General features: G+C 40.0%; 1 protein-coding gene across 2 annotated transcripts; it reads right to left on the bottom strand.

The window, feature by feature from the left end:
• Positions 1 to 11,601: 11,601 nt before the first annotated feature.
• Positions 11,602 to 79,031, bottom strand: LOC140489350 (kinesin-like protein KIF18A). Of its 2 annotated transcripts, XM_072588815.1 has the most exons (17): positions 78,895 to 79,031; positions 71,835 to 72,195; positions 65,881 to 66,038; positions 61,806 to 61,910; positions 57,754 to 57,864; positions 55,092 to 55,286; positions 53,170 to 53,346; positions 51,189 to 51,263; positions 48,220 to 48,326; positions 40,094 to 40,256; positions 37,143 to 37,307; positions 36,509 to 36,630; positions 34,811 to 35,058; positions 23,918 to 24,530; positions 22,996 to 23,082; positions 20,148 to 20,221; positions 11,602 to 15,802 (listed from the first exon to the last, which is right to left on the bottom strand). In XM_072588815.1, the coding sequence occupies exons 1-17, from the start codon at positions 79,027 to 79,029 to the stop codon at positions 15,660 to 15,662; spliced, it is 3,039 nt and encodes a 1,012-aa protein (XP_072444916.1). In that variant the 5' UTR covers positions 79,030 to 79,031; the 3' UTR covers positions 11,602 to 15,659. The 2 variants fall into 2 exon arrangements, with proteins under 2 accessions (XP_072444916.1, XP_072444917.1); XM_072588816.1 differs by lacking the exons at positions 11,602 to 15,802; positions 20,148 to 20,221 and adding an exon at positions 20,252 to 21,162.
• Between the last annotated feature and the right edge of the window lie 51,412 nt (positions 79,032 to 130,443).

Raw genomic sequence — 130,443 nt, 5'->3', positions numbered from 1 at the left:
AGTTTTACTTAAGTTTATCAACAGTTTTGCTTCTCGTAGTCTCAAAGACCTCTGCCAACTTTACCATGTCATCTTTCCAGGGCTTACTAAAAATCACTGCATCTTCCAAACAGAATGCACAGTTTGTTAACCCAGCCACAACTCTGTCCATGAGTTTTTGGAATGTGGCGGGTACATTCTTCATTCCAAAAGACATCACTTTAAACTGATATAGCCCATTTGGGATTACAAACACAGAAACTTCTTTTGCAAGTCTCTGATAAAGGTACCTGCCAGTAACCACGCATTAAGTCCAACTTGGTGATGTAAATGGCTTGTCCACTTTCTCGATACAGTCCTCCAATCTAGGAATTGGATAGGAGTCCGATATTGTAATGGCATTGACCTTCTGATAATCCATGCAGAATCATTGAATCCCATCTAATTTAAGAATTAAGACGATCGGTGAACTTTACTCGCTCTGGCTTGGTTTGTTGATGTCCTGGTCAAGCATGGCCTCCACCTCCATTTGGACATGTCTGGCTTTGAAAGGATTGAGCCGATAGGGGTGTTGTTTTACCAGAGCAGTATTCCCTACATTAACTTTGTGTGCAATAGCATTAGTCCTCCCCATCTGATTCTTACATCTGTCCTTACAATGCAGTAACAAGTCTTTCAACTGTGCTCTATGCTCCTGAGACAGATAGCTTACTAACCTATCCCATGCCTCAAGGACTTCTTCATTTTTGAGTCTACTTTGAGGCATCTCAAAATGCACATCAACTGGACTTGATTCCTCACTCTGCGGTGCAGTAATTAACACCTGTTTCTCCAGTTCTTTCTCTCTTGTATAATAGGGTTTCAACCTGTTCACATGACATACCTAATACCTTTTCTTTTCTATCTGGCATCTTTACTAGATAGGTCACCTGACTCAATTTTTTTCTTAATTTGATAGGGTCCACTAAACCTGGCTTTGAAGGGATCTCCTACCACTGGTAACAGTACTAACACATCACCCCTTGGAAAAACATCCGAGTCTCAGAGCTTTTACCTGCCATCTGCTTCATTCTACACTGTGCCCTCTTTAGGCACTGTTTAACTAACTCACCTACTCGATTTAGTCTCTCTTTCACCTCTAATACGTAATCTAAGCAGGAGATCTCATACTTTCGTCCTGTCAATTTTTCTTTAATTCATTTCAAAGGATCTCTTACTTTATGCCCGAATATTAACTCAAAGGGAGTGAACTGAGCAGATTCATTTGAGGCATCTCTAATGGCAAACAATACAAATGGGATAGTTTGAGTAATCCTGACAATATGCTCTCAACATGGTCATCAAGGTATGATGCCACTTTCTAAAGCTCCCTGGGATTCAGGTTGATACCATAAACTCCTTAAATAGCCTAGCAGTAAAATTTGATCTTTGGTCCAACTGAATCTCTCTGGGTAGCCCATACCGTGTGAAGAAAGCTATTAACTCCTCTACCACCTTTTTTGCCTTGATACTCTAATGAAATTGCCTCAGAAAATCTGGTAGACATATCCATTATGGTTAACAAGTACTGGTTCCCACTTTTAGTTCTTGGGAGAGGACCTACACAATCTATTATAACCCACATGAAATGTTCTTCAAATGCGGGAATCAGCAACAAAGGTGCTGGTTTTATTACCACCCGTGGCCTACCTACCATTTGGCATGTATGATACGTATGGAAAAAGTTAATCACATCCTTGTGCATTCCAGGCCAACAAAAATGTTTTTGTGCCTTAGCGTGAGTCTTTCATACCCCTAGGTGACCTCCTACAGGTAGTTCATGTTAAACCCGAAACACTTCCTGTCTGTATGCTACCAGCAACACAATCTGATGCACTTTGACCCATTTCTCCTTTACACTAACCTGCTGTGGTCTCCATTTTCGTCTTAGAATTCTATCTTTCAGAAAATATCCCACAGCATTATTCTCTGCCTCCTTTTCGGAGTACGCATCCACATATATATCTTTTATCATCTTGTCTTGCTGTTGCAAGTCTCCTAGCTTTTCAGGACTGAACACTTCAGTCTGACCCTGTTCAGGATTTTCCTGCACCATTACATCAAAGAGAACATCCGCTAACTGAACTTCAACTCCATCTTTCACTACTTTTCACTTTGTGCTGTGACTTATGATAGTGGGATCTGGTTACCACAGAGTCTGGGAAAATATCAGGATACTTCTATTTTAACTCCTCAGTTTCTTGGTCTTCCTTAGGCTTCTCCACACAAAGGGTGTCACTCCCACCTTGGATCCTGCCAAATCATTCCCAAGAACAAACTGAATTCCTGGAACTGACACTACCAATCACTCCCATTGTAACTTCCCCGGTCTTGAGTTGGCACTCCAACCTGATCTTACATTGGGGAACGCTAAATTTCTGTTCACCTATCCCACAAATTACCACAATCTCGGCTAACAGATCAGAAAGAGTGCTATTTGCTCATCCCTTACTATCAGTGACTGGTTAGATCCTATATCTCTCAAAATTATAATTTCTTGTCTTTTCCCCTCTGTTCTTTCTGAGTAAACATAACCCACAGAGGCAAATTCTTTGTAGAGATCAGGTACAACTCCATACCCAGTCCCTCCCAAAGCTTCTTCTGCAGCTCCTCGGCTCTTCTTGGGGTCTCCTTTACTACCTTCACTAATGTCTCAGGCTTAACTTCTTTTACCACATCCTTTCCCACAATGCCTTTCTTTAATGACCAGCACTGAGTTTATGTGTCCAACTTTAACACAGTGGAAACACCTGAGGCTTTTCACCTCCTTTCCACCCTCTCGGACTTCTTTTTTTATCCTATGGTAAATTCTTATCAGTGTTCTCTACTCTTGGTTTCATAGTGTAGGATCTCCCCTGCTCCTAACTTCTAGCCATCACAGGACAAAATTCTGGCTAAAAGCTGGTCTATGCACTAACATGTATTCATCTGCTAGTTTTGCTGCCCTTCTCACTTCCTGAACTTTCCGTTCCTCCATGTGAATTCTTACCATCTCTGGAAGTGAATTTTTAAACTCCTCCAGCAGAATAATCTCTCATAGTGCCTCAAAGATCCTATTTTTAAAGCACGCACCCATCTATCAAAATGACTATGTTTAATTCTTTCAAATGCAATGCAATCTGACATGGTCCTTTTTTTGTGTTTCTGAATCGCTGTCTATGTGCTTCTGGCACCAATTCATAAGAACTTAAAATAGCCTGTTTAACCTCTTCATAATGCCTTGATCCCTCATCTAACAGTGTAGCAAATACCTCACTAGCTTTGCCAACCAGTTTAGTCTGAACTAGCATTACTCATAAATCCTCAGGCCACTCCATTTGCCTAAACAATTTTTCAAATGAAATAAAGAAGGCTTCAGCATCTTTCTCATCAAAATGTGGCAGAGCTTTGATGTACTTGTATATATCGCTACTTTCTCTTTTAATCTCCATCCTGTTAATTTGACTTTGTTGACTAAGTCACAACTTCTCAAATTCAAATTCTCTCTTTTTGTCTCTCCCTTTCCTCAGCTAAGAAGCTTCTCTCTCTTTCTTCTTTCTCTCCCTCTTCCCCTCTCTCACTTTGTTTATCTTCTAACTCCATTTTCCTCAATTGTAATTTAAGTTTTTCTACCTCTCCTGCACTTGTCTGTTTCTCAGACACATCTAAGTGTTTTAGTAATTCCCTTACAATTTCAGCTCTACTTTTGTCCTTGGTTAAACTCAAATCCAACTTACTCACTAATTCTAAAAGTACTGCCTTTTTCTTTCCTTCTAAACTTTCTTGGCACATTTGAGAATCATCTTCAAATCCCAGAAGCTCTTTAGCAATTTTAAGAGCCACTTCTCTCACTTTTAATTAAATCAACGACAAATCACCAAAATTAAACAAATCGTCTCACCTACATTTTAAATATCTAGGACACTAACCTGCAAGTGTTTAAATCTACTGGGCTTTTTCGTACCACAAATCTATTCAAATTTATCTAAACTTGTTCAAATCAAAAATCAAAGACCCAAACTGTTCAAATCATGGACAAAAGCTCCCCCCCACCGCCACAAAACCATTTAAATCCCAATGACGAGCCCCCAAGCTGTTACAGCACGGGGCAAATCCCCCTCTGCTAATTTTAAACCATCGATACAGAAAAGATTTTCCCCGTGCAGTAATCTGTAAAAATTCAAGAGGCCAAGAACTAATTAAAGTAAAAAGTAACAACGTTATTTCTTAAAGTATAAGAGAATAATTAACTAACAGCTACTTACAACTCCTTCCTTTAACCTATCTTTTACATTCCCTTCTATAATACTAGCCCGATAAAACCCCCGAGTAAGATTTACCAAAAAATTCAAATTCAAAACCAGCCTGCTGTCAAATCTTCTCTTTGTATCTTCCTCTGGAGATTTTCTTCTTAGGATTTCTCTTTCACAGGTCATTGATACATAAAAGTACCTTAAAGAGCACGGTGTTTCAGGCACTCTGTATGTGCCGGTGGCTTGGCAGTTCTCCTCAACTGTTCAAGTTTCCTGGTCTTATACCCCAAAACATCGGATTGTATCATTATTAAAAGCCAATGTCAATATATTAAATTCAAACTTGATTGGAGTCTGGTATTTTTTGGGGTACAATTTTAACTGATTGGAACTGTTCTTTTCTAATTCGAATTATCTGATTGTTCTTAAACTAATTCGAATTGTTTTCATCTCCTGGCAACTAGCTACACTAGCTGCTGGACCAAAAGGTTACATTGTGTCTTGTTCAGAACACTTGATGCTGTCAGGTACTTCTGCTAGCTTTTAACTTTCTTAAAAAGGTACAGTACACTTCTACACCTTCATAACACTAGGAAGTATTCTGCTCCACTCAGACAACTATTCCAAAATGTCAAGACCCCCGATTCTGCTGCCTGATATGTAAAAGAGGGTGCATTAAAAACCCATTAATATCGCTGTAACAAACAATCTTGCCCTTAGCCAACTGAAAGAATTATTCACACCCAATTTGTGAATTGAAGTATTCCTTATGGGCTCAAAAGACTTCTTACCGTAATGTGATCTCTCTGATAACCTTACCCAAATGCTAACACAATCAAAATAACAACCATTTGTAATAACATAATCAGTACTGACAAAGATATCAAGGTAATAGGTTTGGAATCCTATCGAGTTTGAGTTTAATGGGTTTTAAGTATGGCTAGCATAATATTACAGGCAGATGTTTGCAAACAAAGCAACATTCTTTTGCCTTTGACTCCTTACCCATTGGTCCCAGAGGGCAGTTGTGGATCATTTTATTGACTTTATTAGCAGGGTAGGTTTCAGGAAAAAACACAGCTGAACAAAGATAAACCTTGAACACAAAAATTCTAAATATAATATTAATCATGCAATTGATGGAAATTCATAGTATTCCAGAATACATTTAAGTCATTGTTGATGTTTCAATTACACAACACATTGCAGTTAGTATTTTTTCAAAAAACAAGCTGGGAGTAATTGATCCCATTTTCAAAGTCTCTGCCTCTCATCTGAGGCATTGGGTCATACCAACAGCCGTAACTAACACAAAGCATGCATCTGTAGAAAAAAAACCAAGCAACTTCAAAAGGCACTTCATGTTCATTGAGGACATGATCAGACTTCACTGTGATGTTTCCCTTCTCTCTCAAAGCTAGTCCCTTTTTTTTTCTAAAAGCTGTTTCTGAGCTCAAGGAGACTCTGTCCTTGATTTTTTTTTTCAGGGGGCAATAAACCAGGCCAGACTCCAATCGGTCTGGCTTGGTACAGAGATGAAAAAGATTTTGAGAGGCCTTTTGTTTATATGTAAACAGATGAGATTTCAGACTAAAGGGGTCACGTTTTAGAAGTGACTTGTATAACGACAGAGGAGTGGTCAGCTCTTTAGCTGAGCTGAGCTGTTTTTAGTTCAATCTGAACTGGAAGTACAACAGGGAAGAGTGTGGGAACTCTCTCTCTTTTCTGCCCTTCATCTTCAACCTGTAAGCATGTGTTCCATTTATACTGGGTTTAAAAGGGTGTTTGCTTATTGGCAGACTGTTGTGTGTATTCTGAATAGCATAATGAAGTCTAGGTTGAGTTCTGTATGGGTTCTTTATTTGGTTCTTAGTGTTTCATTGTGTAATTTTGTAAATAATTTTTTGTCGGTTTTAAAATCTAGTCGTCAACCTAGCTATCTTACTTCGGGTAATTTTCACTGTACCCCTACCGAAACAAATGGCAAAGTTAGCTTAAGAATGTTTTCAGTGGACTTGTCCAGTGCATAACACCCCTTTGCTCAAATGTGTTAAGGAGAGCAGTGGGCACCTGTATCCCACAACAATCACTGCTTTAACATAGGAAAGAGCAAAGTGATGGTTAAAAAAACTAACATTTACATAATTTACATAGAGACTTCATTGGTTGCGCCAAAGTGCTTTCTTGCCAATGAAGTACCACTTGAATAATACCACTAATAGAACTTAGTCATAGAGGTGTAAAGCACAGAAATATGCCCTTTGATCCAACTCGTCCATGCCAACCAAATATATCCTAGCCTAATTAAGTCCCTTTTGCCAACACTTGGCCCATATCCCTCTAAACCCTTTCTATTCATATAACCATCCAGATGCCTTTTAAATGCTATAATTGTACCAGCCTCCACCACTTCCTCTAGCAGCTCATTCCAAACATGCATCACCCTCTGGGTGAAAAAGTTGCCCCTTAGGTTCCTTTTATACCTTTCCCCTCTCACCCTTAACCTATGCCCTCTAGTTCTGGCCTCCCCCACCCCAGGTAAAAGACCTTGTCTATTTATCCTATCCATGCCCCTCATGATTTTCTAAACCTCTATAAGGTCACCCCTCAGCCTCTGATGCTCCAGGGAAACAGCTTCAGCCTATTCAGCCTCTCCCTACAGTTCAACCTTTCAAGTTTCACAACGTCCTGCCGATAGGAGGAAGACCATTATTGTACACAAAAGTGGCCTAACCAATGTCCTGTAATATGACCTACCAAGTACAATATTTAATGCTCTGACCAATAAAGGAAAGCATAGCAAATGCCTTCTTCACTATCCTATCTTTGACTGTACTTTCAAGGAACTATGAACCTGCATTCCAAAGTCTCTTCATTCATCAGCACTCCCCTGGATCTTACCATTAAGTGTATAAATCCTGCTCTGATTTGCTTTTCCAAAAAGCCTTTATATAAATTCAATTCTATCTGCCACCCCTCAGCCCATTGACCCATCTGATCAAGATCCCATTGTAATCGGAGGTAACCTTCTTCGCTATCCACATCTCCAAATTTTGATGTCATTTGCAAACTTACTAACTATATCTTCTATGTTCACAGACAAATCATTTATATAAATGAAGGAAAGTAATGGACTCAGCATTGATCCTTGTGGCACACCACTGATCACAGACCTCCAGTCTGAATAACAACCCTCTACCACCATCCTCTGTCTTCTGCCTTCAAGCCAGTTCTGTATCCAAATGGCTAGTTCTCCCTGTATTCCATGAGATCTAACCTTGAAAACCAGTCTCCCATGAGGAATCATGTTAAATGCTTTAATGAAATCCATACAGATCATGTCCACCACTCTGCCCCTTCTTCAAAAGACTCAATGAAGTTTGTGAGACATGGTTTCCCATGCAAGGCCGTGCTGACTATCCATAATCAGTTCTTGCCTTTCCAAATACATGTAAATCCTGTTCCTCAGGATTCCCTCCAGCAATTTGCCCACCACAGATTTCAGGCTCACAGGTCTATAGTTCCCTGGCTTTTCCTTACCACCGCTCTAAAATAGTGGCACCACATTAGCCAACCTCCAGTCTTCCAACACCTCACCTGTGACTATTGATGATACAAATATCTCAGCAAGGGGCACAGCAATCACTTCCCTAGCTTCTCACAGAGTTCTAGGTATACCTCATCAGGTCCTGGGGATTTATCTACTTTTATGTATTTCAAGACATTCAGCACCTCCTCCTTCGTAAAAGGGACAATTTTCAAGATGTTCCCATCTATTTCCCCACAATCTATATGCTATGTCCTTCTCCACAGTAAATAGTGATGCAAAATACTCTTTTAGCAGATCCCCCATCTCCTACGGCTCCACAAATAGGCTGTATGAGGTAATGCTGATACACTTGCTGATCTTTGAGGGCTCCTATTTTCTCCCGAATTACCCTTTTGTTCTTAATCGGTTTATAAAAACCCTTTGCATTCTCTTAACCCTACTTGCCAAAGCTATCTCATGTCCCCTTTTTGCCCTCCTGATTTCCCTCTTAAGTATACTCCTACTGCCTTTATCGTCTTAAGGATTCACTCAATCTCTCCTGTCTATATCTGACATACGCTTCCTTCTTTTTCTTAACCAAAACCTCAATTTCTCTAGTCATCCAGCATTCTCTACACCTACTAGCCTTACTTTTCACCTTAATACAAATAATACTGTCCCTTTATCTGTGAACATTTGCCCCTAGTCAGTTTTTGAACATTCTGGTCTAATACCATCAAAATTAGGCTAATACCGTCAAAATTGGCCTTTCTCCAATTTAGAACTTCAACTTTTAGATCTGGTCTATCCTTTTCCAACATTATCTTAAAACTAATAGAACTATGCTTGCTGGCCCCAAAGTGCTCCCCACTGACACCCTAGTCACTTGCCCTGCCTTATTTCCCAATCGTAGGTCAAGTTTTGCACCTTCTCTGGTAGGAACATCCACATTCTGAATCAGAAAGTATTCTCATCCACACTTAACAAATTTCTCTCCATCTAAACCCTTAACACTATGGCAGTCCCAGTCTATGTTTGGAAAGTTAAAATTCCTTGCAATAAACACCCTAAGATTCTTACAGATAACTGAAATCTCCTTATAAATTTGTTTCTCAATTTCCCACTGACTATTAGGGGATCTATAATCTGCGGCTATACCAGTATCAATCCCCAACTTTTCCTCCGCTGCAATGACTGTATTGGCACTACCTCGTGCTCCCACGAGAAGGTTGAACAGTTCATTAACTTCACCAACACATTCCATCCCGACCTTAAATTCACCTGGACAATCTCAGACACCTCCATCCCCTTCCTGGGCCTCTCCAACTCAATCAATGGTGACCGACTCAACAATGACATCTTCTACAAACCCACCTGGATTACACTTCCTGCCTCCTGTAAAAATGCTATCTCTTATTCCTAATTCCTCCACCTCCACCGCACTTGGTCCCAGGAGTACCATTTCCAGTACAGTACACACCAGATGGCCTCCTTCTTTAAAGATCGCAATTTCCTCTCCCACGTGGTTGATGATGCCCTCCACAGCTTCTCATCCACTTCCTACACCTCCGCCCTTGAACCCCACCCCCCCTTCCTCACTTTCCACTCCACCAACCTCCGTATACGTTGCATCATCCTCTGCCATTTCCGTCACCTACAAATGGACCCCACCACCAGAGATTTATTTCCCTCCCCACCCCTATCTGCTTTCTGTAAAGACCTTTCCCTCCACGACTAACTAATCAGGTCTATGCTCCCCTTTCAACAACTTCCTCTGCAACTGCAGGAATTGCAAAACCTGCGTCCTCGCCTCCTTCCAAGGTACTAAAGGAGCCTTTCACCTGCACTTTGACCATAAGACATAGGAGTGGAAGTAAGGCCATTCGGCCCATCGAGTCCACTCCGCCATTCAATCATGGCTGATGCGCATTTCAGCTCCACTTACCAGCGTTCTCCCCGTAGCCCTTAATTCCTCTAGACAACAAGAACCTATCAATCTCGGCCTTGAAGACATTTAGCGTCCCGGCTTCCACTGCACTCCGTGGCAATGAATTCCACACATCATTTACTGTATCTCTCGACCGCTCTCGATGCAGTCTCCTCTACATTGGGGAGGCAGGATGCCTACTCAAAGAGTGCTTCAGAGAACATCTCTGGGGCACCCCCATCAACCATCTGCACCGCCCCATGCCTGAACACTTCAACTCCCCCTCTTACTCTGCCTAGGACATGCAGGTCCTGAGCCTCCTCCACTGCCATTCCCTTATCACCCGACCCCTGGAGGAAGAATGCCTTCCACCTCAGGACCCTCCAACCCTATGGCATCAGTGGATTTCACCAGTTTCATTTCCCGATCCCCAACCTTATCCCAGTTTCAACCTTCCAGCTTGGCATCGCCTTCACGACGTGCCCTACCTGGCGTTCTTCCTTGCCACCCATCTGCTCCACCCTCCACTCCGAACTAAATCACCATTACCCCCCACCTCCATTCACCTATTGCACTCTCAACTACCTTCCTCCCAGCTCTATCCCCCTCCCATTTATTTCTCCACCCCCAAAGCTTCCAGCCTAATTCTTGATGAAGTGCTTTTGCCTGAAACGCCGATTTTCCTGACCTGCTCTACTTTTCCAGCATCACATTCTCGACTCTAATCACCATCATCTGCAGTCCTCAATTTCTGTAATACAATCCCAGTAAGGTGATCATCCCTTTCTTATTTCTCAGTTCCATCTAAATAACTTCCCTGGATGTATTCCCAGGAATATCTTCCTAAATACAGCAGTAATGCTATCACTCATCAACAACATCAATCCCCCTCTCTCTCGCCCTCTTTCTATAGCATTTGTATCCTAGAACACTAAGCTGTTGAAACACTGTCAGCTACTTTTTGCACAGTAAGGTCCCAAAAGCTTAAATGATATACTGACCAGCTTATTTGCAATGCAATAATGACTGAGGGATAAATAGCAGCAAGAACACCAGATACTACATTGCTCTCCTTTGAAAGTATGATGAAATTTTTTATATCCACCTGAGGGAGGAAACATGAGCTTAGTTCAATGTTTCATCTAAATGACGGCTCCTTCAACAATCTCACTTAGAGTTGAGGGTCTTAACCACTGAGACACAACTGACACAAAGAAAAAGTTGCACCAGAATCTACAATGATTAAATATATTCTATTGACTGGTCAATAGCTGCATCTCCTTCATCAATAATCTAACTGCTGCAGCAATATCAAATACCAGCTCATAAGACTGATAACAAAGCCTTCTACAACAAAGGGAAAACCCAGCTCCTCCATCAAGCCTGAACCACACTCCATTTCTGGAGCATTATGAACAGACACGTCAACACAGGTATGGAATCGACGAGTAGACAGGAAATCCTAAGGTCAATGAGGGAAATGCATTCTGTAAATTGCCTCTCCAGTTTCTTCAAGGAATTAAAACCAGCTGAGGAAATCATATGGCTGTCCATATAACTTGCTCTCATTCAGTACCAGTCCAGCTCCTTGCTAAGCATCAGGAATCTGAAAATCTACACTCTTATGATGCCACAAGATATAAACAATTAAATTCACTTTGGGAAGGCTAGCAAATATGGTTAGGGTGTAAAACAAGAGACTTATGTTCATTCACAACCATACCTTTGTGTTTAATGGATAATAAAAAAGTATGAGGATGAAATTTTCTGCCAAATTAAAGTAAATTTACATGGTAGAAACGTGAGTAAAAGATCAAACCACTTGCCATTTTAGTTTGAGGAAGGACTAATGAAGTGTAATAAATATAAATTAATAACTCAACATTCACACAATATTGTTACTAATAATCTTTATTTAAAAATTAGATAAAATATGACAATTATCACTTTGGACAACACAAGAAAAAGGGAGCAGTCATCAAATGCAACTTTGCACTGTACAGAATAACGACTTTGTCCCCAGTTGCGTTCAGAAAAAAAACCATGAACCACTTACAAGACAAGTTAGTTCAATTTCATTCAATGTAAAAAAATTACAAGAGTCCCTTCACACCAACTCAGCCTAGATTATAATGAAAAAGGATAATACATGGGAGATATATCAGCAAAAAAATTGCAGTACTTAAGAATTAGAACATTTCCAAGATCTCTGTCATGTAGATTATTTATTCATGCTGGACAATGTGGATTGGTATTTATGGAGTTGAACAGAAGACAGACCCAATATAAAATGGATGTCAGTGTAACAAAACATTACTTGAGTTCATTACTGCAGCAACATAGGATTTTATGTCTTGTGCTGATTTCGTGATTTCAGTAGCAACTATGATGCACAATAATGAAATAGAAGGTTACCGACAATGTTACTGTGTCTCACCTAATCACAAATGCTCACTTAAAAGAAAAAGATTGCAAATTAAGTACTAGTAAATCAGCAGGAATTTAAATTAACCTTGAAGAAAATCAGGGGCAAGTTAATGGCAGTGAAATAACTTCTGGTTTGGTTTCTGTCACAAATTTAGCTGATGCATCTAAGTGTATGAACTGCGTAACATCTAGCCAGGTAACGTTGGCAGCTTGCGACGGAGTAGAAAACAGTAGAAAAAAATCCTATATTTGCTGATATATTGCAATGGACATGTTTCATGTTTACATTTTATGGCTGCTCTCACAACACTAATAAAATCAGTACTTTTATGTTTAAACACACTAAGGGACATAGGAGTTTTGCACCTAACAGACACTTAAAAGACAAATTTTTTAAAAATACAGCACCAAAAATGAATGAAAGCTTTTAACAAAATATCTATATCACTTCCTTTAAGTTATATACACATATCCAACATTACAAATTACTTGACTACAGTAAAATCAAAAGGGTAGCCTTGATTTACACTTTCACTCAGCAATGAAACCATATTGGAGTTTCTATACCACATCACTGTGATTTGCAGTAGAGTAAGAACAACTTCTGTTCATTAGACAGGACTTATTCTGCGGAAGTGCTGGTGGCAACTCTGAAGTCCATGTTGCTTGACCACCCACAAAAACTGACAAAAAGCAATCCCACCACAGGCAGGGAAAAAAAGTGGTGAAGTCATTCACTGAGTGAAAGTGCTGCAATTGTCATTACATAGTTACTGAGATTCATTAATTTTCATTTACAAGATCAACACTGGAGTGCCACGTACAATTTAGAAAATAAATCTCCCTTTAAAAACACATTTCAGCACAACCTGAGTGTGTGCACACATACAATTTTTAAACAGCAATAGACACCATCAGAAGCTTTTCTTTTGAAATGTTAGACACAAATGATCAACTGTTTAAAACCTTTCTCCCCCTACTGTTTAATTCCATCACAGAGAAGCATTTTTTTAAAAGTTCTTAAGGAAAGAGAACTATATAGAGAGAGAAAAACAAGAATACTATACATGAGAAAGGAAACCTGTGCCACTCTGATCATCTATATTCAACAATCTACAGAGGAACCTTGATTATCCGCCATTCAATTATCCAAATTTTGGATAATCTGGACAAGATTGCAAAGTCCTGATGCTTGGCTAAACTGTGTTATCCAGCATTTGATTATCCGAATAAAATACTCCCCACCCCTGTCGTTCGGATGATTGAGGTTCCTCTGTAAATATAATCCATGAGTTTCAGCATTGGGAAAACCTTTACCTGTTATCGGTTACTGAACATTGACCTGATTTGAATGGATCATCAGCTTCATGCATTGCAGTGACATCAAGGGGGGAAATGGAGAAAAATTGCAACTGAAAAATTCCCTGAGATGCAGCAGTCAATGTGTTTCGTGAAACAGAATTCTATACATCCGAATGAAGTCTGACACATTTCGCATTTAATTCGGGCATGAAGCAAGCATTGCTAAACTGTCATTCAGCTTCTGAAATTCTGGAAGTCTTAACTGCAATGCCAGAAAGACAACTCCTCAACCAGAGTGGAGTCAGCATGCCAATGATTGCTGCTGTTTTGTGTGTAAAGCTGTATTTAACATGTCTGAATAGCAACAGTCAGCATTGCACTAAGAATTGCACCAGAAATTCTTTTTCAAGACCACAGATACATTTATTGAGTCATCACTGTTTAGAGCAACTGCCACCATGCCACAGTATTGTAATTTGCTGAACTGGGTTCATCCTAATTTAAGTGAGACTTTTACAAATCACAAGGACCTATATTGTTGCTTTGAAAAACTGATAAGTGATATATAAAGCAGATTAAATTATATATCACTTACATATCACTTAACACTTCCAAAGAAATAAAAGAGCCTTTTATAACCATTTATCTGTTTGAAATTCAAACGTCGATAGAAATGGGTAATACCATATTTTATAAGGGCCCAGAGGAACTACACCCAGAGAAATAAACCATTATTTATAGACTTTCTTAAATTCAAACCTATCAGTTGCTAATATTGTGTGCTCTGGAGTCAATTTTAATGAAGTTGTACTTTGCCCTAGAAATGGTTAAATAAATCTCTACACTTTGCACTGCATGCTTAAATCCTGCAGTTGATTGCATGGCTGTTGAAAGGTCTGATGCTGACCCATATTCACATTTAGAGAAACTTTCCTTTGTTTGCATGGCATTACCAGAATTAACACAGTTCCAGTTTTTTGCAGCTTCTGAATCATGTTTATGTGCAGCAATACTAATTCCCAGGGAGACAAAAAACATTCAACAATTTGATAGATCATGACTCAAATCAGAATTTGATTAAGTTGTTTGGGAAAGTGAGTACAATGTCTCCTCCCACGTGTAAAAAGAAAAGGTGTGGTCCAATTCAAATAGAAGGAATGTTGCTCTTCCTCATGTGTGTATTGCCACATTCCTTACTCTGAAAACAGCCATTCATGAAGGTAAACATCATTGGATAAGATTAGTACATCTTAACAAAGGCATTGTATCTGAATCCTAATTTGTCAATCAAAAAACAGAACTGTGCCACCACAAACTTATCTCTACTCCTGTTAAGAATGCATCTCATTGCAAAATTGAGTGCAACATATACTATGAGAAAATGGTCAATCGAGGGGAAAAAATATCCACCTTGAGGTGTGGAAATCTGTTTTACAAAACATCACTGACTGAAATGCACTCTGGAGAACAGACGTTAAGGGAGGACACCACAGCTGGGCTTTAGAATTTGATTTGGGGAATGCAACTCTTCTTTGCACCGACTGATCTGGATCTGACAGTCACTCTTGAAAGTCTTGTTTGTTAAAGGATAAGAATTAAGAAGTTTGTTGTCCAGTTAATTTCTAGTGAATCTGTCATTGGATTTATTTCTAATCCATTTTGCAACTTCTTAAACATGCCTGCTGTTTAGTTGAGCCTTAGCACATCCAATAGCTAACAAATAAAATCAGCCCCCTCTCTAAAAAATTGCATAAACTAACAAGAAAGCAAATTTATAGCAAAGCTGAGAATGATATGATGATGGATAATAACATTTAAAGTGAACTCAATCTATGAGATTACATACAGCTTTTCTACAAAGTCGCCTCATTCATTGGGAAAATTTCACTAGAATTCAGCAAAACCATAAGATGAGTTTGGAGCACAGCAAATAACTCCATCAGTGAACATGATAAAACACAAATCACATCATACTTCCAACTGGTTACCAACAGAGTGAGACAGAGAATGACAACAGAATGCCCATGATTTGGATCCATATCTGCCTGAATGGAAAGGTGAACTATGATGGGGAAATTATGATACTTTTGTAGAATCGGAAGCAAAACCAGACTACTTAATAATCAATACTAACAATGCAGGTCTACTTTCAAATACAGACAGTCTAGACAAGAGCAAACGAATCCAACTAATCACTGTATCACGTCTGCACAAGAAGTACTGGTCAGAAAGCAAATGTTTTATTTGAATTCTTCGAATTGGACTGTGGCAGGAATTGAAAGTCCTGGCTGATTGGGAATGAAGGCAACTTACTGCTGATCGTGCTTTTCTTGCCCACTGATCGTAACCTTGGACTGGAGTACCGTGCTGTGTAAGGAAAAAATGATTAGGTCATGTGTGATAATTTTACTGAAAACAAAATCCACACTCTTTATATTTGAAACTTTATACCAAGAAGGTATGAATAGAAGTTTAAAACCTGTGAGGTGGACTGAGTATCAGATGCACAGATCAATTAGGGAATGAATTATTAACCTATTGAGCTGTTAATATCTGTCTTCCTACTCAGTGAATCAGTGAAAAGATAGACAGAACAAAATAAAACAAAACTGTACAGTACAGCAACAGGCTCTTTGGTCCACCAGTTCTGTGCCAAGTGTGATGCTATTCTACACTAATCCCATCTGCCTGCACATGGTTTATTCTCTGCCTGTTCATGTGTGTGAGTAAGAGATTATGAGTGTGTGTGCATGACAGAGAGTGTGAGACAGTGAGTGTGTATAAGTGCGTGGTTGTGTGGGTAGAAGAAGAAACATTTTGCTGGCCTTGTGTAGAAATCTGGAATACTCATCATAGTGAACGGGGATGATTAGTATAACTGTACTAACGTTGCTGTCAACTGTATGCTCATCAGGGCTGGAAATGATTGGACCACAACTAAGATTGCATTCAGCTCAGAATTCCTGTTACATAGCCCAGCAACATTCCTCAACTAAGAGGAACACAAAACACTCATCTTTCTGCAAGAGAATTTTTTTCTTTAAACGGCTCTTAGCACAACTGTTAAACTTGTAAATTCAGAACAGCAGCAGCCTTGATTAGCTAAAGAGCTGCTTATTTTATATCGAGGCGGAGGTCAAATCCATCTTTTCTCGAGGGATGTACATGTTTTGAGCTACAGCTGATCATGCCTTCTTCCCCTCTTCTTGGGAATGATGCTCACAGGCCTGGATGAAATTATGCCACGAGTGCAGTCCAGTGGTAGTTTGAAGACTGATCACCTCTGTAGTTATTGATTACTGAGACCAGACTTGGTGCACTTTCATACCTCTCGAACTAATTCATTTTATTTCATAAAAGAGCAACAGGGAGATCCAGTGTACTTTGAAATGACAGCGAGATTTTGTTTTCCTCCATTTACACTTTAAATCCAAAATGAGGAAGCAGTGTATCCAAAATTAGGAAGCAAGACAATGAGGGAACGAAACATTGTAATGATTTGTGAATGGATCCCAAAGCTGTTGGGAGCTTTTGTCAGAAATAAGTGGGAGGTTGATGCAAGTATACAAATTGGGATGGGTGATAATAGTGAACCCACCTCTGGGCCAGAAAGTTTAGAATGAAGACACACCTTTCCTGGAGGTGTGCCAGAACATGTCCAAACAGTTTGATTATCCCTACTACCCCAATGGTGATTCATGTCGAGCTGTGACTGCTGAACACCAAAATTCAAAAGATCCTTGGTTAGGGTTGGGGAAAGCTGGGTGAAGTTTGGAAAAGATTTTTGTGGCATTCACTTGTGGATTTTCAGCCTTATAGGAAATCCAAATACAGTGTATTTTCTGTAGTAAGATGTCTACTGTCAATGCCTGTGCTACTGAAAGCAGAATGCTATCAGTTCTGGCAGAATCAGGTCAGTTCTCATGGTGTAAATAAATGTGCTTTGCAAGCAGGATCCCAATGGAGAGTCAGAAGTGGGTGAGGGCAACTACATGGAACTGCAAATTTATTTTAATAAATCAAGGACTGGGCACAGGTCAAATACTGAAGGAATTTAAAACTTCCTGTGTGACCGTAAATCGATGTATCAATCGAATCACTGCCACTGAAGTCCATTACATTTGGATTCAGTGAGTTCTCAGTTCTCCACTACTTAATCAGTGTTCTGACCCTTTGAACAGCAAGCACAGATGCTAACATTTATTCCATGCTTGAGATGATCTAAGCCCTTATTCCAAGAAAGGAATAAATGTTTACATCTGTGCTTAAAAACTATTTAGCTTAAATTTCAATATCAGCAGTAAGGCAGACACTTCTCGCAGATTGTGAATGCTGCAACTGAACAGAAAACCAAAAGGAGGAAAAAAAATCCCAACATTTTACTTATGGCATTTAGAATTTTATTTTGAGTTGATGACTAATTCCTACCGGCTGATGGAAGTCATTTTGTGAAAATCAGAAGTACTTTTCTCTAGGCCAAGACCAATTGTAGCAAAATAAGAACTGAAGTTGAAATTGATCAACTTTCCAAAAACATCAAGTTTTGGAAGCAAAGAACTTTCAATAAAAGGGGAAAAGTTTGGAATTTACTCATGGTAGAGCAGATCCAAATTTGACAATGCTGTTAAACATTCTCCAGTCAACAACTTTATATTTAAAATAGTGATGAAGAAGATTGATTTTATCCACTGGATTTTAATTCAATTTTGATATCCAAATCATGATGTACAGTCATAAACTCAGTTCATCAGCAGTTTATAAAACAATTAACTATATCATAGAATGTCCAGTGTTTCCTACAAATTTTCCAGCCATTACTATGTTGTCACAGACAGAAATTAATTGTTTCTGAAAGAGGTAAACAAATTATAGTACAATAAAACATATAGTACAAGCTAATCTAAGGACATGTCTAATCTGTCACAGATTATTACCAGTTGTGAGATATATTGTGTTCTATTTAATGTCATTACAAAGAGGCTGTGGAGCAGTTCAGTAAACAGGGCAAAGGCTGTGAAGCAGAAATTCTAAGGGAACGTGGTAGGAGATGTAGACATCTAGTTGGATGATAACAGCATATTCAAGACTTCCTCCTGCCACTTAAAAGTTGCCTGTAAGCACTGGACAGAGGAGTAACAGCAACAGAAACACTAGGCCACTGCCCCATTCAATAACCAAAACAGGTGCAATTCTATCTCCTGCATCCGTATTACTTCTTTTTCTTCATTCTCCAGAAACAAAGCACCAATCAATATTATGAGAAAGGTACATTTGTAATACGTTAAGGTACGATGAAGATTTATAATGTACTACTAAGTTGAGCTTTTATCACCCAGAGATAGACATATGAAAGAGGCGAGAGACCAGAAGCAGGCTCATTATGGAATTCAAGATCTTACTAGCAGATGTGCTGTTTTACAGCTTAAAAATAGTCAAAGTAACTTGAAAAAAAGAGCGTTTTCCTTTGATTTCAGAAAGAAGCTGTCTGTACGTGGAGGGACAAAGACAATAATGGAAAGAATCAGATCTGATGAATGTGCAGAAATTCACTGAGAGGAAATACTTCTGACTTAGTCAGTTGAATAAGAAATTTCAAAGTGAAGAAAGAAGTGACACTGTACAGAGATTAACTGTCTGTAAAGGAGACTGCTGGGAAAAAAATAGCTGAATATCTCTTTTGGGTAGTTAGAAGATTCTTCCAAATTGGCATTTAGCTTTTTTTTTAAAATCTATTCTTTCAATCATACTTTCATTTTGAAAGTACATTGGCAACCTCTTTTAAATATTCAGTGACTGACCACCAAACTAACTCAGTTATATAACTAAAACATATAATCTATCATGGAATCTGACCTGTCTAGTGTTACTATCAGTTGGGTTCATAACATAGCATCCATTTATGAAAGGTGTAGAGGAAATGGTATTTTGAAATAGTGACATGTAGGTATTGGTTACATTTATGAAAGCTTTTTAAAAATAAAAACAAGGTCAGGGATCCTTCCATAACCTTTTCCAGTATTTATCTATGGTGTTATTGGAAAGATGTCTATGTTTTTGGGTTTACAACAAGTAGAACAAACATGTTAGCTTAATTTTAAATTCAGTTCAGAGAAGCTAGGATGAATAAGTTTAAATAAAAGTTTAGAAGCAAGCAGTTCAATGGATACCAGCATTGAGTTGAGAAGTAAGTTTGGCTTCTGTCCTAGGACTTTAAGGATTAGTGTTACCTTAACAGAAGGTTTGTGAAACTTCCAAACCAGAAGCACTCTGTTAGAAACCTTCAGTTTATTAAAATTGAGAAAGTTTGGGTTGGCAGATTTGTGGAAAAATTCAGGTCAGTTGATTTGGAATGCACTTATCCAATTGTCTCCATAGACCATGACCAAGTTAACTGGAACATTAAAGATGTAAGACAAGGGTTAAAATTACTCTGGTCTTTAGTCTCTCCAATGATTAGTGTTGGGAAACAGTTTAAAACTTTGTTGGGCTATATGCTTTGTGATCATTAACTGTTGTATATATTTAGATGGCTTGGAATATTGATCATTTCTCATGTACAATTAACACCTTTTCTAAATAGCCTCAACCTCTATCAAGCTGGGTCTTCTGAAATCTGACTTGACCAATAGTACCATCATCTGAGAACATAATATTAATGTTACACGTGAAACAGCATCCTATATTTAATATTGTTAACATTCTTCTTAAATACCTGACAATGGTCGATTCTTGCAGACTTGCGACCTCTTGGATCTATTCTGGCAATTGGTGTGGGTTGAAATGCCACTAAGAAATAAATGTCAAGTAGAAGAATGATTATCCTGTCAGAGTCAACAAAAGCATTTCCATTCTAACTTTTGAAAATTAAACAGACTTGAAGAAATGAAGTCCTTACATTCTATTATTACATTCAAAATGTTTATTACAACAATTGTTGACAGGTTTACTTACTTGAAACATCTGCTGCTAGTATCTAGGAATATTATATTTCAGTATTATACTGACCAAATGGAAAAATCCACAGTCAACGTTTTTCAAATGAAAACTGAACTGATACAATGGTGGAATTAGAGCTGCTTTGATTTGCCTCATCTCTGCTCATTCCAGTCCAGGAGCACAAGACATTTTTCACAGTTAAAACCAGCACTTTTTCATGAACCAGTCCCTTTCGCCAACAAGTATTTTCAGGGTGAAGTTTCCAAGAGTTCTCCCAGAAAGGAGCACACAATACGCAATTGTATTTTTCTAGACAAATGAAATGCTATCACTATCAAGAGATCTAAAAACCATTAACATTATCAGGAAAGTAAATGCATTTCAAAATAATGAGCAGCTGAACTTGGGTGTATTTTATAATAGAAAACGTCTTGATCAAAGTGGCAGTGGTTTCCAACATTATGTGCTGTCCAACAGTTGTCAATTCTACAAGAAATCCTACCCTGTGGCATTTACATTGGTAATAACAAAATTCTGTGCCAGATTCAGAGCTGTAAACTAAAAGCAATAAAAGATTTAAACATCTAGATGCACAAACACTAATCATAATACTGCATATAAACTATATAGTAAATGTAGACTCTACTGAGCAAAAGAGGTTTTAAAATGACTAAAAGGTGACATGAGGAAAATCTTTCTTCAATAGTGAATGCATTGACTTAGAATGGTGGAGGCAGAATCAATCACAGCTTTCAAAAAGGAGGTACTTCGTGCTTGAAGGGGGAGAAGATCTGCAGGGTGATAAGGAAAGGGCAGAGGTGAGAGTGGCTAAATTGTTCTTACAAAGGATTGTCACTGACATGATGAATCTACTTCTACACTGCAACTTCTACATGAGTCTATTGATAATTTTCAGTGGGTGGCAGAATAAGTACAATTGTCCAATTATTTTTGCTACCTGTGATACTATCTTTTTAAAAATAAAGACATACGGTCAGAAGTGGAGCTGTTCGCTAATGATTGAGCAATGTTCAGTAATATTCATTACTTCTCAGATACTGAAGCAGGCCACATTCAAATGCAACAACATCTGGATAATATCCAGGCTTGAGCTGGCAAGTGGCAAGGGACATTCATGCCACAGAAATGCCAAGCAATGACCATCTCCAATAAGAATCAATCTAATGACTGCCCTTTGAAATCAGTGGTATTACCAATACTGAATCTATGACTATATACATCCTGGGGGTTAACATTGACCAGAATCTCAACTGGACTCACCAGATAAATACAGTGGCTAAAATAGCAGGTCAGAAGCTAGGAAATATTGTGGCAAATAACCCTCTTCCTGACTTCCAAAGCCTATTCACCATCGACAAGGCACAAGTCAGGAGTGTGATGAAATATTTCCCACTTTCCTAGATGGGTGCAGCTCGAACACTCAAGAAGCTTGACACCATCCAGGACAAAGCAGCCTGCTTGATTGAAATAACATCCACAAACATCACTCCCTCCACTACTGATACTTGATAGCAGCAGTGTATAACACCTACGAAATGAACTGCATAAATTCACTCAAGAACCCTGGACAACTTCCAAACGCACAACTATATACATCTAGAAGGACAAGGGCAGCAAATACATGGGAACACCACCACCTGTAAGTTCCCTCCAAGCCACCCACCATCCTGACTTGGAAATATATTGTCATTCCTACCCTGTTACTAGGTCAAAATCCTGGAATTCCCTCTCTTATGGCATTGTGGGTCTATTTACAGCACATGGATTGCAGCGGTTCAAGAAGGCAGCTCACCATCAATTTCTCAAGAGAAACTAAGGACAGGCAATAATCGTGGGCCAGCCATGTTCCAGGAATGCATAAAAAGGAAGTTCAAACTCAAATCAACTACTACATTTCCATTACATTTCATTGTATCTACTATTAGTTGTAAGGACTGCCAAAAGCTCTGTAGGAATTGTTGCAGGAAGAAAATTAAGAAAATTGTATTACTTGCTTAAAACATTGGAGTCAATAGAATTCTTCTCGCTATAGCTAGGTGATTAATGTTCAAAAGGTAGATACCATAGTCACAAGTTATGTTGTGGATATGTTGCTAGGTAACCTCTTGGTTTTAAATACATCCTCATTTTGTGCAAAACTCCACAGTGCCCTATAAACACGATTCATCCACATTTCAAATTAAGTTCTTGGTGGCAATCAGCCAGGATGTAATTTAATTGCAGAGCAGGCTCAAGAGGCGGAATGACCTACTCTTGTTGCTATTTGGTGGGTAGGCACTTACCATTAATAGTATTTTATCTCAGGAAATACATATTTTATTCCTACATGCCAAAATTACTAACGTTACTGGAACACGACTGGAATACCACAGCTCCCTCACTGACTAATCAGTATATTCTCAAAACTAGTTTACAAATTATGCTAGCAGCATTACATTAAAGATAAAAATCAAAAACATTGTATTAGCTAATCTTAACCTTTTGCAGCAATTAACAACAGCTTCATGATCCAGGAGTATTCATTAACGAAAAACGCTTGTCAGAACTTTGAACGTAATCTCAAAATTAAAGACAGTTATGAACTCCAACTGCTGCTGACAGACCTTAAAGACCGTCTCTTCCGTTGTGTTGTCGGCTGAGTAGCAGTGGCTGCTGGATTTGTGGCGGTGAACATCTGTGTCTGCCCTGACCTGCAAAAGTACAATGACAGAACATCACTGACCAAAGTGGGAAAAATAAAAACCTTGAAATAGATGACCCAGCCATTCTTTTAGCCAAGAAACAAGCCCAGGGGGGCATATGGTCAAATTAAAAAAAGATAAAAAATTATTGCGATTCCTTTTTCTCATTCTTTGAAGGTACCATTTAATCACTACTTAGTTGCAATTGCTCAAAAAAAAAATGCATATCTGTCAGTATTTTTACAAGGAATACCTGTGATAAACATTTAAAAAAATGGGGAACACCTGAAAATCTCTGCAAAAAGATTCTTTCTCAGAGTACTTAGACAACCTAGAGAAGGGTACTAACCAATATCCTAATCTCTAATCAAACAGGTTTGGTGCACTTGCATTTGACACCATGTTCTTTTTTGACATCGCTTCGAGTTAATTCAGATGGCATTTCATTCTTGCACAACAGCAAACATTCATTACACTTTTAAAATTTGTCAAGACAATGAAACTGTTAGTTTCTATAATTTTTAATCCAACCCAATAAAGCCTCAATTCCCCAACGTGATTTTAAAAAGCTTTCAAGAATTCAAAGCAATACAACTCTAGCTAATGCCTTGTTGTATTGCTTTGAATTCTTGAACTCTAGTTAATGCCTCAAAACAAAAATGGAGGAAAACCAAAGAAATGCAATGGAGAACTGACAGGGAACACTTGCAAAGACAAGTAAAAATTCAACAGGACACTGCTGTGATTTTTTTCTGATGAAATGGCACGCAATAATGTATTTGGAAAGTACAATATGAGTAACAAATTCAGAAGAGTAAAGAAATGTTAATTAAATTAGACAAACCTCTGTAGAAATAAATTCTTGGCCTGTGGAAAAGTGTCATGGTTCACAGCGATTTCGGATCTCTGAACATCTGAAGGGCCAATAGTTATGGTTGCATTTAAACAAGCGTGATCACCTGCATCTGTGGTTTCAAAGGTTTCATTCAAATTTGGACATTTGGATGCCATAGAAGTACAGGTGACCACGGGGAAATTACAGCTTTTGGGAGTGATGATGACAGGTATAATTCTTTTATTGGTAACAGTAAGTGGACTGTTTCTCTTGATATGTCGTTGGACTGAGCTCATAAAGTTAATTCGTTCATTGCCAAGGGGATTACTCCGATTTGAAAAAGGTTGGGTTTCCTTTGTGCACACTTTTGGCAAAATTGTCAGTGGGTCAGTTCTGGTCCTTTTGCGTTTTCTTCGTAATTCAGATATTGCAGGATTACTTGAAGTAATCTCATCTTTCATTCGTCTTCTTTTTAACGGTGAAGATCGCACTCTCTGGGGAGATTTGGCTGGTGACCTAAGCTCCGTTAGACACCGCTTTGTAGGTAGTCTTTTGCGTGTGCCAGTCTTTAACAGAGTCTGTTCAGTTGGTTGTGCAGCTGTATCTTCTTTTTTAGGTGAATCTGAAAGTCAATAGAAAAAAAGGTCTTAACATTTTAAAAAATCCAAACGTGATTGGGTTTTGCTTAATAATGTTCAGATCACTGTTGGCAGTGGGATTAAAATTTGGGCATTTTGTTTTGCTGCTAATTAGTTCAGTTAGATAGTTACCAATACTGCTTTTGATACTTTTGATGCTATATTTGGAACTCTAACTTTATAATGAAACAAAACAGGAGAACGTATTTCATTCAGCAATAACTTATAGAACAGTTTCAATATTATGGAATATGCCCTGTTTCACTGAGGCATTATAAACACAAATATGTCCCTGAGCCACATAAGTTAAATTTAATTCAAACAGAGGTTTTAAGGAATATGTTAGAGGAAGAAATTGAGGTAGAGATGGAAAGATGAGGGAGAATATTCCAAAGCTTGGTATCTGGCCAATTGAAAGCGTAGTCACAAAAGGTGGAACAAAGATTGAAAATGCACACAAGGCTGGAATTAGCAGAATGCAACCATATCCGATGATTCTGAGGCTGGAGGAGATTGAAGAGATAAGATTCCCTCAAGACTGTTCTTTCCTATTCAATCAAATCATGGATCACTTGTTTTACAATTCAATTCCATCTCTCGCTTACCTAAGGGAAATCTACCAAATCAAAATTTCAACTGACATTGTATCCTGAGCTTTTTGAGAAGGATCCAGATTTCTATCATCTTTTGTAGAAAAAAAAAGTGCAAGAGTTGAGATTAAACTAACCTAAGTGGTTATAGACTAATTCTTTTTAAAAAAAGGTTTTGGTACATGTAGTATATCTGGCATGGTCAACTTTTTACTTAACCCATGTCCAAGTGCCCCTGAGAAGATGCTGGCAAACTATTTTCTTGAATACACGTTTTGTTTCACTGGGCCATTTCAGAGGTTAAGAGTCAACCAAATTTTTGAAAACTTATGGCAAACAAGACAAGGGTAACAAATTTCCTTTCCCCTAGGAGACATCTCATGATATAGCATGCTTGCTTGCAATAAAAACAAAAACACTTTGAGAAAAAAAGTAATCCGTGTGTACATTACAGTTATAGGTGCAGTCAATATTTCTCAAGACCACAAGGCAGGCTACGCAGATTACTCTGAGAATTAAGACATCTTTGGTGTTATACAGAATCAGTTATAGTGGAATTTATCCTGATAGGTGAATATGAGATGAGAGATTTTGTGGTTAGGTATGACATCCAAAACTCCCAATTCTTTTCCAAATAGGTAGCCACTATGTTGCCTGAGCTTATATATAAAAGCACGAGTGAGGAACTGGAGAGCTTTAAGCATCTATAAGCCAGTAACCTCGAAGGATCTGGCTCCTTCTGGATAAGAGAAATTATTACATTTATATTTAGCTGATGGTTATTTCATGAAGCTGTGGTTGATTTTGTGGTATTACTTGGAGAACTAGAAGTCTGAAGCAACCCATATGAGTTCAATGCGCAATTATTAATGCCTTGGAATAGTTGTGGTTTTACAGTCTCGTTTGTTGGCAAAATGCAAAAACAATTTCAGCCTATTGCCCACTAGGCTGAACTGTGCCTTTTGCACAATACATCCTGTTAAAGCCACATAGAGACATTCAATAATGAGGTTTGTGGTCGCCTTGAAGTGCTGATAACAAAATTCTCTAGCACTTTAATCACAAAATACCGAGTTGTATTGTCAATATCTGATAATGTATATGATTTGGAGATGACGGTGTTGGACTGGGGTGTACAAAGTTAAAAATCACAACACCAGGTTATAGTCCAACAGGTTTAATTGGACGCACACTAGCTTTCGGAGCGACGCTCCTTCATCAGGTGATGAAGCCCTCCACAATCACCTGATGAAGGAGCGTCGCTCCGAAAGCTGGTGTGCTTCCAATTAAACCTGTTGGACTATAACCTGGTGTTGTGAGTTTTTAACTTTGATAATGTATAGAGAACTTAAAGTGTAATTTATCACCATGAAGCTGGATTTGTGAAAAAACTCCACTGATAAAATGAATTGTGAGCAGTGATTTTCTTGATTCTGCAGCTAAAATAGAACCTGCTAGCCACTTGCCCATAAAGCAGCACACTGCTTATGTAACTGCAGGAGGAAGAAAAATAGTTGAGGAAGAGCAAATGTCTAAAACTGCAGTACTTAAGGATCAGTTACAGAAGGATGCCATTCATTCCATTAAATCTATGCTGGTTTTTCTGTGCTAACATCTAGTAAACCCCACTCCATTGCTTAATTTCCATAGCTGCGTAGACGCTTATTTCCCTCGGGAGTCAAACCAATTTCCTTTTAAAATCATTGGTATTTTTCCACTTCCATCAATCTCAAGGACAATGAGCTCTGGGTCATAATCATATTGCCTAAAAAATGGTCCTCCTCTCATTCCCCCTGTATCTCTTGCCCAATATCATAAATGGGTGATTCAAAGCCATTATGATACAAAGCCCCCAAAAGGTATTCGGGGCAACGTTTCTTTGTCTACCTTATCCAAACCTACCACATTTTGTAGATTTTAAAAAAAAATCAACCTGTTCAGCCATATCTGGGGTAGGTTGTAATAGAAGCCAGATCTCCCAGCCCAGAGGTAGGAATTACAACAGCCTATTATAATCTTGTACTTTCTAACCAATCTCGGCTCAATCGCCACTTTGCTTTTATAACCTAACCTTGTCAATAAAAATCAGCCAGATTTTTAAACTTCTATTCAGGCTTAAAACTGACAAGAATAGAAGAATAGAATCCATACAGTGGGGAAGCAGGCCATTCAGCCCATCGAGTCCCCACCTACCCTCCAAACAGCATCCCTCCCAGGCCCACCCTCCAACTATATTCCTTTAACCCTGCATTTCCCATGACTAACCCACCTTGCCTGCACATCCCTGGACACTGTGGGCAATTTAGCACTGCCAATCCACATTATCTGCACATCTTTGAACTGTCGGAGGAAACCAGAGTTCTCAAAGGGAACTCACACAAACTGAGAATGTGCAAACTCTACACAGGCAATTGCCTGGGGTGATCTCGAACCAGGGTCCATGGCGCTAACCACTGAGCTGCTTGTGGTTCACAGCCTTCACTCAGTTACTGAACTGTTAAGATCTTAACATATGTTATGAATGTGTAAAGTTGTACTGTACCTTTAAAAGAATGGAGGATTTAGCAAGCACACAGAATGCTGGAGAATTTACAATGTACCATTTGGTTCAGCAGCTAGCACTGGCTGAGTTGCAGTGAGATTAAAAAATCATTTGAATTTGGCCAATTTAAATTATACCACAAAATACCAACCTTCAATCGAGTTTGAATTTAGTATATTGACTATATTAAAATACAATGAAACAATCCAAAGCTTTAGGGTATAAAGCCAGGAAAAATTGAACAGTTGAGGGGAGAACTGCTAAGCCACCAGCATGTACAGATTGCCTGAAACACCGCTCTCTTAAAGATACTTGTATCTATCTATCTATCTTAAAGGTACCTGTGAAACAGAAATCCCTAAGAAGGAGAAAATCTACAGAGAAAGGTATAAGGGAAAGATTTGACAGCTGCCTCTTTTTGAAACATAAATTTTTGTAAATCTTACTCAGGGGTTTTATCAGACTAGTATTATAGAAGGGAAAGTAAAAGGTTAGAGGAAGGAGTTGTAAATAGTTGTTAGATAATTATTCTCTGTTATACTTTAAGAAATAAAGTTGCGACTTTTTACTTTAAATAGTTCTTGGCCTCTCGAATTTTCAGATTACTGCTCGGGACAAATCTTTTCTGTGTTGCTGGTTTAAGTTAAGCAGGGAGGTCTACCATCTCGTAACAAATGCAGTACGTTTTTCAGAAACATTTTGTTTTGTTGACATTTTTTTCAGGTTGCACTATATTTTTAGCTAAAGTCCCAATTGTTTTTACCTTTTAGTGTGAGGACACAATAGCCAGATAAACTGAATATCAGTCAAGTCTCAGGAGGTAGTACTTTCACCCAAATCAAAAGAATTTGCATTTATCCCTCCTCAATCCAGAGACTTGAACACAAAATCCCGCTGTGCATCACACTGTCAAGGTGCCATCTTTCAAATCGGATATTAAATCAAGGGCTCCTCAATGGAAGGAAAAGATCCCACAGCCAGTTTTTTTTCACAGGAAAAAAAAGAAAGAGCATGGAAGCTCTTCCAACATCACTCAAGTAGATTGTGGTCATTATCACATTTTCATCTGTAGGAATTTGCTGTGTACAAACAAACAGGCTGCCTTCCATATTTCCTTTGCTTCATTAACTATATTTCAAAAACAATTAACTGGCTGTAAAGCACTTTGGAATGTACTGATGCCACAAAAGAACTTTATAAATGCAACTTTTAGATTTCTTTTACAGAGAAGAAACAACTAAATAGATATTTACAATTACTGATAAACTTCAAAAACAGAAATTGCTGGAAAAGCTCAACAGGTCTGGCAGCATAAAGTGTAAAGAAATCGGAGTTAATGTTTCAGGCCGAGTGACCCTTCCTCAGAACTCAGTTCTGAAGGCTCACTCAGCCCAAACCTTAACTCCGATTTCTCTCCACAGATGCTGCCAGACCTGTTTAGCTTTGCCAGCATTTTCTGTTTTTGTTTCTGATTTACAGCATCCACAGTTCTTTCAGTTTTTATTCGAAAGCTTCACTTTTTTTCTTATTCTTTGATAGGATGTGAACATCGCTAGAAACACCAATATTTGTTGCTGATCCCTATTTGAACTGAATGGCTGATTTTGTATTGGGAATTTGCACCTGCAACAATTGGGCTGATACTGCTTTCTCACAGGATAATTTACACATAAGGGACAGGAATTTTTAATCCCATAAATGGCTGTATTGAAGGTTGAGAGCACCCAATGTGGTCATTTGCTTGTGAACTTAACCTTTGATTGATCAGATAAAATTTTTCCTATTTATAAGATGTTTCCCCAACACTCAGAATTAGCACCATAAAATAAATTGAGCAGTTAGGATAAGAGCGTTTTTTAAAAAAAACACAAATATTACAGTGAGTAATAAGGCGGCACCTCAATCTTGTTTATTTGCTGTAACCCTAAATGCTTGCATTATTACTCACATTAACCACTGAGCATGGTTTTATAGCACATCCTGAACACACCAACATTGAGTCATTTCAAAAAAGCCATTTTTGTCGAACTTGTAAACCAAAAATGGGACAGTATACAACAACAAGGAAACCAGCTAACCTTGCTTAAAAAGACAATGCATGCCTGATTCTAACATTAATTTGATGCACAAACTTTCAGGCATAACTTACACATTATTCGAAACCACTGGTGACACACTGGCATGTGAATCATTGCTCCAATATTCTGCTGTATCTCTCAAGTGCCAATTGTTAATGCATAAGGCTAGATCTTGCCTGTGAACCATCTATATGATTATGGAGGCATTATAACCACATTTCAACCTGAAATTCTCAAGTTCACTGGTGGGCCATTGATAAGAATCCAAAATGGGGACCCAGCTGAGTGTACTAATTGAGGTTAACAACTCAGCTAAAAGCAAGGATCAAACTGGAGTCCTCACATTTTAAGATAATAGGGACAAATTATGCTTAAGAAGAATGGTTACCCATATCAGTTACCCATGAACATCCTTGTTCTTTTTCAATGATCATGGATCATGGAATACCCACAGGTTGGATGATGCCTGTGCAAACTACATTTCCAACTGGCAAAAGACTATTCCAAGCTACCCTTTCACCACAGAGGTCTGCATGTCAGTTTATGGGAGGTAAACCAACTTGCAGCTTGCTACAAACCTATCATATGATGCTGATAGGAGTTCCTAAGCTCATTACCTTAGGTTACCTGACTGCAAAGCTTGTGTGACCTGATTGCATTTCACAATAGCCTTCAGTCTGGCTGACATGAACATTTAGGTTGTTAACAGATGAAATTATGTTTTGGTAAGGGAAGAGCTGAATAAAGTTATTAAGTTCAGAGCTTAATTGTGCACAGAGGGTGGTCAAGTATTTTTTTTCTAAGTCTTTCAGATCTCAAAACTACATAAGTATGTTCAACTCAAATTCATACTTTTTATTTAGGTGTGCCAACCATTAATTAGACTTTGAAACCACTTTAGTTTTAATTGAAGCCGATTTTTTACTAACAGTGACCTGACAGCATTCTGTGGGGGACCTTAGCTTCAGTTTGGAGGTCGCAATATTATATTTCAGCAGCACAGAACAAACTATCCTATTTACATTATATTTCATAATAAAATTTAACTAGTCTACAAGTTCATCTGCTGGAAGTGGAAGAATGTCTTTTAGAGTGCAGGATTAAATATAAAGGCATCAATTAAATCTGTTGTCTGATACGATTCATATCCAAGCACTTGACTGGCAAATGAGATTCAACAATGCCATAGCACAGGGGAAAATGGGAAAAGCAATTATCCACATGCGAAAGAGTTACTGTTAATATAGAGAGAAACAAGTCTTGTATCAAATGTAAACAAGTATGGCTTTAAATTCCCTCAAAATTATTCAAGCTCTCAAGATATCAAAGTAACTACTGAAAGCAGTTTGGGATTCTTTTGAGGGGGAAAATAAAATTGTGAACCAGGAAAGTAAGCCCCGAAGCCTTGGCACTGATTATTTGTTGAAAGTTCCCATATGTTGCTCAAGGTCCAATTAAGACTGTATACATGGAGTTGCAATTAAATTACAGAAATGTCTATGTGCTGTGCTCCCTCTTGCCTCTAATCTGCCAGCAAGAAAGAAGGGAACACTGATGGAAAATCAGTAGGTGGTCTTTGGCGAAGGCTCCGTTTCATATTCTTCAGTATCTTCATTTGGAGTGCTATATGTTATGCAATTGGAATAATTATTTTACATCTTTTTCTCCTACTGGTTGTTAATAAGGATGATTCTTCACAAGTAAGAACACTGGTTAGGTACAGTGGCAAGATGTTAGGAGTTTTAGACATACACGACTTATTTTGTGGGACAGCAGAGTGGTACAAGAATGACTGACTGCATCATAATTTGATTGAAATAAGTGACTGACTGTTCAAATAGAAAACTAAATAACCAACTTTAACTTAGAACCAGTGATTGGGACAAGGAAGGAATACAAAGGGTCATTTGATTTCAAGGAAAGATAATTAGAAGGCAATGAAGTAAGAGTTCATACGGGCTGAGGGGATGAGAATGGGGACTGCAGTGAGGATGAGGACTGACCAGAGCATTGTGATATAGGGAGCCATTCAAGACAAGAGGCAAAAAGAATTTAGCAGATGTAGGGGGCTGTATAATTTGGAGGATAGGTTTTGTTTTCTGCAACATGAGCAAAGTGTCTCTATGTCTGTGTTGCCTGCCTGATGCCAGGATTAAGAACATGTCTGGAATTTGGAATGGAAGGGGAGGGACCAATTTGTCATTGTCCACATTGGTATCAACAACATGGACAGAATACAAAGGCGGCTTAACTGAAAGAGTTTGAACAGTTAGTAGCAAAATTAAAAAGCGGAAACTCTAAGGTAATAACCTCGGGATTACTAGCTGAGCCACGGGCAAAGGGCTAATCAAGTCAAGGAATTAAATGAGTTTCTCAAAAATTGGCGTTGGAGGAATGGATTTTAATTCATGGGGCACTGGCTCCAGAGGGGTAGAAGGGAGTTGTCCTGCTAGAGCAAGTTTCACTTGAACCATCCAGGGACCAGAGATCTGGCAAAACAAATAACTAGATTGGTAGAGAGGGCCACAACTGGTTGAGGAGAGGCAGGAGGTTTTGGGGGTGCGGGGGAGATGGGGGGTGGGGGAAGAGAAAAGAGAGGAGGGGGGTGCGGGGTGTGTGTGTGTGTGTGTACGGGGAAGAGAAAGTTACTTCTGAAGAGGGGATAAGTAGATTTACAAAGCAAAGAGATACAATGGATTGTAGGGCACCTATGTAAGTAATGATCCCCAGAGTGGGACAGAAAAGGGTCAGTGTATAAATATTTTAAAAAGCAACAAAAACTGCAAAGCTTTTTTTGGGGGAGTGGTGCAAATAGGCAAAATTAATGGCTCTTCACATAAACACATCCAGCATTTGAATCAAAATAAATGAATTAACAATGCAAATAGAGGCTACTGGATATGATCTTATAGTCATTATGGAGACATGGTGACAAGATCAAAGTTGGAATCTAAATATTCCAGTGACGTAACTTTTCAGAAGGATGGGAGGAGGAAAGAATAGTAGGTAGCTTTGTTGGTACTGATTGGAATAATTGTGTTAGCAAGAAAAGATCTCAGATAGAAAGATGGAAAATCTACGTGGGTTGAAGAAAGAAGCAACAAAGGGAAGACGACACAGGTGGGAGTAGTCTACAGACCTCTGTAGGAAAGTGAATAAATTATGAGATAATGAGGGCATGTAAAAAAGATAGCACAGTGCATCAGTACAGTTTATATTAATGATCAGCAGAAAGACATTCAGATGAATTCACTGAGAAGTATTGCAAACATTTTTATATGAAGGAAACATTGTCAATACTTGAGGCCATGAATTTGTGGATGTAAAATATGAAAATCATGAGTGACGCACGTACAAAAACCTTGTTATGCATAATTGACAACAAATGCTGAGACCTAGATTTGCCCCTCCAAAGAAGTGTCCAAAGGACTGAGCAAATGAGTTGAGTTGGAACCAGAGAAGAAACCCATCTCCTTCCCATTTACTTTCCAGAACTGTCAACAATTAAAACACATAAGTGGTCAATTTACAGCACCTAAAGGCCTCATCCCAACCAGCCTATAATTGTTTCAGCACAAAATTAGTTGAAGCTCCATGCCAGCCAATGGTTTTTCGGAGCACGGCACACCAAAATTTCAGCTTGTGACCCACTCAGGATCCTGATCCCCACTTTGGCAAGCCCTGCTTTGGAATGTAGTGAGTAAAGAGGATAGTCTCTAAAAACCAGGTCCCCAACCTTGCTTCAGACCCTCTAGTTCATCTCCTTATCCCAGAATCACTCCAAGCAACACTTATTTGATTTGCTGATCCTCCATCAGGGAATCCTAATGTAGTCTCTAATGTGGTGCTGCTGAGTTCTTGAAATGCCAGCCTCTGACTGGCTGTTTCAGTCAGGTAGGACTTCCACGTATGGATTTGTAATTCCAGTCAAAAGCCTGCCAATTAGCCATCTATTGACAATCAATCCAGCAGGCTTTCTGATAAAATGTAAATAGAGTTTCTTCCCACTAAACTTTACAACTTTCATACTTAGTTTGAAAATTGGAAAATCCCATCCAAAGGTAATTTAAAGTCAGCAATCAAATAGTTAAACTGTTAAAAGGCAGTTTTCTTACTTTTGTAGGTAAAATGAGTACAGGGCAGTGATTAAGATTTTTACAACTCACTTTAAACAGATTGAGCAATCATTAGTTGCAGAAATGCTGCAAGTCTGCACACTATGAGCCATCTCAAATTCCAGTAATAAAAATTTGCTCCTGCTGTTATGTTATGGATTTGAAAGATCTGGATTCTTAGCTAAATAATTACCTCAGCCTTGTTAATCCTTTAAAAATTGTATAAGATATTTTGAAAGCAGTTGTTCCGTTTAACAGAAAACAGATACTCCACTTTTAAATAAGTTGCAATTAACACTTCAGGGCACTGTTAACCCTCACAAATTTGTCATGCAAAAGGGAACCATATGAAGGTGGCAATTTGGAGGAAGGCTAGACTGTGGTTAATAGAAAATGTCACACACTAACCTTAGGCATTTAATGCATGTCATAACGCAACAGAACTCTAGGTTATACATAACTAACAGAAATGATGAGTGGATATGCTTCCACAAAAGAACATGAGAAACCTATGCCTTGAAATATACTTGTTTCAGAAGCCCAATAATGAGTTCTAAGCCACCTGCAAGTGATAAAAATCAGGAAACAGGGTATTAAATGGTGGTTAAAAATGAGATGAACAAATTTACCAGTGAGAATTGAATTACAAGTCAACTGAGGTCAAATGATGAAAAGGGTGGAAAAAACATATTTTTAAACAATGAATTAAGCTGTAAGGAGGTATATCATACAGCTATATCATTCTAAGAGTGTACACTTACTTGTGAAGGTCACTTCTGGCAAAGTGGTAGTATTCCTACCTCTGTGCCAAGTTTCACCTGCTTTAGAAACGTGCAATGACATCTCTAAACAGGTTGATTCAAAAATATTTACATTTCTCGTGTATGTACACGTATGTAGATGTGGTATAGTACACAAAGTGGGAGGAAAGAGGCTTACCAGTAATTTCAAAAAATGTTTCAGGTAGAATGTTCAGTTTCGAAAATGTAGCAAGAGCAGTTATTTCTGATTGTTGATTCTCTTTACTTTCATCAGTGTTCATTTGATCTGCCCATAGAACGGCTTTCTCTCCCCGTACAAGGCGCTCCAACTCATTGAATTGTGTTACTGTCTCTGCAGTTGCAAGATTAGCTTCTTTCAGTGTGTAAAACTGTTTACGTACAATCTGCAGTAGAGTGATCACTAACCTAAGATTGAGAAAAAAAGTGGCAATCAGTTCCATTAGTCAGCTGCAATGACAACCAGTTCTTTCAGAACTCCCTCACACTCTTCATGGGAGGCTAGGATTTAATCTCTGGAACAGTTTGTCCTTGATCAGATTTTGCCACTAATCTGAAAACTAATGCCAGGACTTTCGCATTCACCACTCACCATGATAGGGAATTCCACTGCAGTTCATTCCTCAAAATTTAGTAAGCAGTTATCAGCCAATGTTATATATTGACTGTTTAAATCTTAAAATGACATGGTGCTGACATGTGATTTTCCTTTTCATTATGGTCTCTTTGGTTTTTTGCTTGAACAATTTTAATTTAATCATTTCATGTATTTAACCTAAGTACTTTATAGGATTTTACATTTATTTTTATCTGTGTTTCCTTCATTTTGTACATTTTTCATTAGCAATATCCTCCCCGTTCAATGGGGCCACACCCAGAATATTAACAAGTCCATTCTTTTTAAATGCTGCTTCAAAGCGTTTGCAGTATTGTTTTCCTTTCAGAATTCCAATATTTATAGCTTTTTTTTCCCTCACAGTATGTTTTCACTTTACATTCTGATCACCTTACCAGTTAATGGAGAATAATTTGAGCTAATCATAAAGAATATCCTTTCACGTCTGGCTTGGGCTGTACCTGATCCACATCCTTGCTAATATCAAACAGAAATTGACAGAAAATACTGATCACACCCAGTAACACAGTTGGTATGCGAAAATAGCAAAGACAGATTGTGTCACTGTGGAATTAATCAGCCTCAAATTTCACAAGGTGGTCGGGATCTCTTTTGGGAGCAGTGATCTCTGCTTCCTTTCAGAGTAATGTGGATGGAGGCGTTAGCATGGAGTGCAGAGTGAGATAGAAATCAGATTGGGTCACTGCGTCCTTTCCAATTGCGTTATTAAACTTTGGCACAGTGGCCGATTATCTTTACCGGGAAGAGGTGTTGGGGAATTCGCCATCCTCTCAAATAAAGGATGACTACCAATTTGGAGCCTTTACAAGTGATTGAGCTAAAGAAGAAAAAAATCAAATAGCACAATATACAACTAGCTGTAATGCTTAGGACTGACGTTTAACCTCAAGTAGAGTGGGTGATTTAGTTCAAACTTCTTGGCCCAGCCACAAAGTAACGTGCTGGTTCACTTTAGGAAAGGAAATTTGCTGTCCTTACATAGTCTGGCCAAGATGTGACTCCAGACCCACAGCAACTCAGTTCAAGAACAATTTAGGAATGGGCTATAAATATCAACCTTGCCAGTGACATTCATATCCCATGCAACAATAAAAAGTCTTGTTTATATTCATTTCCTAAGCAACATTCTGAATAGCTATGGTCATGATCAAGCTTGAGACTTTCCCATTCATACTAAATTAGTATGCCACATACTTCATGGTCATCCTGATTCATCCTTACTTTTCTGTCTGTCGACGGTCTCGATCCTGTAGCATCATCAGTTGGGTTATGTATTCACTGTGTTGCTTTAAGCTGTTCAATTCCGACTCTAATAGAATTTTCTGCAAACTCAATTTCAAGACCTGTTCATCAATAAATTTTGAAAAAAATTAATGCACTAGTCATGGTACCTTTCATTTTCTAGAAGCATAATTGCTTTCTGCAGCTTTTGTCTCATACAGTAAATACACTTTTAAGCCTGGAAGATAAAAGTAATAGGACCAGAGTCTTCTCCAGATTTTCCATTACTAGAATCACCACCTTAGAATTCACCTTATTCTGAGGCACTTTTGTCAACTTCCTGCTTAGTATCTCATTCAGAAACACAGAAGAAACCTGAACTCATGCAGCAGCAGGAGCCAAATCTAAATAACAAATAGTTCCCAGACTTAAATGTGGTGTTGCCTGACTTGAAAGATTTCACAGTACCTTTAAGCTTTAGTCTGCCTCAATAGTGTAAACCTTCCCCCAAATTTCATGCTGACATGACAAGTTAAGCAATGGAACAGGAAACAATTAGTAAAAGTTGTTTAGCTCAAAGTACCAAGAGGAAAAGGTACAACTACAATTCAGCAGCAATTGATCCCTCTCATACCTGAGGCACTGATTGGCTTCTTCCACCTGAACTTATTTTTTTCCCCATCTCGGACAGGAGGCTCCCATTCTCTTTGAGCTTCTCTTCGACTTGCTGCATCTGTTCCAGCAGGTAGTCACGGCGCCTATTGGAGGATGCCTGGCTACGTTCAAATTTACAGGAAGCCTGTGCAGTTAGAACAATCAGAATTATTGCAAATTGTAATTGATTCATTCACAAAATTCTCACATAACATTCTTAGCCTCAGAAAAGGCAAAATATCTAAACCACTAAATTAGAATTGTATTGCATTGTCTAAAACTTTGAAGCGCTTAGTGCAAGAGCTATTCACTGTCAAATATGTCACTGAGGATCCAACAGCCTGGTTAAACTGAGACACTTACTATGGACAACAATGCAACCAGTTAAAGAACAGAGTTAAATATTTTGAATACTCAATGTTGTAAATTTTGTTGAAGTTATTGAAAGGCTTTGAAATTGACGTTACTGTTGTAGAATTAGAAAAACTGGTGTGCCAATTTGTACACAGCAAATTAACTGATTTCTCCTATTGCTTGTTAAAGAATAAATATTGTCCAGGAGAGCTGTTCTGCACTTCTTTGAATAATGCCATGGATCTTTTTACACTCAGCCGAGAATAAAAGAGAACATTAGTTCAATGTCTCTTTGAAAGAGAGTACCTCCAGCTGTGTAGCATTTTATCAATGGCAATTAATTTGTTAGGACAATTTGATAGTGACCCAAGTACTGAAGCTAGCAATATCCTTTGCATCTTTTTTTTAAAACTCATGGGATGTGGGCAATGCTGGCTGGGTCAGTATTTATTGCCTGCCCTTGGTTACCCGTAAGGTGGTAGTGGTGGTGGTAAGTTGCCTTCTTGAACTTGTTGCAGTCCATGTGCTGTAGGTAGACTGACAATCTGGGACACGAAAGAGGAAAATGTTTTTTGATAGCTATTCATCTTGTACTGTATTTATCTATTAGCTCTGACAAATCATCGTGACTATCCAGAATTTAATTCAGGCAGCAGTTGTAATGTCGACTTTTAAGCTTACAGGATACATGTACCTACTAATTATAGCCATATTTTAGTATGGTATTATTTTCTGCCAGCTGTAAATTGAATATACTGATAGGTACGTATCATAGGTATTATAAATTAAACGAAGAGCACAATTTTGCTATTTTGTTTTATTTTCTTAAATATTAAAAAGAAATGTAAGAGGCAAATGGGTTTGATCGCCAGTGATTTCAGTGATCCCTTTTGGGAAATTGTTTTCTCTCCCATCCAGTGCTCCCCGACAGAATGAGAGGCCTCAATTTCCTGATTGTACGATTTTATTTTAATCACTAACTTCATTACCATCTTAACCATTTTTAAGCATTCCTAAGCTCCTAACAATTAATTTACTGATAATTTTGTGGTTTCCTGAATACAGAAGTCTAAAATCTGAATGATTCGGAACAAAACAACCAATAGGAGCTATGAATATTATGTGAGTAGTATCTCAATCGTTATCTATGAAACAGCAAATCCTTCTCAACATCCAAATCCAATTATTATTTCACAAGTGACTAGGCAAGATTCAGCGCAAAAATGTATACAACTCTGTTTTGGCCAGGATGCAGAATTACTTTCTTCTCTCTCATAAGAATATAAGAAAAAGTAGTAAGGAAATTCATGTGTGCTGTGTATACCATCTACAAGACAATGCAGAAATTCACCAAAACTCCTTTGACAGCACCTTCCAAACTCACAAACATGTTCATCGAGAAATAAAGATCATTCAGTTCCTCAAGCCTGTCCCACCATTCTCTAAGACCATGATTGATCTGTCCCAGGCTTCAAATCGTCTTTCAAGCCAGCTCCTCATATCCCTCAACTTCATAATTTTAAATATCTATTAATTCCTCTTTAAATACTTTCAGTGATCTACCCATCACAACTCTCTGGGATAGACAATACCAGACACTCACTACCCTCTGGGAGAAGGCATTCCTTTGCATTTCACTTTTAAATGAGTGCCTCCTTTTTCTGTAATGTAGTCCCCAAGGTCGATAGAGATCGAAGAGGGGGAGATGCAGTAAAAACGGTGTGTCCTTGCCCACCAGTCACTGAAAATAAACATGGAGGTGCAGTAATACTGAAGGTGGCAAATGGTCTGTTGGCCTTCATAGCAAGAGATTCAAGGACAGGAGCAGAGATGTCTTGCTGCAATTGTACAAGGCCTCAGTGAAACCACACCTGGACTACTGTGTGCAGTATTGGTCTCCTCATCGCAGGAAAGATGTACTGCAATGGACAGAGTGCAACTAAGGTTCATGAGACTGATTCCTGGGATGGCAAGACTGATCTATGAAAAGAAACTGGATTAGTTAGATTACATTCACTGGAATTTATAAGAATATTCCCAATGATTGGGGAGTCCAGAAGCAGGGGTCATTGGTTAGCGATACAGAATAGGCCATTTAGGACTGAGATGAGGAGAAATTTAATTACTTAGAGTGGTGAATCTGTATAATTCTCTGCCACAGCAAGCTGCATGAGGTTGAAACATTGAATGCTTTCAAGAAGAGATCAAAGGGTACAGGACTAAAGTGGGAACAGAAGACTGAGTTGGATGATCAGCCATGATCATTTTGAAGGACAAATGGCCTACACCTACGTCTATTTTCTATGTTTCTATGTAATTGGCTATTTTGGTGAATACATCAAACACTTATAATGATTATCAGCACATTGTTCCTGTCACAGTTGTAACAAAAGATAAGAGTAAAGAATCAATCAATCTGTACAAAGCCTATTCAAAATTAATGGCAAATGTTAAAGATAGGAAAAACTATTGTATCTAATTATTAAATCACAGCAAAGACATCCCAGCATATTGTTGCCATTAACTGTGCAATTATCCAAAAATTTAAAGATTCCATTTTAATCTGGAAAGCCTTACCTGTTCCAATCTCTGTTCAGTACAAAGTATTTTAATTCTCTCTTGGTCCCGTAATCGAAAGGATGTTTTCAGTTCCATTTCTTTTGCAAGTGCTTCCAAGTCAAAATAGCTCTTTTGAATCATTTGGCGATCAGCAAAAACCTCCTGGAAAGATTTCACCAAGCTGGATATTGAGAAATGAAAAGAATAGTTTGGAATTGTTCTCAGAATGGCGGATTTGTTCTGTAACTTACAGAAGGAATTGTAGTTGATGAAATGATGATTTGATAAGTCCTCTTGTCCTGTTGCTTTGTTCCCGAGTTTGAGATTCCCCATAGGTGGAGACATTTTCTCAATATCAACCCTGTCAAACCACCTCAGAATCTTGTAGGTTTTGATAAGATCTTTTAGTTTCTAACAGAAAAAAAGTCTAGCTTGTTTAACTATTCATGATAAATCAACCTCTATCCCAGGAACCAAGTCATGGAAACTCTTGAATTGCCTCCACTGCTAGTATATCCTTTCTTAAATATGGGAGCAAAAATTGTATATATTACAACCTTTAAAAAATTTTTGCATGAGCACTTGAAGTATAATAACATTCAAGGTTATGGGCCCAGTGCATGAAAGTGGGATAGTGCAGGTGGTAGTATACCTTTGTCTGTACAGATTCCGTCTCTTCTGTATTGTATGATTCCAGGATTCTTGTTACAAGACATCTCTAATTTTAAACTCCAATCTTTGAACTAGAAGCCAAAATTCCCCATTTATCTTCTTAATTACTTGCTTGCTACCTTTTTGAGTTTAATGCTCAAGAACACCCAGATCCTTCTGCACTGCACATTTTTGAGGAGACTCTCCATTTAATAGTTTACCTTTTGATTGTTCCGACCAAATTGCATTACCTCACACTTTCCTACATCAAACTTAATCTGACAAGTTTTTGCACACACACACACACACAATGTTTCTATATACTCTTCGATTTTTTTTAATGTCCTCATCACAACATGCTCTCCCACATATTTTGTGTTGCCAGCAAGTTTGGATATATTACAATCTGTCCATTAGAGGTTATAGGACTGAACCTTGTGACAACCCGCTAGTTAAGTCTTTTCAACCTGTAAATGACCCATCAAGCCCAACTCTGCCTCAGGTGTGTTAACCAATCTTCAATATATGCTGGTATATTACACTTAATATAGTGTAGCCCCTATCCAGTGCAATAACCTTTCATCTGCATTCTGGAAATCAAATCTATTGGTTCTTCTTTATCAGCATTACTTGTTACATCCACAAAGAACTCTAGCAAATTTGTCAAACAATGTCCTTTTAATAAAACCATGCCCATTCTGGTTACATTGAGCTTTTCTAAATGACCTACTATTTTTTCCTTAATAATGGAATCTTTTGTTATTTGCTTTTATATTTCTGGCCAATTTACTTTCATAATCAATTTTCACCCTCCTCATGAACTTTTTAGTCTCCTGTTGCTGTACCTGCTTTAGGCAATTCTTTCTTCATATCTGTGATTCTCCACTACGTTGAGGACACTGGTTTGAAATCAGAGTTACTCTACCTTAAATTGATATTGAAATTCTACCATGTTATGATAGCTATCCCCCAGAGAATCCTTAACTATGAAATCTCTTACTAATTCTCTAGTATTACACATTTTTTGATCTAAAATAGCCTATTCTTGGCAGGTTCAACAAGCTACTTCTCTAAGATGCAATCACTTCTATGCTCTAAAAATTAATCTATTATGTTCCCCAGGCCCATCTGAACCATACGGTCAAAATGCAGCCTGACAACTGCCCATTTTACCAGCATCCAACATTTTTCAATTTAGATTTTGTCCTATAGTGAAGCAACTGTAGATTCATTGTGTGGCATTATCACTGTGATACATGGGACAGACTTAAAACTAACCTAGCAACTCAAAACTGAGCATCTATGAGATGCTGTGGGTCATCAACAGTAGTAGAATTGTACTCCAGCACAATATGCAACCTCATGGCCTGACATATCCCCCGACATATCCCCCATGCGACCATTATCATCAAACCAGGATATCAATCCTGGTTCAACTGACAGTGCAGAAGGGCATGCCTGGAGCAGCGGTCGGCATACCTAAAAATGAGGTGTCACTGAGGTGAAGCTACCAAACAAGACTACTTGCATGTAAAACACTAAGTAGCAAGTGATAGACAAAACTAAGCAATTCCACAACCAACAGATCCAACCCCAGCTCTGCACTCCTACCATATCCAGGCGTGAATGATGGTGGACAATTAAACAATTCACTGTATGAGGCCGTTCCACAAATATCTCCATCCTCAATAATGGAAGAGCCCAGCAAATCAGCACAAAGAACAAGGCAGAAGCATTAGCAGCAATCTTCAGCCAGAGGTACAGAGTGAACAATCCACCTCGGTCTCCTCGAATGGTCCCCAGCATCATAAATTACCAGTCTTCAGCCAATTCAATTCACTCCATGTGATATCAAAAAACAGTTAGAGGCACTGGATACTGCAAAGGCTTTGGGTCCTGACAACATACCAGTAAGAGGAAAATTTCTTCAAGGCAGGCATCCTTGCAAGAAGATTCGCAGTAGGGTTAAAATCAACTAGGTAAAAACAAGGACTGCAGATGCTGGAAACCAGAGTCTAGATTAGAGTGGTGCTGGCAAAGCACAGCAGGTCAGGCAATACTACTGAAGATTTGTGCTCCAGAACTTGTTGCACCCCTAGCCAAGCTCTTCCAGTGCAGTTACAACACTGTCATCTACCCAACAATGTAGGAAATTGCCCAAATATGTCCTGTACACAAAGAGTAGGACATTTATGGGCGGCACGGTGGCACAGTGGTTAGCACTGCTGCCTCACAGCGCCAGAGACCCGGGTTCAGTTCCCACCTCAGGCGACTGACAGTGTGGAGTTTGCACGTTCTCCCCGTGTCTGCGTGGGTTTCCTCCGGGTGCTCCGGTTTCCTCCCACAGTCCAAAAGATGTGCAGGTCAGGGGAATTGGCCATGCTAAGTTACCCGTAGTGTTAGGTAAGGGGTAGATGTAGATGTAGGGGTAGGGGTATGGGTGGGTTACGCTTCGGCGGGGCGGTGTGGACTTGTTGGGCCGAAGGGCCTGTTTCCACACTGTAAGTAATCTAATCTAACCTAAAAAAAATTCATCCGAGCCAATTATCACACTGTCAGTCTACTCTTGATCATCGGTAAAGTGATGGAAAGTGTCCTCAGCAGCTCTATCAAGCAGCACCTGCTCCCTAAAAACCTGCTCAGCGACATGCTGTTTGGATTCTGCCAGGGTCACACAGCTCCTGACCTCATTACAGCCTTGGTTCAAAAGTAGACAAGAGAGTTACTTTTCGGAGGGGAGTTGGGAGTAATGACCTTGACACCAAGGCTGCATATGAGAGTGTGGCATCCTAGCAAAATGGAATCAATAGCTGTTGGCAAACTCTCCACTGGTTGGAGTCATACCTGGCACATTGAAAGATGGTGGGTGGTTGTTGGACATCAGTCATCTCAACTTCAGGACATCTCTGCGGGAGTTCCTCAGGGTAGTGTCCTAGACCCAACAATCTTTTGCTGCTTGATCAATAGACCTCCCTCCATCAGAAGGTCAGTAGTGTAGCTGTTTGCCACAATTTTCAGCATCATTTGCAACTCCTCAGATACTGAAGCAGTCCATGTTCACATGCAATAAAAGCTGGATACTATCCAGGCTTGGGCTTAAAAGTGGCAAGTAACATTCGCACCACACAAATGCCAGGCAATAACCACCTCCAACAAGAGTCAGTCTAACTACTGCCCCAATTTGAGGTTACAATCAAATCAATAACCTTATTAAAAGGTGGAGCAAAGAACAAAGAAAATTACAGTACAGGAACAGGCCCTTCAGCCCTCCAAGCCTGCACCAATCCAGATCCTCTATCTAAACCTGCCTATTTTCTAAGGATCTATATCCCATTGCTCCCTACCCATTCACGTATCTGTCAATATACATCTTAAATGACGCTATCGTTCCCACCTCCACTGGCAAAGCATTCCAGGCACCCACCACCCTCTGCGTGAAGAACTTTCCACACATATCTCCCCTGAACTTTGCCCCTCTTACTATGAACTTGTGAACCCTAGCAATTGAGTCCTCCACTCTGGGAAAAAGATTCTTGCTCTCCACCCTATCTACACCTCTCATGATTTTGTAGGCCTCAATCAAGTACCCCCTCAACCTCCTTCTTTGCAATGAAAATAATCCTAATCTACTCAACCTCTCCTTATCGCTAGCACTCTCCATACCAAACAACATCATGACAAACCTCCTCTGCACCCTCTCCAAAGCAGACACAAGACAGTGAGTAGTTTTCTCCTGCTCCTTGTTTATGTACTTGTATGTGTTATGCCTGATCTTCCTTAAATAAAACCATTTGAATGTACAGTACAGTCGGTTCTCATGCAATCGTGCATTATAAGAAAATCACACAATAGCCGTTCCATTTAAACTAATGGGACCAGAATCGCATTATAACCAAATTAGGCAAGGAAAGTTTGTGTTCTGCAAATAACGGTCTAAATTCTTTAATCACGTTAAAGCCAATTTGCGTTGAGGAAACATGCATTTTGGAAAACCGGACTGTACTGGCTTTGCCAAAGCAAAATATATATAATTATGGAATAGTGCAGTTCCTCATTAGCTGCAGGTTAAACCTGCAGGTAAAATCAAGCACTCTGAGTATTGCCAGTTGGGGGAGCATAAGCTATCAATCATTTGGCATTGGAAGATATAATAGTCAAGTTATGTTCATGGATCGTTTGCACAATTACAACAATACACACGTATTTGCACAAATTAGTTCGAACATTAGACTCCCAACATCTTCAGTTCTTCCTCAGTTGATAGGTCAATTGTAGTTGTGTTTAAAGGCAGAGCACCAACAAGAATATTATGTCAGCTGAAAGTATTCTTCAACACCTCCACAGGCCATTTATTGAAGTGGTGCTTGTGTAGACTTGGGGATGTCTGCAGTCACTTTCCCATGCTCTTAGTCAACATCATGGGCACTTGGGACAAAAGCTGACAAAGGTCAACAATGTTTAAAAAAAAACCTGGGACATGCCAAGTTCTCTCAAGGGTGTATTTGCATTGTAACTGTAGCAGCTGTGCAAAGCAATGGAAGCTACAATATTGTAGATGTATCTGAAGTCAGGGCCTAACCTGATGCCGAACAGAAAGGCCTGTGCAAACTCTCAACGAGTTTGCAGTAATGCTTACCTTCAGCAGCCAAGTCTGCAGTCATTTGGAATGCTTAATGCAGACTTCAGTTGAATATTTTTAGCATCCAGCTAAGGATATAGCGTATGAGGAAGAAAGGACATCAAGATTAGATATTTGATTAATGAGTGCCCTTTTATCCGCCAAACTCTCAGGAATTGTTGACGCCAATTATAATAATTCACCTGTCTACATGCAGTCCCTTCAGGGTTCTGAGGCCACTTCCAACTCCAAAATCAATCATCTTAACATTCTGCAGTAAAATAACTTCTTCACCTGGGCAATCTACTACAACATTCTTTACATGCCTTAAACAACTAGAGTGCAATCACCTTTACCACATGCCTACTCCCTCAGCAACCTGAGGTTTGATGCCTGCAAAATCAACACCTATCCAATTGTTTGATGGATGAACAGATAAAAAGTGTTTCCTAACCATCAGAGCTAACATCAACAGAACAGCAGGATCAAACACATTTGCTCTTCCATATTTAGCACTGTTTAGTCTTGTCTTAGATATTTTCAATTGAAAAGCCCTTATGTACTTAAGAATATAGGGGCCATAGTAGCCTGAGGAATTGCGATTCTGAGGGTCAGGAGTCCTAAAGTAGCTGTCTTGAATATCCCCTTGCATTTACTGCTATTGTCCTTTACATTGCACAGGTGAATCTTATGCATTGTATGCAAGACTTTATGCTGCATGTAGTTATGATTACGCTGATGCATGATTCAAATATCAGCTACTCACCCTACTATGGCGCAATAGTTAAAGGGATTATTACAAAGCGACGCAGGCCTGAAATGCACCAGCATTGAAGTCCTTTCTCAGTTTACTTTTACAGAAGCTACCGGTTGGGTAAGATTTATGCCATTCGCTACCAACGCATTCCAAATATGAACCTAATAGATTCACAGAGATTGGTATGTAGAATGATCCATCTTCACTGAAGGTAATTCAGAATGACTGCATCAGTGAGGTTGCTACGCACTGATTAATCAGCAAAAGGGCTGCAGCTTGGTTTCAGTGGTGACAGGCTTCCAATTCTACAATCAATGCTGCACAACATTTGTAGTTCAATTTCACATACAAAGGATAGTCATTTGGATTAAATGGAACAGCAAAATTAGAACTGTAGTTCAGCAGTAGTCACCACTTTCAGAAGGCAACAAGAGTAGTTGTTTAGAAATTAATTTAGGAAAGAAACATTAAAAATATTTAAAAATATCCATAATCCTTTACTTTCATAAAAATGCAAATATTAAATTAGTAAAAATCATACTTAAAATCCCTATAGTAAAAGCCCTATTTAAATGAAAGACAATTCTGATTTGCTTCAGTTCCCATTATCTTTGTCATTCACCAGTGCTTTGTAGAATCAACAATCTTAGGTAAAGCATTTTTGCATAATTCGAGAGACTACCCTGGCTGCCCATACTCAAGGCGAAACATTATTCATAATATCTCAAAGAAGTCAGGCTTTCCTTTAAAGCAAAAAAATAGAGAATAGGATTCTTTTACAATAAATCCACAAAGATAATGTTATATTTTCATCCCTGCATTTAATTCAGATTAGGTACAGTCATACCCAACTAAATTTAGATCACTATTCCTTTTAAGCTGACTGAGACTGAGACTGTCTGCATTTTCTCAACTTTCCCCCTTTTTTCCCCTCTTATTTAAAGCTGATCCACATTTGTGTGCGCAATTTGCTTTCACTTGTTACAATGGGGCTGAATTCCATGCATATAAAAGAACATGTAAAAATTGAAAATTTAAAACAAAAGCAGAAACAGCTGGAAATACGTTGAATATTGGAAGCTTTCAGACAAACCAGCAATAAATTGTAACTTAAATCCATCTTTTGTTTTCATTGATGCAGATGGAACTGCACTGTATTTTGATTTTTTTCTGATTAGCATGCTGTTTTGAATCATCTACAGTACATTTTGAATTTCCTTCAGTTCCAAAGCTCAATTTAACATTCCTCAGTACCAAAGAGGCTTGAAATGTGGAATGCAATGTCTAATTACTGATAACGTTTGAAAATTGTTGCCTTATGATTTATAGACTTTTCCATTGTACAGGTTTTGAAAGAATCTCTTTTTATGCAAAAGTTCAGAGCTTTAAAATCACTTCATCATGCAAGTTTCCAATAGGGAAATGTTTTTTAAAAATCAAGTGTTTACTTGCCAAATAGAGCATGCACTCAACTGAATCAAACATACATGCCACATTTAATTGACAATAGAACTTCTGTGGCTTCTTCTACAGTTGATTGAATTCTTGCCAAATGTCAAGGCTGTTAGTAAATAATACATTTCACCTAATAGCAGTTCATAACTTAAATAAGACATTCTGCATTGCATTTGAATCCAAGTACTTTGAGAGGGGACAAAATAAACCCTAAAACCCAGAGTAATGTGAATATATATAGAATTTCTAAGAATTTACTAACAAATATAACACGTGTCAAGTTACATTTAACAGACAACAAGAAATCTGTTCAGAGTTGGTCCTTTGGGGCATAGCTATGTAAAACCTTCAACTATACTTATTTACAGTTGAAGCTGCAAATGCTCCATACACTCCACATTCTGCGCAGCATTTAAACAGTTGGATTGAAATATTTGAAAAATAACTTCAAAAGTTTTGGGGCTGTCCCTGCTCCTTGTGTTTCATTTTACTTTTTATTCCATTATATCCAAAATTATGTGGGAGAGCTTAGGGTATTGGTTTGGAACTGCATCATCCATTTATGATGAAATTCAAAGGAAATAGTTCTCTCTTTAAAAAGAGAATTTATCCTATACTTGTCTGACATTGGCTCAATGAAGGAGTGAGATCAGGTTATCCTACCGCTGACGGTGACTGGGTGATTTTGCCAGCACTGGACTACAATCAAAATTGGAGACGGTACTTTTGGCATCCTCGTAGGTCTTCAGCTTTTCTTTCAGTTGTGTGACCTGAGGATAAATAAGATTCCAAAGGAGTCAGTCATTGTCCATTTCACAAAGTTAGGCTGTAGCTAATCACACAGGAATTTATTACTACACAGGAGCTGTAGGCCATGCTCTAAACAGAATTCCACAGAAGCCAGCCAACCACAACCCCTCTGTCTTCTATTCCATTAAGCACACCCAAGACTGATGTTTCTCAACTCAAAAGGATATAATAAATAACAACAGCGCTGATGAGTTAATGAATGTGACAATTGGTCATAACTTTAATGCCGAACACTACGAACTGGGAAGGATATTTGCAATCTGCTTGGCCTAACAATTGAAGAACACTACCGCAGAGGTAGTTGCCACTTATGTTGGAAAGGCAGTCCCACTGAGCCCCAATCGTGTAGACTGTAAAGTGTTTTCCTTCTGTTGCCTGTGTAGAACATGGAACAGCAAATCAGCACCATCCCAGTGCTTAGTAGCATTGAATGATGCTGATGTAAAATTGTTCGAGATCAGTATTAACTCTGTTTAGAATTTTTTTAAATAATGTATCACAACACGTATATTTTTTCAATCTTAATGTTTTACTAAATTTCTTGATACAACAGGGCTAATCAGGGCAGAATAAATGCAAATGCAATTGCAAGACAAATTATAGGCTCCAAGTTCCAGAAAAAGGAATCAATAATCAGGATGAACACACACAATGAAGCAGATATTATAGCTTACACACTCTTTAGGACAATTACACTTAATCTGCAGTATTTAAGTATGCTGCAGTTAACCAGCAAATAATGAAATCCCTTTAACAGGAGACAGAAAACACACCTCGCTCTGAAGAAGAGTCCTAAACCCTGGATGTTAATTACATCTATTCGTCTGGACCAAAGATTAAATGGAACAGATTTTTATGTAGCTTTTCCCAGATAAGCACATAGAAACAAATTGAGACATTCACAAAGGTCTGTCTACAGGCTTAAGCAACATTTTTTTCCAACAAAGCCAGGATATACAACATAAATTCAACAGATCCTGCACAGGATCTGTGTACATAACATATTTTACAGTTTGTCCTAAGAAAAGTTAGAACCCCACAGTGAAAATCTATTAGTTTGTGCAGCAGAATAGCTAGAGAAGAGCACGGTAAATCCATTATAACCTGTATTCAGTCAGGATGAAGTACCATAAATCCTTCACATCCTGCAGTAGGATGGTCAGAACTATTCACCATAAACATATTACAAGATACACTAAGAAAAATCACAGATATCTGAAGTGTACAAATACACAAAACTGAACCAAGACATTTATATGTGAGAAACAGCAGTGGAAATGCCCAGCTCCCAATGAGGAGAAGAACAGATGTGTCAGCAGAGGGAGGAACACATCTTCATTGCAAACAGAGAAGAACCACACGGGGGAAATGACAGATGAAAAGGAAGTTAAAACAAGCTTACACTAGAGAATGCCTCTTTCTTTAAAAGCAGGCTTCCTGTGAAGTAGGCAGAGAACAGCAGGCAATAACTTTTTTTTTACATCAGCTAAGTTAACAAAGCTGCAAAACACAAGTGAAATTAACATCTGCATTGCAACAATACTTTAAATCCCATCCCAGGCAATTCAACACCATCCCAACAATGGTCTCACCATCCTATCCGCTTCCAAGCCATCTGTCACTGCCCTTCCCCCAATGCCTGCTATCCTGTCCCACCATCATTTGTGATCCTATCGGCATCAAATGGTGGAGGGAAAGATGCTATGATTGAAGGAGCAGCATATAAGTGAGTTGTGATGAAATAATTGGTTTGGCTGCAGAGAGCTGGGGGAGCTGATGAAGGCTTGGGAGAACACAGGTCTAACGGGTTAGGCTGATCTTTAGAGTGGGCTTAGAAGTGTGCAAGCCCACCATGTGAGTAGGTTGGGGGTGGAGTGGTAATAAAGGGGGGAGGAGTGACTGACTGAACAGGAGAGGTGAATGCTAAAAAAGATTGAATGGTGAGAAAGGGAGAAACAAATAGCTGCAAAAGGGAACTGGGAGGGAAACTGTAAACTGGAAGAAACAGATTAAGCCTGTCAATAAAGTAATACCCAGATAACTTGGAGCCAGGAAAACCTGAACTCACTGAGGTAATAAATTCCAGAGGGCTGATGATTATTGAAGACATACTGATGAATTCTAGTTCTGTTTTTTGTTTGAATCTAAATACCTCCTATCAACAAAAATATAGAAGGCATTGTTAATACATGACTGCATTTCAAGTAATTAATGAATTAGCAAGAATGAAAAAGTAGTCTTGGAGAAATGGCTTCATGGTGAGAAATGCTAATTTTGGTAGGGTGTAGGAATGCAAAAGAGAGGGTTAAGGAAACAGAAAGCTAAGTGAGAGTCTGAAATCCATTGATGAACAGAAAATTATGCATAGTTACATCATACAGTATCAAATTCTACAGAAAAAAATGGAACATTTTGTTTTGTGGTGAATCATCCTGTGAGCACAACAAATCCTTTGTTTGCTTTCAAAATACTTCCATGGCACTGATCATGAAACTTCAGTGTTATGGACTACAGTAGCACAACCATTTTCCTTGCAAGACTGCTTTCCCTCTGTTTCACATTGTGTTTGTTTCTATTCAGCATCAGATGGATCCATTTGCACAACACCCAACTTTATGTCTGCCTATTTACCCAATATATTGAAATTTAACGGTAGCAGTTCAGCATCATCCATAATCCTAATCTTGTCATTATTTGAAAATCTGCAGATTCACCAATATCTATCTTGAGAGCAACTCAAAGTAAAGAAGAGATCCTAATAACAGAACAATTAAATCACAATAAATATTAGACCATACAAATAGCGTGAATGAAACACTTGCCTCTTTCCGTAGTTCCTCACATATCGCTGCATATTTACTTATATGACAGTCCAGGCTCACAACATTACTCTTCAGCTGTAACAGGAACAAAAGGAAACCAGTGTTTATAAATAATTTTTTATCGCTCCTAAAACTGGTGACTTAAAGTGAGAAATGCATGAAAAGTCATTAGTCAGTACCAGGGCCTTTTAGCTTTAAAGTTATTTATTTCGAACAAAGCTGTAGGAAGTGTTACAAGTGTACTAACAAACAGTTGAAACTTTTGAATTCCACTTAACTGAAATGCTGAACTTCCTTTCTCTTTCAGAATCTAATCAAGTAACACGGTTTCGATATTTATGCCTACCTTTCAGATAAAAGTTATGAGCAGGTTGGGTACAAATCCAATCAAAGCTGCTGGTTTGCAGTTCTCATGGAAAAATAGACAGCTTGAAGGAATATGATCATTCCCAAAACAAACAAATGTAAAAATTCCAATCTTCCATGAAATACAAAAAAATTTCACTTATTCTGTTCATTATAAACCAGTGCCCTCAAAATAAGGAGTGGCTTACCTGCTTTGCATTTGAGCCAAAGCTAATGGATCATAAAGCTAAAGCTAGCAAATCTTTTCATCTCTTCAACACCCAAAGGCATTAAGTACACCTCAGGTCAGCAGTCAAGCTTTACAATATCTTTAGAATGAAGTTCAACTTTGACTTTAAAAAAAGCATGTCTCAACCTATGCCTGCATAGTTCCCATTCCCTATTGCTCATTCACCAGATTTAACAAAAAAACCCTCAATTCTTGTTTCAAATTTGCTTTTCATGCACTTCTAAAGCAAGCCCTCAGAACTTAACCAAATTGGGTAGGTGGTATTTTCCCAGATGATCACTCCTGGTATTTTCTGGTACTTGATACCCCTACCAATGTGTGAAACTAGGTTAAGGATTTTTGATTTGGAGATGCCGGTGTTGGACTGGCGTGTACAAAGTTAAAAAGTCACAACACCAACTTATAGTCCAACAGGTTTAATTGGAAGCACACTAGCTTTCAGAGCAACGCTCCTTCACCAGGTGATAGTGGAGGGCTTGATCATAACACCGAATTTATAGCAAAAATTTACAGTGTGATGTAACTGAAATTATACATTGAAAAATTGATTGTGTGTTAAGCCTTTCATCTGTTAGAATACAGTGATAGTTTCACTTCTTTCGTGTGTAAATCACAAAACCTAAGTTGCATTCTTGGTTTAGCTCTTAACAATGGTGATAGCTAGACAATATGTTGAAGCTTCTATAACCTGGTGTTGTGAGTTTTAACTTTGTACACCCCAGTCCAACACCGGGATCTCCAAATCAATTTTTCTTTGTTTTTGTTTCGTTTTACGTCTATCAATTGCTTAGTGGTGGAGGACACACCATATAGAGTATTTGCTCTTAGGTTACAATTGCACAATATGTACAACAACATTTGGTCAGGCGTAATTATCAGGATCTTTGGAAGATGGTACAGGTACATTATCTCCCTCAGAAAGCCAGAGGACAACCTCTTATGTGGGTGTATGTGACTGTATGTACCATGAGCATTAACTCCTTTAATGATTATACTTTAAACAGTGACCCACATCTCAAACAAACGGTGATATCGAGGAAGATGGAAGCAGCTCGCACCTTATGCTGAGCTGCTCCACCGAGCAGAATCTTAAACCTGATCTACAGATAACACAAATATTATCCTGCTGCATAGATTATTGGGAATATTGTCCCATTCCAGCTTCTTTAAGCTCGCTTCCCTTCCTTTGTGATGGTGAAAGCATTATTTGAAAACATCACAAATTACTTTTATATTTCTTTATCATAGCAAGGCAGATTTTGGTGCTTTTTAATAAATTCTATAATTTAAAGGTTCATAAAAGATAGATAAAACAGAACAATATTGTGCAATTGGACATTTACCAAATTATAAGGCTACATACAAGATAAATGAGAATAAACTTACCGAAGATTTGATATCCTTAGCACGGTTTGCATACTTTAGGGTATTGTATGTATCTTCATAACTAATGGCTGAAGAGCTAATAGTGGCAATCATCACTGTACGGCAGTTTCCCCCTAATGAGTCCTTAAGGAGGCGGGTCAGCTTACTATCTCGATAAGGGATATGGGCCCTTTTAGCCTGAGTATATTGAGAAAGAAAGGAAAATAACTTTCATTGAAATTTCATACTGAACCCCTCTACAAAGAAATCCATATAATATTCTGCATGTCATTAACAGTGCAGAATTCTGCAGGGACACAGTGTTCTTTTTGAAGATTTGATGCAGCTGAGGCAGAAGCCTTCCCTCCAAAGGCCTGTTGCACTCAGGCAGTATGCTATTTCTGTATACGTAGCATTCCTGACAATTCAGTATTGGCACCTAAATTCAACTTTGTCATTCTATTAAATCTATATTTAATGCTCAGCTTGTTACATTCATTCCCCAAGGCTCATGGGAAGTACAAATACATACAAGGCACAGTAAAACTTTTATTTACAGTTCTTTCCTACATTGCATGAAACCAGAGCAATTTGCAGTTAGCAAGGTATTTTTGGGGTATAGGCACTGATATAGTATAGGAAGGCGAGCAGTTAATTTATCCACAGCAAGCTCACAGACAGTTAATCAGTTTAATAGTGACTGACTGAGGAATAAATACTGGCCAGGGCACCATGGAGTTCTTTGCAATTTCTTCATCTTAAGTTCTCCTTTATGTTTTCAAATCCCTAGATAGCCTCATCATTCTTGATCTCTGCAAACTCCTCCAGCTTTACAAGCCTCCAGACATTAATTCTGGCCGCTTGAGCATCAGTGATTTTATTTGCTTCATTATTGATGTATCTGCTGCATCAGGTTTTGGCTCTTGAATTCCCTCCCTCTTTTTTAAAGGTGCTTCCTAAAACATTTCTCTTTGACCAAGCTCTCGGTCATCTGATCTAATGTCCCCTAATGTGGCTCAGTGTTAATACTTTCTTCTTATATGTGCTGTTATGCATTCTTGGGTAGTCTATTACGGGATGTGACTTAAATATTTACTGATATCTTAAAATTCAAATCAAAGGGTAATCAGTATTTTATCTTAATGTCTCATTCAAAGGTTCACATCTCAGTTCTTTTCTCCTTCGGTATTGCACTAGAGATTCACCAGTTCATGTACTTAATTCCATGGTGTGAGACTTATAAACTGAGCTAGCAGCTAAGCAAGCGCTACCAAACTAATCAAGAAGGACTGTGAAGTTTCAAAGGCTTTTATTGTTCCTGACATAAATATGTTTAAAGATTTGAACTTTGACATGAATTCTGACAGCACTATCAGATAGTGTTTTTTTAACCCCCAACAAGCATTGTTTCTTTACTATAATAGTTTTTACTTTGCACCATCCATAGCCAAAACAATGCAGGTGACCTAATCCCAGATATCTGCATTTCTACTATCTGCTGATAGGTGCAAGAGCAGGCTAACCCTCCCTCTCTGGGGGAAAATGGTAATCTTTCATGAGTCTGTAGAAAGATAGTTGAACAGGCTGTGTAGAAATGTTGAATATCCTTGATATAATTTGTCTGACAATGCAATGTATTAAAAGTCAAATAATTATTAAATTAGATATTTAATAAACCTGCTGGTGCAGGTTTACTTTCTAAAAAAGGAGGCCAACATTCAGCATAATTCTGTCATGTAAAAGAGCAGTCTTCAAAAAAATAAAAATGATGAATTCTTGGTGGAGGTGGTAAGTGCTATATAATCTTTGCCATAAAGTTGTATAGAAGTGTCAATATCATGCTTTTGAAAATAATTTCTGGTGTATCTGTGTTCCAAAAGAATTCACCAAAATCTCATTTCATGAAAACTGTGCCGCTTGCCATTAAAAGGAATGACCTGTACCTTGTCTGCCAGTGAGTTAATTACATTTCCTAATGCAAGCAGGGAGCGGTTTATGTTTGCCCCCTCCCTAAATCGTGCTCCTTGAGCCTTAGTTGCATTGGCACGCTCTGATCCAGCTAGATCAATCAAGCACATCTTGGCAATCCGCAAATTCTTGCTGATGCTGGCAATACGATCTTGTTGCTTCACATACACCTATACCAAGAAAAAAAAAGGAAGGCTGACAAAATACAATAATTATCCACATACATCCAGTCTCTCTGTCAGTCATGATGAACATCATCAGCTCTTAGGCCTGTAATATTAAAAGTCAAAATGATTGTTACTAAGCTTTTGTTTTAGGTAGCCCTACATCTCATTTTGTAATGAAATTTTCTTGGTTTTTAAGATACCCCATCTTCTGCTATATGATATTCCCTGCCTCCTGGCTTGACCATCTGAATTTGAATATTGAAAGGTACAGGACAACTTAGGAATTACAAAGCTAGGAACAGAAGGAGCCGGTTCTATTTATCAATCATGATATAGCACAATAAAGAGAGATAATAAAACTTCAAGAAACCAAATCTTAGAAGCACTTTGGGAAACAATAAAGGCAAGAAGTCTCTTGTGAAAGTGGTGGACAGGCTCCCTGATAGTAACTACAAAGTAGTATGGAGTATAAAAGGAGAACAATGGGAACTTGTCAGAAAAGGCATGGAGAATTACAATCTACATATAGGCAAGAAAAATCAGATGAGCAAACGTAACGTGGATGAGGAATTCATAGAATGAATCTGTATAGCTCCTTAGAACACCACATTCTGGAGTCAAGCAAAGAGCAGGCTATACTAGACGTAATAAGTCTGTGTAAGAAGATAAAATAAATGAAAGAATTCATAACGAAGACACCCCAAGGTAGCAATGATCAGAACATGATTGAATTTCACAGTCAGTTTGAGGGAGAGGAGTGGGTCCAAAAATTCTATTTTAAAAACTTTAAAAAGGGGATATGGGCCGGGTGCTGGCAGGTGGGACTAGATTAGGTTGAGATATCTGGTCAGCATGGACGGGTTGGACCGAAGGGTCTGTTTCCATGCTGTACATCTTTGTGACTAAATGACAATCATGAAGGTCTGTTTAAATATCAATAGAGATGCAAGGGAATATTTCAGAATTACACAGACTGCATACATTCCAAAGAGAAATTAAAAGTTCAATGGGAGGACCCACAATCCATGGTTAAATGAAAAGGTTAAAAGGCAGTAACAATCTTAAATATAAAAGCATATAATTGTGCAAAGACAGTTCAGAAGATTGGATAGAAATATTGACTGTTTTTCTCTCCACAGATGCTGCCAGAACTGTTGAGTTTCCTCAGCATTTTCTATTCATACAGAGGTAAGTTGTGAAAAGGACACAAGAACTAACGGATTTTTATTTGCTGTAGGAGGATTTAAGACTGAACAGAATTAACAATTGAACTTTGTGAAGATTAAGGGAAACTCGCATAGCTTGGGGGGTAACTGCTTTTTGGTTTCCACTTTGGAGCAATTCTGATGAATATGTTCGGATGAATATGAATACTACGCTCCAGAGAAAGAGAAAAGATTAAAAAAAACAGATTACCTTATAGTAAAGAGTTTAGTGATAGTCCCAGATCATAAGTGTTTGGATGTAACCTGAAGAGGTTATCTGAAGCGGAGAACATTTAAACTTTGGTGTACAATAATTTCAGGAAAAGGCAACCTGACTTCCAGACAGTTGAAATCCAAAGTATGAGGGAAAGGGACTTTCTCATGAGACTGCTGTACAAAAGATGTTTTTGGGTTTGTAAGGGAGTTTTTTTGGGTACTGTAAAAATTTTTGGGATTATATTTTCTGCTGTGTTTTAAAAAAGTCATGACATGGTGGTACTGGTGTTGGAATGGGGTGGACAAGTTAAAAATCACACGGATGAAGGAGCTGTGCTCCGAAAGCTAGTACATTCAAATAAACCTGTTGGACTATAACCTGGTATTGTGTGATTTTTAACTTTTTAAAAAAATTACAGTATATGGAAATAGTTTAGTCTATTGTACTTGGCCTTAACTTCTTTTGATTAATAAATTTTAATTTTATAATTAAAATCAAATCTGCAATATTGCATGCTTCTGTTCCAGCGAGAGACTATCTCATTAAAACATTGTAGGCATACGTAGAACACTGATAATTGTAAATCTATCAATCTATACCTTAAGCATACTCAAAGAACGAACTTCAAAGGCCCTCTGTGATACAGAATTCCAAAGGTTCACAACCTTTCAAGGGAAATAATTTCTCATCTCGGACCTAAGCAACATTGCTCATACCTGGTTCTAGATTAACCAACCAGAAAAAACAGTTTACCTGCATCAACCCTGTCTAAGAAAACACCATATGATCTATACAGCCAAATTTCAATGTAGGGTCTTATTGATTTAGTAATAACAGCTGCGATCACAATGCATGTTATTAGGGAAGCAACTGACGAGGTGTGAATGCTGGTAATAAAATAAATTGGAAGGAATTAGAGCCAATCTAGTAGTCAAGCATCCAGTTCCATTTGTGCTTATAATCCTATAAATTCTTAAAAATCTTATTGACACGCAATTTGGAAATATTTTAAGAGAAGAATAATTTTTGTTCTGACAATTTATTTCACCTGAAAGACAGCATGGGATCGTGAAGACGTGGCGTTTGCGTCGGTTGGATGTTGTGTCCTGTTCAGGTTTCCATTTGCCAACATGTCTAAAAGCTCTTTAGCAGATTTGGGCTGTAGGAACATAAAACAGTCCCTAAGAAGACATTTTTAAAAATTCAACAAATTAAATTTATTTTTGAGCAGTGGGTTATAACCAAATGAGAATAGATGAATCAACTCACCTCCTTTTACCCTCCTCAATCAGTTGCAACAAAATATTTTATTTCTTTTTAGCATGCAGCTACACCTCACACCCATTAAAACACAGTTATGTAGTCACAAGAAATGATAAAGAGGCAATTACATCGCGTTACTGAGTGAATGGAAAAATCAGTTTTATTCTTTGCTAACCCTGAGAAAAATAATGGACACAACTTCAAGCATGCACACGCACACAAAGTTAAAACAGGATAGTGTCCTGAAGAAAAAAGAATTTAATAGAATATACAGATTAAGTCCTTAGGGTATTCATGAGACAAAGTTTTAACCAGGCATCACAGTTGTTTAAAGATCCTGGATCAACAACAGTTATTTATATTGTAAGTATTTTTGATTCACATGAAAATGTATCCATGAGCAAGTCTGATTTTTAGTGTCATTGCTGTTTTGTATATTGAGCAAGTGCATAATTATCCACAGGCGTAGCATTATTGGGTCATGCAGAATATTCTTCCACCCCTCTATGTCATGGCTAACAAACACTGGTACACTTTGAAGGAGTGACTATTCTATGGAGAAGTTATTTTAGTGCAAAGCTACTTGCCTCCGGAATAGATATTAATAAATAGTAAATTTTATTGCTTCAAAACACCTGGAGAAATGTTGGAGATTTTTGCCTACTCCTTCCCTTCCATTGCTCACTAGTAAAATGGGATTTGCATTTATATTGCATCTTGTGTTACCACTGGATGTCTTAAAGTGCTTTATGGCTGATTATTTACTTTTTTGAAATGCAGTTAATGTTGTCATGTGGGAAACAATGTGGCCAATACGTTCACAGTAAACTCCCACAAACCACAGATAAGCTGCTTTTACTGGTTAGAAAACCAAAAAGAGCTTCCCTGCCTTTCTACGAAATAGTGGTAATTATCTTTTACATATGTCCAAGCAGGTAAATGGGGCCTCAGTTTACCATCTCTTCCAAAAGGCAATACTTCTAACAATGCAACATTCCACGCACTGAAAGTCAACAAGGCTATCAGCTAAACCACTGCCGATACTATTCGTTTCAGTTCAGAAATTGTGCTGTCGAATTATTTAGGTGTTGCTTATTGTTAAGCTGGATAATACTTTGTCTACATTGTCCCATAGTTTACCTACTATTTCCAATCATGCCTTCACTAAACACAACTTAACAACAAGGTCCACCTTCAGCACATTTTGTTCCAATTCTCACTTATTACAATCACTCAAATTTTCTTTCTTGATCCTCAAGCTACCTGATGTTTAAAGAATCCCCTTGCCTTAGCTACTCTCATCCCTTTTTCTAAATATAATTCTCAACCTTCCTCTGCTTAAGAGCAAAACTCACATTTACTTCCTTTTTGGCTATAATGTATTTGAAAGTCTCATTCACTGACAAATTCATATCCACCATTCCTGCAACTCCATAATTACATTTCTCCAATCAGGTCCTATTCTAGTCATAGCTCTAAATGGCTAAAAGTGAAAAAAAACCCAACAAAATGACACTCTCTGAGACTGTCCGTGAGCGATTTATCTTCAACTGTTGGAGCCTTTGGTGCAGCTGTGCAATGTTTCTCCACAGCTGTCCAGCTCAATTGGACCACTCTTCCTAGGTTCCACACTTACCTCATTGATTGTGGCTAGAGTATCTCTGGCAACAAAACATTTTCTTACCCCTGTACCAAAATCTACTGAGACCATCAAGAATCAATATTTAGTCTCCTCCTCTTTTCTCTGTTGCCATTGTGCATCATTTAAAGTCATGGGGTCAACCTCACATGTATGTTGATAACACCCAGTCCAATCTCTCTACTTTTCCATTAGTTTTGAGGTTTCCAGACTAAGTGTTTCATACTTTGGTCAGTCATGATTACATATTTAAAGTATTGGGTAGACCAAAACTGTTCTATTTACGTCCTAGCGAAAACTCCATTCCACCACTCTTTCCAAAGAACATCTTAGAAAATAGTGGATTGCTTGCAATCTTAGCAGAATTTTATAAAAACCTAACAGGATGCCATGTAATACCTTTAAAATCGAGGTAATGTAGAACCCACGTCCTTTATCTCAAGTATAGGCATGAGGACGAGGAAAGAGTGTAAGAGTCTAGATTAGCATTTGCTTCAAATCAAGTCAATCTCATTAAATACAATCTCCTAGATTGTGTTAGGCTCAAGATTCGAATTAACTCATTAGATATCAGTTAATCTAAATTTTGATTAAATCAAAAGACAATCTACATGTAAAATTAATAGACAGGTAACAAGGCTCAGCCCAGTTCTAAGACAAACAGGAACTAAATTGTTGACTGCAGACTCACATGCTTGAAACAGCCGGCAAGGTTCAGATGCTGTCTCCTGTTATCCCGAAGTGACAAATATCAAGAGTTTTTCCCCCCTTTGGATATTAATTTCATTTCCCATATATGGTCACGTTTATGACTTTCACAATTCACTGAAGTCATTAAATTTAGCTTGTAACCTTTAGGTCACTGAATGTAACTTCATTGAGCACTTATGACCCTTGGCCTATCAGTTTGCTGAAAACATCCAAAGCAACGATATACTTACTTAACAACTTAAATGTATTACTAAATCTTCATTGCAAAAAGAACTATCTGGGATAAACACCTGTCTGGGATAACTATCTTTCTGAAGTGTGCTTTAATGTAACTAGTATTTAGTTCAATCTTATTTAATGCCAATAAGCTTATTCAATTAATAGTTAGATCAGCCAATTTATATACACACCAAGCTGAACTCCCTACCTCATCTAAAATATCACTTTCTTTCACTTCTGCAGTACAGATTATCCTGCCTTCGCCCAAATGTTACTAAAATTCTGTTTTGCTCCTGAATAGTGGTCATTGCCACCTCCTCACTTGACTCATCCAATGCTCTGGGCAGCCTGTGTGCTCCCTAATGTCAGTTTTTTTAAAACGTTGATATCAATCTACCCTGCAAGACACATTCACCCATGATGTACATTTATTCCTAGCTGCTCAATACCTTTAATTTGGAATTCATGTTTATGTGCTTGAGCCCTGACCATGGTTTGAATCCCTCACCATACAATCTTAAATGCTACATTTGCCTGCATTCTTCTCGGAGATTGAAGTTCCTCAAACTCTGCTATTTGATCATGCACCCTCTCCTCTTCGGACCAACTTTGACCGTTGTGTCATCAGCTGTGTTGGTACAATACTACAAATTCCTTCCCAAATTCTCTATGTACAGAATTTTTAAGGACCAACATCATGCAGTATCAGACAACTTGGATTGTCTGATTCCATGTACAGAACATCTAGCACAATAAATCCAAACAGGCGGGGAAAAGAAAAAGGTATTTTGTTTGCAACAATTCCTTTTCAAATATAACACACACTTGAATGAAATGACATTTATCCAATATCTAAACTTTCTTTTTCTACTCTCAAAAGAACCAAATACAGTTTGGCTGTGATCGAATTAAATGGCAAAAGAGAGTCAAAAGGCTAACTCCTGATTCCCATATTTAAATACTTGCAACATATAAATAAGTATTGGTACATCAGCGAATTTTAATAATCTTTTAAAAATGTAAAAACATTCAATATTTCACCATGTAATGCACTATCTTGTAACATATATCCTGAATATGGTTAAACTTTGCAAGTAATTCTATCCTTTCCACTTCAAGACAGTACCTGGGATAAATGATAATTTTCCTTATTTATTCATAAATGTCAAGCATGGCTTCTTAATATCTATATTGATAACAACTAATAGTAATGTAATGAAATGGTCAAAAAATATGAGGGTACATGTGAACATTGCTCTGACTCTTACCTGATGAAAGCTTAGTCTCTGGACAACTGTTCCTTTCTGAGGATCCTCTCTTACAGCCAGTGAGCCTTTAGGTTCAAGCAGATCTTGAATCTGTTCATTGTACACCTGGCAATGCAATAATTGGTGTAAAATATGAGCATCGTTTATAACCACTAATGAATAACATTGATTCTTGCTGTTCGAGTAATGTCAAATCAGAAGACAACACATCCTGCCTGTGACTATGACTGCTCCAGTAATACTTATTGCCCAGACTGTCCATCAATATTTCTTTGCTAGTGATATACCAAATCAGCACAATACTCAATGACCATAATGATCGCGTTGCTCTTTCTGGGGGCATCAAAAAGCGTGGAGAAAAGAAATTGAACTTTTCACCTCAGAAGTTACAATCAACAAGACTACCTTTCCTGTGCAGTCTGATATATTTGGGATTCCTTTCATTGTTATCTTAGACTTAGATTAAAATCATCCAATGTCACGAAGTGCATGAATATATTTGACTGAGTGCAAAGATATGCAGCCACGAACCAATGAGCTTGTAGTTTGGAAAGATCCGATACCTTATGAACGTGAATACATATCATTACTTCCCTCTCCTCTCGCTCAGCAGAAGTTACAATTACTGAAGACAAGCCTCTAAGTACAATGAAGGGGTCAGGAAAGACTTAAGATGGAGGTGGTGGTTCAGCAGGCTGAGAATGCTATTGTTTAGATCAGAGTGGTGCTGGAAAAACACAGCAGGTCATGCAGCATCCGAGGAGCAGGAAAATAGATGTTTCGGGCAAAAACCCTTCATCAGGAATAAAGGCAGGAAGCTTCCAGGGTGGAGAGAGGTTATTGGCCATGTGAAGCACTTTGGAACAGTTATATTAGAAGTGTTGCTAAATTAGTCGTGAGTCACATAAGAGAACATGGACTCAGCGCTTAGCCACAGTGCACAGAAATACAGGAGCCGATTCATAAACATTTCCAAACAAAGTTAAGAGCAAAGGTCAAAAATCAAGAATTGCAAGATACAAGTTCATTAGGCCTGTTAAGCATTGTATTTACTTTCTTGACTATTTTCAATGAGTCTGACTAAATTCCAGCTATCCTATTCCTGTTCTGGCAAAGGACTTGAAGACCTTTACTCTCTATTTCTCTAGTTTCTACTTATCCCTTCCCAAATTTGCTCCAATTTTCTCTCCACCTTGAAAGAGGACTACATTTTTGCCCAGAGCTAGCAGTGTCACAAATGTACCAGTTATACCACAACATTACATGTATCACTTTAACATTTAGCAATAGATCACATGGCTGGCTAATCTCAGAATTTGAAACAGATTTATTTCACAAAATATGGCTAAACACTACACATCTTGTTTCATTTTCTCTCACGTTGCAATAGAGCAATGTAATTTCAAATCGGCCGCAAAGTTGCTGATTATTCAGAATGAAAAAGTGTAGTTAAGGTTTCTTAATGATAAATACAAATGACGACGCTGCTTACAGCATTTCACAGGAAAATGTTAACCAGCTCTATAGTATTTGAATTCAAGTGGAATACCTGGTTAATATAACACAAGATCAATTTAGAAAACTTTAGTTTCTTCAAATCATTCTGTACTAGAGTAGCTTTCTGCATTTAAAATTCCATACTTCCCTGGTAATTATTCCCCAGAATTTATAGAAATAATATTAAATGTTAAATTAATAGCTCACAGTAATTCAAACCTGATGACATTTACCCAACGCGTTGTAATAGTGCAAAGACAAACACTAAACTCTGGCACAAATGATTATTTCTTACACATCCCAAGTTACATCAGTGATCTGCAAGCATTCAACAGCTAAAATTATTGCTTCAATGGATATTGTACTTATTGAGCACTGCTGAATTCCATCCAACTCCATCTCCTACAGTGCCATTCATGTCAAGCAGTTCAAATGGACTATTTTGTGAAACTTTCCTGGATAACAATCTTGGGGCTACAAGGATACTCAAAGGGGCTTCCAAGATAGCAATCGCACAGAGAAGCCCAGAGGACCTAACAGCACAAAACTCGAATGGTTCTGATCATCTGCATTCCAAGGATAAGATTTTTTTTTTGTTATTTTCAGATGCCCATTTGAAAAGAAACATAATTGGAAGTTTTAATTGATTTCATTTTGGCAACAGTTGACACCACAGTCAATGACAACAGACAATGTTCTCCAAATTGTTAGTGCTTCAATTTGAATGTTACCATGTAACTATTGTGATGCAACCATTAGTTTGGAACATTTAGTTTGATTACTGGGTAAAAACAAATGGCTGGACAGTTGATTCATCATGCTTCATACCACACAGAAGATCACCTGAACTAAACAGAATCTATTTATAGAAACTGGGTTTTAACGGGGGTTAGCGTTTAGCACTGGCCGGAAGGTCAAAATAAAATATGCGCAGTCCAAGAAAAGCCCAAAGACGACAGGAAACAAATGGTTAGTTTAAAGTACAAATGACTTGCCCTTGCAAACATCCATCCAAAACTGCTGCTGAACATTTAACCCATAATACTAACTTTACTCGTGATTATCCCTTACCATCAGTCTTAACCAGTGCTCTTTACTTTTCCAGTAAATCGATGTGAACCAGTAATTATCCTACCTGCAACCACCATCATTTATAGTCTCTTCACACACATTTACTCCTTTCAAATACCAGCCATGCACTCATTAGTCTGAGCTGGGAGTACACTGGATCAATGGCCGATTGCACTCCTTTGTGACTTCATCAATACAGAGTTACACTTTGGGGAAATTGGTAGCATTGTATCAATCAATTTTTTTGCTGGTAAGACTGATAAAAATCTTTAAATTCAAACTATAATTCCCCCATCACAGGTGACCATGCCTTCAGTTGATTAGGCCAGAAGCTCTGGATTTCCTTCCCAGAACCTTGCCTTTGCTCTTTAAGACACTCCTTAAAGTGTATTTCTTTGTCTAAGTTTTTGGACAGCTCAGCTAAACTAGTACAGAGGAACCTCAATTATCTGAAGGACTTATACACTTAATGGCAAGGTCCTCGGGAGTGTTGCTGAACAAAGAGACCTTGGAGTGCAGGTTCAGAGTTCCTTGAAAGTGGAGTCGCAGGTAGATAGGATAGTGAAAAAGGCGCTGGGTATGCTTTCTTTTATTGGTCAGAGTATTGAGCACAGGAGTTGGGAGGTCATGTTGCGGCTGTACAGAACATTGGTTAGGCCACTGTTGGAATATTGCTTGCAATTCTGGTCTCCTTCCTATTGGAAAGATGTTGTGAAACTTGAAAGGGTTCAGAAAAGATTTACAAGAATGCTGCCAGGGTTGGAGGATTTGAGCTATAGGGAGAGGCTGAACAGGCTGGGGCTGTTTTCCCTGGAGCGTCGGAGGCTGAGGGGTGACCTCATAGAGGTTTACAAAATTATGAGGGGCATGGATAGGGTAAATAGGCAAAGTCTTTTCCCTGGGGTCGGGGTGTCCAGAACTAGAGGGCAAAGGTTTAGGGTGACAGGGGAAAGATATAAAAGAGACCTAAGGGCCAACTTTTTCACGCAGAGAGTGGTACTTGTATGGAATGAGCTGCCAGAGGAAGTGGTGGAGGCTGGTACAATTGCAAGATTTAAGAGGCATTTGGATGGGTATATGAATCGGAAGGGTTTAGAGGGATACGTGCCGGGTGCTGGCAGGTGGGACTAGATTGGGTTGGGATATCTGGTCAGCATAGATGGGTTGGACCGAAGGGTCTGTTTCCATGCTGTACATCTCTATGATTCTACGACACAGGTGGGGAGTATTTCATTCGGTTAATCAAATTCCAGATAACACAGTTTAGTCGAGCATCGGGACATTGCAATCTTGTTGGATAATCGAGGTTCCTCGGTGTTTCCTCATGTGATGCTGCTTAATATTGCTTCTTTGCAGCACTCGGGAGCACTTATGTTAAAAGCGCGACAAATATAAACTGTTGTAAAATGTTCATCAAGATAAAAAGGAAAGCAACGTTAAATAAAATTTAATAATACTGTCCATGTAGTTTTCACACGAAATCCCTAAAAAAAACCCATCTCTTCACCTCCAAATATGAGACAGCAACTTCACAAATTTTCTCATCTTTCATCTGTTCGATTCTCTCATACAGTTCCACCATCGTGTGATACATCACTCCCGGCTGATCAACACTACCCAACATTGTATAGGTCTTCCCAGATCCTGTTGCACCATAAGCAAAGACTGGAAAATAAAATGCACAGTACATTAGAAATTGTCTCAGTGGATATTTCTTACCAACAATCAAATGAATCTTTATCTCAGTGCTCCTATATAAACAGAAAAAAAAAGGTAAATGTGATGAAAAGTAATATTGCTCTGTCAAATGCAAACCTGCCATCTTCACTTCATACTTTTATGCAAAGATAATATAAAATCTAGTGATGGACAGATAGCCGTAGACTTCTTTGCTTTTCTGCTGATACATGGGGAATGATTCAGGGTTGCAAACGGGGCTGAAGGATAAAGAGTGAATAAAACACAAACTTTTATACTTTTCATCTGTCATGACCTCAGGGTATTCTAAAGTGCTCTACAGCCAATTAAGAATTTCTTTTTCAAATTGCAATATAGGAAATTCTTAGCTCTCTTTATTAACATCTAGAGATTTGAGCTGCACAGTTTCATTCATCAAAAATGTCATTATCTATTAGATAGGATTCTGAGAGTATGACCATTTAGATTCCTAAAGAAGGGCTCATGCCCAAAACATCGATTCTCCTGCTCCTTGGATGCTTCCTGACCTGCTGCGCTTTTCCAGCAACACATTTTCAGCTCTGATCTCCAGCATCTGCAGTCCTCACGTTCTCCTATGGCCATTTGTCCCTGAAATCATTTTTATTTCCCTGGGTATTTCCCGTCCCACTGGCAGACCCATCTGAGGCAGCAGCACAGTGGCATACAGCGAACACTGCACTATTCTGCGATCCCCAGCATTGACTCTGGACTCCATATAGTCTCGTGGCAACAGGTCAAACATAATTACAATGTGCTGAACCCCTGCCTCAGGATAATGAATCAATACTCCTTCATATTGAAAACCACTTGAAGGATGGAAAGGGGCTATAATGTACTCTTGGTGGGGGAACTTAATTGACCATTATTGGGAGTAGTTTGTATTGTATTGTATTGTGAAGTAAACTGAGATTTAATATGCTTTTTATTTAATATATACATACACATATGTAACCTGTGGGATCTCTGCATCTCTTAAGTAAATAATTATCTTCCCAGTATTTCTGTAGTCATTTTGATTTATTTTTAGAATAGTCTTGAGGTCTGGCTTTAGAATGAATGCGTTTTGTGCAGTAGTAATGGACTTATGTTTATTTTGGATTGATCATACCCCAGTTTGGCAAACAATGGAGACTCATGGTTTGTTAGTATTGCTAATTATTGAACTTTTTTTTTAAGCTGAAGAGAAACATGCATAGCTGAGAGGAAGACTTTTAGTTTGACTTTTCAGTGGAGCAGTCCTCTGCAGGCCTTTGAAAAGGATGGCTGTGTAGAAAATTCTTCTGAGAAGGGAAGGATATATAATGAATCAGGTTACTTTAGTGCGAGGAGTTAGTGCTCGTCCCAGACTAGATGAATTAGGATAAGATAGAGATTATTTAAAGCTGAGTACACTGAAGCTCTGATGTATGATAGTTCCAGGAAGAAGTTCCAGTCTGAAAGTTGAAGTCATAAGTGACTTAAACCTACCAAGGTTTGGGATACAGGAATATTATGCATGTGGTGTTTTGAGTAATTTGTCATTGGTGTATTTTGGATACTATACAAAAGCTGTTTGTTTCTTTTCAATTTACAGAAGTTTTGGGATTAACAGTGTTTAAAAATCTTTGAACTTTTATTAAAAACGAATGGTTTGGATTATTCAGTTTTCTTTTTCTTTGTTTGTATAATAAACCTCCATTTTAGGATTAAAGCAAAGTCTGCAACATTGCATGCTTACATTTTTAGCAGGAGACCTCTTCACTAAAACCAAAACAAATAAAAATATGATCCATCAATCCAGATTCCTGTTTGGGATTTGACCCGTCAAGTAATCGCATCAGCTCACATTGAAACAGTATTAACACTTATGATCAAGCAGGCCAAGTTGTAAAGGACATGGCTGCTATGCAAGGTTTGCTTTAGGTGATGAGGGAGACAACACGTATTTGGCCCCACTCTCACCAATTTGGCTGTTGCAGATATATCTGTCCATTACATTATCAGTAGGAATGGCCACCACATAGTCGCTGTGGAATGAGGTCATGTTTCTTCCTAAGATCACCAGCTTCAAAGGTGCCAATCCTCAGCTAATTCAAATCAGCCTGATATCAAGAGATGGTTGAAACCACTGGATGCTTCAAAGGCAATGGGCCCGAAAACATTTTAGCAATAGTTCTCAAGACTTGTGATCCAGAAATAGCTGTGGCCCCTAACTAAGCTCTTATATTACAGCTCCAACATTGGCATCTACCCAACAACTTGGAAAATTAACCAGGTATGTTCTATAAACAAAAAGATAAATCCAACCAAGGCAATTACTACTTTATCGGTATACGTTTCATCATCAGCAAAGCAATAGAAGGAGTCAATGACATTGCTATCAAGTGACTCTTACAATGGAATAACCTGTTCAATGATGCTCTGTTTAGGTTCCACTGGGGCCACTCCGCTCCCGATCTCAATGCAGCCTTAGACTAAACATGGACAAAAACTAAATTCCAGAGCTGAGGTGAATGATTGCCCTTTCTGAAGGCGATTCTTGCAGGAGTTTCTCAGCCCTGGCCATCTGTAGCCACCTTATCAGTGGCCTTCTCTCCTCCATGATATCGGAAGTAAGGAACAAAGAACAAAGAACAACAAAACATCCCGCTTGATTGGCACCTCCTTCATCGCACGTAACATTCATCCCTCCACCACCAATGATGTGACCACAGTGTATATCATTTACGAGGTACACTGCAGTAACTCAGTAAGGCTTTTTCAACAGGACCATCTCACTCAAAATCTCCTCCTGTTAGGTGGACAAGAGCTGCAGATGCATGGGAGCACCACCACTTGAAATTTAACATCCAAGCCACACATCATCCTGACTCGGAAATATAAGCACATTTCCTTCACTGTCACTAGAACTCCCTCACTAGCACCACCTTGGGTGTCCCTACATTTCAAGCACTGGAGCAGCTCACCACCACCTTCTCTAGGACAACCAGTGATGGGCAATAAGTGCTGGCTTAGCCAGCAATGTCCATATCCCATGAACAAATACAACATATATAACAGACATTTTACACCCAGCAAGGTCACATAAACAACAGTGAGATAAATGAATCAAGCTAGGTAAGTGTATGAGGCAGAATGGAATTAAGAGGTCTGCTGATTGTTAAATGGAGGAAGGGTAGGAGGAAGTTCATGTCAAATATAAATTCCAAGGTGGCCACATGCCTGTGTATTCTATGTAAAATAATGAGTTAATTTATCATAATGATGCTGGGTGAATAGATATTGACCAGTGCACTGAAGCAAACAGCCTTTTCTCATACAAATAAAGTTATGGGTCTTCTAGATTCACTTCAGAGGGCTTCAAACAGCTTACCTGAATGACAGCAGAGCTCCACTATCTCAGTATTGCATTGAAGTATCAGCATAAATATGAGTGAGTCTTGAAACCTTCTGAATCAGAGGCAAGATTGTGGTCCACTGACCCACACAATCACATCTATTTACAACATATTTGTAAAATTACTCCATGATATTCTTACATGTAAACCAATCCAACATCTGGCCCTGAATACATCCCACAAGAGGTCAATTTAGGAACACAGGAATACGAATAGGCCATTGACCCCTTCGAACTGGTTCCACCATTCAAATGAGGTCATGGCTGATCTGTGGCCCAACATGCTTTAGCCCATATCTGTCAATACCTTTACTTAATAAAACTTTATCGATCTCAGATTTAAAGTTAACTGATCTAGTATCCATTGCCACTTGTGGAAGCAAGTTCTAAACATCAACCACACTCCTCTCCAGTCAATAAGGAGTTACAATACACAGATTAATAGGCACCCAACATCAAGACATGTATATCTGGTCAACACGCTCAGTTCAAATCGTACCATTTCTAGAAAGGCCAACTTTAATTAATTATGCTTATACCCTGCACATATGCTCAAAAAGACTCTCTGCTTTTAGTCTACACATCCAGAATGTGAATGATTCTTCAAGAAATGGAGAAATAATGTACCAGTGATCATTTGTCACTTGGGACTCAAGAATGCAAGCCACCAGTAATTACTCTAATATTTTCAAGTTCAAACTTATCGAACCTAACCACAAGTCGTTGATAGCTGTTATATAAATATTTTTGTAAAAATTACATCCACTAAATCATTGCTAATTGGATTTATAGTAACTAATAAGCAAGGGTGAATTTAAATCTACTTAAAAGTGAGCTACCAAATAGCAGGACCTCAAAAATATTCAAGTGACTGGCTGTGGTACTGTCTGTTTGAAGTACTTACAACAATGGATGTATAACAATGTTGCTTGGGATTGTAAGTATAAAACAGGCAAACCTATAAAGGGTTAACAATGATTACAGTTCAACATTCCAGCATTAATTGCAAACATATTTGTGCTGTTAATCATTGACAAGCCGTATTAACACAAATCATTAGTAAATTTAAGCAACATTAACCAGATTTAGTTTGAGCTCAATTTTAAAGGCACTTTTTTTTCTCAAGACCTTTCTATTCTGTTAATTTCCCTGATGCACAATCCTAGCCTTCCTGGCTACTTAGGCGATTTAAAACTAGCATTTACTTAAGTGAGTGGAATATATGATAAACCTATGCTTTAACACAGATAGAAACAGGAAATGCTGGAAGTACGTAGCAAATCTCACAGCATCTATGAAGAAAGAAACAGAACTGGTTCTGATGAAAGGTTACTGATCTGAAATATTAATTCTCTTTCTCTATCCAAAGATGTTCTAAACCTGCTGAATATTTCCAGATTTTCTGTATTTATTGCAATTTCCAGCATCCAAAGTATTTTAGGTTTGTACAAGTTAAGCTTCTCGATAAGAGAGCAAAATCAGAGGGGCAAGGAAGAATGGAAAGCGGGAAGGGGAAAGAGGAGAGAGGGAAGGAAAACTAAGTGAAATAAAATCTGGGAAGAAAGAATTTACATCATAATGGAAGAAAAATGAAAACATTTGAATATATCAGTTCATTTTACTATGAAATACAGAAGCTAAAAACTCTGGTACCATATTTCTTAAATCTTACCATTGACCATAGCACTTAGTTTATTTTGTCTCATTCTGGTAATACACAAGATGATATTAGTCCTACAAAGACAACTCAGCAATACTCATTTTAGCCTTTCAGTATTTTCCTTTGTATAACAAAAATGCTCCCATCAATTGGCAATTCAGCATTGATTCACAGGATGAATTATAAGTCTGTTGTAAATAACTGATAGTGCTTTGAATTAAACCAGACCACACAGCATTACATCAGAAGTTGTTTAGTCTCAAGGGGCAACAGAAGCTCATAAAGTAGTGTCTTGACGAGGCAGTTATTGTAGGGATTAAAATGACACTTCGGAATGATGTGCCTTTATTTCCGACATCTAATCAATGGCTTCAATGCATAGCTGCCTCAGAATTTAAAATATTCTGATCTGAACAATTTATTAATTGGTTTGGGCACTCTTGCACTTAGACTACAGTAAAGGCAATACGTACATGAAAACAACTGTTTACAGTTCAGCAGGGCAGAAACAATGTTGTTACTCATACATCTTTGCAAATTGGCAACATCAAATGTTGTCTATCACCAGTCATGTACATGTGGGCTTCAGCAGTGGTTTAAATGAATTTTAAACTGCTAGCACAAGGGAGTTGCTTAGGTTCATAAATGCAAATACACACGTGTGCTTCAGCCATATTGACTTTGAGTTTTCAGCTTTGACTCTTACCTGAACAATTATATCCATTTAAAACACCATCCAAAATAGGTTTTGTTGTGAACTCAAACACCTCTTGCTGCGTAGAGGTTACACTGAAAACTCTATCAAACACAAACTTCAGATCTTTGCTTTTCCGTCGTGGGATTTCTCGGTTTCTCAATTTAGGTCCAGAAAACATTTCATCGTTTGTGTCTTCCTTTGGATCAAAGACCAGAACATTTTCATCAACTACTTCCACAACTACTTGGTTATCATGCTCCTGTTCTCGTTGATTCTGCGGTCGTATTCGGACAACTACAGTAACGTTTCCTTCTTCCTCCAGTGCCATGACAACAATTATAACTCTCACTGACTCTGACTCCTCGCGTATCTGTAACCCAAGAAAACATAGACAAGGTGAACTGAAAAAGAGAATTCATAAGACAGGTCAGATAGATCCACACCTACACGTACCAACAAGTAAATCTGAGGTTGTACCACTGACAGCCCAAATCTTACCAACTCATCAGGAGTACAGTTGCATATGTTTCTAACTTTTAGTACAAGCGTACACAGTAGAATAAGAAAGAAATGACAATCAAGTGTGTCAACTGAATCTTTAAGTCAAAATAAATAATCCTTATATAATTATATTATTTAATTGATGCATATAAAAACCCTGTTAGCTCAGTTGGCTCGACAGTGAGTGTACAAAGGAGAAAGTGAGGACTGCAGATGCTGGAGATCAGAGCTTAAAAATGTGTTGCTGGAAAAGCGCAGCAGGTCAGGTAGTATCAAAGGAGCAGTAGAATCGACGTTTCAGGCATAAGCCCTTCAGGAATGAGGAGGGTGTGCCAAGCAGGCCAAGATAAAGGTAGTGAGGAGGGACTTGGGGGAGGGGCGTCGGGAATACGATGGGTGAAAGGAGGTTAAGGTGAGGGTGATAGGCCGGAGAGGGGGTGGGGGCGGAGAGGTTGGGAAGAAGATTGCAGGACAAGAAGGCGGTGCTGAGTCTGAGGGTTGGGATTGAGAAAAGGTGGGGGGAAGGGAAATGAGAAAGCTGGAGAAATCTGCATTCATCCCCAATGTATAGGAGGCCACATCGGGTGCAGCGGATGCAGAAAATGGTGTGTGTGGAGGTGCAGGTGAATTTCTGACTGATATGGAAGGATCCCTTGGGGCTTTGGAGGGAAGTGAAGGGGTAGGTGTGGGCGCAAGTTTTGCATTTCTTGCGGTTGCAGGGGAAGGTGCCAGGAGTGGAGGTTGGGTTGGTGGGGGGGGTGTGGATCTGACGAAGGAGTCACGGAGGGAGTGTTCTTTCCAGAACGCTGATAGAGGTGGGGAGGGAAATATATCCTTGGTGGTGGGGTCTGTTTGGAAGTGGCGGAAACGACGAAGAATGGGGAGATAGGCCACCTACTTGGTGAACGTTTCAGAGAACACCTCTGGGACACCCGCACCAACCAACCCAACCGCCCCGTGGCTGAACACTTTAACTCCCCCTCCCACTCCGCCAAGGACATGCAGGTCCTTGGCCTCCTCCATTGCCAGACCATAGCAACACGACGCCTGGGGGAAGAGTGCCTCATCTTCCGCCTAGGAACCCTCCAACCACAAGGGATGAATGCAGATTTCTCCAGCTTTCTCATTTCCCCTCCCCCCACCTTTTCTCAGTCCCAACCCTCAGACTCAGCACCGCCTTCTTGTCATGCAATCTTCTTCCCGACCTCTCCGCCCCACCCCCTCTCTGGCCTATCACCCTCACCTTAACCTCCTTCCACCTATCGTATTCCCGACGCCCCTCCCCCAAGTCCCTCTTCCCTACCTTTTATCTTAGCCTGCTTGGCACACCCTCCTCATTCCTGAAGAAGGCCTTATGCCCGTAACGTTGATTCTCATGCTCCTTTGATGCTGCCTGACCTGCTGCGCTTTTCCAGCAACACGTTTTTAAGCGAGATCAGATTAATGATAATTGTGTGGGTTTAATTTCTACTCTGGCTGAATTAAGCTTGGAATCTGCCTCCTCAGCCTGCCACATACTGTGCAAAGCATTGGCAAACTATCACTGACAGAACTGCCAAGAAAGCTGTTTGGGATGAAGCATCAGCAGACAAGCCAAGAAGTTGTCTTCAGGTACAGCACTCCTAAATTAACAAACTGAGGTGTCCCTGAAAATACCTGTACTTTGAACGTGACCTGCAGATGCAATTAATTTCATGTTATCTTTTTCACTCGAGAGAACAACAGAAATCAGCAAATTGACCTTGCTGGCAAAATTTCAATAATATTGTAAAAACATCTTTGCAAGTTATTCCCTCCATAATTTAAGATATGGAAACCTTTCTCTAGAAGGAGACTATTTTAGGTTTCATATACTTGTGGGCCAAGAAAGACAGTCAGACAATTTGTACTTGGGCAGCAAAAGCAAATCATTCCACTGGATATTATTCTCATACATGGTTCCATTCTCCACATTGAGTATCCTAATCACACATTTGCCAAATCAACAGCCATGCTCAACTTGCTGTTCCAGAACGTGGAGGTGCCGGTGTTGGACTGGTGTGGACAAAGTTAAAAACCACACAACATCAGGTTATAGTCCAACAGGTTTATTCTGAAGTACTAGTTATCGGAGTGTTGCTCCTTAAACAGGTAGCTGTGGAGCTGGATCACATTAAGAGCAAAAAATTAGTGTCATGCAACTGAAACAATATATTGAACAAATCTAGAGTTCAGAATAGCTGGCATTGAACAGGGGTAGACCTACAACCTGCATTCATTATATAGATACATTTTCCAGACAGATCTCCTCTGATTACACAAAGGTACTTCAGAAAGGTTGCCTTGATTACTTTCTATTGTACCTTACATCACTCAACACTCCCTTCAAGAAATATCTATGAGGGAATACAAGGTTTACCACAAACCTACAATTCCATAGATTGATCTTAACTTTTACATTGCTGCTTTAATTACTTTAGGATACCAATCCAACATCTGGAAAAAGAATGGCTTTTATGGTACTTCTCTCTGAATTCTCAATTAAAAAAGCCAACCATAAATTCGAATTTGATTGCTGATTTAAAACATGCTTTTTAACGCTTGAATTTTGTCTAGATTTTAAGCGAGTATCAAAACCAAACTGCTTTTATAGAACCAATCTTTCAAGGTAACTTTATTTGACAGTAACCTTAACGTTCATCTTAGTTGTTGCCATCTCTTCCTTCAATGAAACATGAGATGAACTCGAGACATCAACAAACCAAGGCATGCTAGTTTAAGTTCTAGCTTCAAAAAATATTTTCAAGCTATTTTAAACATCAAAAACAAAAAAAGTGGATAATTCCGTCGGATTAAATAAATTTAGGCCTGATTCTAAGCCACATTGAGCTAAACTACAAGATTGACAACAGTAGAGATAAAATAATTGAAACTGGGATATAATTGAGGAAGATTAGAGTGGTGCTGGAAGAGCACAGCAGGTCAGGCAGCATCCGAGGAGTAGGAAATCAATGTTTTGGGCAGGAGCCCTTCATCAGGAAAGAGCCTTTGGGGTAGAGAGGTTAATCCTGCATCTAACCCATCTGGAAAGGCTTACTTGTGATAGAAATAGAGAACAATTACAGCACAAAAGGAGGCCATTCAGTCCATAATGTCTTTTAGTTTTTTGAAGGAGCAATTCACTTAATGCTATTCCCTGCCTTCGCCCCATAGCTCTGCAGTCTTCCTTTTTGGATAATAATCCAATTTCCTCAAGTCCCTCAACTGAATCTGCCTCTATCATACTCTCACACAGTGCATTTTAATCACTAACTAAATGTTTTCTAATGTCACCATTCCTCCTTTTGCAAATTGGTTAAAATCTGTGCCCTTTTGTTCACGAATGGCAACGGCTTCTCCCTACGTCCAGGGCCTTGACTTTAAACACCTCTATTAAATCGTAGCCTTCCCTTCTCAAATGATAAACAGTCCCAACTTATGTGCATAACTAGAGTTCCTCAACCTACAGTTAATTTGCTAAAATTAACCTAGTTGAGTCTCACACAAGTATCTTAGACTACCTTTGTGCATAATAAAACAACCCAAGGCTCTTCACAGGAGTAATCTCCTTCAAAGCTACATTGTGAAATATCAAGACAAGTGACAAGAAGCTTGATCAAAGAGAATGGATGAAACAAGCACCTTAAAAGACAGTGTTGGAGGGGTTTCATCAATGTATTCTATATGTTAGAGCCCAGGCAGATGAAGGCAACAGCAGACAGATGAAAGTTGAGAATGTACAAAAGAGCAAAAAGCATGTAGACATTTGAAGGGTATAAAAGATCAGGATGAGTTAAGGGCATGGACAAATTTGAAGACAAGAATGAGAATTTAAAATTGAGCAAGGTGTAGTCAGTGAACATAAGGTGAAGTTGTGTACAAGTCTTGATGAGAATTATGGTTCTAGCAATAGGGCTTTGAATAATCTCAGGTTGGCAGATTGGAAAGTGAGACACTCGCTTGAAGAGTATTGGAAAAGTTGAATTGAAATACTCCAGAATATAGCTTAGGGGTTTGGTTTGGGGTTTTATCAGTTGGTAAGCTGAGCTTGGAATGCAAAATATTACAGAAGACAGCAGTCTTGGTGATTAGATTACTTACAGTGTGGAAATAGGCCCTTCGGCCCAACAAGTCCACACCGCCCCGCCGAAGCGCAACCCACCCATACCCCTACATCTACCCCTTACCTAACACTACGGGCAATTTAGCATGGCCAATTCACCTGACCTGTACATCTTTGGACTGTGGGAGGAAACCCACGCAGACACGGGGAGAATGTGCAAACTCCACACAGTCAGTCGCCTGAGGCGAGAATTGAACCCGGGTCTCTGGCGCTGTGAGGCAGCAGCACTGTGCCACCGTGCCGCCCATACTGTGACAAAACATAGTCAGAAGTTCAGCTCAAAGGCACATTAGAATAAAAGATCGTCTGCAACTGATCTTCACAATGTTCAGGAACAGACGTTACATCAATGGCTAGAGACTGCAGCTTTGTATCAGATTCATTCAGAAATATAACATTTAGGATAAAAACCAAGGAAAAAATGTGCTCAAATGTAATAAAGTGAATATTAACTACTTCATATAGAATCCTCTCACTAGATTCAATTGGTGAAAGATTCGGTCAGGGATTATTTTAATCAGAAGGTAGAAATACAAGTCCCTAGCCCCATGCCTCAACTGAAATGCACATTCTTCTTCATTTCGGTTATTTCACTCCTTATTTTGTTCAGGAAATACAATAATCTCAGTCTGGAGTAAGAGTTGTTGATAAATGTCAGCCATATTGCTCTTGATTTGGGCCACAGGGTATAACAGAAAATGTAACAAAAACAGGAATTGCTGAGCAACTTAGCAGGTCTGGCAGCATCTGTGGAGAAAAAGCACAGTTAACATCTTGAGTCCGGTGACCGCCAGTTCTGAAGGGTCACTGAATGCAAAATGTTCTCCACAAGTGCTGCCAGACCAGACATTTTCTAGCAATTTCTCTTTTTGTTTCAGATTTCCAGGGTCCACAGTTGGTTGTTTTATTTTAGAGAAGATGATGTGCTTGCTTAGTCCCAAACAATACTGCATTTAGTTTTTAAAGTGAGGCAAGATCATGCCTCTAATTGTCTCATTTTATGCTCACAAGTTGATTATTTCACTTGATCCACTACCATTTTGAATTTACACACTTTCTGTTTTTGTCTATTTGACTAACCTTGATAAAAATATAAAGCTTGAAATATTTTTTTAAAAATCAATTTTAAAAGTTTACAAGACTTAAAGAAAAAAGGTACAAGACTAGCTCTGATTATAGGCTTTATCAATCTGTCTTAAAGATGCTGGTGGATTTCATGTGCTTTTTTGTGCAATAGAATTCAACACATCCTTTTCATAAAAATCAGAAATTGGGTAAGTAGCAGCAAATGCAGTTCGGAAATAAGTTCACCCCTGCCTCATCCCACAACTTGCAAAGACTATATTCAAATGTTTAAGGCAACACTTTCCAAGGTTGGGAGCACTGCAAAGCAGTGACTGTCAGCCATCGCATAAAAAGCTCCATTTAAAAAAAGGACTTATTATTACAACACTTTTCATAATGTAGACAATCTAGTCAGTACTTTACAGTCAATGTGCTGTAACTGTGGGAGAAACGGCAGTCAATTTGCACATAACAGCTCCCAGTACATGTAACAATAATAAATCTAATCAAAAATGCATTTGTGCAACATTGATCGAGGGATTGTGTCCACAACTGCCCAGGTCTTCCTCAAAACGAATGATATATTTTAAAACCACCTGAGTGAGTTATCAGATCTTCAGTTTAAAGTCTCTTCTGGAACATAACACCTCCAACGGTAAAATACCCCTTTTGCCCTGCATTTACGAGAATCAGAAATTGGATGTCGTAGAGATGTACAGCATCGAAACAGACCTTTCGGTCCACACTTGGAAAATCAAAGGTTTATTGCCCTAGTGAAGGTGATGGTGGGAGTGACCTGTGTTCTTGGATCATATACTCCAACCCCCTGATGCTGCCTGGCTTGCTGTGTTCTTGCAGCCCCCTGCTTATCTACTTGGGATTCCAGCATCTGCAGTTTTTCTGCCTCTCGCTGTCGTCCTTTGCGGTGTTAAGGGCGGAGATCCAGGATTTCAACCCAACCACACCCACTGACTCCAGAGAGGCTAATGGAAAGGGTTTCCATGGGTACCAAGTCTGAACAGACACCTAGGTTTGGTAATGAAACAACCAACTGTGGGTACTGGAAATCTGAAACAGAAATCGCTGGAGAAATTCAGCAAGTTTAGCAGCATCTACGTTTCGAGTCCAGAGACCCTTTTTCGGTGAACAGTGGATGAAATCGGGAAGAGAAAGCTGAGGAGGCCGCCTCCTTCGCGCTGAGGTGTTTACAAACGGACGGTGGCGACAATCACAACTCGAGGCCTAAACATAGGCCCGAGGCCCTGACCGGCCGTTACATAGCAAAATAAAACAGTTAAGCGCCTCAAAACTAAACATCGGCAACGGAATCCGGCGGCAGGCAAACCCGGTCGGACCACCTACCGAGTGCCGCTCACCGTCCGCCGACAGCTGACGAGACGGGAACCTCGCGCTTGGTTTGCGAGTCCGGTGCCGTTTCAGATTTTTCGCCCTCTCGCCCTCGGACGGTTTAAAATTTCGCGCGTACGAACTACGCATGCGCCGGTCCGGCCGTTCGGTGTTCGCGCTCCGTGAATACGCATGCGCGTTGACACTGGTCGAATATCCCTCTTTCCCCGTTGTTGCTGTCGTCGTCCTTTTCGCCGCAGTTTCTCAAACTCGAGAACAACTCGGACCAAAACCGGCGAATGTGAGAAAAGGATCATTGGTGGAGACGTGAAATTGAGAGGAGGAGAAGAATGGGGGGTGGGCAGGTGAAATTATGTGAGAAGGATGGAGCGGCCTAAAACTTGAGAGAAGTGGGGTTGGAAGTCTTGAAGGTATGAGAGGAGAATAGAGTGAATGTGGGGGGGGAGTGAAAGTGAAAGTGAGAGAATTGCGGGGGGGAGAATGGGGGAAATCATGAAACTGAGAGGTGAGAATGGGGGGGGAATCATGAAACTGAGAGGTGAGAATGGGGGGGGGGGGGAATCATGAAACTGAGAGGTGAGAATGGGGGGGGGGAATCATGAAACTGAGAGGTGAGAATGGGGGGGGGGGGAATCATGAAACTGAGAGGTGAGAATGGGGGGGGGGAATCATGAAACTGAGAGGTGAGAATGGGGGGGGGGGGAATCATGAAACTGAGAGGTGAGAATGGGGGGGGGGAGAGTCATGAAACTGAGAGGTGAGAATGGGGGGGGAAATCATGAAACTGAGAGGTGAGAATGGGGGGGGGAATCATGAAACTGAGAGGTGAGAATGGGGGGGGAATCATGAAACTGAGAGGTGAGAATGGGGGGGGAAGTCATGAAACTGAGAGGTGAGAATGGGGGGGGGAATCATGAAACTGAGAGGTGAGAATGGGGGGGGAATCATGAAACTGAGAGGTGAGAATGGGGGGGAAGTCATGAAACTGAGAGGTGAGAATGGGGGGGGAGAGTCATGAAACTGAGAGGTGAGAATGGGGGGGGAGAGTCATGAAACTGAGGTGAGAATGGGGGGGAATCATGAAACTGAGGTGAGAATGGGGGGGGAATCATGAAACTGAGGTGAGAATGGGGGGGGAATCATGAAACTGAGAGGTGAGAATGGGGGGGGAAGTCATGAAACTGAGAGGTGAGAATGGGGGGGGAGAGTCATGAAACTGAGAGGTAAGAATGGGGGGGGAAATCATGAAACTGAGAGGTGAGAATGGGGGGGAAATCATGAAATTGAGGTGAGTATTGGGGGGGAAAATCATGAAATTGAGAGGTGAGAATGGGGGGAATCATGAAACTGAGTTGAGAATGGGGGGGAATCATGAAACTGAGGTGAGAATGGGGGGGAAATCATGAAACTGAGAGGTGAGAATGGGGGGGGAGTCATGAAACTGAGAGGTGAGAATGGGGGGGAAATCATGAAATTGAGGTGAGAATGGGGGGGGAAATCATGAAATTGAGAGGTGAGAATGGGGGGAATCATGAAACTGAGGTGAGAATGGGGGGGGAATCATGAAACTGAGGTGAGAATGGGGGGGGAAAATCATGAAACTGAGAGGTGAGAATGGGGGGGGAAATCATGAAACTGAGAGGTGAGAATGGGGGGGGGAGAATCATGAAACTGAGAGGTGAGAATGGGGGGGAATCATGAAACTGAGAGGTGAGAATGGGGGGGGAGTCATGAAACTGAGAGGTGAGAATGGGGGGGAAATCATGAAACTGAGAGGTGAGAATGGGGGGGGGGGAATCATGAAACTGAGAGGTGAGAATGGGGGGAAATCATGAAACTGAGAGGTGAGAATGGGGGGGAATCATGAAACTGAGGTGAGAATGGGGGGGAATCATGAAACAGAGGTGAGAATGGGGGGGAATCATGAAACTGAGAGGTGAGAATGGGGGGGGGGAATCATGAAACTGAGAGGTGAGAATGGGGGGGAAATCATGAAACTGAGAGGTGAGAATGGGGAGGGGGGAGTCATGAAACTGAGAGGTGATTTGGGGGCTTTCAAAAAACTGAAGAATTGAGAGGAATTCATGAAACTAGGGATGGCATGAAACAGTGGAAAGTGGAAGGGCATAAAACTGAGAGGAGAGTGGTGGGACCATGAAACAGAGAGAAGAATGTTGGTGGGAATCATGAAACAGAGGTGAGAATGGGGGGGAAATCATGAAACTGCGAGGGGAGGACAGACAAAACTGTGAAACTGCGAGGAGGAGGAGGAACGGACGAGACCGTGAAACTGAGGTGTTGGGATGAAACAGGAAGATGGTGGCGTATGGAGCTATGAAAGGATGATGGGGGAATGAAACTGAAGGATGGAAAGATAGATGCATGAAACTGAAAGGAGGATGGGTGGGGATGTTTGAGAAGTGAGAGTAGTGTGTTGGTGGGGTGATGAATTATGAAACTAGGGGTGAGTGAGTTAGTGAAACTGTAAGAATGGGAGTTGGGGGACTGGCAAATTTTTAATGGTGATGGGGTGGAGCTAGTGAGGCCGCAAGAATGGAGGTTGAGTTGGTGAAGCTGTGCGAGTTGGGGTCAGGGGATTTATGGAGCTGTGAGTGAACAGTCTGTGATGCTGTGAGCATCTCAATTTGAAATGTGCAGATGTGGGGCTTGTGTAAGCAAGTGGAGTTAGGGTAGACTATAAGCCATCCTTATTGCTGTACAGCCTCTCCTGCTCTGATTATTGTGTTTCTTATGTTAATACCTAAACATTACTATTTGAGAAATGTTGTCTTCTTTCTGAACAAGAAAACCTCTGCCTTGGCCAAATGTGGTCCTGTAACCCTACATTCAACGTCAGTCATGAAGATGGAAGCAATTTTGACGTCACCATATGAATTGCAAAAGTGTACTTTTGACCCCTTCTCCACAACTTAATACACCTTGTTGAGGTTACCATGAATGTTCTGCCTTCACAGCATTGTCCCTTGTCTGAGGTGTGGTGACTCTCAGGTTAAACTCGCCGCTAATTGTTTTTCTGTGATGGAAGAGTGGTACTATGGTACTGTGGGACTTTGGCGACTTCCACTTAAACTATTTTAATAGTAGTTGTACATTGTTGCCAACTGGAATTGAAACCCAAAATATCATTGAATATGATGAATAAAATTGCCAATCTTATTGAATGGCAGAACAGCCTCAAGGGGCTATGTGATCAATTCTGCTTCTGTTCAAATGATGAACCTGGAAGAATCTCAGCAGTTTACACATTTTTACAATCAGTACTGTGTTTGAATTTTGTGCATGTCAGCTGATCACATTCCGAATTGACATTCACAGCCATTTTGAGGCTTCCAAATAACTGTGTTCCTCCAGTTCGGGCCTCATACGCAACTCTTGTTTTCATTGCTCCATAATTCATAGCTATACCTTCAACTGCCTTGGCTATAAATTCCAGAATTTTCTGTTCATCTTTTGCACTACCCTGTATCTCTCATCCTTTTGAATTACCCCTTAAAGCTGACCACTCTGGGAAAGATTTATGGTCACCTGCCCTAATAGTTCTTCATAAGACTCAAGGTCAACATTTTGGTTGATAATTGTGACTAATGTGGCACCCTGCAATAAAATGAAGACCCTATTTAAAAAAAAAAGGCTGCATTTATGAAACCCAAGATATTTTTTAAAAATTTTTTAAAAAGCTAGTAAACACTTACAAACAAAAATAATTGAATAAAACCATGTATTGGTAAATATCAAAAAATCAAGGCAAATAGATTCTTTTGTTAATTTTTAAGAAATCCCTTTCGTTGCACATTTGCACAATGAGTTAAATTGAAGGCGTGAGTGCACAGTTGCCAATTACTGGTGGATTGTTGGTATTAGCAAGCACTTCGTATTAGAAAAGTTTCCATGAGAGTTTGCGTAACTGACAAGGCTCAAAAATAGAAATACAGACAAGCCTCCCCCATTTGGTTCAACTTCACTTTTTCACTTAGTCCTGTCACTTTTTGACTTTTGTTAGTCAAAAAATATATCTACCTCTGCTTTAAAAGTATTTAGTGACTTTGACTCCATTGCTCCTGGAGAAGAGATTTCAAAGATTTGCAACCCTTTCAGGAAAAAAAAGGAGTTTTCCTCATCTCTTTTATGCCCCTAGTTTTAGTCTCTCTCCCAAAAGGGGAAACATTCTCCTCATGATCTTCTTGTATGTTTCTTCCAACCTGCAGTTGAAGTGCATTATCAAATAGACCACATTCCAGGAAGATTTGAGTTCTGAAATGGAGTTATACTGCACTTGAAACATTAACTCCATGTGTCTTTCTACAGATGCTACCAGACCTGCTGAGTTTCTCCAGCACTTAACTGTTTTTATTTCTGATTTCCAGATAGCCCAGTATTATGCTGTTATTTTGCTTTTACACCAGGGGTATTGCATTACATCATGGCTGATTGACGTCACTGGGTCTGAAACAGAGGGAGAAGAAAGGTCTGTTCAGTCCAGTGTTGCAGACCAAGAAAATAGAAAATATTTGTACATCCAACCCATTCATGGTTGGAAAATGGATACCTTCTTTTAAAACGTTGTTCCAACATGATCCAGGTGTTCACAAGCCTCACTGTGGTCGATTCATTTCAAATATTTGAACTTCAAAGGCTTGTGCAGACAAAGAAACTGTGGCAAAATTAGAATTTGAGGATCTCTTGTTACATTATTGTGTGGTATTCTGAACAGTGCTGGCAAAGATATCACTTACTTGAACTGTGCATTCAGAGTCAATTAATATTCATATTCTCCTTTAAACAAGGAACCAGGAAACCTAAGATGGCTGAAGGAACATGAGACAGACTCTAATATTATTAGTACCTGAAGGTCCAAAGCAAACCTGAATCAATTTAGCTTGCAGCATATCAGGCATAAGGCCTTCTACACACGTGCTTTCTTCTTAGATCTGGTAATTACATGCCATCTTTTCCGAAATTATATTTTGCTTCAGGCGCAAATAATAATATCCTACCTTTACCTATACTTTCAAAACAATTTTCTAGTCATGTATTGTCTTAAGAAGCCAGTCATAAGCAATCTATTTCCAAACCTCCTATTGTTACTCTTTCTTTTCAGCGGGAATGAATTTGAGCTTCACTTGATGCCATTCCAAGTGACAAACAGGGATTGAGATTGCTTGGTGTGACAATTGGGTAAAAATAATGACACTAGATGCTGAAAACCAAATACTGGATTAGTGGTGCTGGAAGAGCACAGCAGTTCAGGCAGCATCCAACGAGCAGCGAAATCGATGTTTCGGACAAAAGCCCTTCATCATTTTATTCCTGGTGTGACAATTGGCAGACCCCTGCTCCAAAGGGCTGGACAATGCTAAATCTTTTGCCATGTCAAAGGTTGAAGTTTGCTTTAGTTGACCTAATGTTTTGTTGTACAAATGCTATGGGTACTTGCTTTGTGTGGGGTGGTGGGGACAGGAGAGTGAGAAGTTCTATGAAGTTTGAGCCTCATCAATGTTACTAATGGCAGCAGTGATGTTCGCACTTCTTATCGCTAACATCAGTAAAATCTTACAGGGCTAGAGTTAGCAGTTATTATTTATTCCACAAATCACTCACTGCTACTTTCTCAGAATATTATCATATGTATTATTTTACAGGTTATCAGTGAATTTCCCTCAGCAGTAACGGGGGCCCAAAAAAGGATATCTGTACCATCACTGCCTTTTCTGGTATGAGTCATAATTTGCCTTAAAACATTAACTTAAGCAGAAGGAAGCCATTCACCCCTCCTGCTTTTTTCACCATTCATTATGGTCATGGCTGCTTTGTGACCTAGCTGTCATAAATCGCCACCCTTGTCCCATATACCTTCTGGTTAATTTTTTTTAAAATCTCATTAAAAATTCACAATTAATCTTGTATTAAATGTCATTGCAGAAGAATATTGTTGAAACAGACAAGATTATAGAAATAAATAAAATAGCAGCAGGAGTAGGCCATTCAGCCCTTCAAGCCTGCTCCATTTTTCATTATGATCATGGCTGATCATCCAACTCAATAACCTGTTCCTGATTTTGCCCATATCCTTTGATCCCTTTCACTCCAAGAGCTATATCCAACTACTTGAAATCATACATGTTTTGGCTTTGACTGTTATCTATGGTCGCAGATTTTACAAGCTCACCACTCTGGATGAAGAAATTTCTCCTTGTTTCAGTTCTAAATGGTTTAGTCCATATGCTTCCCTATTGAAAGCAGACAAGTGAGGGAGAAGGCAGTTCAAAATTGAGTCCCTCATTTTGTAATATGTGTGATTGATCTTGGAAAGAAAGATTGCTTGACAGTCTTCCTGGAAACACATGGTCTTTATAGTTTGTGTAGATGACTACCTCCTGTCTTACCATTGCCAGAGGGCACCAGACATTTGTTTCTCTCGTACTCCGTTCTATATTTTGTAGAAAATGAATAATAAAAATAATGACTCCTGTCCTCTTTGGTTTGTTATTGGGATTCTACCTCCAAACACCTTAACCACAACTCACCTGCCGATAGGAATCTGCAGCCGAGTAGAAAATTCCAGTTGGCTTCCATTAATTGGCTGCAATATGCTCTTAATGAACTGTGATGACTGGAAGCAACAAGGGGATAGGAAACCGCATGTTAGCCACAGGGGAATGTTTAGTGTCTATCTGGATTGAAAATCAAGCCCTTCTGTGTGTCTTCATTTAGTGCATTGGATATCATTGGAATTCTCTACTCTAGAAGGTAGTACAGGCTCCATCACTGAGTACATTTAAGGTTAAGATGAACATATTTTGGGAATGAAGGGATATGAGGAATGAACAGGAATGTGGTATTACAATCCCAGATCAGCCATGAACTAGTGGCGAGCACAGTATGCCGATGTCCCTATTTCTTGTGTCTACATACAAATCCAGCATTAGGTGCTGTTACAAACAATCAGAAAAGGGTATTAACTAGGAATTTGAAACTCATTATAGTGCTGTCAATGTTTTGTGATCAGCTTGTTTCCTGTGGAACAGTTCAGAATTTCCTAACTCCCAAATTTTATTGCATTGATTGATCTAAAGCAAACTTTTGGTAAGCATGCTGCAAGCACATTTGTTTCTTGTACTTTTTCTTTACTTTTGATAAACAAATGTTGATATTGTAGTCTTTTGATATGAATGATACTTCTTGTGATGTTGGCTGTGTGGAGTTGACCTAAAAATCGTGCAAAACAGAAATGCAGTCATAGTTACTGACTGTTACCAGTGGGACAGCAATTGAAGATTTTGCATCAGAACTCTCCTTTAGTGCAATACAATGCCCCTCATTTCTCAACGGAATATCACCGTGTTATTTGGAGCTGCTGGCTTAAAGCCAAGGATTCCTTGTCTATAAGGACATTGATGCTGACAGATCAGCTTCATTATTAATTTTAGGCACGATGGCAGAAATATAAGGGTTTACCACAATTAATGCATCAAGTATTGTTTGGAACTTGCTGAATGATATTTTTATGAGTATCCATTTGCTTGAAGAGGCTACAAGTTTAGATTGCAGAGATTGAATGAGAGAGAAACCAATCGATTTTTGAGGTGAATTGTTTTTTGTCTTACTTATCATGTTTTTTCTTCTTGAAATCAGACCTATGCATACAAGTAGGAGTATTAATTAAATGTGGTGCCAATTCCTCTGTCCCACAAGCATATTTTACCACTACCATAGGAGACATACATGGTCAATATATTAGAGATACACTTATGTGCTTTTAAGAAAATTGTGCAGTCAGCACACTTTGAGAGCACACTGTGGTTATCATGCCTTGTCCCTTCTTGTGTTCTATTCCCTCTTGACTCTGTAAGATGTTGGTTGTCTACCCTTGCATTTTTCAGGGCTGCTCTGTTGTAGTGTTCAACTCTCCAGCTTCCCTAGTTTGTCCTTATCCTTTAATAAGGCACTCTCACTCTCTTCAGTACTGGAACGCTTTTCATATACACTGAGATATCGATTAACTGAACACAGCTGTTTATGAATGAATTAGTGATTTTTATTTTCACATATCTAGGAAGATACGATGAAAAGTGTCTTGTCACCATATCTAGTGCCATTTTGAGTAACAAAAAGAATAAAAAGAAATTACTTAAAATCACATTCACCTTCTGTTCAAATTGGGTCTGAAGCAGGGCTCCAGGGCTTTGCAAGGTGTTCATGGCCTCACGGAGTCCCCTTTCTGGGTACAGCTCAGCTCTACTGTTGTTACTGCTGCCTCGCTGACACTGCCAAGAGTGCCCACACTGGACCTGTTGCAGCCAGGGGTTGCTACACTGGGCACCACCACCAGTGGAGCTGATGCCCTGCCACCACAAAGAGTCCAGGTTCTGTGCTTACCGTAACCAGGAGTCCCCCTTTCAGGCACTGAAGTTGCTATCAGGAGTCCTGTTCCACACTTCTGCCCTGCTGACACCTTCAGCCTCAAAGATGAAGAAAGAAAAGGAGAGAGAAAAAAGGATGCCATCAGCCTGGGGCGGACTGTCTCAGGAGCCATATCTTGAAACGGTGTTAGTACATCCTTTCATTCTTTTTCCTTTACATGTGTCTCTTTAGACTGTGCTCACATGCTTTTCTGATGCCAAGTGGCATCATCATGTACACGTCAACATTTGTATATGTGCAACCCATTATACTAAGACATAATATGTCTATGAAGAATTTGACTTGAAGTGAAGAATTAACTTATGGGCCTCTCAAGAGAATTTGGGATATAACACCATAAAGAACATTTTCTTAACTGGATTGGCCATTTTTCATCACCATAATCTCTCCAGCTTTTTTGCATATTCTATCTCTCCCATTACTCATCTAATTCCCCCTGCAATCCTTCCTCAAAAACAAATGTTAAACCTGATTCCTGTTCTTGGTCTTTACTACTTTCAATTTGTCTCCTTTAACGTTAAACTTCCATGCCACAATTGAACATTTCCAAGATATTGCCCTAGTTAATTAGTACATTTTCATCACGTAATGAGGTCTGGTTTAGCAACTTTGAGTGCGGTGGCAAGAATCGTGGCAAGCATGATAGTTTATCATGCAAAAAATCTGATTCTCATCATCATGATAAACTTCAGCAATAAGTCCTCCTTACTCAGGTGAGATGACCTGCTGACAATCATGTGCAATTCAATTGCACATCCCGCTGGAATTAATTTTGCCTTTCCAATTAAATTTTGTGTCAATTGAGATGCTCTGCTGGATTCTCTAAAACATATAGAGATTGTGTAATAAAAATAGAAACTCAACAAGTGTGGCAGCATCTGTGCAGTGAAAAAAAGAGTTAACATTTCAAGTTTGATATGACTTCAGAAAAGGTCAGCTGAATTTTTCCAGCACCTTCTGTTTTTATTCAAGTCTCCAACATCTGCAGTATTCTACCTTTATTCTAACAGGTGCATACATGTCAACTTAGTCCTTGGTCTGTTGTCTTCACTTTATTGGCGAGCCCTACACCTGTAGGAGGCATATTCAAGAGAACCAAGGCCACATGTGTCCCTGGGTCATCACAGGAACCAAGTGAAAAACAGCAATGCAGTAGTCTATGTCTCCATGACAGCTTGGGGTGAAAGGCAAGGCAGTAGCTTGTGCCTGAAGATCATGGTGCTAACCAGCATCAGAGGTAGTGCTATGCGTTCAGCAATCATGGCAAATACAGTGCACAGGTACCAACACAATCAATCCTTGAGCTGGGCCATTTATAGTGTGGGGTGTTGACCACAGTAAGTCAGGTGGATAGTCCAACTCACATCCAGGGATTGGGTCACAGTCAGCCTGGGACTCGAACAAAATTGGTCAGGATGCTCTGTAAAGTCAGTGAGGGATGGTCCATGGCCACTCAGAGGTTGGGTTGTCCATAGACCAGGGAATTTCATTGGGTCTTCCCTGGCTGACCCATCAAGGCTGCAGCTAGCTCAAATGTGGGGTTTAGCCTGGTTGTACTGACCATAAGAAATAGGAACCAGAGTAGTCTGTTCAGCCTTTCAAACCTGTTCCACCAAACATTTGGATCACAACTGATCCAAACTCCTCACATTCACTTTCCTGCCCTTGCCCCATAACTCTTGATTCCCATACTGATCAAGAAACTATCTATTTCTGTCTTAAATATGCATAAATACTCTTCCCATACTGCTCTCTGTGATAAGGAATTCCAAAGCCACTCAACCCTCTCAGAGAAGAAATTCCTCATTTGTGTCTTAAATTGGTAACCCTTTATTCTGAAACAGTGCCCTCTGGACCCTAGACTTTCCAATGACGGGTACTAACAAGTTGAAGGAATGGTTACTGTTATAGGGAGCAATTGAATGGAGTAAGGTGGGCTCTATTCAGATATAGAAAGTATAGCATTGAAAGGTAAGGGCCAAGGTAACTCATGGTGACTGTTGTTGATCTTGGAAGAGTGGAAGGTCAAAAATGATATTGGGACCTTGATTACGAGGGACTTGGAAATAAAATGAGCATAGATTTTAACTTTAAAAATGGGCAGGGTGACAGCAGGAATTTGAATGCTGTTTGGGCAAACAGTGATTATGAGATGGTTGGGGTGTTCAGAATGGGAGCTGTACCATGGGTCATGGGGAGCTTGTGACTTATTGCAGCAAAAGGTGTTTCCCAGAACTCTGTGGAAAGCTAGGGAAAAGATTGCTGGGCCCCTTGCTGAGATATTTGAATTATCGACAGCCACAAATGAGGTGCTAGAAGACTGGAGATTGGCTACAGTGGTGCCATTACTTAAGAAATATTGTAAGGAAACACCATGGAACTATAGACTGCTGAGCTTTATATCAGTGGTAGACAAGTTGCTGGAGGGGATTGTGAGGGACAGGATTTCCATGCATTTAGAAAGTCAAGGACTGATTAGGGATACTCAACATGCCTTTGTGCTTGCGAAATTGTGTCTCACTAACTTGATTTAGTGTTTTGAAGAGATGACAAAGAAGCTTGATGAAGGCAGAGTGGTAGATGCTGTCTGTGTGGACCTCAGCAAAGTGTTCAACAAGGTTTCACATGGTAGACTCATTTGCAGGGTTAGATCTGGAGAGCTGGCCAATTAGACGCAAATTTAGTTTGAAGGTATGAGGCAGGGTAGTGGTGGAGGGTTGCTTTTTGGATTGGAGGCCTGTGACCAGTGTTGTGCCATGGGGATCAGTCCTGGGTCCATTGCTTTTCAACATTTATATAGATGATTTGGATGTGAATATAGGAGACAAGGTTAGTAAGTTTGCAACTGACTCCAAAATGGATGGTGAAGAAGGTCATCTCAGAGCAAAACGGGACCTTGGTCAGATGGGCCGAGGAGTGGCAGATGAAGTTTAATTGAGATAAATGTGAGGTGTTGAATTTTGGTAAGGCAAACCAGAGCAGGGCTTACACAGTTAATGATAGGATCCCAGGGAATGTTGCTGAACAAAGAGACCTAGGGATGCAGGTTCATAGTTCCTTGAAAGGTAGGAAGGGTGATAAAGAAGATGTTTGTATCCTTGCCTTCATTAGTCAGAACATTGAGTACAGGAGTTGAGATGTCATGTTGTGGCTGTACAGGACATTGGTGAGGCCATTTTTGGGAATCGTGTGTATGATTCTGGTTACCCATCTAAACTTGAAAGGGTGCAGAAAGCATTTACAAGGATATTGCCAGGATTGGAAGATTTGAGTTATGGGGGAGGCTGCATTAGCTGGGGCTTTTTCCCTGGACCATCAGAGGATGAGGGGTTTATAAAATCATGAGTGGCGTGGATAGAGTGAAAACCAAGGTCTTTTTCTTGGGGTGGGAGAGTCCAAAACCAATAGACGTAGGTTTAAAATGAGAGGGGAAATACTTAAAAAGAACCAGAGGGGTAACATTTTTACACAGATGGTGGTGCGTGTGTCTAGCAAGCTGCCAGAGAAAGTGATAGAGGCAGGTAGAATTACAATATTTAAAGGCATCTGGATGGGGTATATGAACAGGAAAGGTTTAGAGGCATATGGGCCAAATGCTGAATCAGGTTGGGATGTCAGGTCAATGTGGATGAGTCACACCGAAGAGTCTGTTTCCATGCTGTATGAATCCAGAACTCTATGAAAACAAATTCTGAGGCTCACCAGGATGCTGCCTGACCTGCTGCGCTTTTCCAGCAATACATTTTCAGCTCTGATTTCCAGCATCTACAGTCCTCACTTTCTCCTCACCAATTGATCAGAAAATCAACTATACTTTTGATTCTATCAAGGCTGCAAGAAGTAAGTCAGATATTTTCTGAAAGAGGGGTTTGGAGTTGATGGCTGGAATGTGTGGCCAGCTGAAGGGCAATGTGAGTAATCAGTGATTTATTCAATGTTAAGCATCTGCCTTCAATTACCACTTAAGCAGCGTGACTACTTACCTCATCATCCAACCAGAGAGGAGAATGTGGTGTCCACCAGGATGCTTGAGGCCTTCTGTGGCTGGTAGGTACCACAGTGGCTGGGATGCATTAACTCCACCCAAAATTACATTTTTAATTTAAATGTTGTAAATTTAATTCAAACATTTGATTTTTGTTATGGTGTTCCTTAAGGGGCTGTTACCCTGTAATTTTATTCAATTTTGTTTAATTTGTTTCAACTGATTTTAAAAGTGCATCTCATACCATCCAGTGATCATCTTTGCCTGATAATCTCTCTGTGCTGTTTGAGCATGACCGTAAAGCTCAGTGCAGAGGCATAGGTGATTCTTTCTTCACTGGCTGCAGATTTTTTGTTAGTGATGTGTTCTCTAGATTGTTGCTATGTTGGTAAGAGCCTTGCTGGTGCTTTTGCTGAGGGCTCACGGGTTACCCTTATAGGGATGCTGAAGCAGGAGGGTTCAGGTTCTGGTCTCTCATGCTGTGCTGAGCCTGAGTCCCTTTTCATGCCCATGCAAGAGAAGGGAAAGAATTAGTTGGTAAAGATGAGCAGTAGCAGAACAATGTCTTTGCCTTTATGAAAGAAAAATATTGTGGAATGTTGTTTGCTAGGTTCCTAGTTTCTCCATCCCGCATTCCCCAGCCAGCTCTTCAACAGGACTGAGGAGCTTGATGTACAGCATCTGTCTTCATGATTGTAGTCCATCTTTATATTGAGTGTGATGGCAGTAGGCTCAGGAGTGATTCCAAATTTGCAAAACTATGCCAGGTGGTGGATCATCCTCACGGAGTAGGAAACGTATTGCCTAGAAAGAGTTGGTACATTCAGAGCAGGAGGTGCAAGTGAGTCCTTCGGTGTATGTGGTACAAACGTTGCTTACAAAATTATGATGGCAGTGGATAGGGTAGATAGGAAGAAACTCTTCACCTTGGTAGATGGGTTAATAACCAGAGGGTCTACATTCAAAGTGAGAAGGAAGTTTAGAGGGGATTTGAAACATATTTTTCACCCAGAGGGTGGTGGTGTATGTTGAAGTCACTGTCTAGAGGGTGGTACAGGTGGGAACCTTCACAACACTTAAGAAGTACTTCACAGTGGCTCAGTGGATTAGCACTGCTGCCTCACAGCACTAGGGACCCAGGTTCAATTCTAGCCTCGGGTGACTGTGCAAACTTCACACATTCTCACTGTGTCTGCATGGGTTTCTTCTGGGTGCTCTGGTTTCCTTCCACAATTCAAAGATGTGTAGGTTATGTGAATTGGCTGTGCTAAGTTGCCCATAGTGTCCAGTGATGTGTAGGCTAGGTGCATTAGTCAGGGGTAAATGTAGAGTAATAGGGTAGGGGGAATGGGTCTGGCTGGGATACTCTTCGGCGGCTTGGTGTGGACCTGTTGTGCCAAATGGCCTGTTTCCACACTAGGCAGTCTACTTAGATGAACAATAGAACTGCCATTGCATACAAGGCTACATGCCAGATGCAGAGAAATATTACTAGGTTAGGTAAGTGCTTGACTTGCACAGACATAATGGGCTGAAGGCCTTCTTTCTATGCTTTATGACTCTATATCACTGAGCCCTGCAGGTTATGACTGTATATGAGATAGCAATGCAGTGGAAGAGTTAACCTGGGGGTTCATCCTGTGTGTGTTAGCCAGTAGCGAGAAGATGATGACACTTATCTTTATGGAGTGCAGTGAATCTGTTTTCTTTGGCACCCCAGACAAGTATGCTGCTGGGGACCAGTGGCACTAACCTTCATGGTTACTTCTTTTCTAGAGGGGTTTGATGGTACAGCCTCCTACTGCCATCCTCTTCCTTTACCGTACTCAATCCAGCACTGCCTGTGACATGCTCTCACTAAAGTGTGGTGTGAGCTTCTGCTTCTTTGTGGCATGTTCAACAATGTAGGGGGCAACTGCTACAGCCTGCATGGTAGATTCTGGCCTGCAGCAAGTGTTGTGGTGTCCAGCTCCTCTTTAAATGTATACCAGAATCCATGACCTGGAAGGACCCATCAGGGATGAGAACATTCTGTTTGCTCACTGTATATAATTTGCTGAGTCACTGTGCAATATCTTGCTTGCATAGATAACATGGTGCGAAGCACATAATCACACAAGATAACTTGTCCAGGGCCGTAGTGGGAATTATGTGCCGGGTGTCTCACTTTATCCCCAAAATAGAAAAATTCCAGCCACTTAAATTCCTACAAATAAGTTCTTTAAATGTTTTCTCCTAATACTAATCTGATCACTTTGGGATTCACTGCCACAGAATTAACAAATGAAAGATTGAAAGCAATGAACTTGATCTGTTTGACTGGACAATATTGATTTATTTATGAGGATAATTGAGGAATTATTCTTCTGGCTTTCACTGAGCAAGTGAGACTCTGAGAGCTCTGTCCACAAATTATCTCATTATCATAATGCTGAACCATAAGTGCTCCTCCAGGGTGGTAAGAAGCTATATTACGCAAATTAAATTCTTTTCTGGAAGATGAACTGTTGATACGTGACAATCATAGCACTCATTTTGTCAAAGAAGGATTCAGATTTTCTGATCAGCAATACAATCGGTGGGAAAATCTTAAAGCAATGAAATTGGCAGAAAGAGAGGGAAACCTTTAGACACTTATCTGCGGTTTATCTCACACTGTCTTTGTTGTGTGCCAAGTTGAAGACATGTCAAAACATTGAACCTGAAACTCAATAAAGACAAGCTATTTCAAATTACTTACATGCAATATGTGGAGAAAAACTAAACATTTAACTGAAAAGGATTCACCACTTTTATGTGGAAGACATTGCAAGACGCAGATATTGGTTGGCCTGTTGAATATTTCCAACCTTGTATTTATATCAGATAAATGATCAGTCACTTCATATAATATATAAACATGTACTGACATAAAGTCCACAAGGAGCTGATTCAGCCTGTTGAGTTTATTCTGGCTCACCATAGAGCAATTCAGTCTATCACTTATCTCCAATCAACCTCTATATCCTGTCAAGTGAATTTTCTTTGTACTCTACTGATTATATTTTGACAATGAACTTAAACTGATTGGTGATGTGCAAGTTGGTAAACATCTTAACAGATCTAGCTAACTTCCCTTAGTTGCAAATGAGAAGTAAGAAAATAAAGAAAGAGTACTTGGGAAGAGGAAATTTTATGGAAAATTAAGTGGGATGGGACACAAATTAAGGGTGGAAAAGGATTGTTTTTGTGCAGATTGTGATAAAATTTCTAATAAATTATTATTTGGGAACTTGGGTTCTAAAGTTTAAAAAAAGGTAAATGGGTTTTTGGTTTTTAGTCCTGTAAAAGTGACTCTTTTTTAATGGTATGAAACTTTTTTTAAAGCATTGGGTCAAAACAACATTTTCATTAAATCATGCCCATATGAGCTAAATGCCCATGCATGTAAGCCACCTGATGAGATGATTGCTGAAACATTTACTGTAAGGCTTATGACCCAGAGAAAGACAGTTGGAGAGTGTCCACAAGCAGGTCTAGTTCAGAGAGAAAAGATCCATACCAGCAAGAAGGGCGATTCAATTTTGGCTGTTTCCAGCTCATCAGATCTGGAAGGAAGTCTTTAAGCTGTTTTAGCAGACCCAGGTAGACAGTGCTGGGAATTCAGGGAGTCAGATTATATCTGTGTATCTCAGGGAGAGACAATAACAGAGTGACAACAATGCTGAGAGGGCTGATTTGCAACCTCATCAGCTGAGTAAGAAATTAAAGAGTGAAGATTGGATTGATTATGTTGGATGACCAAAAGTGTCTCAAGATCAAGTGCTTAAGATCAGGGAGGGTAGATGATTAAAATGCTTGTGGAAAGGAATACATTGAGACCACAATGGTTGATTCAGGAGGTCCAAATATAATGGAAAGTAAAACAAAGTGTCATGGGCAAAGGGGGATGGAATAAATTTAGATTATGATTACTTTTCCCTTCTTAAGCCCAGATAGCAGTTTCAGTATAACCTCCTCACTCTCTTACTTGATGGTTCGGCTAATAATGGCAGGTATCTTATATGTTACCTTTACTGCCCTATTGACCAGCCTTGCTATCTTCAGGAAATTGGTTAGGCACACCAAGGTCCCTCTGACTGTTAGGTCTTTGAGTGTATGTTTGGGAGAGGGGTTGGGGTGGTTACCATTCGTTCAGTTGTTTCTGGGCAATCATTTAAACCCTTTGACTACAAAAGCATTTCAGAGGCTCAGGATTCTTTGGCAAATAACCCACCTCCTGACATCCTGAAGCCTGTCCAAGGAATAAGTCAGGGGTGTGATGGAATAATTAAAACAGACTTTAATGAACATACTATGTTTTCCCATAACAGGGGGTTTTCACTCTCTCAGCTTAAACTGCAGTCTCCCTGATACCCCACATTTGGAAGGGACACTTGAGGAGGGCCATAACTTGTACCCTGGGCCAACAACCTGTCCACATGTTGCTTATCTCTGCAAGTATTCTTGGTACATACATTTACACTTATACTGCGAAGATAACGATGGGATCTTTTCAATCGGGGCTTGCAAGAGTTTATCAGATAAGTGGTTCTGGATTAGTGGTGCTGGAAGAGCACAGCAGTTCAGGCAGATGCTGCCTGAACTGCTGTGCTCTTCCAGCACCACTAATCCAGAATCTGGTTTCCAGCATCTGCAGTCATTGTTCTTACCTTTATCAGATAAGTTACTAGTCAAAAACATTAGCGAAGGACCAGAGTAACAGAAAACCAGGTTGACTCAGAATGACAGGTTTACTTCTCTACAGGAGTTGGGACGTCCGGCAGCAGAGGTGCCACCACCTTCAAGGTCCCCTCCAAGCTACATGAACATCTTGACTTGGAACCAATTTTCTGTTCCTTTGCTGTCACTGAGTCAAAAACGTGGGACTCCCGCCCTGAAAGCACATTGGTCATACCCGTGTGGTTCAAAAAAGTGAATCACCACCACCACCTCAGGGGTAACTCAGGATGGGCAATAAATGTTACTCTAGCCAGAGATGTTCACATCATCTAAAAGAGTAACAAAAAGTACATTTTTATAAAAAAAGGTTTGCAATTTGGAGCAATCTTGCTTTTGAATGATAGCAGATCTTTGTTTCCAGATATCTTTGAAAAGGAATAAAATTCTCAAGCTGCTATGTCGGGATTTGATCTTGCATTCCATGCATTATTTGCCTTTGAATCAGTTGTCCAGTAACACAAGAGGCTTCTGACATTGTGTATTCAGGTAAGGAGTGCTGAAAGGTAAGGGAGAGAAGAGCATTAACATTTGATTACATGAGTCGAGTGACACTAATAGAAGGCAATGTTTGAACCACCCATTTCCATTCATTGGAAAGTTAATAAGCTGTGGCTCAAAAACTCCTGTTCCTAAAAATCTGCCACAGACATGCACCACCACTACAGCCTTTCATTGTCTAAACTGTTGTTAGTTTATGGAAACATCTGTTTTGAAAATTTTGTATCCCTCATGGTAACAATGCCTGGTTAAATTTTTCTGTAATGCTTCTGTCCCTGAGGCAAGTGGAGTTTAGCAATAATATGCAAAGCATAAAATTACTTTTATACCATATGACATGCAGAGACCAAGTTCTGATTTGTGTTTAGAAACTGGAGCAGCAAGAAATAATGCGTGCATGTTTTTAACCACATACCACACAGGTGAGGTTTCAAACTTGATAACTTTAATTCGGCTTTGACAGCATGTAAGGATATTTCCTCTCCCTGGTTTCATAGGAAACTGGAAGCTTTTAATTTTGAAAATTTCTGTAGATTTAGTTGATTTATTCATATTATGACATTTTCAACTCCTCGCCTGCACACACAAGTGCACTGAATTCCATTCTGCCACCAGTCAACTTCCACTACAACACCAAAGCCTTGCATTTCTATTGCACCTGTAATGTTTGAAAGCATTGCAAACCACTCCAGAAGAGGATTATCAAACAAAATCCGTCACAAAGCACCACAAGGGTCAAAGGAATGGACGAAACAACATCACGCCATTTTCCCACTTCGCAATATCAGTTGGATGATTACAAACTCAGTCCAAAAGGTACAGAAAGTCCTCACTTAAAGTTATGGCTCTGAAAATTGTGACTTTAAGTGAAGCAACAGGAATTGCAGTTAAAGCCAGTGTAGGCCACTAAGTACGTTCTTAGGAAAAAATGTTATACAGATGGAAATACTACATGAAAAGCATGCAATCTCAGCTGAAATAACTTGCAAAACAAAGTAAATTATAAATATGAAAGAAACAGCAACACTTCAGGATGTTTCTCAACACTAGTTGGTGCTCAGGGCTTCATTCCAAATTTAGAATGGCAGGAGTAGAGAAAGCCAAAACCAAAGGTAAGATCTTTAAAGTTGAAGGTATTAAAGTCTGGGAGCAGGGTGAAGAGGGAGTTGGAGTGGGGCAGGGGGCACTGAATGTGGGGAACCATGGGGAAAGTTCTTTGTCGTAGGCAGACCACTCAGGAAGTCTGTATGAAACCACTTTAAACTGAAAGTTGCAACTTTAAACACACATTGTCCCTATTTTAATCACAACTTTAAAGTGAAACTATTTTAAGTAAATCAACATTGTACAGATTCTCACTGTAAGTTTGAAAGTGCATCTTGAAGGAGAAGAAAGAGACAGTGGCTTAAAGAAGCAATTCCAGATTGTAAGATATAGAAGCAAAATCAGGCCATTCAGCCCATCAAGTCTGCTCCACCACAGGTATGTTTCTCAATCCCATTCACCTGCCTTCTTCCTGTAACCCTTGATCACCATACTAATCAAGAACCTATCTATCTCTGTCTTAAATACATTCAATAACTTGGCCTCTGCAGCCCTCCTTGGCAATAAGTTCCGTAGATTCACCACCCTCTGGCTGAAGAAGTTCCTCCTCATCTCAGTTCTAAAGGGTCGTCCCTTCACTTTGAGGTTATGTCCTCGGATTCTAGTCTCTCATACTGGTGGAAACATCTCCATGTTCACTCTATCCAGGCCTTTCAGGATCATTTAAGTTTCTGTCAGATCCCACCCCCCAAATCTTTCTAAACTCCATCAAGTACAGACCCAAAGTCCTCAACCACTCTCGTATGACAAGCTTTTCATCCCCGGGGTCATTCTCTGAAAGTCTCCTCTGGATCTCCTTCAATGGCAACACATTTGTAGATATGGGGCCCAAAACCATTCGAGCCAGAGCTTGAGGCTCAGTCAGTTGAAGATATCGATGGCAACGTGATTCAAAGTGATGCAAAAGAGGCTAGAATTTGAGCAATGCAAAGAGTTTGGAGAGTTGTGGAGATAACAGCTGTGTCAGTTTTGAGGCATTGTCAGTCAGGGGAGCTAATGTAGCACAACACTTGCAGGTACCCAAATACCACCTTATGCCCCAAAACAGAGCACTATGTTGGACATGTTGTTCAGATTTTTCATCCACTAATTCTGTCTCTGTGGTATTGGCGCTAATACAGTCCTCCAGTACGTTGGTCATTTGAAAACCTAGATAGTATTGAGAAGCTGAGAGATTCCTGATGAAGGGCTTTTGCCTGAAACGTCAATTTTCCTGCTCCTTGGATGCTGCCTGACCTGCTGTGCTTTTCCAGCACCACACTCTTGACTCTAATCTCCAGCATCTGCAGTACTTGCTTTCGCCCATTATTGAGATGCTAATAATGTTTTAATAACTGAGCGTGTTCCAATATCTGTACCTAGGCACTTTCCCAGAACAGTGTTAGGAGGAAGGAAATTGTTCAGTGCATCCTGTGACCAGGACATCGAGGTTACTTGAATCTCTCAATCTGCTCACAAACAAGTACATCACATCGCAGGACTAAAATCTGTGATCTTTTAATTCTGCATTGAATTGTTTTTGGCTATCTTATTACCGGAGGTTAACCTTGGTGGCTTTTCATTTTTTTAGATGTCGGGTTTATTGTTTTGTGAAGTTTCTTACAAGGTAAGATTTTCCATGAAGTATCCCAAGCTTAAGTTCAGGAATTATTGACTACGCATTGGTACAAGCAAATATTGACACCAAACCCTTTTGCAATCTGAATTCCTTCCAGATGCACAGCTGTTTTGATTTTAAGAGTAATCTCTCACTTGTATTTTCAATTTTGCACTCTGTATCTTTAATCTTGAATTGAAGCAGAACTTTCTAAATCAATTTCACTTTAATCGTTAAATGTCATGTAATGTTTGGGACATCAGCAGAAAGTATTAGAACATTGAATATTACAGCACAATACAGGCCCTTTGTCCCTCGATGGCTTCACCGGTTGGCACAACAGTCTGAAGCAGAGACCAAAACTAGAGAGCACAGGTTTAAGGTGAGAAGGGAAAGATCTACAAGGGACCTAAGGGTCAATGTTTTCACCCAGAGGGTGGTGCATGTATGGAATGAGCTGCCAGAGGAAGTGGTGGAAGCTGATACAATCACAACATTTAAAAGGCAGCTGGATGGATGTATGAATAGGAGAGGTTTAGAGTGATTTGGGCCAAATGCTGGCAAATAGAACTAGATTAATTCAGAATATCTGATCAATATGGACGAGTTGGACCGAAGAGTTTGTTTCCACTCTATACAACTCAATGACTCTAATGATAAAACCTTTCAAGTGGACATTAGAGTGTGCAATAAAACACTGTTTCTCCATACACCATGCTGCACTCTGAATCAATTGCAATAGTTGTGATATTTACTAGATGCATTCTGTGTCATCTATTGATCAGTGCATTGAGTATAGAGTTGGGATGTTGTGTTGGGGCTGTACGGGGACATTGGTTCGGCCACTTTTGGAAAACTTTGCACTCAATTCAGTCTCTCTGCTGTAGAAAAGATGTTAAACTTGAAAAAGTTGAGAAAAGATTGACAAGGAGGTTGCCAGGGTTGGAGGGTTTGAGGTATAGGGAGAGGCTAAATAGCTGGGGCTGTTTTCCCAGTGGCGTGGACAGGGTGAACAGCCAAGGTCTTTTCCCAGGGTAAGGGACCCTAAAACTAAAGAGCACAAATTTTAAGATGAGAGGGGAAAGATACAAAAGGGACTTAAGAGGCAATGTTTTCATGCAGAGGATGGTGCATGTATGGAATGAGCTGGCAGAGGAAGTGGTGGAGACTGGTACAAGTACAACATTTAAAAGGTATCTGGATGGGTACATGAATAGGAGGGGTTTAGGAGGATATGGGCCAAATGCTGGCAAATGGGACTAGATTAATTTAGGATACCTGGTTGGCATGGGCAAGATGGACCGAAGAGTCTGTTTCCATGCTGTACAACTGAGTCAATGACTCTGTCAGGCACTCAGACCAAGGGGTTCTACACAATTTCGATTCTTTGCATGCTCTGTGCCTGAAAGGCGTTAGACTAGGGACTTTCACCATTGTATTTGAGACTTCTGCCCCAAATGTATTCCTCAGCGTGTACTCTTGCACCTTAGATTGCACTATTCAACAATACCCCCAGCCTCAGGAGCCTTCTGTGGGAGGGGGTTCATAATTTCCATTCCATAAGGAACTGTTCTGGCAAGTCTAAAAGAAATTCTTGTGTTTGTAAAGACAGGCTTTACCAGTTTGAAAAACACGCAAATTTTATTTAAATGAGAATGAATGAAATGGCCAGTGGTTCATTTGAGTTATGTGAAAACACCACCTGTATGCTTCAAATTAATTCATCAGAATCCTCAGAAGATTATGAAACGTGATACATTAGGTTTGCGGTAAGAGATTTTGTAGCAAACACTGTTTTTTATTTTAACATTGTTATGTTTTACATTCATTCAACAGTATGTCATAGAAGTTGGCATCAAATTCAACAAAAACATTTGGTGCACATTTCTGCACCGCGAGAAATCAATTAATGGGAAAAAGTAATCAGGAGTGATGTTGTTTACTCTGCTGGGACAAGTGCTCGATAAATGCATGAGTTGTTTTTTTTGCTCACTTTTTTAAAGGGTGAATTCACAAATAATACTAGTTTGGGAAGAGTACGATGCTGTTTAATCCAATAGGTTTGTTTTTTTGCGTCAAGCAGTCTGCGTCGTCTCATCGGCAAACAGAAAAATTTCAAATCCATTTGTTGTTCATAGGAATACACCTATTTTATTCTAATGTACAGCACCTTGATGCTGGGGAATCAGTCAACTCAATTGTCTGGATCACTATTTTGTGATGCAGACTGATGCCAATAATGTGGGTTCAAGTCCCACACCAGGTGAGTTTACAGAAAAGGATTCTCCTTTTCAATCATTCACCTCCCCACCCCCCCCCCCCCCCACCCCCCCACCACCTGAGGTGTGGTGACCCTGATGTTAAACCACCAATCCACTCTCTACCATGAGAGAGTGGTTTTCTGAGACTATGGTGACTTCACCTTGATTTGTTTTGACTTATTGTGGTCACATATACCGAAGTACAGTGAAAAGCTTTGTTTTGCAAGCGGTACAGGAAGGACAAGGACATGGTCCTTAAACAGCGAGGCATACAGGTTATGGGTGCACAAAGCAAGATCAACATTAGATTTGAAATTAGAGAGGTCCGTTCAACAGTCCAATAACAACAGGTAAGAAGCTGTACTTGAATCTATTTGTGTATGTGTGTGTGTTTGTTCAAGCTTCTGTTTCATTTGCCTGACGGAAGAGTTTGGAAGAAAATATTATCTTTGCCTCGATGCTATGGAAAACTATTTGAAAATCAGGTTCTTGAATGATCTTACAGTATGACATGTAGACATTATAAACATTTAAGTGATGAAAATAAATTCTCTGGAAATGTGCTACAGGCTTCGTGGAACTCCGTAGCTTTTATCAGTGATCTTCACCCATGTTTGCTTGTCTCTTTTAAGATGTTGCAATTTTCCAGTGTTTCCTGTATTTTCTTTTTAACCTGGTACTGATTAGAATTTGCATAGAAACCCAGTATTAACCGTGAGGAGGATATTCTCGAACAGAAAGATTTCCTCCCTTTCTGTAACAGTACATCCTGATGTCTGTTCCTCGAGTGGATGCCCAGAAGACTCAACCCACCAGCATCAGAAGTATCCTGTAATCATTCAGAAGTTCAGAGTTCACTTAAGATTATGTGTAGTTCTGGTCACCACACTATAGGAAGGATGTGGAGATGGTAGAAGCAGAAATGATAGAAACATTTAAGAGGCATTTAGACAAACACATGAACAGACAGGGCATAGAGGGATATGGACCATGTGCAGGCAGATGGGATTAGGCTAGAATGACATCATTGGTACAGACATGGTGGACTGAAGGGTATGTTCCTGTATTGTACTATTTTAAGTAATTGTCCCAATCCCAGGGTACTGAAATTATTGCAATCATTCATTCTTGCATTAGGTTCATGTGTGGAATGAACTGATCCACAGAGGGCATAGGTTTAGGGTGAGAGGGGAAAGATATATAACAGAGACCTAAGGGGCAACTTTTTCACGCAGAGAGTGGTACTTGTATGGAATGAGCTGCTAGAGGAAGTGGTGGAGGCTGGTACAATTGCAACATTTAAAAGGCATTTGGATGGGTATATGAATAGGAAGGATTTAGAGGGATAAGGGCTGGGTGCTGGCAGGCAGGACTAGATTGGGTTGGGATATCTGGTCGGCATAGACGAGTTGGACTGAAGGGTCTGTTTCCATGCTGTACATCTCTAGGACTGTCTAAATCAGACTCCCATCATGAACTGCCATTCAAGGTTCAACCTTGCAGGGATCAGCCCAGTAGATAATAAGCTGAGAGATGAAGTTAAAGGCCAGTAAGCCTTGATATTTGTGACATTAGTATGAGTTGCTGAAACATGGCTGATTCCTGAAGATGGTTAAATCCCATGAAGATCTGAATTACTTTGTTTACTGCCCATGAGTTTGAACAATCAGAGATTCTGTGAAGTTACTTAACGGACTCTATAAATTTGCTGAACCCCAGGTTGCCAGTACAATTTGGTAAATAATTCCACAGAGAAACTATAGAGACTGAGTTGTTCATGATAACAAAATTGTTCTTCTGAAGTATTTTTCAGTCATGAAAATTTGCAGAATGTCAGAAATTGCACTAAGTCAGGAATAACAACTTGAGTTTCTGAAAAGCTTTATCAATATGATGGTTCTTGCTTGTGGATTGAGCTGTGTTTCCACAATACTAAGTAATAAGTTTAAGCAAATCTCTGTTTCACGTGGGAGGCATGTTTGGTACTTGGATGGTGAAAGACAAGGAGGTAAAAGGGCAGGCATTGCAACACCTGCACTGGAATGGAAAGGTTTGCAAAGAATGGTGCTTATTGGCGTGACTGAGTGACTAATGTGTTGTAGAAGGAAAAATCTCTGCAGAATACTGAAAGGGGAGGACTGGGGAAGGTGGTTTTGGTGTCATGCTAGAGTTGCAAAAATGGGAAGGATCAATCTGCCACAAAAAGCTGGTTGCAGCCAAAACATTGAATACTTTCAAGAAGGAGTTGGATATTGTTACTAGAACTAAAGGAATTAAAGGGTATGGAGGGAAGCAGGAACAGAGCACTGAGTTGGACAATCAGCCATGATCTTTGCTTTTTAGCCTGTTGAGAGATAATCTATCAGAATAATGTGGTTATGTCCTTTCACTGTACATGGTCTATACAATCCTACACAATGGTTTTTCATTAAATGTGGCACATTCAGTTGCCAAGAGCATTGCCTGCAATTAGTTTTGTAATATGAGGCCTAATTTTAACCAGGTTGGGTTAAACCAGATCTCCCCTGACAACTGTGATAGGCAGGTGATAAAAATGGTGTTTGGGCATTTCTTCACCATGTCCCCAATACATATATACCAATTGCCATTTTAATGGCTAGGTGTTTGATTGCATCAGTGGCATACCCCACAGATACATAAGAGCCTCATTTAATACTCAGATCTCAAGATTTAGTGGTATAATTTATCCTTGAATAAGATTTTTAAATCCGACCACCGACCACACTCATGGTCAAATCTGCCAATTCAACATGCTAGTGAGCAGTAATATGGCCAGATTCAATCTGGGTATGTGTGAGGTATTGCATTTTAGTAGAATAGACAGGGTTAGGACTTATAAAATTAATGGTAGGCCAGGAGCAGGCAGGCTGGACTAGTGGTGGGATTATGTTTGGCATGGACTGGTTGGGCTGAAGGGTCTGTTTCTCTCAGTATGACTCTGAGGCTCTGAATCTTTGATGTTTTGATTCTTTTAATGGTTTTTATGTTGACGTTTGGAACAGGAGTGCCTGCCACAGCAACCACACAAGGAAATTCCAAACATGCCTGATTCACGTTTTCCTCTTTTTTGTTTTACCACAATGATGATTGACTCTGGATAATTCTCTCACCATGATGATATTATGCCGGAGACTCTGTTCCCCCAGGTGCATAGCAATGGACCACTGCTGCCCAAAATCCTCATCCTCCTCATTGGCCAGGCTGTGATTCCCACCAGTTTCAAACAACAGTCCAAGTTTGTACGCAGAAGTAAACCCATGAGTTTAAATGATAGTTTCATTCTTTCCCCAAGTATCGTTGCAAATTAAAATTCATACGATGAGGTTATTCTATATAAATAATATTAGTGGGGTTAGAGGGAGAGATTTCAGAAATTCACTTCAGAGAGCCACTTAATGAGAGAGCCTACGTGACAGGTGATATTGAAAGCAAAAACACAAATGTGGACATATTAGCATCAAATGGGGGGGTCAGTTGGCTAGTTTGCAATGCAGAGTGACACCAATAGTGTGGGTTCAATTCCCACACTGTCTGAGGTTACTGTGAAGGCCACTCCTTCTCAACGCCTCACATCACCTCAGGTTACACCACTAACAATTGTCTGTATCTAATGAGAGAAGGAGTATGGTGACTTTACTTTTAATATCAAACGTTGGCATGAAAGTGAAATAAAAATTGTAATCACAGGATGTTTTGAGGACAAAGGGTATCATCCTTTGCAAGATTAAGCATTTACATATGCACATAAAATCCTAAAATGTAAGTGCTAGAAAATAAAAAAAATGACACAACCAGTTTTAAATATGGCTTATGCCATGCCATGTGCTGGCGCAGTTCACAATATAATGGAATGGTTGATGCAAATCTGGTTTTCACTCTATCACCAAATTCCAGCACTGGAGGAAATGCTAACCAGAGGTCCGAAAGATCCCATATTGATGGACAGCCTTTCCCAGAGAACTTCTGTTCTTGTTAGCATAGATGTCAAATGTAAATGATCATATATTAGATCCAAATTTTGGAAGGAAGGAGCTATGACTTTAGGGTGGTTTCTGTTTCCAGCTCCTCTGTATGCAATGAATAACCTGAGGCAGACAATGCGCATTTGTGCTTGGTGCTTAAAAAACATTATTGGCAGAAAAGTGCCCTGTCAATAATCTGTACCAAATGTGAAATCACTATCCTACCAGGCCAGAGGGATGCTTTCCTTGCTAAAGAGAGGTGATGAATTTAACCTGAAGGTCACCATGTCTTAAGCAAAGGGTGAGGGTGGATGGGATCTTTATGCTAACTTCAACCAGTTTGGGAATTAAACCCAGACAGTTGGCATTCCTCTGGATTGAAAACCACAGCCTAGCTAACTGAGCCCTTACTGTTAAAGTAAGTATGGTTTCCTCAGAAGTGCTCAAGCAAAGAAATTAATATGTTTCCTATATTGAAACCGGGACCATACTTTTAAAATTCTAAATTCTGCTGTAATGAGCTTTGAAATGTTTGCTTCTTCTGCACTGTTTCCATTCATGATTGACATGTTGGGTTCTATGGGTCAACCTTACAACACAATAATGTGATGTTGTAAGTTTGATTCCTTTGTGAGCTAACTGGCTCGACAGGGTTATAGCAGTTGGCCTTTGCTGGCAAATTGGTCAAGGTTCCTACTCACCAACATCTTCCAGAAAAGTGTGACTTGTGAACAACGATCCAATTCTCCTCATTCAGGATAACCAGCACTTGCATCATATATTAATACTGTCTGAAGGAGGAAAGTCTTGCAGTCATATCATCCTTTTCCTGACCACTGCTCATTTCAGAGCTCTTTATTCAAAGTACTTTTGTAATGTGGTCATTGTTATAGGAGATGTGACAGCCACTTTTGACTAGCAAACTCCCACGAACAGCAATCAATCATTGGCGATCTCTTGCAGATGAGTATGACTGCCTTCCACACTTAGGGTGAGTCTGTAGGTGGCTGTACAGTCTGCAGCTGCCGCAGGCTCTGTTACACTTGGGGCAGCTGGTGGTCACAGGAATGGGTGGGGAGGCATTGGTGTGGTAGCACGCTTCTTTTGCCTGGCTTCTGCTTTTCCTGATGATAAGTCTCAAAGTTCTCAATGCCTTTCTGGATGATCCTCCTCCACTTTGGATGGTCTTGGGCCAGTGATTCCAAGGTGTCTGTAGGAATGTTACACTTCATCAGTGAGGCCTTGAGGGTATCCCTGAAGCACTTCCTCTGTCCACTTGGGGTTTGCCCTCCATTTTGAAGCTGAGAATAGAGCACTTCCTTGGGGAGTCTCGTGTCAGTCATGCAGATGATGTGCCCAATCCATGGCAGACAATCGAGCGTGGTCAATGCCTTGATACTGGGGATGTTGGCTTGGTCAAGGACCTGGTGTTGATTCACAAACAGCAAGGTGGTTATTCCTGGATAATCCTTTTTTGTGTGATGTTGATTTGAGGGATAAATATTGGATAGTACTCCGGCAATAGCTCCTCTGGTTTTCTTTTGGAGTTGTCAGGGGATTGTTTACGTCTACCCAAGTGAGCAAATGGGACCTCAGTTTGACATCATATATCCAAGAGGTAGCATCTGATGATTACCATCTCCCTCAGGATTACAGTGGAGTGTGTGTGTGTGTGTGTGTGTTGATTTTTGTGCTCAAGCTCTGGAGTGGGTCTTGAACCCACAACCTTGTTAGTGTGCTACATGCTGAGCCACAGATCAAAATCATTTCAACCCTTTCAGTTTATTTTTTGTTACGTTCACAAAGGCAAAAGCTAAATATTCAGTAAATGCCATTAGGTCTCCACTATCCACGACACCAGTACCCCCATTATTGTTTGCTGTCACCTTCTATTCCCCATGATTTAGGTCAGATGTTCTTATTAAATAGAGGAATAAGTTTGAAGGGCCAATTGGCCTATGCCTGCTCCTACATAGTGTCATCAAGCACAGAAACAGACCCTTCGGTCCAAGCAGTCCATGCCGGACATAATCCCAAACTAAATAGTCCCACTTGCCTGCTCCTGGTCTGTATCCCTCCAAACCTTTCCTTCTCATGTACTTATCCAAATGTCTTTTAAATGTTGTAACTGTACCCACATCCACCCCCTCCTCAGGATGTTCATTTCACACTCGCACCACCCTCTGTGTAAAGAATTTGCCTCTCATTTCTTCTTTAAATCTCTCTCCTCTCACCTTAAAACTGTGCCCCCTAGTCTTTAAGTCCCCCAGTCCGAGGGAAAAGGCATGTGTATGTGCATATGTCCGCATGTTCAATCGTAAGGTTCTAAAATAGGGCAAGTAGATGGATGTCCTGTTTACAGAATGTGCAGCCAAATGCAGGGTTGGTCTGGCTATGATACCCAGAGAATTTCTTTTTATTCACTTATTCACAGGATAAGGGCTTTGCTCATCCCTAATTGCCCAAGGCATTTAAGAGTCAACTACATTGCTGAGAGTCTGGAGTCACATGCAGACCAGAACAGCTAAGAACAGCAGTTTCTTTCCCTAAAGGGTATTAGATTAGATTACTTAGTGTGGAAACAGTGAACCAGATGGGGTTTCCAACAATGGGTTCACAGTCATCATTAGGCTCTTAATTCCAGATTCTCATTGAATTCGAATTCCATAATCTGCAGTGGTGGGATTTGAATCCAGTCCCCAGAACATTACCTGAGTCTCCAGATTAACAGTCCAACAATAATACCACTAGGCCATCACTTCCTCAGTAACATGCCAATGCTCACTTTATAGACATGGTAGGTACAAGAAAGATGTTCCAGATGACCGGGGAGCTGAGAACCATTGTTCACATCTAAAGTTATGGGGTAGATCTTTTAGAATAGTACTGAGGAGAAATGTCTTCACTCAGAGAGTGAAATTCTCTACCACAGAGAGTGGTTAAAGCCAAACATTGAATGTTTTCAAGAAGGAATCTCCTTAGGACTAAAGAGTCAGATGATATAGGGAGAAAGTGGGAACAGGGTACAGAGTTGGCCAGTCAACCATGATCACATTGAATGATGGAGTAGGTTTGAAGGGCCGAAAGACCTATTCCTGTTCCTGGTTTCTATATTTTCATGTCACGTGTTCACATATCAAGCATGGCCACTTCTCTGTAACCCTATAAAGAGGTGTGGAACACTAAACAAGAATCACCACCTGGAGAATAAAACAAAAATAAATCTATGCATATTGATAAACATACTGGTCATCACATTGGTTTTTCTTCTTGGTTGTTCTTCAAGAAAGGAAAGCACGCATTTACGCTGCACCACTTATGAGCCAAAGAAGAGCATCTGCAATGTAGTCAGCCTAGCAAAGGGGGAAACATGGTTGCCAAATTGTGTGCAGCAATGTCTCACGAATAGCAATATGAAAATGATCCATCAAGTAATCTGTGCAGTCGATTGATATCAAATAGGATACTAGGCTGAGCTCACCAGTCCATCTTCAAAACAGCCCCATCAAATCTTCTATTCCCACCTGTGGAGGGAAGATGGTGCCTTGGTTTAGCACCTCAGGTGAAAAGATGCCACAACTCCATCACTACTGCATGTAAAAACATAAGCAGGAGAAGGCGATTCAGCCTCTCAAGCCTGTTTCGTCATATAATATTATCATGGCTGATCTCAGCTTGGCCTCAAGTGCACTTTCCTGCCTACTCCCTGTAATTTGTCAGCCCATTACTATTTAAAAATCTGCCTTGTTTCTCCTTAAATATCCCAGAGTCCACTGCTGTTTGGGCTAGTAAATTCTACAGATTCACGACCCTTTGAAAGAAGTAATTTCTCCTCATCTCTGTTTTAAGTTTGTCTCTTATCCTAAAACTGTGACCTGTCATTCCAGACGGTCCGTACTGGGAGTACCAACTTAGATTTTGTGTGCAAAACTCTTGTAGTGCAACTTGACGCAATTCTGACTTGAGGCGTAAGTGCTGCTACTGCGTTAGGGCTGACACCTTCCTGAGTGGGGAATGTAAATAAATCAACAATTATTGATTGGTGTGAAACCACAGTTCAGTGGAGGGGTGTGGTTTTACACAGAATGTAGTTTGAATCCCTTCAATTCTTGCCAGAGTAGCAGTGGCAGGAGTTCCAGGTGTGTGTCAGATATGTATCCACACAGAAACGTCTGACCCTTGTTTTGACTGAATGAACAAGTTCAAACCAATCCATTTTTGTTGGAAGCATCAGTCGTTTTTGATCCACTTGAGTGAACTTGTTGCTGTGCTGTTAAGATTCTTTTTTTTTAGTTGGATTTATGGTAAATTGCACGGAGCTAGTAACTTGTTTGTTCATGTAGGTAATAAGGATGGAGATTGTTGATCATCGGACAGGAACAGGCCCTTTGAGTAGTCAGTGGCTGCTTATAGATTGTTTCTTGTTTTATTTTCCATTTATTTCAGGTACTGTAAAATGTAAAACAGAAGTAGGCCATTCAGCCCTTTAATTCACTGCTATTCAAAGAGATTGTGGCTGATCTGATAACTCTCCAATCCACTTTCCTGCCTTTTCCCCCATAACCCTCAATCAACTCTCTGATTAAAAATCTGTCAAACTCAGCCTTGAACATATATACTGAATAGGGACAAAACGGCTGCGGATGCTGCGATCCAAAGTAGACAAACTGGAGGCTCCTGTTTGAATATATTTGATGACCAGCCTCTGTGGTAAAGGATTCCACAAATTCACAACCCTCAAAGAAAAACTTCCTCCTTATCTCTGCCTTAAATGAGTGATTTTTAAAAAAAATTCTGATATTATGCCCTATAATTTGATCCTAGATTCTCCCATGAGGAAAAACAACCTTTTCGCAACTAACCTGTCAAACCCTTGAAGAATCTTACATGTTTTAATAATGTCGTCTTTCATTCTTCTAATTTCCAGTGAGTTTGGTTCCAACCTACTCAACCTCTCCTCATAAGGTAGTCCCTTCATACCCAAGGTCTGCCTAGTGCTCCCTCTGTGTGCTGCCTCCAGTGCCAATGTATCATTACTTCAATAAAGGGACCAAAACTGTTCCCAGTGTTCCACCTATTGTTTGACTCACGCTTTGGATAGTTTTATCAAGACACTGCTACTTTTATACTCCATTCCCTTTTGGAATAACAGCTAGCATTCTATTTGCTCAACCTGTTACCTGCTGAACTTGGATGATAATTTTTTTGTGATTCATATACCAGGATCTTGCAGTTTTTCTCCAATTAAATAATATTCAGCTCTACCATTTTTCCTGCCAAAGTGCATAATCTCTCATTTTCCCACATTATGTGTCTGCTGCGTGTTTGCTCACTTGCTTAACCTATCTACATCCCTCTGTGTAACTCCTTGTGCTATCCTGACAAATGCAAATTCCCATCTATTTTTGTGCCATCCATAAACACTTGACAAATGTACCTTAAGTTCCCTCATTCAAATCTATGTTCTAAATAATTCTGGTCCCAGTGCTGATCCCTGCGGCACTCCGATATTTACAGGTTGCCCTCCTGAAAATACCCCCTTCATTGCAAATCTCTCTTCTATCCATCCCCACATAGTACCCCAAAACCGTGGGCTCCTGCCTTACTAAATAGCCTTATGTGTAATACATGATTTTGCCTGGCACGGTGGTTCAGTGGTCGCACTGCTGCCTCACAGCGCCAGGGACCCGGCTCAGTTCTATCCTTGAGCAACTGTCTGTGTGGGTTTCCTCCAGGTTACCTCCCACAATCCAAGAATCCATTGTTGATTGTCAGGAGAAACCCATCTGGTTCACTAACATCCTATAGGGAAAGAAACTGCCATCTTTACCTGGTCAGGCCCACGTGTGACTCCTGACCTACTGCAATGAGATTGACTTTTAACTGCCCTCAGGGCAGTTAGAGATGGGTAGTAAATGCTGGCCTAGCCAGTGACGCCCTTATCCCGTGAATGAAATTTTAAAATTCCCTTGCAGTCTATTTTATCCCCTCATTTTATCTGTACTACTTCTGTGTGCTATAACTAACGTGATGAATGCAAAATCTAGCAACTGGCAATATTTTTAACGGTATGACAAACCAACCAAATGTTTTATGAGGAATTTTAGAATTGCGAGATAAAGTACAACAATGCTATGTGATTTGAATATACTGAAATATTATGCGTTAACACACAATTAACTTGTGCATTAGCTGCGACTCCTGAAGGAGATGTGTGTAGACAGTAGTTTCCAGTTTGAGATAATTCTGCTAGTTTTAGAATACTTGACCAATCTGCACAACCTCTCCCGAAATCCTAATCCACCAAATATTTTGCCACAGATTTCAGAAATGTAGCATTCCAACATCAAGTCCCAGTCAATGACAGATGTAAACCAATCTCCTGAATGTAACTTGATCCTTGACCTGAACATGACCCAAAAAAGCAGGTAGGGTTTCCTTTTGTCCAAAGGTAAATTTGAACCTTGATCCCAAGGACTGAAGGGCAAATGGCGGGACATGACATTTAAGCAGCAACCTCAAATTCTCAAAGCTAAGAGGGCATTGCTTTGATGAAAGATCAGTGCTCACCATCCTGTTGAGATCAATACTGATTTTAGTCTGCAAGGACAAAGCATCATGTGACTGTGCAGCTGAACAAAAATCTTTGTCCTTTTGGTTATCATTGTTTCAGATTTAGATTGATTAGAAAATTGTATAGCAGACTTGTATTAACAAATTTCAGACACCAGAAAACTCAACAAAATGACAGATTAAAAGTTTATTGAGCGAGGTAATAGATTCCTCCATTCCCATTACTCCAGATGGGAGTATAGCCAGGGCTAGGGCTTTGCCACTGTGTTGCATAAAGGGATGCAGACCAAGATTCTAATGTGAAGAATTACCCCTACATTGTGCTAGAGGGAAAGTGGAGGCGTAATGATAATATCACTGGGTTTGTAATTGTAAGCCCAAGTCTCGTGCTTGGTAAGTGTGCATTTGAATCTCACCATGATTAGATGATGAAATTAGCCAACTGGTGATGGGCTGCCATTGTTGATGGTTGTAAAAGCCTATCTGGTTCACTGATGTCCTTTTAGGGAAGGAAATCTGTTGACCTTACCTGGTCTGGCCTACATCTAAACAAGGCAAGGATGATATAGAGTCATAGAGATATACAGTGCGGGAACATACCCCTTCGGTCCAACTCGTCCATGCCGACCAGATATCCTAAATTAATCTAGTCCCATGTGCCAGCACTTGGCCCATATTCCTCTTAACCATTCTAATTCATGTACCCATCGAGATGCCTTTTAAATGTTGGAGTTGTACCTGTCTCCACCACTTCCTGTGGCAGCTCATTCCACACGCACCATTCTCTGTGAAAAATGTTGTCAGCAAAAATGTAGTTTATGGAATGCACTGCCTGGAAATGTGGTGGAGGCAGGTTCAGTTGAAGCATTTGAAAGGGCATTGAATGGTTATTTGGTTAGAAATGGTGTGCAGGGATATGGGGGAAAGGCAGGTAAAAGTAAACAGTAATAGAAGTGGTGGAGGCAGAACTCCTGAGTTGCCTCTGTTCTGTTATAATTCTGTGTGATTTTGTGATTCCAGACCCACAACAAGATGGTTGACTCTAAATGAAGGGCAACTAGGGATGGGCAGCAAACACTGCCTGAGCCAGTGACACCCATATCCTGTGAGCAAATTAAAAATAAGTAAATGAGAATTCTGTAGGCTTCATATACACACGGCAGGCACGTGACAAACAATATCGCAGCGCTTTGAGTGGATTATGTGTAATATCTGCCTGTGTTTGATCATGGGCATAATGTGGGGATTAATTAATACAATCAAATCCTCCTCTGGTCATGAATAATAAATAAGTCATCACTAATAAAAAGAAAGGAATGAAAGGGTAGCACTTACATTATACTTGATTGCTGTTTCGCAATTTGGCTAGAGTCAGGCGCTCACCAGTTATGTCAGCCAGTATCTTACCAATCTGTTAGCTGGCATGGGCAGCATGGTGGCTCAGTGGTTCTCACCGTTCCAGGAACCCTGCTTTGCTTTCATCCTCGGACAATCGTCTGTGTGGAATTTGCCCATTCTCCCCGTGTGTGTGTGTGTGTGTGTGTGTGTGTGTGTGGTGGGGGGGATTCCTCTGGGTGCTCCGGTTTCCTCCCACAGTCCAAAGATGTGCAGGTTTAGGTGGATTGGCCGTGCTGAATTGCCATTAGTGTCCAAGGTGTGCAGGCTATGTGAATGGCCCGATGATTAGCCATGGGAGATACAGGGATAGTTTAAGGGGTGAGTCTTGTTGGATGCTATTCGGAGGGTCAATGTGAACTCGATGGGCTGAATGGCTTCTTTCCATGCTGTAGGGATTCTGTGATTCGTATCTTAATGAGATATTAACTGCCACCTGGGAACACCACCACTAAGTTCACCTCCCAGCCACACTGCATCCTGACTTGGAAATATATGGCTGTCCCCCACGTCAAAAACACTGTGGATGTCCCTACACCAAGTGAACTATAGCAATTCAAGAGCTAGTTCAAGGCAACTGGAGACAGACAGTAAATGCTGGCCTAGCCTGCGACACATTCATCCCATGAATGCATAAAAAAGACCACAATAAATTCTGAATCCAAACATCCTGCATCAGGTTAGGTCAAAATCAAAACTCTTTAGGCACATCTACACTAAATTCACCTGGAATGACTGAGAGACAATTTTGAAATTGTGATTCAACGTGCTACCCAAATCAATGCATGAACTTTATTTTTAACAAAAGGAAATCATTGATGAAGTGATTCAGCCCTCTGGGAGGAAGTAGAATGTAGAAGCAAATTTCTTGTAATCACTGTTGTAAGACTAGCAATATTGAGACAGAAATTCCTTTTTGATTGTTGCAGTGGGGGGTTTGACAGGAAGGAAGCTGTTTGGCTATAATTTCCTTTCAACTTTATTCCGTCCATTATCAGTCTCACAGGGTCCAGCCGCAGACAGGGTCAGTGAGCTGTGTGTTAATGCAGCACGCCTTTCCTTCTTGTGACCTGACATTATCAATTTAATGATTCCATTTTGATTCCTGTTAAGAGTACTTTACATCTTCCCAGCCTCTTGCATATGTACTTTGATCTTTTGTCATTTTTTTTTCCTCTGGGTTTCCTCTCATGAGTCTGCTTCTGTCTGATCTCTCTCAATGACTGAATTCATGAATGATGTGCCCACCACTGTTTGAGTGAGGTGAAACTGATTTTGCAAAACAACTGACATAGGTACTGGAGCAGAGTGCTACATTAACTCTCAAACTCACGATCCCAACAGAGTGATGGGTAAAGTTTGCAATTTACTCAGCTGTCACAAAATGAGAATTTTCCATTTATTCACAAGGTAAGGGCATTATTGCTATGGATCTGGAGTTACACGTAGGCTAGAAGTTTCCTTCCCTATCGGACCTTAGTGAATCAGATAGGTTCCCTCCCCCTCCTGCCCCAGTAATCAACATCATTAGACAGTTTATTGAATTCCAAAGGTTGACCTTGTGGGATTGGAACCCAGATCCCTAGAGCAATACCTGATTCTCAGGAGTAATTTTTAAAAAATCATTCATGAGATGACAGCATCATTGCCTAGGCCAGTATTTATTTCCCATCCCTAATTGCTCAGAGGGCAGTTAAGAGTCAACCATATTGCTATGGCTCTGGAGTCTCGTGCAGGCCATATCAGGTAATGAATGCAGATTTTGTTTTCTCAAAGGCATTAGTGAACTAGGTGGGTTTTTTCAAAAGCCACCAATGAATTCATGGTCAACATTAGACTCTTAATTCCAGAATTCAGTTTCTGCCATGGTGGGATTTGAACCCGGTCTGCAGAACATTACCTGTTTCTCTGGATTAGCAGGCCAGCAATGATGCCACTAGACCATCAACTCCCCACCCTACCCCTGCAATCATCCTAGTGAGAATGCATTTCCTGTAATAAAGTTGCACTTTGTATGGTCACCAAATTATGAATAAAGATGTTTCCAAGCGTCCTATGACCTGTCCTGAGAAATGGCTAATTTGTGACTATGATCAGTGCGCAATAAATATTGCCCAAGCCAGCAATGTCCAACTCCCATAAATGAACTTCTAAAAATATTGATATTGTTTTTGCTTCATATGTAAATTTTGTGCATCCACTTAAACCTTTCATTAGTTAAACTGTGATTCTGTTGGACTACCTTCACTTCTGAATAGAAAGCAGTGGATTAAAGATCCTGTGCAAAACTTGAATACCAAAATCTAGCCTGATGTGCTCATTGGAATACTGAGCAAATGCTGCACTACCAAAAGTACTGTCTTTCAAGTAACATGTTAACCTGAGGCCCTAGGTCTACCTTCACAACATAATGTAAATGATCCTTTGGCGCTATTCCAAAGAATAGCAGGAGCATTTATCCTTCCTGGACAACAATACCTGTCAATCGACATCACAGATTAGCTGACTACTATTATGTAGTTGTTTATGGGAGATTTCCATTCATCATTTTGCTGCTGTCTTTTCTTCATGACAACAGTTGCAGTGAAAAGCGCTTCACTAGCTGTAAAACACTTTGGGAAGTTCTGAAGTTGGAAAAGGCACTATATAAATGCACCTTTCTTTTGTGTGTGTATATACTTATCAATAAAGAAATGCCACCATTCAATTCGCTGGAAAGTAAAGCAGGCACCACAAACATACAACATTCATGCACAACTCTATCTTAATGTCTTATCATAAATACAAAAAAGATTAACATTCATATGTTCATTTTAATGCATAGCTGTAAAAGTATGGCATCGGTTACTCTTTTTATTGATTTACTCATTAGAAATTCAATTAACCCTATCTGATTTCCCATGTATGTCTGATGTTTAAGTGTTGGACAATAATGATTTGTCATGCATTTGATGTAAGGTATCACAAAACCCATATATGTGCACTATATTTTACAGTTGCTGGATAACATGTGTGGTACCCATTGACAACATTCACAGAATATAGCTGAATAATGTTAAGTGGATGTAGTTTTATGACCATTTATGATCTGATGTGTAAAATTTTCATTAGAATTACCAGACACATCTGGAGCACTAGGGCTGAGATTGAAAAATGTGTGCTGGACATTGCCCAGCTCAGTTTGCCTGAGCTGGTCCCTGGGAAAAGTGTACTTTGAGCGTGTGATGCAAACAACAACACAATAATCACAACATCGTCAAACCTAGAAGTAGGAGTAGGCCTTTCAGCCCCCTCGAGGCTGTTCCCACCATTCAATAAGATCAAAAGGGCCCAAACACACCCTTCGAGGTGAAACAGCACTTTACCTGCACTTCACACTAGCCTACTGCGTTCGTTGCTCACAATGTGGCCTCCTCTATACTGGGGAAACGAAGTTAGACTGGGTGACCGCTTTGCATAACACTTGCATTCTGTTCGCAAAAAAGACCCTGAGTTTCCACTTACTTGACACTTTGACACATCATCCTGTTCCCTGGCCAACATCTCTGTCTCAGGCTTGCTGCAGTGCTCCAGTGAAGCTTGTCACATACTGTAAGAACAGCACGTCATTTTTTTCCTGGGAACCCTGAAGCCTTCTGGACTGAATATCAAGTTCAATAACTTTTTAGGACTTGAGCTCTCCCGTCTCCTTACCCCAGCCTCCAGAAACCAGGCCTTGTTATCACAGTCTGTTATTACACACCACCCATTGTTAGCCACTAACAGTCCCTATCATTAGGTATTTACCCTCCTAGCCAGATTGTTATCCATTCCTTTGTCTGTCTAACTGTTTTGCGTTCTTTTTGGTTCTGAGGAATGGTCACTCGAACTGAAATGTTAACTCTCATTTCTTTCTGCCAATGCTGACAAACCTGCTGAGCTTTTCCAGTTATTTCTATTTTTGACCCTGATTGTGGACTAAATGAGCAATTTCATGCCTGTTCCCCATAAGCCTGACTCCATTGCAAGTCAAAGATCTGTCTAACTCAACCTTGATTATATTCAAAGATTCAGCTGATTTTTTTTTTGTTAATAAAATATATGGCATTGTTTTACCACCTAAGTTGAAAAAGCTTTTTTTATAGCACCTTTTGCAACCTTACGATGTAGTTTACGGCCGAGTGATTTACTTTTGAATTGTAGACACTTGCAGTATGTGAAATACAACAATCAATTTGTCCTTAGCTAGCAATGAGAGATTAACCAAACAATCTGGTTTGCTAATGGTTAAGGGATGAAAATTGACCAGGATGTCAGGGGTAACTCTCCCTGCTCTTTGAAATAAATCATCGTAGATCCCTACAATGTGAAAGCAGGCTATTCAGCCCATCAAATCCACACTGACCCTCTGAAGAGCATCCCATTCTCCCTCCCATATCTCTGAAACCCTGCAATTCCCATGGCTAACCCACCTAGCTGCACATCTCTGGATACTACGGACAATTTAGCATGGTCAATCAACCTAACCTGCACATCTGTGGAAAGAAACTGGAGCACCTGGAGGAACCACACATAGACATGGGGAGAACATGCAAGCTCCACGTAGCCAGTTGCTTTAGGGTGGATTTGAACCCAAGTCTCTGGTACTGTGAGACAGCAGTGCTAACCACAGCCAACATGCTGCCCCACTAGCTATGGGATCTTGTACGTGCATCTGTAAAACCAAAAGAGCTTTGGTTTTATGTATCATGTGAAAGCACACATCTCCAACAGCACGGCACTCCCAGCATAATGAGCAAGATTTTGTGTTTACGTCTCACTGGGCTTGAACGCAGAACTTTCTATGGCAGACATGAGCACGCTACCAATTGAGTCAAAGTTTATATTCTGGGAGAAGAGTCAACTTAGCCCAATTGGCAGACCAGTCCATTGACAATACTGTTGCCATACCAACAGCATGGGTTGAATTCCCATGGTGAGGATGCCATGGATGTTTCTCCTTCTCAGTCTCTCCCAAGGCGCAGTGGCCCTCCGATTAAACCACCACAAATCTAATGGTAAAATCATGGCAATTCCACCCTTTTGCAGAGGCAATTGTTGCCATCCAGACAACTGATCTTGTGACAGTGGAATTAGCAACGTTCACAATTCATTCATTCTACAAGCCCCTTCCACTCAAATTGAACTTTCAGTGACACTTCAATGGGTGTAATTATGTGAAAAACCTTTACTCAAACTATAATATCAATTCTTATAATATTCAATAGGTTATAGAACAGTACAGCACAGGAATGGGCCATTCGGCCCACAATGTTGTGCTGAACATTACACCAAATTAAACTAATCCCTTCTGCCCTGCCCTTGGTCCATATCCCTCCATCCCTTGCATATTCATGTACTGATCTAAAAGTCCCTTAAATGCCCCCATTGTAACTGCCTCCAACACCACCCAAGGCAGTGCACTCCAAGCTCCTACCACTATCTATGTATAATACTTACCAAACACAACCCATTTGAACTTGCCCAAGTCTCATCTTAAATGCTTCCCCCCCCAAGTTTTAAACATTTCAACTCTGGGAAAATTATTCTATCAACCCTATGTATTCATCTCATAATTTTGTAAACTTCTATCAAATCTTCCCTCAGCTTCTGCCACTTCAAAGAAAACAATCTCCTTACAGCTCATACCCTCTAATCCAGGCAGCATCTTGAGAAACCTCTTCTGCACCGTCTCCAAAGACTTCACATGCTGCCTGTAATGTGGCAACCAGAATCAAACGCATTATGCTAAGTTGTCCTAGCCAAAGTCTTATAAAGATGCAACATGACATTCCTGACTCTTGTACTCAATTTCCTGATTAATGTGCAATTTCTAAATTACAGTTGATGTCATTTAAGTTCTTTGATACAGACAAATGTCTCTGCAACTCCTAGGTAGCAGTGATCACAATCTAATTGAATTTTGCATCCAGCTTGAAAGGGCGAAGATTGGCTGTGAGACTAGTACTTTAAACTTAAATAAAGGCAACACTGTGGACATGAAATCTAAGCTGGCTGAAGTGAACTAGCATACTGGGCTAGGAGATAAATCAATTAAGGTGAAGTTGCCATAGTACTGGAGGACTGCCCAGTGTGGCATGACGACCTACTGGCTTGGTGTAGTGGCCTCCCAGGGTGGTCTCCCGGCATGGCAGGGCAGCCTCCCGCCGGTGTGGCATCCTCTCAGCCCGAAGTGGCATCCCGTTGACCTGGTGTGGTGGGCTGAAGTGATCTCCCAGCCTCCTGATCCTTGAGGTGAAGCCCACATGGTCTGAAGCCTGGGCCCACTGCAGACTGGAGGCTATGTGCCAGCATGGTATGGGTTGGAAGACTGTTATTCTGAACTTTTATTTCTGCAATGCTGAACACTTTATTTCTTTATTTTCTAAAATCTTGTACAGGAATAGTGCCAGAAGACCGGAGGATAGCAAATAGGGTAGACTTGTTCAAGAAGGGGAGTAGAGACAACGCTGATAATTATAGACCAGTAAGCCTTACTTCGGTTGTGGGTGAAGTATTGGAAAAGTTATAAGAGATAGGATTTATAACTATCTCGAAAGAAATAAGTTGATTAGGGCTAGTCAACACCGTTTTGTGAAGGGTAGGATGTGCCTCACAAACCTTATTGACTTCTTTGAGAAGGTGATCAAACAGGTGGGTGAGGATAAAGCTGTTGATGTGGTGTATATGGATTTCAGTAAGGCATTTAATAAAGTTCCCCATGGTAGACTATTGTACAAAATACGGAGACATGAGATTGAGGGTAATTTAATGGTCAGAAATTGGCTAGCTGAAAGAAGACAAAGGGTGGTGGTTGATGGGAAATGTTCATCCTGGAGTTAAGTTACTGGTTGTGTACAGCAAGGATCTGTCTTGGGTCCATTGTTGTTTGTCATTTTTATAAACCCATCATTTTTATAAGGATGGGTTGGTACATTTGTGATGAATCTAAGGTTGGTAGAGTTGTGGATAGTGCCAAAAAAATGTTTAAGGTTACAGGGGGACATAGAAAAGCTGCAGAGCTGGGCTGAGAGGTGGCAAATCGAGTTTAATCCAGAAAAGTGTGAAGTGATTCACTTTGGAAGGAGTAACATGAATGCAGAGTACTGGGCTAATAGTAAGATTCTTGGTAATGTAGATGAGCAGACAGATCTTGGTGTCCATGTACGTAGATCCCTGAAAGTTGACACCCAGGTTGATCGGGTTGTTAAGAAGGCATATGGTGTGTTAGCCTTTGTTAGTAGAGGGATTGAGTTTCGGAACCATGAGGTCATGCTGCAGCTGTACAAAACTCTGGTGTGGCAGCACTTGGAGTATTACGTATTATCTGGTCACCACATTATAGGAAGGATGTGGAAGCATTGGAAAGGGTTCAGAGGAGATTTGTTAGGATGTTGCCTGGTATGGAGGGAAGGTCTTACGAGGAAAGGCTGAGGGACTTGAGGCTGCTTTTGTTAGAAAGAAGAAGGTGAGAAGTGACTTAATTGAGACATCTAATAATCAGAGGGTTAGATAGGGTAGACAGTGAGAGCCTTTTTCCTTGGATGGTGATGGCTAGCGCAAGGAGACATAGCTTTAAGTTGAGGGGTGATAGATATAGGACGGATGTCAGAGGTAGTTTCTTTACTCAGAGTAGTAGGTGCGTGGAACACACTGCCTGCAATGGTAGTAGACTCGTCAACTTTAAGGGCATGTAAATGGTCATTGGATAGGCATATGGACAAGAATAGAATAATGTAGGTTAGATGGATTTTGGATCGGTTTCACAGGTCGACACAACATTGAAGGCTGAAGGACCTGTACTGCACTGTAATGTATGTTTTAATGTATCTAAAGAAGCTGGGCCAAGGTATATTTGTACCTAAGATGGCGCTGTCAGTAGTGATGTATAAGCTTTTCACTATACTATTGAATATGGCAATAAAACTAATTCAGTCATTCATTCAACAGAGAGAGAGAAAATTAGTGAGGTTTAATATGAAGGTTACCATGCCTCAAACAATGGGTGAAGTGAGAAGGCAGTTCCTTTCCAGAAACCTCAGCTGCAGAAATTGGACCCAGCTGTTGGCGTCACTCTGCATGGAAAACCAGCCATCCAGCCAACTGAGCTGTAGATCTATAAGATGCAGTGGCAGGCATATCACAGAAGTGATATGGTACAGAGGAAGCCATTCAACCCATCATGTCGGCGCTGGCTAACCAATTGAGCATTCTGACTTAGTGCCATTCTCCTGCCTTTTCCCATACCCTCACACATTGTTTCTATTCAAATAACCATCCTCTGTCCTCTGAAATGCCTCAATTAAACCTATCGTCATCGCAATTCCAGGCAATGCATTCCAGAACCAAGCCATTCACTAAGTGAAAAGGTTGTCTTCACGCACACATTTGTGAAGTTTCATAAATCAATTTAAATCTGCCATCATATTCTTGATCATTATATGAACAGTTTCTCTCTATCTCTTTAAGTGATACTTTGGAATACGCAGAGTAAGCATGTTTCAAATCTCCTGTTTTGAGTGAGCTACAACGTGTAATTGTAGATTAAACCCAGAAACTGCCATTACTGCAGCTGAACTACAGCGATCGGAAAGTTAATGATGACTGATCTTTGCCTTGTAACGTGATGGGCCAGTTCAGTTTTCTTTTTCATAAATTGTGGACAATTTCTGTCCGATTTAATTCCAGTGGCTGCTTCCCTCCTCAGCCACACATGGTTTCACTTCTCCCCCTTAAATTTGTCTCTATTTACCACATTTGCAATGCATTACCGACCAAATTATGCTAATGTCTTCACCACTACACTTCAGGAGTTCTGAACAAGATTGAAGGTACACAGACATTAAGCTCTATATAAACAAGTCAAAAGTTGAGGAGAAAAATGTGAAGTAGACCGTGTCTGGTGTTTATTACGTCCAAAGTTTCATTGGCTGTCATCTGTAAATTCATACTTTCTCCTCAAGGAGGGGAAAATCAAACTGGTGACACATCAAACAGAAATGTTATTTTAGGCACTTGTATCATATATTACAGAATATATTACAGAACATTGTAACAAGGCATTTGGCCCAACTGGTTCATTCTGATAGTGTTTGTACTTCTCTTCATTTACCCTCATCAACATATCAACTCATCAACCTGCCCACTGACGTCTAATTTGGGTTCTGCCAGGGCCATTCAGCTCCGAACCACTTTATAGCTTTGATTCAAACATGGACAAAAGAACTGGATTCCAGAGGTGAGATGAGAATTCAGCCTTTGACATCAAGACTGTATTTAACCAAGCATGGCATCAAGGAGCCCTGGCAGAACTGGAATCAGAGTATCAGGGGCACACTCCCCACTGGCTGGAGTCACACTTGGTACAGAGAAAGATGGTGGTGGTTGTTATAGATCAGTCAACTCAGTTCCAGGACATCTCTACAGGAGTTCCTCAGGGTATGCCCTAGGTCTAGCCATTTTCAGCTGCTTCATCAATGGCCACTCCCTCCATCTCCAATGCTCAGTAGCAGCAGCGTGTACAAGATCCACTGCAGAAATTTGCCAAAGATCCTCAGACAGTACCTTCTAAACCCATGGTCACTTCCATCTAGAAGGACAAGGGCAGCAGATACACGGGAACACCACCACCTTCAGGTTCCCCTCCAAGCCACTCACCATCCTGACTTGGAAAAATATCATCATTCCTTTTGTGTCGCTGGGTCAAAAATCCTGAAATTCCCTCCCTACTGGCACTGTGGGGCAACCCACTGCAGGCAGACTGCAGTGGTTCAAGAAGGCAGCTCATCACCACCTTCTCGAGGGGCAACTAGGGATGGACAATAAATGCTGACCAGTGATGCCTACATCCCATGAGTGAATAAAGACATCCCATTTCCTCCTTTCATGAATTTAGGAATATTACACCAGTCATGAACACCCACATCCAGGAAATGAATTATACTTATTTTCCCTTGAGTATATCAGTGCGATTTACCTCAATGATTCCTTGTTGTGAGATCCACTGATGAATATCTGGATTCCACAGGTGAGAGGAGAATTCAGCCTTTGACATCAAGACTGCATTTAACCAAGAGCAGAAAAGCACTATTTAGCCCATTTAATCTAAACTAACCCCCAAAAGGCCAAATGTGAGTTGGAAGGCAGTGAACTCTTCAATGGCAACACTGTACTTCTAGGCATGGCTCTTGTTGACAGGAGCAACCATTTAAGACTAACCATAAGAAACCACTGGGAGGCCTCTAGAGTTTAAGTGGAAGACTCCCATCTGGTTGCCTTCTCTCTTGACACAATTAAAACGCTGCTCGGTGTGGAAGGTGACCTTAAATTGAGCACTTAATTGGTTTAATCATCCATCTTCTGAGGTCCACACTCTGACAATGTCTTGAAGAGATTGGAAGTTGTGCACCCCTCCCTAAACCACCATTTTAAAAGATATTGTAGCCCATTTCCCAAGGTCTGGTAAAATCCAGGCTGCCTTAAACCAGTCACTCAGGCATGTTTTCCAGTTGCCCTGAATATAGCAAGAGTGTTCTTTCCTCACTGACTAGTTTTATAACCAGTTTATGGATGATTAGTTGAATTTTCTGATTCTTGCCCATGACGGGTCAGGCCTTGATACCATCTTGTAAAAACATTGACTGTAATGTTAAGGATTCCCGAGAGGCACGAGCTTTTTTTTTGGTAAATTGATAAGCATCAGACTTAAATCAGTGGTTTCTTCCAATTTCAAGGTATGAGGTTGCCACGTAGTGTCCAGGCAGCTGGTACAGGCATTCTAAATGAATAACCCTATATGTTCATATAAAATCTGGCCTCGCAGGATCACAGGATCACACTCTGTCAAAAGATGCTAGGTCTTTGACTGTGTTCTTGTCTTTTAGATTGATGAAGGGCTGATGCCCGAAATGTCGATTCTCCTGTTCCTTGGATGTTGCCTGACCTGCTGCGCTTTTCCAGCAACACATTTTCAGCTCTGATCTCCAGCATCTGCAGTCCTCACTTTCTCCTTTTAGATTGTGCAACTTTATTTATTTTAATGTAGTGTGCTGCTGCCCTACCCTTGACATGGCCTCCATTCCAAAACCTTCCACTTGGAGTGAAAAATCAGTTTAAAAGCAAGCCCTCTTTTGGTACAGTGGCAATGTCTCTATCCCTGGACAAGGACGCCAAGATTCAAGTCCTACCTGCTCCAGAGGTGTGTAATAACATCTCTGAACTGGTTGATTAAGAAATATAGGTTAAGTAAAAAAGAAGCCACTAATCCTTGGAGGGGAAAAAATGTACTAAAGCTTCATGTTGAGGTATACAAGACAAGTATGTACTGAGTTTTACTGGTAGTTTTCTTTCTGGCTATATTTCAGACATGTGTCCATTTCTTACAAGCTTGTCAGCTCGTGATTCATGTAAGAAGTTAACTTAAGGAATATTTCCGCTTTCTGTTCAGCAGTATCAGAACTCAGTCTTTCTAGAACTTTACGAAAACCCTTTGTCGCTTTGTTATTGGGATTCTCCCTCTCACTGTGTCGAAATAGAGTCTGGTTGTTGACCATAAAGGCTCTGCTAATGTCCGCTAGTTTCATGTTGGCAATTAAATCGCCAATGCCTTGGTTGGCTCTTATTGGAATTATGAGGAATGTTTATGTATATCTGAGAGGGCAAGAAGGACGTCTGTATAATGGTTCGTCTGTCACTGCTACAGTCCCTTTCTGACTTTGGAAAACTGCGTTCAATTCTGGTCTCCCTGCTATAGGAAAGATTTGAAAGTATGTTGCCAGGGTTGGAGGGTTTGAGCTCTAATGAGAGGCTGAATAGCTGGGACTATTTTCCCTGAAGCATCTGAGGTTGAGGGGTGACCTTATAGAAGTTTATAAAATCATTAATGGCATGGATAGGGTAAATAACCAAGGTCTTTTTCCAAGGGTAGGGGAGTCCAAACTAGGCAGCATAGGTTTGAGATGAGAGGGGAAAGATGTAAAAAAAAAAGGACCTAAGGGGCAACTTTTTACACACAGGGTGGTGCGTGTATTGAATGAACTGGCAGAGAAAGTGGTGGAGGCTGGTACAATTACAACATTTAAAAGGCATCTGGATGGGTATATGAATAGGAAGGATTTAGAAAGATATGGGCCAAATGCTGGTAAATGGGACTAGATCAGACTAGGATATCTGGTGGGCATAGATGAGTTGGATCAAAGAGCCTGTTTTCATGCTGTACATCTATATGACTCTTAAATACTGTGTTGCACTGACAACCTTGATAACGAAACCCATGCCTATTTGACTCAGCTGAGAAGGTAATGACTGAGGCAAGCCTTGTAAAACTAGTGGATCATAGCTTGTTTCTTCTGATGTACCCCATGTTAGTATAGGTCAATTAGATACTTGAAGAGTACAAGGTGTAAGGTAACTTATATGTTTTTTGATTAAGATCCTGAAGGGTCTGACAGGCTAAATGTGGAGATTTTTAAACAGCAGACCCTCTTTGTAGATTCTCTCACAAGTATATAGAGTGAGTGTACTCTCTATACGATATTGGTTCTGAAGGGGTTAATGATCAAGTTACATTGGCTTCACCCATTCTACCGAGGGCACAAACAGTCTCTGGGTGAAGACGAGGAGTTCTCTAGCTTTCAGAGCAGGGAGATGTTTCTGTCTCAGTTCTCTAAGATCCTAGTCATTATGCCTGAACAAATGTAATGTTTATTGCAACCGTGCAATAAAAGTTCCAGTTATTTATGAACAGTGCCTCTTATGTAGACACCCAATGGTGGTGAATCCTCCACCACTAATCACTAGATAGGCACAAGACGAAACAAAGACAAAACAGGATTGGTGGCAGTAAACTGCCTTGAACAGCCCTTACCCGGTACCACACTCTGGTAGAAATACAAAATACCTATATGGTCATTTGGTAAATTACTGCAGAATTGACTTCTCAGAGGAGGCACATCAGAAGGTGTGGAGGCTTGAGAAATTGAAAGTAGAATAGGTTACAAAGATTTCTGTCAGGCTTGGGGCTTGTTTTCAAACTCAAAGCAGACTTTGCTTGGATTGGTTTACTTTTTGCTCTTTCTGGTCGATGTTGCAAAACATTTACAGCAGTGGTAGTGCCACGATCGTCTCCCTCTAGTTACCAATGTATTCGAAAGAATCTTAAAGTGTCTCCATGCAGGGATCTTGTCGCTCTGTGCCAGAACCGCATTCAAAAGAAGCTGTGGGGAGAGATTGCTGTTGACTTCACGGAGCGCCATCGTTTTCACAAACAGATGGCACTGATTTCCTCAACATCTGTGATGCAGCACACAAATGGGAGTCTTTTGTCGCAGAGTGAGATAGTGCTTGCTTGCTGGACAGGATATGCAAAACTCTTACCCAGTGGAGCACAAGCAAAACATCGTACACTGATTGTTTGTGTTGTACCAGTCTGTGCGTACACACCAATGTGTCTGTATGTCCTTGAAGATCTCTTAGTGGGGAATGTCTTTATAAATCTACTTTGTTATTCCATGATGTATTTTTGGTGTTTCTTTGTCCTCAATCAAAAAGAGGAGCCACCCACTATGTTAAAAGGCGTTTCTCTTGCTAGTCACTTCAGACAATTGGCGCAGGGTTTCCCGCAGGCTTTGCAGGCCTGACGCCAGGGTTAAATGGGGTCGCAACGTATGCTCTGGGGGCAACAGTCACCTGGCAGTGATTTCCTTCAAATTCATCCAAAACAGTGGCCAGAGGGCAGGCTCATTGAACAGTTAGAGATGGTGGGCAGGCTCTGGAGATTGGAAGGCCAACAGAAGACTCTCCAGCACCGACAGATGCTGCCTTATTTACTAGGTTAGAGATAGGGCACCTCAACTGCGGGCACTTTTCTTTAACTTGAAGAGAAATGAAACATGCCCCTATCAACCAGGCCACTATTGTGGAGGGAAACCTGCACAGGCAGGCAGGGTCACTACAACACTGAAGGCCTGGCATGCTGCTTGACAGTATTTGGGTCTGAAAGAGTTAATACTAAGGAGTGCCATGAGCAGCACCCACTATGATGATGTCACATGGATTTGTGGACAGAACAGTTTAGGATCGCCAAGGAGCCAGAGCTGTCATCTCATTCTACCCAAAGTCTCGGCAATAATATGTCATATCAATGATGTTTCAAGCATGCAACATGCTTGAAACATCATTTTGTTAGACTCTTCTAGTTAGACCAGGCGGTAGTTTTCCTGTTCTGAAGTAGACCAAGCAAGCCCTGTAGTTTCCTATACTTAAATAGCAGAGTGAGAGCAACCTTCATCATGAACAGTAGCTCGTATAGAGGAGTAAGCTGGTTCTGTCCCTACAACATGGTGGCAGCATAGAGTTATTAAGTCATAGAGATGTACAGCATGAAAATAGACCCTTCGGTCAAACCCGTCCATGCCGACCAGATATCCCAACTCAATCTAGTCCCTCCTGGCAGCACCCGCCCCATATCCCTCCAAACCCTTCCTATTCATATACCCATCCAAATGCCTTTTAAATGTTGCAATTGTACCAGCCTCCACCACTTCCTCTGGCAGCTCATTCCATACATGTACCACCCTCTGCGTGAAAAAGTTGCTCCTTAGGTCTCTTTTATATCTTTCCCCCTCACCCTAAACCTATGCCCTCTAGTTCTGGACTCCCCAACCCCAGGGAAAATACTTTGCCTATTTATCCTATCCATGCCCCTCATAATTTTGTTAACCTCTATAAGGTCATCTCTCCGCCTCCAACACTCCAGGGAAAACAGCCCCAGCCTGTTCAGCCTCTCCCTATAGCTCAGATCCTCCAACCCTGGCAATATCCTTGTAAATCTTTTCTGAACCCCTTCAAGTTTCACAACATCTTTCTGATAGGAAGGAGACCAGAATTGCACGCAATATTCCAACAGTGACCTAACCAATGACCTGTACAGCTGCAACATGACCTCCCAACTCCTGTACTCAATACTCTGACCAATAAAGGAAAGCATACCAAACGCCTTCTTCACTATCCTATCTAACTGTGACTCCACTTTCAAGGAGCTATGAACCTGCACTCCAAGCTCTCTTTGTTCAGCAACACTCCCCAGGACCTTACCATAAGTGTATAAGTTCAGTGTGAATTGACTGCTCATAAAGCCCGTGGTGTGCAGCACTCTGTGATTGTTGGACACAGTTTTAAGTTGGCAGCTCATACAGCTCTGTCGGCGGTGGAGTGGGGGGGGGGGATGCGCAGAGCTCAATATTTCAAAACCCTGAAGAAGATTACAGAAGAAACCCACATGGCAATCCTCAACAAGGAAGAATACTCCAGTGACTAGTCATCTCAGACCTGGGAACACAAACACAGGAGGGTTAGTTTATTAGTTGGCTGGTTAAAATCAGAAGTCACATGACACCAGGTTAAAGTCCAACAGGTTTTATTATATTAGATTCCCGACAGTGTGGAAACAGGCTATTTGACCCAACAAGTCCACATCAACCCTCTAAAGAGCAACCAACCCAGACCCATTCCCTCTGACTAATGCACCTTACACTATGGGCAATCTAGCCTGGCCAATTCGCCTGACGTGCACATCTTTGTGCCTGTGGGAGAAATCTAGAGGAAACCCACACAGACACTGGGAGAATGTACAAACTCTGCAGAGACAGTTGCCCAAGGTTGGAATTGACTACAGGTCCCTGGCGCTGTGAGGCAGCATTGCTAACCACTGTGCCACCCTAGTTATTGAAAATCACAGGCTTTTGGAGTGCTGCTGTTTTGACAGATGAAGTGGAGGGAGGCGCACAGGCACAGAATATAGAGACCAAAAGATAATGGCATGATAATTCCAGGTAATTAAAAGCGTCAACAGATTAATACAAATAGTGTGAGTAAAGTGTCACACTGTACTTGCCCTTTTGGGGCCGAAAATTCCAGCCCCTGGCTTCTCTTTTTTTTGTCATTAATTGTTGGTCAATGTTACCTGTCAATGATGGTATCAGATAAGCCCCAATCAGATTGACCTCCTGTTACAGGCTCTGCCCAATTGCTAAATGCAAAATTCTGCAGATGCTGGAAATCTGAACCAAACACAGAGAGTGCTAGAGGAACTCAGCAGTTCTGGCAGCATCTGTGGAGAAAGAAACAGAGTTAACATTTCAAGTCCAATATGATTCTTCTTCATTACAAATGCCACAAGAGTCTTCTGACTCTTACTGCTAACTTTCAGTTTATTATAGAGTCATCGAGATGTACAGCACGGAAACAGACCCTCTGGTCTCATTCGTCCATGCCAACCAGATGTTCTAAATTAATCTAGTCCCATTTTCCCACTTGGCCCATATCCATCTAAACCCTTCCTATTCATATACCCAATCAGATGCCTTTTAAGTGTTGTAATTGTACCAGCCTCCACCACTTGGGTGAAAAGGTTGCTCCTTAGGTCCCTTTTTAAATCTTTCCCCTCTAGTTCTGGACTAGTTCTGGACTGCCCTACCGTCTGGAAAAGACCTTGTCTATTTACCAGATCCATACCCCTCATGACTTAATAAACCAATGACAAAATTCAGATCGCCTTATCCTACTAAACTTTAGACTTTCTCCCATAACTGACTGTGATGCTGAGTTTCATCTTTTCAGTTTTGAATGAAATGGGCAGTGACTTTCTCTTTGATCAGTAGCAGTACTGATCTTTATTTTGAAATGGTGCTTTGATGAATATTTACTTTTCAAAAGATCTCAGTTATTTTGCCTGTGATGTAAAAAGATCTATTAAATATGACTTTAGTTACAGTTGTGTGAATTTCAAATGCGTTAATAACCTTTCTGTCATGCTGCTCCCCATATATTTGATTTTTAAACATTTCGTCTTATTTCTCACTCTCTTATTTTCTCTACCTCTTTACTTCCCTTTCCTCTTCTCTCCGTCTCCAAAATGTATACCAATGG

The sequence above is a fragment of the Chiloscyllium punctatum genome, chromosome 18, assembly GCF_047496795.1.
Source record: "Chiloscyllium punctatum isolate Juve2018m chromosome 18, sChiPun1.3, whole genome shotgun sequence".
Classification (NCBI taxonomy): domain Eukaryota; kingdom Metazoa; phylum Chordata; class Chondrichthyes; order Orectolobiformes; family Hemiscylliidae; genus Chiloscyllium; species Chiloscyllium punctatum.
The sequence above is the reverse complement of the archived record's forward strand: the minus strand, read 5'-3'. Positions and strand labels throughout refer to the sequence as shown.

Bases quoted from the DNA above. Each gene is read 5' to 3' on its own strand.
- LOC140489350 (XM_072588815.1), bottom strand. From the start codon at position 79,029: ATGCGTAGTTCGTACGCGCGAAATTTTAAACCGTCCGAGGGCGAGAGG. The intron at 55,287-57,753 runs GTGAAATAAATT...TTCTTGGTATAG, and splicing joins GATCCCATGCTGTCTTTCAG to GTGTATGTGAAGCAACAAGA. The intron at 51,264-53,169 runs GTAAGTTTATTC...TTCCTGTTACAG, and splicing joins CTAAGGATATCAAATCTTCG to CTGAAGAGTAATGTTGTGAG.